At 44.9% G+C, this 143,475-nt stretch overlaps 4 protein-coding genes across 5 annotated transcripts; 3 read left to right on the top strand and 1 right to left on the bottom strand.

Moving 5' to 3' along the window:
• The first annotated feature begins 16,162 nt into the window (after positions 1–16,162).
• CCL24 (C-C motif chemokine ligand 24) lies at positions 16,163–27,931 on the top strand. Of its 2 annotated transcripts, none has more exons than XM_036905437.2 (4): positions 16,163–16,295; positions 25,239–25,311; positions 25,552–25,669; positions 26,562–27,931. In XM_036905437.2, the coding sequence occupies exons 2-4, from the start codon at positions 25,239–25,241 to the stop codon at positions 26,728–26,730; spliced, it is 360 nt and encodes a 119-aa protein (XP_036761332.1). In that variant the 5' UTR covers positions 16,163–16,295; the 3' UTR covers positions 26,731–27,931. The 2 variants fall into 2 exon arrangements, with proteins under 2 accessions (XP_036761332.1, XP_036761333.1); XM_036905438.2 differs by lacking the exon at positions 16,163–16,295 and adding an exon at positions 16,379–16,423.
• An 18,978-nt stretch (positions 27,932–46,909) lies between these two features.
• CCL26 (C-C motif chemokine ligand 26) lies at positions 46,910–50,459 on the top strand. The gene is made up of 3 exons (XM_036905436.2): positions 46,910–47,184; positions 47,272–47,386; positions 50,178–50,459. The coding sequence occupies exons 1-3, from the start codon at positions 47,112–47,114 to the stop codon at positions 50,272–50,274; spliced, it is 285 nt and encodes a 94-aa protein (XP_036761331.1). The 5' UTR covers positions 46,910–47,111; the 3' UTR covers positions 50,275–50,459.
• Positions 50,460–64,213: 13,754 nt separating this feature from the next.
• On the top strand, positions 64,214–72,421 carry LOC118922546 (meiosis regulator and mRNA stability factor 1-like). Its single transcript, XM_036905435.2, has 6 exons — positions 64,214–64,518; positions 66,198–66,410; positions 67,627–67,687; positions 67,774–67,899; positions 69,313–69,483; positions 71,163–72,421. The coding sequence occupies exons 1-6, from the start codon at positions 64,411–64,413 to the stop codon at positions 71,402–71,404; spliced, it is 921 nt and encodes a 306-aa protein (XP_036761330.2). The 5' UTR covers positions 64,214–64,410; the 3' UTR covers positions 71,405–72,421.
• A 12,694-nt stretch (positions 72,422–85,115) lies between these two features.
• Positions 85,116–124,425, bottom strand: LOC118922559 (bMERB domain-containing protein 1-like). Its single transcript, XM_036905462.2, has 6 exons — positions 124,398–124,425; positions 122,081–122,204; positions 93,382–93,455; positions 89,802–89,916; positions 89,223–89,305; positions 85,116–86,795 (listed from the first exon to the last, which is right to left on the bottom strand). Exons 1-6 carry the CDS (start codon positions 124,423–124,425, stop codon positions 86,683–86,685), a joined length of 537 nt encoding a protein of 178 aa, XP_036761357.2. The 3' UTR covers positions 85,116–86,682.
• Positions 124,426–143,475: the final 19,050 nt, after the last annotated feature.

Here is a 143,475-nt window from a genome sequence, read left to right as displayed (position 1 = left end):
GTTATTCTTTCTCAATATTGCTTTGGCTATTTGGGTTTTTTTGTGGTTTCATATAAATTCTAGGATTATTTGCTTTAGGTCACTGGAAAATGCCTTTGGTATTTTGATAAGGATTGCATTGAATCTGTAAAATGCTTTGGGCAGGAAAAGATTCTCCACATCACTAATCATCAGAGAAATGCAAATTAAAACCACAATGAGATATCATCTCACACCAGTTAGGATGGCCACCATCCAAAAGAAAAACAACAACAAATGTTGGTGAGGTTGTGGAGAAAGGGGAACCCTCCTACACTGTTGGTGGGAATGTAAATTAGTTCAACCACTGCAGAAAGCAGTATGGAGGTTCCTCAAAAAACTAAAAGTAGAAATACCATTTGACCCAGGAATTCCACTTCTAGGAATTTACCCTAAGAATGCAGCAGCCCAGTTTGAAAAAGACATATGCACCCTTATGTTTATCACAGCACTATTTACAATAGCCACGAAATGGAAGCAACCTAAGTGTCCATCAGTAGATGAATGGATAAAGAAGATGTGGTACATATACACAATGGAATATTATTCAGCCATAAGAAGAAAACAAATCCTACTATTTGCAACAACATGGATGGAGCTAGAGGGTATTATGCTCAGTAAAATAAGCCAGGTGGAGAAAGACAAGTATCAAATGATTTCACCCATCTGTGGAGTATAAGAACAAAGAAAAAACTGAAGGAATGAAACAGCAGCAGACTCACAGAACCCAAGAATGGACTAACAGTTACCAAAGGGAAAGGAACTGGGGAAGTTGGGTGGGAAGGGAGGGATAAGGGAGAAAAAGGGATATTACAATTAGCATACACAATGTAGTTGGGGGGGAGATATGGGGAAGGCATATAACACAGAGAAGACAAGTAGTGATTCTATAGCATCTTACTACACTGATGGACAGTGACTGTAATGGGTTATGTGGTGGGGACTTGATAACAGGGGGAGTCTAGTAACTGTAATATTGCTCATGTAATTGTATGTTAATAATAGCAAAATTTTAAAAATCATTCACCACTACAAAAAAAAGAAAAATGCCTTGGGCAGGATGGACCTTTTGACAATAATAATTCTCCCTATACATGAACATGGGATAGGTTTCCATTCATTTGTAATTATTTAATTTCTTTCACCAATGTCTTATAATTTTCAGAGTACAGGTCTTTCACCTCCTCAGTTAGGTTTATTTCCAGGTATTTTTTTTTTAGAGGGCATCTCTCATATTTATTGATCATGTGGTTGTTAACAACAATAAAATTCTGTATAGGGGACTCAATGCACAATCATTAATCAACCCCATGCCTAATTCTCAACAGTCCCCAATCTTCTAAAGCATAACGAACAAGTTTTTACATGGTGAACAAGTTCTTACATAGTGAATAAGTTCTTACATGGTGAACACTGCAAGGGCAGTCATCACAGAAACTTTTGGTTTTGATCACGCATCATGAACTATAAACAATCAGGTCAATTATGATTATTAGTTTGATTTTTATACTTGATTTATATGTGAATCCCACATTTCTCCATTATTATTATTATTATTAATAAAATGCTGAAGTGGTAGGTAGATGCAAGATAAAGGTAGAAAACATAGTTTAGTGCTGCAAGAGGGCAAATGTAGATGATCAGGTCTGTGCCTATAGACTAAGTATTAATCCAAGCTAGGCAAGGGCAACAAAACATCCACGGATGCAGAAGATTTCTCTCAAAACAGGGGGGGTGAGGTTCTAAGCCTCACCTCTGTTGATTCCCAATTTCTCACCTGATGGCCCCCCTGCGACTGTGCCTGTCTTAGGTTGTTCCTCCCTTGAGGAATCTTACCCGTCTCTGGCTAACCAGTCATCTTCCGGGGCCATACAGGGAAATGTAAAGTTGGCAAGTGAGAGAGAAGCAATATTGTTTGAAAAGGTTAGCTTTTTACTTTTTTGCAGATTTTTGCCCTATGGCTTCTATGCCCAGCATTTGTCTTGAGGTATCTTTACCACTTGGAAGAATTATGATACTCGGTAATTTCGAAATGAGGCACGAATTCTACTTAGGGGTTGTAATTATGAAGGAAGAAGAGAAGCTATAGAAGTAGCAGACGGAAGAAGACATGGGAAGATTGATTATTTCTTTGACATATCTTCTTGTAGTGTAACATAGGCGTGTATAGGTTTTAAATTCCTAATTAAATTGCATGCACACATTAACATAATAGGAATACAGCTACATAACCAAAGCAGACCTACAATTACCAGCCATATCCAGTGAAACCAAGAAAACCAGTTAGGCACCCTAGGCATTTGTGAAAAATTATCAATGATATGATGGATATTGTCTAACTGAATTTGAATATTTTGAGAAAAATCAGACAAATTAAAACAACACATTCCTGGGGACTGTTCACATCCCATATGTTCTTTTAACAGTAGATAGTCTATAGTTGCAAGATTTTGGAGCGCTGCAAATTGCACTTCTCCTAATTCTTGGTTGAGTTCTGACAGTATAGATCCAGTCAAATTTGTTGTTTTACTGTATGCACAGGCCAGCTTAGATATCTCCTTCTTCATTCCAATGGCAAGTCCAGGAACCGGTGGGATGAATGCAGCTACAACTGCAGCAGCACCAGGATCTTTGTTGAACTTTTTGATGATCATCTTCTGGAATGACTCTTCCAGAGAATATTGATGTTGGAAGTTCTTCTTCATATCATATCTTAATTCGTTTTCTGGGTAGCCAAATTAGGCTTCGATCCTCTGTTAGTCCATTCTTGGGTTCTGTGATTCTGCTGCTGTTTTGTTCCTTCAGTTTTTCCGTTGTTCTTATACTCCACAGATGAGTGAAATCATTTGGTATTTCTCTTTCTCCACTTGGCTTATTTCATTGAGCATAATACCCTCTAGCTCCATCTATGTTGTTGCAAATGGTAGGATTTGTTTTCTTCTTATGGCTGAATAATATTCCATTGTGTATATGTACCACATCTTCTTTATCCATTCATCTACTGATGGACACTTAGGTTGCTTCCATTTCGTGGCTATTGTAAATAGTGCTGCAATAAACATAGGGTGCATCTGTCTTTTTCAAACTTGAGTGCTACATTCTTAGGGTAAATTCCTAGGAGTGGAATTCCTGGGTCAAATGGTAAGTCTATTTTGAGCGTTTTGAGGAACCTCCATACTGCTTTCCACAATGGTTGAACTAATTTACATTCCCACCAGCAGTGCAGGAGGGTTCCCCTTTCTCCATAACCTTGCCAACATTTGTTGTTGTTTGTCTTTTGGATGGTAGCCATCCTTACTGGTGTGAGGTGATACCTCATTGTGGTTTTATTTTGCATTTCTCTGATAATTAGCGATGTGGAGGATATTTTCATGTGTCTGTTGGCCATCTGTATTTCTTTTTTGGAAAATTGTCTGTTCAGTTCCTCTGCCCATTTTTTAATTGGATTATTTGTTTTTTATTTGTTGAGGTGGGTGAGCTCTTTATATATTTTGGATGTCAAGCCTTTATCAGATCTGTCATTTTCAAATATATTCTACCATACTGTAGGGTACCTTAAGTATATTAAGCTTTTCAGCTTAATATAGTCCCACTTGTTCATTTTTGCTGTTGTTTTCCTTGCCCGGGGAGATATGTTCAAGAAGAGGTCACTCATGTTTATGTCTAAGAGGTTTTTGCCTATGTTTTTTTCTAAGACTTTTATGGTTTCATGACTTACATTCAGGTCTTTGATCCATTTTGAACTTACTTTTGTGTATGGGGTTAGACAATGGTCCACTTTCATTCTCCTACATGTAGCTGACCAGTTTTGCCAGCACCATCTGTTGAAGAGACTGTCGTTTCACCATTGTATGTCCATGGCTCCTTTATCAAATATTAATTGACCATATATGTTTGAGTTAATGTCTGGAGTCTCTCATCTGTTCCACTGGTCTGTGGCTCTGTTCTTGTGCCAGTACCAAATTGTCTTGATTACTGTGGCTTTGTAGTAGAGCTTGAAGTTGGGGAGTGAGATCCCCCCTACTTTATTCTTCTTTCTCAGGATTGCTTTGGCTATTCGGGGTCTTTGGTGTTTCCATATGAATTTTTGAACTATTTGTTCCAGTTTATTGAAGAATGTTGCTGGTAATTTGATAGGGATTGCATCAAATCTGTATATTGTTTTGGGCAGGATGGCCATTTTGACGATATTAATTCTTCCTAACCAAGAGCATGGGATGAGTTTCCATTTGTTAGTGTCCCCTTTAATTTCTCTTAAGAGTGACTTGTAGTTTTCAGGGTATAGGTCTTTCACTTCTTTGGTTAGGTTTACTCCTAAGTATTTTATTCTTTTTGATGCAATTGTGAATGGAGTTGTTTTCCTGATTTCTCTTTCTATTGGTTCATTGTTAGTGTATAGGAAAGCCACAGATTTCTGTGTGTTAATTTTGTATCCTGCAACTTTGCTGTATTCTAATATCAGTTCTAGTAGTTTTGGAGTGGAGTTTATGTACAATATCATGTCATCTGCAAATAGTGACAGTTTAACTTCTTCTTTACCAATCTGGATTCCTTGTATTTCTTTGTTTTGTCTGACTTCCGTGGCTAGGACCTCCAGTACTATGTTAAATAACAGTGGGGAGAGTGGGCATCCCTGTCTTGTTCCCGATCTCAGAGGAAAAGCTTTCAGCCTCTCGCTGTTCAGTATGATGTTGTCTGTGGGTTTATCATATATGGCCTTTATTATGTTGAGGTACTTGCCCTCTATACCCATTTTGCTGAGAGTTTTTATCATGAATGGATGTTGAATTTTGTCGAATGCTTTTTCAGCATCTATGGAGATGATCATGTGGTTTTTGTCTTTCTTTTTGTTGATGTGGTGAATGATGTTGATGGATTTTCAAATATTTCAAGGTATTTTATGTAATTGTCAATGGATTGTTTTCCTTATTTCTTTTTCTGTTAGTTTGTTTTTAGTATATGGGAATGCAACAGATTTCTACATGTTGATTTCATATCCTGCAACTTTTCTGAATCTAGTTATTAGTTCTAATAGTGTTTTGGTGGAGACTTTAGGGTTTTCTATATATAGTATCATGTCATCTGCAAATAATGATGATTTTACTTCTTCCTTACCAACTTGGATGCCTTTTGTGTCCTTTTCTTGTCTGATTGCTGTGGCTAGGACTTCCAGTACTATGTTGAACAAAAGTGGGGGAAGTGAGCATCCTAATCTTGTTTCTGATCTTAGAGGCAAAGAGTTCAATTTTACCACTATCAATATGATGTTAGCTGTGGGTTTGTCATATATGGCTTTTATTATATTGAGGTATGTTCCCTCTATACCCACTTTGTTGAGTTTTTATCATGAATTGATGTTGAATTTTGTCAAATGCTTTTTCAGCATCTATTGAGATGATCATATGGTTTTTATCCTTCCTTTTGTTAATGTGGTATATCACACTGATTGATTTACAAATATTGTACCATTTTTACACCCCTGGAATAAACCCACTTGGATGTGATGTATGATCCTTTTGATGTATTTTTAAATTCAGTTTGCTAATATTTTGTTAAGAATTTTTGCATCTATGTTCATCAGGGATGTTGGTCTGTAATTTAGGTTTTTGTATTTTCTTTGTCTGGTTTTGATATTAGAATGATGCTGGCCTCATAGAATTAGTTTAGAAGTATTTGCTCCTCTTCTATTTTTTGGAATATTTTAAGAAGGATAGGTATTATCTCTTCTTTAAATGTTTGGTAGAATTCATCTATGAAGACATGTGTGCCTAGACTTTTGTTTGTTGGGAGTTGTTTTTATTACCAATTCAGTTTTGTTACCGGTAATCAGTCTGTTCAGATTTTCTGTTTCTTTCTGGGTCTTAGAAAATTGTATATTTCTAGGAATTTGCTCATTTCTTCTTCTAGGTTGTCCAATTTATTGGCATGTAATTTTTCATATAATTCTCTTATAATTCTTTGAATTTCTGTGGTGTCACCTCTCCATTTTCATTTCTGATTTTATTTGTGTCCTCTCTTTTTTTCTTGATAAGTATGGCTACAGATTTGTGTATTTAATTTTTCTCAGAAAAGCAGATCTTGATTTCATTGATTTTTTCTAGTGTTTCTTATTCTCTATTTGATTTGTTTCTCTTCTGATCTTTATTATGTCCCTCCTTATACTAACTTTGGGCTTTTTTTTGTTCTTATTTTTTTAGTTCCTTTAGTTATGAGTTTAAATTGTTTATTTGGGCTTGTTCTTGTTTCTTGAGTTAGGCCTATATTGCTATGTACTTTCCTCTTACTATGAACTGCTTTTACTGCATCCCACATGTTTTGAACCATTGTGTTTTTGTTTTTATTTGTCTCATATATTGTTTGATTTCCTCTTTGATTTGTTCATTGACCCATTGATTATTTAGAAGCATGTTGTTTAGCCTCTATATACATATATTTTTTGGATTTCTTCATGTAATTGATTTCTAGTTCCATACCATTTTGTCTGAAATGATATTTGATACAAATTCAGTCTTTTTGAATATATTGAGGCTTTTTTTGTGTCCTGATATGTGATCTATTCTAGAGAACATTCCATGTGCCCTTGAGAAAAATGTGTATTCTGCTGCTTTTGGGTGGAATGTTCTGTGTACATCAATTAAGTCCATCTGGTCTAATGTGTCATTCACCACCTCTGTTTACATATTTATTTTCTATCTGGATGATCTATCCATTGATGTAAGTGGGCTGTTAGAATATCCTAATATGATTTTGTTGCTATGTCTCCCTTTAGGTCTGTTAGTGTTTGCTTTATATATTTAGGTGCTTCTATGTTGGGTCCATAGATATTGACAATTGTTATATCCTCTTATTGGACTGATCCATTTGTCATTATGTAATGTCCTTGTATCTTGTTACTTTCTTTGTTTTGAAGTCTATTTGTCTAATGCAAGTACTGCTACTTCTGCTTTTTTCTCCCTTTTATTTGCATGGAATATTTTTTCCAACCCTTCACTTTCAGTCTGTATATCTTTAGGTCTGAAACGAGTCTCTTGTAGACAGCATATAGATGGATCTTGTTTCTTTATCCATCCTGCCACCATATGTCTTTGGTGCATTTAGTCCATTTACATTTAAGGTAATTATTGGTAGGTTTTTGTAGTTCCTTTCTGTTCCTTTCTCCCTCTCTTACACTCTTTCTTGCAATTTGGTGGTTTTCTTTAGTGTTATACTTGGATTCCTTTCTAAACGTGTTTTTGTGTATCTATTATAGGCTTTAGTCTTATGGTTACCATAAGGTTCATAGTTTCTTAAATATATAAAAGTCAATATTAAGTCACTCTATTTTGAACACCTTCTAAATGTACTACTTTTTAATTCTTCCTCCTTCACACTTTACATATGTCATAATCTATACCTTTTGTTGATCCCTTACTAATTTTGTGTGTAGTTGATTTTATTATTTTTGTTTTTTAACTTCATGCTTGCTGTATAAGTAAGTGGTCTACTACCTTTACTGTAGATTTATTTTCACTGGTGAAAAATATTTAGACTTAGGAACATTTCCATCTAAAGAAGTCCTTTTAACATATCCTGTAAGGCCAGTTCAATGGTAGTGAATTCTTTTAACCTTAGTTTATCTGGGAAACTTTTAATCTCTCCTTCAATTCTGAATGATAACCTTGCTGGGTAGAGAATTTTTGGTTGTAGAGGTTCTTCCCTTCAATACTTTGAATACTTCATCCCACTCCCTTCTGGCCTGTAAAGTTTCTGCTGAGAAATCTGCTGATAACCTTATGGAGTTTACCTTATAGGTAACTGTGCCTCTCTCTTGCTGCTTTTAAGATTCTTTCTTGACTTTAGTCTTTGGCATTTTGATTACTATATATCTTGGTGTTGTCTTCCTGGGGCTTTTTGTACTTCCAGGATTTGGGTGTCTATTTCCTTCCCCAGATTGAGGAAATTTTCAGCTATTATTTCTTCAAGGAGACTTTCTATTCCTTTGTCTCTCTCTTCTCCTTCAGGGATCCCCATTATGCAAATATGGTTTCCTTTGGAGTTGTCACACAGCTATCTTAGCATTCTCTCATTTTTAGAAATTCTTTTATCTCTCTGTTCCTCAGCTTGGTTACTCTGCTCTTCTCTATCTTCCATCATACTGATTCTTTCCTCTATTTCCAGCAGTCTGCTATTCATTCCTTCTATTGTATTTTTCATTTCAGTTATTGCAATCTCCAGCTCTGAATGGCTTTTTTCATAGTTTCTATCTCTTTTTTGAAGTTCTCACTGAGATCATCAGTTCTTTTCCCCAGTTCAGTGAACTGTTCCTTTGAACTCTTTATTAAGAAGATTGCTAATCTCTATTTCATTTAGCCCCTTTTCTGGTGTTTTACCTTGTTCTTTTGTTTGGAACATATTCCTCTGCCTCCTCATTTTGTCTGTGTTTATGTGTTTCTTCCTTTGTATTAGATAGATCAGCTATGCCCTCTGGTCTTGAAAATAATGGTTTTATGAAGTGAGGATCCTGTGGTGCCTAGAAGTTCTAGACTCTTCTCACCAGTGCCTCGTTCTCTTTAGTGGTGGAGTTGAAGGTACTGTTGGTGGACTGTGCACAGGATCATTTATCTGTCTTCCTGCAGGCAATGGCTGATCCCCACAGCTCACCTCTGCCTGCCCTTTGTGTGACATGAGGCTCTTCTGCTGGGGTTCATTGTGGGCATGGCTGTCCTCTGACTACCAGTCAGCAATGGCAGCTACTGCTGTGACAGTCAGAGTGGACATACCATGGGGCACTGGGGTTGAGCCAGTGTGGCAGGTGGAGAATTTAGAGCTGACTTCTGCAAGATCTAGCCAGTTGGGCTGAGGGAGGCTGGGGAAAGCTGGGAGAGTGTAGTCCACCCTCTGCCTGCCAGTCAGCACAATCAGACTGCTGCTGGGCTGAGTGTGTGAGGCAGGGTGTGTATGCAAGGAAGCACCTCCTTAAGGTTGAGCTGCCAATGAGGGGGATGGAGAGTTTCAGAGATGGCTTCCTCAGGGACCTGAGCAGTTCAGCTGAGGGAGGGCTGAGAAAGCTAGGAAACTGTTGTCCACTCTCTGCCTGCCAGTCAGCAAATTTGGACCACTGCTGGGCTGAGCAGGTGGGGCAGGGGCTGGTGGGTAGAGGGATGTGCCACTATGGGGTTGAGCCACCAGCAAGGGAATGGAGCATTTTGGAGCAGAGTTCCTGAAGCAGTGACTAGTTGGGCTGAAGGAGGGATGGGAAAGCATCATCCTCCTGCCCTTTCTCCTCTGGAGGGAGCTCCCTCTGACCCCTGGCCCTCTGGCACACTTCCCACTCCTGGTAAATCTTTCAAACTGCTGCCTCTGTGTTGGATCTCAGTGGGACCAACAGAGCACGCCTGTCCTCCACAAAGGGCAGGAGACTCAGCCGCCCAGAGCGTTCCAACTCTTGCTGGAGTCCAGCCCTGTTAATCACCAAAGCGCAGTGCAATGTGGTCTCATGTGGTTTCGTATTCCTGGAGCAAATCTCCAGAGCCAGGTGCACCATATTCCTGAGAGTTTATCTCCTACCAATTCTGTTCATCTCCCTTCTGCTTATAGGCTGGGATGGGGGAAGGGCTTGGGTCTCAACTGATCATCGCTCCTCCCCTTTACGCTTCTCAGTATGGCCCTCTCTTCTTCACTAGGTATAGATGGCCTGTTCTTCAGTCTTCAGGTTGTTTCCAGGGTTAGTTGTATTTGCTGTAATTGCTTCTCAGTTTGTGGGTAGAAGGAGGTTTTCACCTTGCTGTTCTACTCTGCCATATTTTCACTACCCCTTCTCCATCCTACATTTTATAGTTTTAGCTTTTACATTTTGGGTCTCTGATCCATTTTGAGTTAGTTTTTGTATATGTGTGAGGTAGGGGTTCAGTCTATTTCTTTTGCATGTGAATATCCAGTTGTCTCAGCATCACCTGTTGAAAAGGCTATCCTTTCTTATTGAATGGCCTTGGTACTCTTGTCAAAAATGTGACTAGACTTTCAATTCCATTCCATTGATGCATTTGTCTATCTTTATGTGAGTGCCACACTTGTTGGTTACTTTTGTAGTAAATTTTGAAACTGGGAAGTCTTAGTCTTCTGATTTTGTTCTTCTTTTTCAAGATTGTTTTGGCTATTCTGGGTCCTTTGAATTTCCTTATGAATTTTAGAGTCAGCTTGTCAATTTCTGCAAAAATGCCAGCTGGTAGTTTTCTAGGGGTTGCTTTGAATAAGTAGATCAAGTTGGGGAGTAGTCTATTTTAACAATATTGTTTTCTAACCTGTGAACATGGAATGTCTTTTCATTTATTTAGATCTTTAATTTGTTTCAAAGATGTTTTGTAGTTTTCAGTATACAATTCTTTCACCTTCTTGGTTAAATTTATTCCTGGTTATTTATCCTTTTGGTGTTACTATAAATGGAATTGTTTTTAAATTTTGTTTTCAGATTGTTCATTCCTAGTGTGTAGAAATACAACTGGTTTTTGTCTTGTTCTTATATTCTGCAGCCTAGATGAACTCATTTGTTAGCTCTAATAGTGTGTGTGTGTGTATTATTTAGGGTTTTCTCTATATAATACCATGTAATCTACAAACAGAGACATTTATTTTCTTAATGTCTACAGAATCTCTACATAATCTGTAGTGATAACTCCTCTTTTTTTCTTTATCCACCCAGTTGGGATTTTATTAATTTTGCTAATCTTCAAGCAACCAACTTTTGGCTTTGTTCATGTGTTCTATGTTTGTTATCTATTTTATTAGTTTTTCTCTTATCTTTCTTGTTTCCTTCCTTTTGCTTACTTTGGATTGGTCTTGTGTTTTTTTTTTCTAACTTCCAAAGACAAAAACTTGAGTCACTGATTTAGACCTTTCTTTTGCTCCCTCCCTCCCTCTTCCTTTCATAATATTAGCAATAAAAACTATACACTTCCTTCTAAGTACTGGTTTTGCTGCATTCCATAACTTTTGGCATGTTATGTTCTCATTATTTTTCAATTCAAAATCTTTTGTAATTTCCTCTGTATTCCTTCTTTCATCCATGGATTATTTAGAAATGTGTTGTTTAATTTCCAAATATGTTTTCATAGATAATTCATTGTTACTGGTTTTAATTTAATTCCATTGTTGTTGGAGGACATATTCTTTAACATTTCAATATTTTGAAATGTATTAAGTCTTTTGCCAAGGATATGGTGTATCTCAGTGGCCATATTTTGTGAGTTCAGGAAAAAATGTGTATTCTGCATTTATTGGATGTAGTGTTCTATGAGTGCCATGTCAAAGTGATTCAGATCTTCTATGTCCTTACTGATTTTTATCTACCTTTTCTATTAATTACTGAGAGAGCTGTGTTAGAATCTCCAACTGTGATTGTGGATTTGTCTATTTCTCTCTTTATTTACAGTAATTTTTGTTCCATGTATCTTTAACTTTATTATTAACCACACACATATTTATAATTACTATGTCTTACTAATGAATTGTTATGAAATGTCCCTTTCTATATTCATATAATGTCTCTTTTCCCATCCATATATTTTTTAGCTCTCTGGGTCTTTATGTTTAAAATACATATTTTGTAGACAGCATGTAGTGGGGGCTTGCTCTTTCATCCAGTCTGACAATCTCTGTCTTTTAGTTGGAGTGTTCAGTCCTGTGCAGAAAAGAGTTAACATAGTGAACTGAAACCTATCCTTAAAAGGCCTGCTTGCAAGTTTTGCCTTTGGCTGGCATCTAGGAACTTGGCTTTCAGAGTGTTCCCAGTCAACAGTTAACTGATAAGGATGATTCACTGTGTCCAGAACATTTGTACACATGATATGGCTTATGCTGAATACCTGCTTTTCTTTTGGTAGTCTAGGATTTTGTTATTTGTTAGACAGAAGGTGCCTGTCTGGTCAGACCCCAATAAAAATCTTGGACACTGAGTCTCTTACAGCCCTTCCTGTGCAGGAACACACAAGCATGTTGCTGCATTTCCATGTCTGGGGGAAGAATGTGCTCTGTGTACTCTTTCATGGGAGAGAGCAAGCAAAGCACAAGGAAGCCTGCGTATGGATTCCTCTAGACTCCACCTACACCTTTTTTCCTTATAATCCAGCTGTGCCTCCTTAATATATCAATGTAACTATACAACTATATGCTGAGTCTTGAGTCTTTTTAGTGAATCTCTGAATGTGGAGATGGTCTAGTCCATTTACATTTAATGTAATCATTGATAGGAATGTGTTTGGTTCTATTTTATTTAGCTTCTGCTTGTCCTATCTGTAGTTTGTTATATTATATTTTTTGTTTTATGTTCCTCTGTTCCTACTTGCCTGCCTTCTTTTGGGTTAATTGCATGTTTATTTTAGAATGTCTTTTTAATTTATCCACTGGCTCTTTTGCTCTATCTCTTTGCTTACCTTTTTAGTGGATACTTAAAGGAATACAATATACATCATTAGCTTTTCAGTCTACTTAGAGCTAATATTGTACTAAGAACTTTGCAACATGTAGATCCATTTCTTCTCATTCATTTTATAGTTATCATATGTATTATATCTCTGTATGTATGTAAAAAGCCCTATTATAAAATACTTTAATTTTTGCTATAAACAGTCACATATATTTTAAATAAATTAAAAGAAAAAAGATCATCTTTCATATTGGCCCAATACTTACATTTCTGATGTTCTTCATTCCTTCCTACAGATCCAGGCTTATGTCCCAACCAGGCAGCACCCATCAGTTTTCATATTGGGCTGGGCATTCCCCTCTCACTCCCACTACCTCAGCTGAGTTCCTGCCTGTGCTTTCAGGCTGATACACAGAGTGGGGATAACTATGCCCATCTCACAAGTGGGAACACCAAGGCTTGGGGAGAGTTCATGACTCACCTGCTCAGCTAGTAAGGAGCAGAGATGGAGTCAGAATTTGGGTCTATCAGCTCTCTCTTCCCACGTTTCTCAAAGATTGCAGATTCATCAGAACTATTCATATTATATAGCCAGCTTCTCTTAGTGGAGCCGTCATGTGCCAAGGGACTGTGTCTGTATGGAGATCATTCCTTGTAAGGAGTCATTCTTTAGGATCACTGTCCAGAGTGACAGAAACCAGTGAGAGGGTGAGCAAAGGGGGTTTTCTCACATGCCTTGACTCCCTGCTGAGGTTGGAAGCCTTCCGAGGGCAGAAATGGTTCACAGGAACCTCCTCTCAGTGCCATTGTCTCTCTTGGTGCCTCCCATCTCCCCGCTGGTTCTCCTTTAGGACCCCACCTCCCCCAGGCTCCCAAAACTCACTGGGTAACTAACTATCCAGCTCACCATGTATTTTCTTTGTGGCCTGACTCACTGAGCTAATGAGCAGAAGCTGCCTCCCCAGGGGTCTTGGGTGGATGGAGCATCACCTCCATTCCACTACTTATTTCCATTCAATGCCCTGCAGTTTGCAAAGTGCTTTGGGACTCTCTCATCCAAGCCTCTCAATCACTCCAGGAGGATGAGGAACCCACAGCCCATGTCCACATCCTCATAAAGGGCAGAGTCAGGGCACTGGCTCCAGCTCCAGCTGGTTCTCCAGTGCACAGGGCTTCCCTGCCACACAGTTTCTCTTGGGATCCTGGAAGCATAAGATTCCCATTTATTCCAACCAACCCCATGAGTTTTGGGGTCAAGTAAATGCAAGCATGTGTCTGACTCCAGACTCAGAAACTCAATATCTTTGGGCAGCACAGGGAAGGAGCTGGGCCGCTGTGGATCCAGTCTCAGGTTTTTCTGTCTTAGGGAAGAAATCCAGCTGTGTTAGTCCTTCAGGAAGAATGCTCTTTCACTTCTCTTTTCAGTGAAGTCCTTGACAACCAGATTTTGTGAATCAGCAGAATCTGATCTTTCCTTGGCTTCTGAGCAGGAGCTTTTTCTACAAGAAGGATGGGACCCAGCAAGACAGGAAAACTGGGTGGTTAGGGCTTCCTGTCCTTTCTGCTCTGGGACTTTTTGCCTTCTTCGTAAGGCTGACACACCAGAAGGGCCCTTGTACATGTTCAAAAGCCTTCTGCACCCACCTGTTTTCAATGAGCCTCAGGCTGGTAAATATTTCCCATCTTCCCTCTCAACACTACTGTTCCCTCCTTGACTTAAGGACCATGAGCTCCCTAGTCCTTATCCTGGGCTCCACCCAGTGAAACCCAAAGCCGGCTCACACCGACCTGCAAGAGCAGCTTTTCCCAATTCCACTTTCAGTGACATCAGTTTGAAAGCTTGGAAAAACTTGAAATGTTAGAGTACTTACACCATAGGAATTGGTGCATGCTACAAATCAGAGCTTTCCCCACAGAGCCGGTTGTTAAACATTTACCAGCACATCACTGAGCCCATCTTACCTGCCTGTCCACCAAGGTATGACAGTGTTTGCTGATAATCATTGGTGTCCGTATCGGCCCCTTCCATGCAGATTCCTGAGTCTCCGTTCCTGGCAGGTCAGCGTGGCCCTAGGGGGCAGAGCAGGCCAGGTGGTAGCAGTTGGAAGTCAAGCCAGCACGCCCTGAATTGGCAAGGACAAGGGGATATGGACCGAGCATGGATAGTTTCTGCTACAGACTGGTATGCCGTGCCTACATTCCTGCTTTACTTTAATTCTTGTGGGTGGATTCAATGAGTATTGGAAAAAATACAGTTAGCTCACTAACCCTGTGATTTCATGGGTATATTTTTGGCTGAAGACACTTTTTTAAAAACCATTAAATGTATAATAAGTTGGGTAATGGGCCGAAATGGTACAGATTGTGGAGCTGATGGAAGAGTGGATGAAGTTCAGTTGTTGGCGATGGGGTACCAGTGAAGGTTTTTAGGCAGGGGAGTGACCAGGCTGGTTTGCATTTTAGGTGGCGCTTCCTTGTTTCATCTGTATGCACAACAGATCAGAGGGAAGCAGGTTGGAAGGCAGTGGAAGGGGTTTGAGAAGGAGCAGATGGGTCTGGGAGTTGTTAAATAGGTAGAATCAAAATGAGAGGTATTACTGGATATGGGGAGGGAGGACAACGATGCCTTCTCTGGACAGTAGGGGATGATATACTAGTTGCATTTGGGGTGGGACAGGTAGGGACCATGTGGTGTCCTGGTCCCTGTCCCCAACCTCCCAACCTCACCTCTTCCCACCACCTTCTGGAATTCAGCCTATCTCACTGCTCACCAGGCTTTCCCTTGCCCTGGAAGCCCTCAACCCCTACCTCCCCATACTGCCTACCTGTCCTGGGAAGCTTCCCTGACCCTTCATCCCAAACAACATCTTCCTTTGTACCCCTAGAGCCCTTTGTACCTGTCAAGTACCTGGCACTAGTAACAACTTCCCTTTGTTAACAGTTATTATTATTAACAGTTATGGCAGGCCAGGTACTGTGCCAGGAACATTATGTATAGTGGTTCAGTCTCTCCTCGTACCAGGGAAGCAGAGGGTTTCTTCTTCACTTTGCAGATGACAAGACCGAGGCTGATAGAGCCAGGCTCCGAACCCTGGCCTAACTGCCTCTGAAGCCCACGCTCTTAATCCCTGCGCCTTATCATGCTGTAGTGTAATTATATGCCTATGCCTTTGTCTTTCCAGTAGACTTTGAGCTCTGAGGGCATTGAGTCTGGAATGGGTCATTCCCTGGATCCCAGAACCCAGAGCTGGATGGGATGGCCTCATCTGAAGCTTGCATTTCCTACTCAGAAATCTTCCAAGAGGGGCTTGCATGCCTTACACGGTGGGAATCTCATTATCATCCAAGGAGGTCGGATCTGTCTCTGGATGACTTTGCCTGCCGCAAATGTCTTCCTCCTTTGAGCTTTGCCTCTTGACCCCTGCTCTGCTCCCCTTGGGGCCCCAACAACAAGGAGGCAGCAGTGATACTGAGAAACCCAAGGGTATGCCTTGGGCCTCTTCTGTCTGGCAGCTCCAGTTCACCATGCGGCCTGGGCTGCTGGCTGACAGTGCCCTCAGGTCCTGCCATTATCTGTGCTCCTCTGTTCCTGTTAAGTTGCGCTCTTGGAAGCCTTCCCACCAGGAGACCAAAGGACAAGTTGCCCCATAATTGCCACTTGCCCCTCATGCCCCACTCAGGGCCACGCCCCTTCCAAGACCAGGCTCAGGGATGTATGGGGGAGGAGTCCATCCTAACAATGGGCTCATTATGTGTCCTGGTGGGGATGGTCTCCCGCCACTACATTTACTCCTTCAGATTCTGCCTTTTGCCATGAAGCCAGCTTCTCAAGAGCCCTTGTGAACCTTGGTCCCCTGAACTTCCAGCACAAACAAAGGTAAGATGTGCAGAGGCCCTGCTCCCGGCCTGGGGACCTTTGCTCTCCTCCCATTCTCCCTGCCACCTGAGCAAAGTGAGGGGAAACATTTCTGCACGGTGCTGAGGCTGTCACTTTGTCATCTCTAGGTAAGTGGCTCCCAGTCCTCTGGGACTGTGTGCATGTTTGGTAGCAAGCGGAGAGGGCACCACAGGCAGTGGTGACACCCCCAGTCTGCTCTCCTGAATGCCCTGTCTCCCCACCCCAGCGCCCATCTATCCCCCTGGTACCTCCTGCCATCTCCACTCCTTCGGACCCCAGACACTCTGACCATCTTCAGCCACCTTCAGTTAGGAGGCTGGGGCAAGAATCCAGGAGGGAGCTAATGGAGCCTGGGCAATGGTGGCGGCAGAGTGAGGGTCCACAGGAAGGGATGGATTGGAGAGCTACTGAGGAAGGTGACTCAGCATGCTGGAATCAGCACCGTGGAACAGAATGGGCTGCCTGGCACCATGGTGAGGGCCTAGAGTCTTTACCAGGACAATGTAGTGCCATCATGACTTTGGGGTCTTGGGCAAGTCATTTAAACTCTCTGGGCCTCAGTTTCCTCACCTGTGAAATGGGGATCATAAGAGGTTCAGGTAAGAGTTCAGAAGAGCTGAGAGGGTCTAGAACACCCCTCTCTACCAGATCTCCACTTCTATTCCCCCACCCCCAATTCCTCCCACCTCGATCAACCTTACTCAGCTCAGGAGGCACCTCATTCTGGAAATTTTCTTTGACTTCTTCTGACCTCTAAACTGGCCAGTTACTCCTCCTCCCTGTGGGCACCTACCACTTGTATTATAATTGCCTTTGTCTCTCAAGGGCAGCACCTGAGTATAGCTCCGCTCGGTATGCCTGGGATGAGCAGGGCACCTGGTGTAAGCAGTGTGCAGTGAGTGACTGGCTGGCTGGCTGGCTGGCTAGTTGGGTTAAGTTCTATTAGTGGGTTTGTGTGAGGGATTTGTTATTCCTACCAAGAAACACATTTGTCTTTTAACAAAGGAAGCATTATTTAGAGGGATATTGTCAATGATCTGTATCATACTAGTACAGTGAGGAGGGAGATTTTTTTTTTCAGTCCCTCAAAACACACCTTAAACCAGCTGACCCCAGCCCCAGATCCCAAGAAAAAGATGATCCCAATACTGTTGGTTGTGTCTTCCAAGTCAATTTCCATCTTCCTCGAAGTCCATTCAAGGGCCAGCAGAACAGATCATCTTGAGGTCCAATTTTAGGGGTCTAGAAACACCCAACTGGCCCCAGGTATTTTCTCTTCTGATGCCTAATGCCTAAAATGGGCTTTATTCCTTAAGCTTAAGGCTCAAATTCCTGCTAGATAGTGAAGACTTTCAGGTGCAGCATGCTTTGAGGTTTAGTAAAAGCTCTCACATCTGTAAAATCCTTGGATTCTTACGACCATGTGAGGCAGGTAGTATCTCCCCCAACCTGTTTCAGAGATGAGGAAAAGTGAGAGATTTGCTCTAGTTTATATCACTAGGTCTTAGCAGGTCTGGGACTAGAACATTCCACTCTACCATGGCTCTTCCTCTCCTTGACCCCCGAGCCAGTTTTAAACCTCACAGGGAAGACTCACATGTTTTTTTTTTAAATTGTTCTCCAGGTTTCTTCACTATGGAGTTACTAATTTTGTTTGGATTTAACCTGTAGTGTGTGGGGAGCTACTTTGAGACGTTGTAAATATCCCATTTCTCAAACTTTTTCAGCCACTAGTTTTAGCTTCCCTGGATAATTGATTGTCTAACTCCATCATTTCTTCTGTGTGTTAGCTGGCATTCTACTGAAAGGTACTGCTTTCTCTTTTTACCTGCAACAGTGCTTGGCTGCCATACATAACAAAGTACCTCAAAATGGGGTCAGGGGGTGGGGGGCGGTGCTTAAACAACATACATTTATGTCTCACCATTCTGGAGACTGGAAGACTGAGATCAAGGTGTTGGCAGGGGTGAATCCTTCTGAGGGTGAGGGAAGGCTCTGTTCCAGGCTTCCCTCCTTGGCTTGTAAATGGCCATCTTCTCCCTGTATGTCTTCGTGTTTTCTTACCTCTGTGCGTGTCTCTCTGTGTCCAAATTTCCCCTGTTTATAAGGACACCAGTCACGTTGGATTGGGGCCCACCCCAATGACCTCATTTTAACTTGCTGTATCTGCAAAGACTCTATCTCCAAATAAGGTCATATTCTAAGATACTGGGGTTAGGACTCCAACAGACATTTTCTTGGTGGTTGGGGTGGGGCACAATTTAACACAAAACACATTTATTTATTTATTTATAGACTTATAGATTCTTATTTGATTCAGTCCATCACTATCACTGTCACTGGTCAAATTGTCCCAGATTTGGCCAGTGTGAGTTCCTACGAGCTGCCTCTTGTGTCCTTTTGACATCGCCTCATGATTCTTTGAGCACTTTCTTAACTTGCTGGCACAGAAAGATGTTTCAGGTTCTTTGTTCTCTGCCTCAGGCATCAACCACTTCTCCAAGGAGAAATGTTTTTGCTAGGTAAGCTCATTGCTATTGGTGCATGATTTCTAAACGATTTTACACACACACACACACACACACACACACACACACTGTTACCTCTGCTTCCAATCTAACATCCCTGGGTTTATTCTCTCCTTTCCCCTCTCCATAGTTTCAATGCCAGTGAGAAACCCAGCTCCCACTGTCCTCATTTGTAGTCTTAGACTATAAGAAGCCTCTTATTTTAAGCAGTTATCGGCCACTTATAAACAGAGTGAATGCCTCTTATTGTATTCAATACTAGGTTTATGTCAGAAGGGATAGAAGGAGTAAGGGGCACTGGGACCTGAGGGGTCACCAGGGAAGAAAAAGACAGAGAGAGAGAGTGGAGGGGGGTTAGCAGTGCGGGCACACACTAAAACTTCAACTTGCTAAAGACTCTGCCATGGAACCCATCGAAGAAAGATTCCTTTTCTGCCTGCTTTCCAGGATGTGTGTCCAGGGTAGGGATGGATTGGGGAAAAACCCGCTGCTCCCTACCCACCTGTGCCCTTTCAGGTTCAATCTGATAAATCAGACTGCTGGGTAAAAGGCCACTGGAGGGAAGCAGGTAAGGTCTTTGACACTAGGAGTGGCTTTAAAGCCACCAAGGCGCCACCATTTGAACAAACATTTTGAACATTTCCTCAGCTTCTTCTCTTTCCTTCTTCTTTAATTTTTGATTGAGATAAAATCCACATAGCACAAAATTCATCATTTTAATCCTTTTTAAAGTGTACATTTGAGTAGCATATTCATAATTAGTACAACCCTCTCTGCTGTTTAATTCTAGAACATTTCCATCACCCCAAAAAGAAAACTTCTCAACTCCCTCCTCCTCCCAGCCCCCAGCAACCATTTACCTACTTTAAGTCTTTAAGGATTTGCCTCTTCTAAACATTTCTTATAAATGGAATCCTATAATATATGGCCTTTTGTGTCTGATTTCTGTCACTTAACATAATGCATATGTTAATACTTCATTCCTTTTTATGGCTGAATAAAATTCCATTGTGTAGATCTACTGCCTTTGTTTATTCTTCACTTAATGGATATTAGGTTTTTTCCACTTTTTTGGCTACTATGAATAATGTTGTGAACATTCGTTAGCAAGATTTTGTGTGAACATATGTTTTCAGTTCTCTAGGGTATATATATCTATATATACCTTGAAGTGGAATTTTGGGGTCATGCTGTCATTCTATGTTTAACTTTTTGAGGAACTGCCAAACTTTTCCACAGTGGTTACGCCATCTTTCGTTCCCACAAACGATGTATGAGTGTTTCCATTTCCTTGCCAACATTTATATTTTGTTGCTCTTTTATAGCCAGCCAAGTGGGTATTAAGTATCATCTTATTGTGAGTTTGACTGTGTGTGGGGTTTTGACTTGAATTTCCCTAACGACTAATAATGTTGAATGTATCTTCATGTGCTTATTGGCCTTTTTAATCTCTTCTTTGGAGAAATGTCTAGTCAAATTATTTGCTTATTTTAAAATTGTTTTTTTTTAAAAATTATAGAGTTGTAAGCATTTTAATATATTCTGGATGCTAGAACTATCAGATGATTTCCAAATATTTTCTCCCATTACATGGACTGGCTTTTCATTTTCTTGATAGTATCCTTTGATTTACAAAAGTTAAAAAATTTTAATGAAGTCCAACTTGCCCACTTTCTCTGTGCTTGCTTGTGTTTTGATGTCATGTCAAAGAAACTGTTATTTTATCCAAGGTCATGAAGAAAGACCTAGGCTTCCTTCTGAGAGTTTATAGTCTTAACCCTTACATTTAGGTTTTCGATCCATGTTGAGTTGATTTTTGTATGTGGTGTGAGATAGGGGTCCAGCTTCATTAGTTTGCAAATGGATATCCAGTTGCTCCAAGACCATCTGTTGAAAAGGCTGTTCTTTCCCACTGAATTGTTTTGGTGCCCTTGACAAAAATCAATTGACTGTAAACATGAGGGTTTATTTCTGGAGTCTCCACTGTATTCCATTATCTGTGTGTCTGTACTTAGGCCAATACCAAACTGTCTTCAGTACTTTGGTTTGTAGTAAATTATGAAATTGAGAAGTGTTAGTTTCTCTACTTTGTTCATGTTTTTCAAGATTGTTTGGCTATTCTGGGATCCTTGCACTTCCATGTGAATTTTAGGATCAGCTTGCCCATTTTCCCTCTCTTTCTTAGTCTTTTTCTCTCTTGCTATCCCCATATTTCCAACACCCTGAATGGTGGTTCAGATTTTGGCTACAGCTGGAGGTAGAGTAAGGGACTGTGTGACCATGAGCAAGTTACTTCAACTCTCTGTACAATGAAATGAATAAAGCTACTCTACAGGGTCACTAATTTAAAGTTGAGGTTAAATGCAATAATGTATTAAAGCTCACAGAACAGCCTATAGATTATTTGGTCAGTTCATCAGCTTGTAAACGAGTTGTAACAAAAACAGGAATGATAACTGGATCTATGCCAAACAGGGAGCTCAACACTTGACGTAAATCATTGCATTCAATCCTCATAATGATCCATGAAGTAGATAGTAGTGTTGTTATTTCCCATTTTACAGATGAGGACACAAATGCCAAAGCATGGAGGAGTTAAGTAACTTGGCCACTAAAGAGCTGAGCTAAGATTTCAATCCTCACAAGTGATTCTCAAATCCAGAGGCTGATCCTACTGGGCCATGGCTACTGGGTTTAAGGAAAGACTTTAAAAAGGGGCTCTGGACTGTCTTCTGTGAAGTGGATCTTAAGAAACCTGCCTGTGCTTATTACCCACAAGCTGGAATGTACCAGGGGCTCCTCAGATTCTGTCTTTCCCTCTCCTCCAAGCTCTTCAGGGAAATCTAATGTGCAGAGTGGAGCCAAGTTAAACTGTCCCCAGCCCCTGCCCCAGTCCCTCATTGTCCCTTTCCTGGATGGCTGCGGTAAACTCCATTTGGCCTCCCGGCCCCATCCGCTTCCTATCCCCCCTGCAAGTGGGTCCAATCATGTCCTAGACCACAGATCTGACATCTTAAACGCTGCACCTCAACACCAGGGTGGCCGTGCCCCCCACAGGATCAAGGTGGGCTCCGCTGGTGAGAGGCACCACATCAAGCTTGAATGCAGACAGAACTCAGTCCAGATGCCAGCTCCACCATCTCGTGACCCCTAAGGCTCAGCGTCCTTGCCTACAGACTAGGGATAATTAGTGGAGAGGGGGAATCTAAAGAACTTCCCTATTTCATAGACAGGGCGGGCTCTGCTCCATCTGCTACCCCTCCAGCCCAGTTCACGCCACCCTAACATCACAGCCCTCTGCCTCTTGCCCACCTGTGCACTCTTTAGGACCATCAAGGCCAATTCTCCCTCCCTGGGACATGGCTTCAGGTGTCTAAAGTCATTTCTTGTCCAAGTCACTTCTGTTCCTTTCAGTGGTTTCTCAGCAGGATGTACCTGCGAGTCCCCTTGCCCCTCTAGCTGCTGCCCATGGGTCCCACTTCACTCAGCTTTGGTTTCTGTGCCCCGTCACTGCTCAGGGTGCTGCTCACTCAGGACAGGCTGCCAGGACAGGCTCCCCGCTGCTGTTCTGCGGGGGCAGGACAGCCACTCGCCGCTCCCTGCCGGGCTCAGCTCTGCTTCCCTCACTGTCCCCTCTTCCCCTCTCCCACATCTTCTCCAGGACCTGCCTCACTGGTGCCCAGGACCTGGAGGGGAAAGGACCCCAGAGGGCACCATGGCCAGGTTTCCCAGACTTCAGATATTCTTAGCTCATTATATGTGCATACCATTTATTCTGTTACATTTTTTTCTTACTGTCAGTTCATGTTTTTTACTTTAGGAAAATCTTGTATCACTACCATAAATATAAAACCCCTTATCACAGAGGGTAACCGTAACGAGACATAATTAAATTAAAATGAGATGTGCACGTTTTTGTATCTCCTGTGATGTGGCTGCCACACTTGGGGAAATGCAAGGGGCCAACATCCCACTTCTCAGATGGAGAAATCACAGCTGGGGAGGAAAGGGGTCTGAGCCGGAGCCAGGGGCTTTCCAGGCACTTCCGCGGCCTGTCTTTCTTCTCTCCACCTCCCTGCCCCATGTCTGCTCTGTCTATACCTGCTCTCTTGACCTCCCTCTCCCCCTCCTCTCCCCTTTCTTTATTTCCTCTTTTTCTATTCTGCTTTTCTAGAACCTGCTCCTCCCACTTGTACTTTAAATAATTGCTTGGGCTATTGGATTCTGCCCCTTCAAGTGAGAAAGTTGCAGGTTCTCATTTTGGGAGCTGATATAAGTGGCTCTGCAATGGTATGTTCTCACTTCTTGTAGATTTTGGTTTTTCTCTCTGTAAAATGCAGCTTGTAATCCCTGCCTCACCTCCTTCCCCCAATAAAGCACCAAGAATAGCTTTGGAAAGACCCCTAAAAGATGTTACTAATAGGGGCGAAGCACCTCACTGCAATCCGTCCCACCCAATGACCTTCGGCCATACCACTCTGGTTGCAACATACCGACAGCAAGCGTTTCCTTTCTACTCAGCCACACCCCACTCCCAGCACCCACTGAGTCAAAACCCCAGACAGACAATAAGGCTATGACCTCTGACTTGTTGAAGGGCAAAGGTCAGAGAATGTCATAAAATAGTATCATGAAAAGCCCTCGCATGTATAAAGGGCTTCACATTTAATGCTCCCCAACTCTGCCAGGGAAAGATTGTTATCACTGATTGATGAGGTGAAGGTACAGAACTAGTGAGTTGCTGGGAGGTGCTTTGCATTTTTCACTCTGTTAAAATGGGCAATGAGGAGATCAGAGGAGCTGTCTGCTGGCCCCCCTGGGTACACCTGAGCCCAGTGGCATTGGGCGGAGACCACATGGCAGTCCTTGGTTCCGAAAAGAGTGACTCAGAGTTGATCTGTCATATACTCATTCTGCAAACACTGGCCGTAAGACAAGTGATCTGCTCAGGACTTGGGGGCCATAGAAATAAGATATTGATCTCAAGGTGTTCAAGGTCAAATGGGAGACAGAGGCACACCTGGCTGTCATCCAGGTGATATATGCCACTGTGCTCCGCCCCAGTGTGTTTCCGGTGACCTGGGGGGTCAGAGCAGGGAGGCCAGAGAAGGCCAAGTGTTTCTGTGAAACATGGAAGTGAGGGACTTGTGGGAAGGGACCTGGGAATGGAAGCTGCAGCAACAAGAGTCTCTGCACATGGGGTCCTGGCCTGGGATCCTGGGATGGGGTGGGGAGTGAAACGGGTGCCACAACCCACTCTGCCTGACAACGTCCCCTCAGTCCCTAGGAAGGGAGCTGATGATTTACAGAGCCCTGTCTGGTTACCATCGCCTTCCACCCTCCAAAGCTCAGCACAGCCATGAAGTCCAAGTAATTGTCCCACTTTTCCCCCAGCAGACCTGGCCAGTTCTTCCTATGTTTCCCACTCCACCACGCACACCCCTTGTCTCAGGTTGGGGTCCCCAAAGCAGACCCTGAGACGAGAATGTGTGGGCGGCTGGTTTATTAGGCAGGGCTTCCAGGGAAAAGCAGCAGAGGAGGGGGAAATGGGCCCGGAAGGGGAGGAGGTCAGCAAAGTCCTGCCACATGATAGGAAGCTGGCTCGACCCCGCAGGGAACTCCAGAAGCAGTGTAGGTCACACGGGACCTGAAGTCTGTATCCCTCCAGCAGACATTGGTGAAGTACTGCCCTGAGGATATAAGTTTGCAGGGACTAAGTACTTTCCTAGAAACCATAGATTAGGTGCAGAGGCTCCAGCAGCCTGGGAGCTGGGAATGCAAGGCCACCAAGAGCCAATGTATGTGGTAAAGAGGCCCAAGGGGATAGAGACCAACAATGACAGCATCTGTAGGCACCTTAATAGTTTTTAGGTGTGCCGTTTCACCACTGGCAGCCTGGCACATAGTACACGCCTTATAAGGGTTGATGAATGAATGAATCAATGAATCAGTGAAAGGAAGGAGATAGGATGACTTTACCCATTTTCACCTGAAAAAACTGAGGCTCAGAAAGGTGAGTGACTCATCCAGGATCCCACAGGAAATAAATAGCATGTCCAGGATCCCCATCAGCCTCTGGACTATGCATGCAATGCTTTCACATGTCACCTAGACAAGGAAATACCACCCCCTCCCAGCTCTTAGAGCACCCAAATAACCCTGACTCAGCTGGGCAACAACTTCCCCTTTGCAGAGCTCTGCAGCCTCTAGGACTTTCAGGGAAGTCAGCGGGTAGCAAGGGGAGGCTGTATCAGGGGAAGTTTCCTGCTTGCTGCCCCTATAAAGGGCAGAGGGACATTTGGGTGCTTTGAAAGGAACCAGGCCTCTTGTCCCAGCCCCTCTCCTCCCGCACCCCAGCTTTGAGCCCTGAGCTGCTTCCTCTGCTCTCTGGCAGATGCCTGGCCCTATGACCATCGTAGCCCACCTCCTGCTCCTGGCCCTGTGTGCCCACCACTTTGCCCCTGCAGGTAAGATCTGCTGCCTCCATCAGGACCTCCAGCTCTGGTCTCCGGACAGGACGGCCACCCCGAAGGCATGGCTGGGGTAGCACAGCAGAGGGCAGAGGACCGACCAGCCTGGGTCTGGACGGGAATGCTGGGGAGGGGCAGCCCAGTGGCTGCACTGGAGGTGTTCACAGGAGATGGTCTCCAAATCAGAGCCTTGGCTGGCTGGGAAAGAAGGTGGCTCTTCTTTCTCTCATCTTTCAGGCTCCATGGTCATCCCCTCTTCCTGCTGCATGTCCTTCATTTCCAAGAGAATTCCTGAGAGCCGAGTGCTCAGCTACCAGTTATCCAGTGGGAGCATCTGCCCCAAGGCAGGGGTGATGTGAGTAACCACCTCTTCCTGGACGCCCCGCAGGGGATGGGCAGAGAGAGGGGAGCCTCCAGGGTCGCTGAGGAAATAAAGTCCGGAGGCCGGGCCCTGGGACCCTGGAAGCCACCTCACCTCTCTGAGCCTCAGCTTCCCTACCCACAAGACTAGGAGAGGCTGCAGAGTCACCAATCATTTATGGAGCACCATACATATTCTAGGCACTATTGGGGGTGTAGAACATTATCTAACTAACCCTCTCGACCATCCCATAATCATAACCTTTATGATTATCCCCAAGTTTCAGAGGGTAAGTGAGGCTCAGAAAGGTGACCTGCTCAAGGTCACCTGCTATTTCGAATAACTTCATAGCTGCCTCTCACACAAGGCACTAGGTGTGAACTCACTTTGTAAAGAGTGGCCTGGGATGTTAGTATGATTAGTGATGTGCGCCGCTAGCATTGGACCCAGTTCCATAGCCTGGCGGCCCCCAGCTCAGAACTGGCTTGGAAAGAGGCATCCCAGAGCCCCTCCCAGCTTGACTCCTTATCCACCACGTCTTCTCACCTCACGTGTGAACTAGAGATATCTGCCTTTTGTCCTGTGAATTTTCCACACATTTACTACTCTCCCCTCCCCCCTGTGGGTAGAGACTGTGTCTCTCCCTTCAGATACAGTGCTATCTAAAGGCAGGGCTGCGCCTCCCCACCTGACCAGGAGGTTGCTGAATGTGGGCCCCGAGACAAAAGAGACGCAGACACGCAGAGAGGAGCTGTGGTGGCAGCGGCTGGCTGGAGGCCCCTGCAGCAGCTTGTCATCTATGGGCTCCCACACCCACCTCCTCATAAGGCAAAGGGGTCCAAGATCCTGGCTGGGTCTCAGCTCTGCCCTGCCACTCTTCCCACAGCTTCACCACCAAGAAGGGCCTGAAGCTGTGCGGTGACCCCAAACAGCAGTGGGTCCAGAGGTACATGAAGAACCTGAGCACCAAGTGGAAGAAGGCCTCCACTGCGGTCAAGGCAATGAGAGCCCAAATGCCTGCCCAGAGACGCTCTGCCAACACCACCTTCATCTAACTACTGCCCTTAACTCTGAACTTGGGCCTGGTGAGCCTGCAGTATTAGGGGAAAAGCTAATGTTTCTGTTTCTTAGCATCATTCTCGGGACATTCCCAAGGCAGGAAGGCCTGCTCCTGGGGGTGAGCAACAGTTCCAAGCATCCTGGGTCCCTTGCCTTCTCTGAGCTAGAGGAGAAGATTCCAGAAGGAGGCAATGGCAGCCATTTGTTCTCTTCCTGAGCTGGAGCTGGCCCTTCTTTGACTTCCAGGCTCCATCAGAGACCAGGTGCATGAGGCCCAACCTGTAGATACTCTCTGCTTGCACCTTACCCTGCAGCTGGCTTCTATGGGTCCCCTGGCTTTGCAGTAGGGTCTCTGGGCCATCTGTCTGGGGATGGGTGGCCTGTCAACAGATGCAGCTTTCCATCATGTTGGGCATGCTCCAGGTTTGTCCCACTTCCAGCGTTCCAAAGAATAAAAACCCAACAAAAGGGTAGGGCCCTTTGCTGCTGCCAGATCCTGGCCCTCCATGTATGCCTCTCATGGGATAGATACAGTGAACAAAATTTTCAAGAATTCAAGGTTTTATAATGAAATGGATCTGGAGGATCAGGGTGAAGGGCCAACCCAGGTAATTTCATTTCTTTGGGAAGATACTGCTTCAAGGAGAAGTTCTGCTGTGTGGCGTGGCTTGTCCATGCTGCTTTAGGGACAGGGAACTGCCCTGCCTTTAAAGCTGGTCTTTCCCCATATGTTCGTTAGGGGGAAATGGGGTGGGGGCTGAGCAGGAGAGAAGGGCCCCAGCATTTTCTCTCTATACATGAGATACTGTGCGATTTGTATGTCAAGAGCACAGACACACTTGCTGTTCTCAAATAACATTCCAAGTAAAATGTGATTTCTTTTCGAAGGTCATTGTGTCTTGCCTGTTCCCGTCTCCCTGGGGCACAGGGTTGGAGTGTGAACAAGAGAGTGTATGCCCCTTATGATTAGCACACATAATGTAGGGGGGGCACGGGGAAGGCAGTACAGCACGGAAAAGACAAGTAGTGACTCTAGCATCTTAACACTGGCGGACAGTGACTGCAATGGGATGTTGTTGGGGGGGACTTGATAATATGGGTGAATGTAATACCCACAATGTGGCTCATGTGAAACCTTTATAAGATTGTATATCGATGATACCTTAATTAAAAAATTAATTAAAAAAAAAAACCTCTTATAAGTTAAAAAAAACAAAAACAAAAATTATGTGTGCCCCAGGGAGTATATACTGAGTTGCCCATCTGTGGCTGAAGCCAGGGCACCCCAGAGGTGGTCTTGGTCTGCTCTTGGGAGTCCTGCTATGACCTCGGAAAAACACACATGCACAGCTGGATTCGATGAACTTTTTAAACATTTTCAGCAGAACACATTATTATGTAAGGAGCTGTTACAGGCATTAGGAGGCTATGAAATTATGAAAGATGGTTTCTGGTTTCAGAGAACTAGGGAGAAAAATAACACACATACACACAAATCAAGAGCAGTGTGGGTTTAATATCAATAATGCTTTCTAAGCTGCATGACCTTGAAATAGGTCACCTTTCTGAACCTTAGTTTCCCTCATCTGTAAAATGGGGATAATAAGACTTTTTGATTTTTGTCTGGGTTTTCCCCAGAAGCAGACCCTGAAACAAAGATTTGAGTGCAAATATTATTCTTGGGAAGAACCAAAAGAATAACACCAGGGGAACTGGGAAGTAATACAAAGCAAGGAAAGCAGCCAATAAGAGCACGTTTTTAAAGCAGAGCACAACTAGAGCTTGATGTGCTGGGAAGCGGTGTGAGACCCGTCCTCCCAGAATTACACACCCACTCTGTCACAGCTGTGGAAAGGGCTGGTCTTTCTGTAGGTGGAGGCAGAGCAACCTTCCATAATTCAAAACAAGCCTTTAGGCACTGAGAGGCCACAGAGTACAGCGAAAGCTAGCAATAGACATACCCACAGCCACTGCTAAAGTTCTTCTGGCTCCAGGACAAAGCAGAATAAGGAATAGTGCTAAACGATACAGAGGAGGGAACGTTCTGATGGGGACAGGGAGCCTGCAGAAATCCTCAGCACAAAGTTGGTGCCTGAATGGTGACTGAGGTTCCCTCTGGAAAGAAGAGCATATTTCTAAGCACAGAAGAGAGCCGCCAGCTCATTCAGGAATGAGAGATGGAAATACAAGTGGACAATGTCCAGACACCATAGTCCTGCCCCACAGCTTCTGCAGCGGCCAGCCCAGGGCCATCCCCACTTGGTCCATGACTGCCAGCTTCCTATTTTTCCTCATTTTCCAACTCAGGACCCCCCAGAGAAAGTCAAGTATACTGCCAAATCAATCACATAAGTGATGAATGAATAACATGTTTGTTTTCATCTGGATGGTCTTAATATATTGCCACAGAGAAGTTGCAGAGTCTGGGATGGCTGCAGCCAGGATGGTGGGAGCACGGAAGCAGGCGGTGGAGTGGGGAAGCTCCGAGAGGTGGAGAAGCTGGTGCTCCTCCATTCTGCTGCTCGCAGGAGTGGGTGTCTACCTGGCCAGCTTCTTTAGAGGATCGTCTGGGTTAAAATGCTGAACACACATACCTGCTGATGCAGCAATTCTGCTTCCAGGAATACATCCTGCACGTATGCACAGAGGTGCCTGTGTGGACGAGGATGTTTACTGCAGCACTATCTGTAGTTGTAGAAAACTGGAAACAACCCAATTGTCTGCTCACAGGGGACTCAACCACATATATATATTTTTTCAGCCACATATATATATATATATATTTTGGTATCATTAATCTACAATTACATGAGGAACATTTTGTTTACTAGACTCCCCCCTTCCCCAAGTCCCCCCACAAACCCCATTACAGTCACTGTCCATCAGTGTAGTAAGATTCAGCCACATATATTTTTAAGTGACAAAAAGCAAGGTGCATAAGGGCAGGTACTATACGATCCCATTGGTGCAAAACAAGATATAAATATGATCGGACACACAAACTTTGCATAGTGGTTGCCTATCTATGGCAAGTTAGACTGCAAGGGTGGGATAGAGGAACTACATTTTTTCAGTACTTTTCTGTGGTGTTTGAACATTTGCCAACGCGCATTTATCCCTTTTATGATAAAAATTCAATGCACTGCCCACAGCCTTTCTTCAGGTTGTATCACTTCAATGTGCTCTGGACATCTTCAAACACCAGGAATATCTCATCTCTGTACCTAAGAGCTTTACCCCAAAGGCTACTGTGCTATGTCAGGCCAGAAATGACAAAGACTGACCAGCCCCAGGGCAGCCCTCAGCCAATGGCTGACGGGAATAGATGTGTAGTCAGCCCGGGTCCCTGGTTCCTTGGTTGGGATGGCCCTGGGGTGTGTGCTCTGTGCCATCTGCCAATCGTTTCCCTGTTTTCCAAGCAGCAGATAGCTTGATGATGCACCCTTATTGGCTGCCTGCCTCCTTGCTGGCATCTTGGCAGTTCCTAAATAAATTACTTACACTTGAACTCATGTCTCGGGGTCTACTTCTGGGAAAACCCAAACCAAGTCAAATGATGTTAATGATCAAAAAAGGCGACACAATTTGGGCTCAGGAGTCAGACCTGGATTTGATCCCAGCACTCTTAGTTTCTGGTTGTGTGGTGCTAGACAAAACTAATTGACCTCTCTGGCCTCAGTTTCCACATCTGTAAAATAGGCATAATAACAGTATTGATTTCATAGGTTGACTTTGAGGACTAAATAAGGTAATCAGTGCATGGGAGGCACTTAGCTCAATGCTTGGCATGTAGTAAAGGCTCAATAAATGTTAGGAAGGGGCATGCCCAAGCTCTGCTGGGAACCAGAGAGGCTGAGGCTGGGCTTGCTGTGGCCAGGGCATCCAGCTGACACTCTTTTATTTTTTTTTACCATTGAAGAATAATTGACACACAATATCCTATTAGTTTCAGGCATACATCATAGCAATTTGATATCTTTATACATTATGAGATGATCCCCACACTGAGTCTAGTCACTATCTGTCACCATACAAATTTATTATACTATTATTGACTATATTCCCTGTGCTGTACACTACATCTCCATGGCTTATTTACCTTATAACCAGAAGTTTGTACCTCTTAATCCCCTTCACCTCTGGTGGACACTTCTGTGGCATTTCCATCCAGGCTCTGAGTCCCCTGCTTCCTCTTGCCTCATTTCTCTGGTGGCCATTAAATGCCTCAGGGGAAAGGAGGTCCTGGGTGACAGCCACTGGGCACCTGAACTGTCCACCAAGAGTCCCAGCCTACCTTTGCCTGGCCTTGCTCTAGAACATGAGTCTTGGACATTGATGCCCTGTGTGTGGACAGTCTCCTGCCCTGCTTCTGGGCAGGCCACCAGCATGACACATGCATAGAGTCACTTACACTCTCTCTCAAGCTACCTGGGGAGATGGAGTGGGCGCCAGGAGCTGGCTATGGTCAGGGAGGGACAGGGTTTGGTTTTGGCCAGGTTAAGCCAAAGTTGGCCTGTGTTTGGGAGAGCCTGCCACCCCCAGCGAAACCTGTCACATGGCTCAGTAAAGCAGATTTAAAAGCCCTGTGGAGAGCACAGAGCTAGGGCTTCAAACTGTACAATTGTGATCGAAGAGAGGGAGAGGAAAAGAGCAGAGGCAAGACTTTGAGCCCAAGGGGTGGGAGAAGGAATGAAGGAGACACACACCAGTGGCCCCCAGCCCTGGCTGGGCTTCAGAATCAGCTGTGAAGCTTTATATGCATATTCCCGGGCCCACTCCATATGTGATGACTTAGTCTCTGCCGGAATGGTGCCCAGAAATCTATGTTCTTTAAAAAGTTGCCCAAATTGGTGAGGCCACTATGGAAAACAGTATGGAGGTTCCTCAAAAAATTAAAAATAGAAATACCAATTCTACTTCTGGGTATTTATTTTAAGGAAGTGAAATAGCAATCTAAAAAAGACAGGCCCCGCACCCTATATTCAATGCAGCCTTGCTTACAATAGCCAAGGCACAGAAGCAACCTAAGTGTCCACTGATGGGTGAACGGATAAAGAAGGTGTCGTGTACACAGTGGAATATTATTCAGCCATAAAAAGTCCTGCCATTTGGGACAACACGGATGAACTTTGAGAGCATTGTGCTGAGTGAAATAAATCAGACAGAAAAAGACAAATTCTGTGTGATCTCACTTGTACGTGGAATCTGAAAACCAAAAAAGAAATCAGGGATACAGGGAATATATTTTTGGCTGCCAGAGGTAGGGGGTGGGTGTGGGTGAAATGGGTGGAGGGGTTCAAAAGACACAAACTTCCGGTTATAAGATGAATAAGTCGAGCTAGAGGGTATTATGCTCAGTGAAATAAGCCAAGCGGAGAAGGACAAGTACCAAATGATTTCACTCATCTGTGGAGTATAAGAACAAAGGAAAACTGAAGGAACAAAACAGCAGCAGAATCACAGAACCCAAGAATGGACTAATAGTTACCAAAGGGAAAGGGACTGGGGAGGATGGGTGGGAAGGGAGGGATAAGGGTGGGGAAAAAAAGAAAGGGGGCATTACGATTAGCATGTATAATGTGGGGGTGGCACGGGGAGGGCTGTGCAACACAGAGAAGACAAGTAGTGATTCTAGAGCATCTTACTATGTTGATGGACAGTGACTGTGAACGGGGATGTGGGGGGGACTTGGTGAAGGGGGGAGCCTAGTAAACATAATGTCCTTCATGTAATTGTAGATTAATGATACCAAAATAAAATTAAAAAAAAAAAAAGACACCTCTGTTCCAAGCTCACTTGTAAAAAAAAAAAAAAAAAGATGAATAAGTCTTGGGGATGTCATGTATGGCTTGGTGACTAGAGTTAACAATACCTACCTTGTTGTGTATTTGAAAGTTGATAAGAGAGTTTATCTTCAAAGTTCTCACTCAAAGAAAACAAACGTAACTACAGCGGGTGATAGATGTTAACTTGACCTATGATGGTCATTTCACAATACATACATAGATAACATCATTATGTTGTAAAATCCAAAATGAATTCAGTGTTATATGGTCTCACCTGTTCCTTCAGGTGGCAGCAGGAGTGGCAAAATAAAGGTGGGGACATGAAAAAGTTTTATATTTGTTTGAGGCCTTTGAACTTTGCTGAGCTTCTGCCCCTCCCCGTCCCTCCTCTCCTCCACCAGCCAACCTTCTCACTGGGCTCAACAAGGCTCCATCTATCTTAGAGGAGGACAGCATCTGGACACTGAGACAGGGACTATAGGTTTAGACAGAGTAGGGTGAGGACCTCTGGAAAAGAAAAACAAAAGCAAGATAATCCATTGTGAGATCTGCTTTGGCCTGCTGGGGGGCCCAGCTTATTTTTCTGACTTTACCCAAGTGCCGCTTTTCTTCCTCCAGCCCCAAACAAATGATTTGTTGCAACTTGGGCAATGTAACAAGCAAACCCAAAACAACATAGTAAAAACAGGAATGATTCCATCTTAAAACCCAATTATTTCAAAAGTAAGTTTCTTAACAGACAGACAATAACTGCCCCCTTTGGGAGTGATATCCCCCCAGACCAAGCTGCTGCTATCCTGGGAGGAAATCAGAGCAGTAAAATTCTTGTAAATAACCAGGAAGACTAATAAGAAACTTAGTGTTTCTTCAAAGGTATTTGGGACCACTTAGCAGGTGTACATCCCTAGCACTTTGTCTCTCAACTGCCTTTAAAACCCCTAAAGGTCGCATCCCCTGGGGGGCTCTCTTGTCCCCTCCTGGCCTGAGCCAGGAGCTCTGTCCTCTTGCTTTCTCTCTAAGTAAAAGCCTCTGCCTTGCTCTCCTACCTCGAGTGTTTGCGAAGTTCATTCTTCAGCCCAGTGAACAAGAGAACCCGGCATCAACACCATGTGACAATGTGAGTCCCTGCCCGGCTGTCCCCAGCAGATCAGTTGTTTGAGAGAGGCAGCTTCTCTGTCTTTCCCCCCATCCCCACTTGTTCCTTGAAACAGATCTGCTGGAGAGGTGCTGGCCGGAGGCTTGTTTGGTAAGTGTTTTACTGTCAGACTGCTGATATATCCCGTTCTAGCTCTAGGGTTCAACCCTTGCAAAGCTATTTTTCCAAATAATTCCATGCCTTGTTTCTCCAGAGTGAACCTCTATTAAAAAGGCAGTTATCTAACTTGCCAGATTTACAGGTCTGTCCATTTCCAGGAAATCCCTGCAGAGTACATTACAGACTGCCTCCTCCTAAATCCATGCATCTGGGTCTTTCAATCCAGCATCCCCCTGAGACACAAGCAAGCTTCAGGGGAAATTATTTTGCTGTTGGCCACACATGGGCAGGGTAGGCGCACACTCCTCGGATACTCAGCTCAAAGGACAGGGAGAGGAGCCCGGGCACCGCTCCCTCCCCAGCTTCCTCTTGCCCACTTGGCTCCCAGCCCATCCCATCCACCTCCAATCCTGCGGCTTTGCCAAGGGGAAAAACTGTTTCTGGATATGGCTTTTGGAACTTTATATTCCATGATTTCAGGAAAAAAAATATCTTATGACTGGCTTTCCCTGGAAATCTCACCATTCCTTTCCTGGCTTTCTAACTTCTGAGTAATGACAAGCCCCGTGGAATGTGTGCTCTTCTGTCAGGATGCTGTCAGTAAGGCCCTGTCAATCATTACTGCCCAGTAACCCTTTCTGAGAACAACATGGAGAAACCTGCCCAGGACTCAGAATCTGGGAAGCACTGCACGGCTCCCACGCAACTGGTGGTTTATTTTTGTGTTCTGGGTGCTGTGAACCGAGCTCATTGAAAGTTTGCCTACCCTTGGAGTGTCCGTGCGTCCGTGCTGCATCTTATCCATGCAGCCATTCTTCACGCTTCTCTCTGACATCCTTACTTACCTATGAACAGTTTTGGCTCCAGAACAGAGCCTGGGCAGGCTACCCTCTAGGCAGTTTCTCAGGGGAGGAGGACGGGGGACAGGACCCTAAGACACTCCGAGGCAGGATGGGGCACAGGCATGACACAGACCTGGCTTTGAACCCCGGCTCTGCCACCTACTAGCTATGTGACCTTGAATAAGTTACCTCCCCCTCAGAACATCGATTTCCTTGGATGAAAAGGTGGGGATGATAAAACCTGCCTCATAGAATGTGGAATAAATGGGGTAACTGGTAACAAACAAACAAAAAAAGGTGTGTGTGTGGTTGTTTTTTTCTGATTCCAGGAAACATGTTTTTCTTTTCTTGATTACACCCTGCTTCTTTTAGACCTAAACTAGGACAGCTGCCCTGCCCTGGGCCAAGCCTCCTAGCACTGAGCTTCTTCTGAGCTCCTCCAGCTCCCTGATGTTTAGGTCTCACAGGGATGGCAGACAGAGGGGTTCATTTCCATCCACCCAGCTTCAGTTAGGGCAGGGCTGGGATTGCCTACCATGTGTCTGCAGAGCCTTGGACATCGCCAGGGCACCTGCAAGAGCTGGGCACCTGCAAGAACTCAGCAAGCGTTTGCTAAATAAATGGGTTCCAGTCTCTATGTTGAAGGTTTGTGAAGACAAACAAGATGCCTTCTTACTGGCCTTCCAGGTGCCCGCTTGTGCCTCTCCTTTTAACAGCCAGGGTTGGGCAGGGGTGACTTTATAAATTCTTCCTCTAATCTTATCATTCCCCTACTTAAAACCCCTTAATGTCTCCCCCCTCAAGATCTGAGCAGGGCCAAGGAGGGCAGAGAATGATGAATTGCAGGGGAAGGGAGGAGGCATAAACGGGGAACACCTAGCAGGTTGTCTTTCAAGGTTAAAGGCAAAGGTCACTTTCTTTAAAGGAGGATTTTCCTGACTGACCCCTAGCCTCGTTCAGTCCCTCAGTACACCTCCTCATAACTCCCTGCACTTTTCCATCCATGCCCACGCCCCAGGTATAATCAATCATTTATTGGATAATCACTTTCTGCGAGCTGTCTATTCTGTCCACTGAACAGTACATTCCCGGACGCAGAGACCACATCTGCTGAGTTTGTTTCTGGATTCAGCATCTAGCACAGTGCAGAGAGTAAAAAAATTATTGTAGAATGAATGAAAACAACTCACCATCCAAGAAGGAAGGCAGACAGGTGGAAAAGGATGATTCAGAACTGCACAAAGTTCTCTGGGAGCTGGACGAGGGCCACCCCATTCATCCAGCTTGGAAGGGAGGTTGGAGGAAAGCTTCCTGGAGCAGGTAACACACAGGCCCTGAGGGTGAGGTCTTGGCAGGCACAGAATGGGGCATCCTGCTCCCAGTGAAAGGATATTTGGTTGCAGCCCAGGAGTCCACATGCAGTAGACTCTGGCCGTGCCCAGTCACATCCCTGGGCACTCACCCTTCCATCCTCCATCTGCATGCACCTGGAGTCCTTTACCAGGGGGCTCCCTCGTGGCCAGGTACAGGGCAGGTAGAACACAGACGGCCCAGCTTCCTGACCCTCAGCTCTGGTTCACATCCAGAGGTCTCCGGGGGGACTGCACCCCAATTGCCCACTGTGGTAATCTGCTAAGTAGGGCACCTTTCCTTATTGGCTGCCTTCCCGTCTCGTCTCACTCCCCCACCTCCCTACTGGAATCTCCTGTGATCTTCTCCCCGATAAATTGTCGCCACTCAAATCCTTGTCTCAGGATCTGCTTCTGGGAGAGCCCCTGGTGTCTCTCCCTCTTATAAGAACATCAGTCCTATTAGATCAAGGCCCCACCCTTAACCTTAATTACCTCTTTAAAGGTCCTATCTCCAAATATAGTCATATTTCAGGCTAGGGCAACAACATATGAAATTGAGGAGGATACAGTTCAGTCCATAACAAGGGGAACGGGGGAGAAGCAGCTGAGGGGCCGGATTCTGGAAGGGTGTCCACATCAGTGGGAAATGCAAACGACAGCCCAGACCTCGAGAACCATGTGGGGTAGAGTGTTCGAGAGATCCATACGTATGTGGTGGGAGCCCAGCCAGCAGGTAGAGAGTAGGGGGCAGGGGCTTCTACCACAGGGAAGAGGGTCGAGGTCCCAGAGCAGGATCCAGGGCCACCAGTCGTGGGCTGGCATTAAGGACACACTCAAGGCTCTGGCCACAGGCCACCACGCACAAGCACCGAGGAGGAGAAGCTTCCGCAGATGCCCACTTGCAGACGTGCTCCATAGTTGAAGGACCCAAGTGTCTCATCAGTTAAATAATTACTAAGCACTAACGGGGAAGTTGATAAATTGGACTACATTAAAAGATACCAACAAGAGAATGGAAAAGCAGTCTGCAGGATAGGAGAAGATTTTTATAAGAGATCTGTACTGGGTTGAACCCTGCCCACCCCCTATTTTATTTCCCCGCCAGAAACTTAGAATATGACCTTATCTGGAAATAGGTTTTTTTTTTGCAGACAGTTAGTTAAGCTAAGAAGAGGTCTCTTTATTTGGGCTCCCAGGGGCACCCCCGATGCCAGGGAGTGTGGCAACAAGGGCAAACTCTGGAGAGGCAGCAGGGAAGGAAGCTGGACCCCGAGCCTTGTAGGGGCTCTGCCAGGTGGAGGGGAGGCAGGCTTTGGAAGGAGGAAGCAGATAAGCTGAGAGCTGACGTGATACGCAGCCAGCACTTTCTGGGAAATGAGAAACATTCTGAATACATAGGCCCGGGGGAGGAAGGAAGGGAAATGGGACTATCGTGGCTCTGATAAGACCTTTCCTTACTGCAGAATAATTTGTTTTATTTACTGTATCATGTCCTTCTCCTTCACCAATTTTTTGAGGTGTGTGTGTATATATATATATATATATATATATATATATATATATACACACACACACAGAGGTACATAAACCCTGAGGGTACAGCTCTGTGAACTTTCACAAGGGTGAAAGGGTGCTCCCCCACCCGGATCATGGAGCAGAGCAAACCCACCCCCTAGAGCTCCCCCTTAGGCCTCCCTTCAAGTCACTACCCCCCAAAAGGCACCCACTATTTTGACTTCCATCATTGTAGGTCACTTCAGCTTGTTTGGAACTTGTATACATGGAATCCTACAATACTTCCCCTTCATATCTGGCTTTGCTCAGCATTAGGTTACGAGATGCATTGCCATGGGGATGTGTAACTATAGTTCATTCTCATTGTTATATGGTATTGCTTTATGTTAATAAATCACAGTTTATTTTCCATTCCACTGTTGATAGATATTTGCGTAGTTTCCAGTTTGAGGTTATTTCAAATAACATCTTTTGGTGAGCATGCATGCACATTTCTGGTGACTATTGCTGGATGGTGGAGTGCGTATAGGGCTTTAGTAAATGCTGGCCGTAGCATTCCATTCCTGACGGCAGCGAGTACATTTCCAGTGCACCTGGCCCTAACAGCTGGTATTTTCTGTCCTTTTCATTTTAGCCATTCTGTTGGGTGTTGAAATAGTATCACCTTGTGGTTCAAGTTTGTATTTCTCTGATGACTGACATAATCAATCCCCTTGTCATTCAACATTTGGGTTTCCTCTTCCTAAAGCACGTGGGTTTCAGCCATTTTTCTATTGCATTGTCTGTCTTTTTTTGTTGATTAATACTGTTCCTTCCATACGCTGAATGTTAGCTCCTTTGCAGACATATGTTGTGTTAGTTTCTCAGGACTTCTGTAACAAATCACCACAAACCAAGTAGCTTAGAACAATAGAACTCTATCCTCCCATGTTCCTGAGGCCAGAAGTCTGAATCAAGGTGCCTACAGGGTCACACTCCCTCTGAAGGCCCAGGGGACAATCCTTTCCTACCTCTTCCTAGCTTTTGGTGGCTCCTGGCCATCCTGAGCATCCCTAGGCTTGCAATTGCATCACTCCAATCTCTGTCTGCGTCCCCACATGGCCTTGTTCTAAGGACACCAGGCATGAGATTTAGAGCTGAAAAGCAACAAGCTGCTTCTGTCAGCTCACAACAGCACTGTACTCTCAGGACTGCACTTCTGACACTAGATGTTGGGAGGGTTTTCTTCACTCCAGGTAATTCTCAGATACCAGCTGAGTATCCTACAATTTGACTAAATTCTGACACTGTCTTCCTGGGGATAGTGTCTGTTGCATTTGGGGGAGATAGAAGCTAACTGAACCCAAAGGCTGAAGAAGGAGACAAGAGAAGGAGGCTGACAAGTCCAACTGGAATTCACAAAGGTTTCTTCAGGGGATCGAACCTACAGGAGGTCCTGGACAGCTGCTTTGTGTTTAGGGAGGCTAATTTTATAGATGCAAGGAGCAAGGGGTCTATATACAGAGGGGCCATCCATGTTTCATCATAGCAGGAGCTGATGTTTAAACATTATCTGAAGATCCCAAAAGGATCCATGTTGTTAGTTCCAATTGAGAACTTATCTATAGAATGTTCCCTGTTTGCAGTACAGATAGGATGTGGGGAGGGGGTGAAGTGGTCAGTGGTCACCATGGTGGGTTTGACAAGATGGCGTTACCCTTGCTCACAGACAGCATCAGAGCCCATAGGCAGAGAGCTCAGGTGCTGAAGCACAGGAGCTTGGCTCCTGGCAGGTTGACACTGGATTCCTCAAGACAGAAGAACAACAAAGGAGTTTTAGATAGAGGGTTCATACTGGGCTTTATTCTCGCAGTGGCTGGTCATGCACTGATATCACATCCGCACAAAAGTACCTGGTGGTCTTCCTTTTACAACAACCTAAGCAACAGTGGCTCACCACCAGTGATTATATAAGCATGCACCTGTGCACTGGGTGCAGGCATGAGCCAGCATCCAGGTAAGCATCCTGGCCATGGTGACTCCATTTTCCCTTCACTCCACCCCTCCAGGATTCTCATCTCACAGTCTATGCAATCAGTCTTCCACAATGGTCCCTGTGCAAGAAGGCTGGAACATTACATCCAGATTCTACAACAGCAATAGCAGCTACAACAACATACTAGGATAAAGAGCTACAGAAATTATGGTGATGATAGCTGTCCTTCAGCCTGAGGAAATTGACTACCACCAAGTGGTCAAAGGGTCATATGATAGGGCTGTGATTTGTTGAGTTTCCTGTTGTATGGCTTGTAATGCTAGAGTTACATTATGTTGTGCATCCGGTATGTACATGCAGCATTCTGTTGTAGGATGCACACACATCCCCTTGAGCTGCAGTGAGCATATCTTCTCCGTTAAGAAGGGTAATAGCTTTATGGGTAGCATTAAAGGTGCATGCTGTATGCAGTGATAGAGCAGGGACCTCTGCTTCTATTCCATCATCACCTTCTTCATGGTAAATATGGCCAGTGGGTAACACCACCATGCAGCTAGCTTTCCTTTGTGCCTATACTTGAAACTGTCCCAATATGAGGGAATCTGGGAGGGTAGACAGGAACATTCCAGGTATGTACAGTTGTCCCCAGGTACAATGATGCATCCCTTTGTGCAGAGGATTCAGCCATCCGTACTGCCCGCACACCCAAAGTGTATCCCCAGGGAACAGGGAATGCTCCTGCCCTACGATTGGGTTTGTCTACCGTATTTGTTATCCCCCATCACTACATGGATTGGGCACAAAGGAGCTCAGAGACCCACCCAGTGTGTACCAATGTCTCAGCCCAGGTGCCATTATGGTGCTCTATACACTTTAGGGTGCTTTTGCTTAAGGCTACAAACACGGCAGTAAGCCACCCTAACAGAATACCCTATGATCGGCTGGGAGACATTGACCTGCTCCTGTACTAGTCGTTTTATGGCAGTTATTTTATTGTGTCATTTCACACAGTAGTATTGAGTTGGTCATTCCAGCTGTGTTTAAACCAGTCCCGCTCAGATGAGTTCACAACTCGCACTTCCCATGGGAGGTCTGTAGCAGAATGGTAGGGAGCTCTGTGCACACCCAGCAGGCATATATGTTGGCAGTTTTTGCTAAGGTGTGTGCCCAATTCACAAAGACATTAGAGGAGATTAACCTTAAGGATAGTAAGACATATGTTTTAATGACACCAACATAAGCAACTCCTTTCTATCGGGTAGGATGCATGCAAGGGAGTGGTCCTGTGATAGGACTGTGTCAGGAAGGGGGTCCTGTCTGGGTCTAGTATACCAAACTTTTACCCCTCTCCCTGTGGGGGTTACAGAGGGGTGTAGGTATAGTGTTATTATTGGAGGTGTATGCACTGGCCATATAAACGAGACAAAACTCCCTGGTAAGATGTCCTTGCCTTCTGGCCATATGAGGTACACTACCATGATCCATGGGGGCCAACTGACCATTATTCCAGGAATGCACAGGAGGCTGGCCTTCAGGCATTTTCCCCAAGGTGCTAGAGGGCCAGCCATTGCTGGTCTGTTTGTCAAAATGTCGAGGCCATGTCCACGGACAGACTCTCTGGGGTGGTTGTTATTGGTGCTGGCAGCAAGATATTATTTTGGTGGCCAAACCCAGGCTTCAATAGTTCTTCCTTTGTTTGTACTTGCAGCTGTATAGGGCAGGCAGCAATGTGTGCTAGCATGTCTATGGGGCTCAGTGACCCCTTCCATTCAAATCCCTGGACCCTGTTTCCATTTATGGCCCATCCTCTCTTCTGTAGATGGTATAACAGTCTAGATGCTACACCTTCTAGGTATGTAAGAGAATCAGAAGTAAGCATGATGTCTTCAGTATAACAGTGTATTGGTGGTTTCTCCCAGGCTGCTAAATTCTGGACTACAAGCCCATGGCAGATGGTGGGACCATGGGGGTACCCCTGTGAAAAGATGGCAAAGGTCCATTGCTGCCCTTTCCATGTGAAAGCAAACTGTTCCTAACTTTCTTTATCTATATCAATAGAGAAGAAGGCATTAAAAGAATCCACAGCATAGTGGTATGTCCCTAGTTCATGACTGAGAATGTCCACGAGGGCAGCAATAGAGGTGACAGCAGCATGCAGATGGGGTATGACTTTATTCCATATGCCAGGAGCCATCTGGCTTTTTTACTGGCCATACTGGGAAATTAAAAGGGCTATGGGTGAGCCTTATAATACCTCCCTTCTCTAGTTCCTGGAGAGTTTCTCAGATTCTTTATGTCCTCCTGGCAACTTGTATTGTTTGGTATTCATCACCCACCAAGGCATGGGCAAAGCTATGGGCAGGTACTTGGCATGTCCCCTCAAAACTGTCCTCACTGCACATATCCTCAGTTTGAACTCACCTGCAGTGGTCTGTAGCCATAGGCCCTGCAGAATATTCCCAGAATTTATCTGGGGATAGGAGAGATATATACTATATACTATTTTGGGGGTAAACACCATATCCCCAGTGGGATACAGGCTTGTCTCACTCTGATGGCCTCCATGTCTGTCAATCACAGCAGAGGCCCTGGGCAACCACTCAGGGTTGCCATAAATCAGTGAACATTCAGCCCCTATGTCTACCAGAGCAGGACATGTTGTATATTCATTGGGGACCAATAAATTGATACTTCATCATGTGGCCTCCAGCCCCCACCTGGCCCCACAAGGCGGGTACCTTGGCCCTCCCCTCAGCCGAACTATATTGCCCAATCAGCTCCCTCCTAGGGTCCAGGTGCGGCCAGCTCACTATCCCGCATGAAGTTCTGCAGGTGTGCTGCCCAGACTTACAGCTTTGTCGCCAGCTCCCGTTCTTTGGCCTTTGCCTCAGCCAGCAGCTGGAAGCACTGCTTCAACTTCAACTGTTGCTAGAGCTCCAAAAAGATTTTATTTGACTTCCCACCCAGCTTCTGTTTGTCTGCTCCTGCCTCTATGAAATCAACCCACATCTGTGTCCTTGTGACCTTCACAGGGCCCTTTAATCCCTTCCTCTTAGTAGTGGCATGCATTCCCTTACACATTTAATTGCTCAGCCTCCCCCAAATCTGCCACAGTACAGGTGACCATATTCATGGGCTGCCCCATGTAGGGGGCGAGAATGGCCAGTAAGGGCCCAAAGAAGGATGAGGTAGCTGTTTGCAGCACCATATCCCTCATTCCCACCACAAACAGCTTCTTGTCCAGACCATGATTTCTTGGGTTGTAAATGGCATTCTTCACGCCCAACTCCTGTAATGCCTGTTGAAGCTCTGTGTACATCTGCCATTTAGTGTAAGAAGATGGTAAGTCACCTCAATTGCACCATGTGGTATGAAGGGCTGCCATCAACCACTTGAGAAGCAAATGGTTACCTGGGGTCTGGTATGTATTTTTCAATTGCTGCCATAAGGCAGGATGAGTTGACAGGGAAACCAGCTTTCCCATCTCTGTCCCAGACAGGAGGATACTACCTACCCCTACATCCCAAAGGCACAGGAGCCAGACTGATATGGACTCCAAGGGTTTTTGCCAAACCTGGGAACCCAGATACACCAGTTCCACCTGTGTATAGGGACAGAACACAGAGTGCTTCACTGTACCTGTCACACAGGGTCCCACAGTCGCTGCATCTTTACCTTCTGGACTACAACCAGTGGGAGTTAAATAAAGAAGGGGTCTCAGGTATCACCTCAAAACCTTCCTCTTCCTCCTCCTCCAATGTATCCTCCACAGCTTCTGGGGCCAATGGCAGCTCTCCTGCTGCTGCACAGAGCACCACCCCCTCAGCCTCCAGTACCTCCCTATGTTCTCCACAGCACGTCACATCTCATGTTCTCGCACTGTCTCTTGTGCTTCTTGCGGAAGCATGTCCTTTTGGCGGGACTCATCTATGGCTTTTTCTAATACTGTGAGCAATAGCCAGCCCATAGTTCTCACTGCCAAGCAGGCACTCCATTTCTCCAAGGATTCCCCAATTTTGTGGAGGGCCTCCTCCACTGCCTTAGGCGTCACCTCCTCCTCCCCCAAGTCCTGGAGAGGGGCCCGCACCGCCAGGAGGGTTGCCACCATGCACCACATACCCGTTGGGGGATATCCCCTCACCCATAGAGACAACCTAGTCCATGTTTTCAGTCTTCAGCAAATCCTGCTGACTATGCCAACTGCAGCACAGGAGCTCGGCTCCTAGCAGGTTGACCCTGGATTTAGCAAGACTGAAGAACAACAGACCATTTGATTGATGGTTCAGACCAGGCTTTATTCTCCCAGTGGCAGGTCGAACACTGATATCATATCCACACAAAAGTACCTGGTGGTCGTCTTTTTATAACAGCATAGACAATAGTGGCTCACTGCCAGCAGTTATATAAGCATGTATCTGTGCAGTGGGCCAAGTGATTATATATGCATGAAGCAGCATATGCCTTTGCAAGTGGGTACAAGCATGAGACAGCATCCAGGCAAGTACCCTGGCCATGGTGATTCCATTTTCCATACAGCTCTACAAGACTGCCCCCACTTTAGACACCAATGCAAGTCCAGGTTGTCACCTGTGCTTTCAAATAACTGGCTGTCGACTGGAGGATAGGGATTGAGAATTTGCTAGAGTGGTTCACAGGAGTAAGGAAAACTAGATTTATTTACTAAATTACTAGGTTTACTAGATAGAGGGTCCAATTCAGGACAGCTGGATAGAAAAGATGCACAGGGTAAGTGTAGAGAAAATGGAAGTTCCTATAGCCAGAATTTTCACCTGACCCTGCTCAGCTTGCTCACTGCACACATGTGTGCAATACATTATTATTGACTCTATATAAAGAGCTTTGCCCAGAGCTCTGGGCTGCATGGCTGCAGGAGAGCAGGGGCTGGAGTGGTGGCAGCACTGAGGACAGAGACTGAGACAGCTGGTGGGGTGGAGAGGCCCAGAGGCAGAGACCGGCTTGCTGCATGCAGACTAGCCTGCCACCATGAGAATAAAGTTGGGTATAAACCCTTTCACCACAAGAACATTCCATTGTCATTATTCTGCCTCACTAAATCAAGAGGAACTTGCCTGGGGCTGAAACCCACTGGTAAGACAGCACCTCCTGTATTGGCCAACCCAGTAGCTCTCTGAACCCTGTTCTTTTGGGATTTTTATGGAGGCTTCATTGTGTAGACACAATTAATTAAGTCACTGGCCATTGGGGATTAATCACCCCAGGGAGATTAGGGAGTGGGGTTGAAAGTTCCAATCTTCTATTGACATGGTTTGTTTCCCTGGCAACCAGTTCCCATCCTGTGATTTATCCCACAAGCCCTTCTAAAGTCACTGCATGAGTGTAAACTCAGGTGTGGTTCCAAGGAGCCCATTTCAGTGAACAAGACACTCCGCTCACCTGTATTGCTCTGGAGCTCTTTCAAGAACGGAGGACAAAAGACCAAATGTTAAAACAAAAGATGTTCCCTTATCATTTAGAAAATTACATGGGTTTTAAGAGCTGTGTGCCAGGTCAGGTAGACCAAATATGTATCTCTTATTTAAAATCACAATATCACAAGAGCCTACCCTAATCCAATATGACCTTCTTTTAACTAGTTACAGCTGTAAAAGCCCTATTCCTAGATAAGGTCACATTCTGAAGTTGCGGGTTGCTGAGAATTTTGGAGGAGCACTATTCAACCTAGTCTGGGTGCATTGCAAAAGTCTCCCCTGTTGCAGATTGCCTTTTCACTCGGTCGTTGGTGTCTTCTAATGAATAAAAGTCCCACATTTTTATATAGTTCAATTTACCAACTGTTTATCAACCCCTTATGTTCACTGTGTTCCATTTATGAAACATTTGGGTTCCCAACACACTGTCGCTGTTTATTCAAGTAGAAACTGGTGTGTGAAGATGCCCAGTAGAATCGTGTGGGGTGAATTGGAGGCACAGTGGAGCTGAGCTTAAAGAAGAGAACATTCAGGGGCAAACAAGGTAACGGCTGTAGCAGGAGCTGCTGGGGCCTGCCCTATCCCCTCCACTCACTTCTGTGAGCTAAAGGGGCCTGCTGGGGCCTGCCCTATCCCCTCCACTCACTTCTGTTTGTTGAGGGCGCCCTGCCTGAGGGCTTTCCTCTGATCCCAGCCTGCTCGTAGGACAAGCCAGCAATGTAGGGTGCAGCCCTCAAGCAGTGATATGCAGAGAGCTGGGGGATAATATCCCCCATTTCTCACCCCACATCTGGGCCAATTTAGGCTTGTTCTGCAAAGACTCCCAGAACCCCCCAGTGGAACTGAGTGCCAGCTGCCCACGGCAATAACTTGCTCCATCACCTGCCCCATCTCTTCCCAACCTCCCCTCCCCTCCCCTCCTTGGTGTCTTCTGGAATCACCTTCCTCCTGCGTTACATGCACTGGGACCCTTTTGTCGCAGAGCCTTTTCTAGGGGAACCCAAATGAAAACAACAGATCTGCCAAAACCTCAATTGCCTCATCTTCTGAAAGGACAGAAATTGGGCATTTTTCTATTAGTGGGTCATACAGAAATCAGAATATAGATTTGGGCCAAATTTTAAGAAGAACTTAAAAGAACTTTGTTAACAGTCAGAGCTGTCTTAGGTTGACATGATTCAATGGTGAGTTCCTTACACTTGGAGTGCTCAGAGCAGGCTGGATGACCCCGAGGGGTGTTTTAAAGGGCTGGACTAGACGAGATTTAAAGGCTCACTTAGCCCTGAACAATTCTATGGTTCTAGATGGCTAATAGCCTTTTGCTTTTTTAACCTTAAACTTGAATGTTTAAAGCATGGTGGCACATCAGTGAGTGGGAATGTCTGAGCCCTACATCATGAAACACGGTCTGAAAGTCCCAATCTACCCTTCTCTAAGACTCTCTTGCCCCATTCTAGATTTGCTTCCCCCATTTTAGCCATATCTGGTTAAAATACAGATTTCTGGGTCCTACTCCCAAAGAGTCTGACCCAGGAGGTGAGAAGCAGGAACAGGGAATATATGTATATTTTTCAGGCTCCAGGCATTTGCGATGTTCTATCAGGTCTGAGACCCTCTAAACCAGCCCGGACAGCCGTAAGTGCCGCCAAGCGGCTCTGCCACCACGTGTCCGGTGATGCGTGGCACTGAGAAGATAGGAAGGCACGTGCCTGGGGCATCATTCTTGAACATTCGTTCCCGTAGTCAGTCTCCTCTCTGCTTGTGTCCTTAGACTGTCCTGACCCCACCAAGAAATAAGCAGTGTTTCAAAAGCAAATAAAGCATTGGCCAGGGCTGGAAATCAATCTAGAACAAACAAGGACGTTATGGAGAATTTTAGGTCAGTTCACTGGAATATTACTTCATTTCCTCTACCCTTGGCATTTCAAACAAGGAAGCGTTGACTCAGATAAAAGCTTCAGGCGGGAAACTCCCAACGGTGCTCTGGCTCCGCCCCTTCCCCCAGAGGACATTTCCTTGCTTTTCAGTCTCCTTCATGGGGATCTGGTTGCTCTTCCACCATAGGGTTAAAAAAGATGCTTTTGTTCTCAACCTCAAAATTCCCTGGAATTTTCTTCAGGGACCGTTCAGCCCCATAAAAGGGGGCCGGTGGAGACTGGGAGAATTCGGGAGAGGGCTGTGAAGGGTCTGACTGACAGCACCATGAAAGTCTTCCCTTTCGGCTTCCCTGTTCTCCTGGTTTTCATCCTGAGTGTCCATCCTGGAACTGCCATGCGTACGTAGCTGTCGCACGCCCTCCTGTGCTGACTGGGAAGAGAAGCCAAGGGGCATCTCCAAGCTCCTTCCTCTCCCTGTTTTTTAGGTGGAAGTGATGTAGCCAAGTTCTGCTGCTTGCAGTACAGCCGCAAGATCCTTCCCTGGAACTGGGTGCAAACCTATGAATACACCAAGAACAGCTGCTCCCAGCAGGCTGTGATGTGAGTATTTCTCTTTTGGGCTTTCAGGGTCCCTACCAGCCACGTTATTGGATGGGTGCTGGGCACACCCCCACAGTCCCAGGATGAGCCTCAGGATGGGAACCTGGTAACTTAGGTGGTCGCCCTGCCTCTGCCACCATCAAGTGTGACCTGAGCTTCAGTTTCCTAACTTTCTTACCATGTGGCAGCCCCACGCAGGCCTTGTGCTAAGTGCTGTGTATGAAAGAGTGAGACAGCCCTTGTGGATCTTAGAGCTTGCAGAAGAAAGGGGTATCACAATTGTGATGATGTGTGAAGGGGACCCCAAGAGGGAGATCATCATTGTAGGGAAGGCAAAATCTCTGCCTTCTTAGGGGCTCCAGCAGGACCTGAGAATTTAATTGACATAAGACCGATTAACGGGAGAAAAGCATACAGATTTTTCCAGGTGCATGGGGGCCCCATAGGAAAATGAAGACCCAAAGAAGGGGCAAAACCCAAATGCTTTTTTGCTAGGTTGAACAAAGAGCTGCAATTGTGGAAATGTGACTAAAATCTGCTGCAGCAGGGCAGGGGGTGGGTGGGCAGCTACTGGATGATAAGAGTTATCGTAACAAGGTCTGTTTGCACAGAATTCTCTTGGCCTTGACTCCCTATCTCGTGATAAGAATATTTATTTCCTCCTGTTCAGGGAGGACATTTTCCACACGGGAGTTTTATCTCCTGCCTTCAGGAAGGACAGGGAAGGTCAAAAATATTTTTTGTACCTGCTGGGTTTTTTTCAAGTGTCATATCTCAAAATAATCCTTATGCCAAAGTGGCATATTTTGGGGCAGCATATTCTGCCACCCTTTATCACAGTCATAGGAGGATCTAACGTAGTGTTGGGATGGTCTCCTGGAGGAAGTGACATTTACACCAAGACCCCCCAAGGATATGTGGGAGTGGCCCAGGTGAAGGGGGCAGGGAGGAGCATGGGTGTGCCAGGCAGAGAAGAGCAGGTGCACGGGAGGATGACAAAGCAGACAGGTGGACAGGAATCAGGTCCTGCCGGGTTTGTTGGTGGTAGCAGGAGAGATGCGCACACCTGTCAGGGTCCCGGCAGGACTAAATGAGATAATACACACAAAGCATTTAGCACTGCACCTGCCCACTGTAAACAATCACCAAACGGAAGCTGACTTTACATGCAAATACCTGGGCTGGGGGCAGTCACCAGTGCCTAGGACACGTGGCTCATGAACATCAGAGAATGGTGCAGAAGGGGAGAAAAGGGGCTCCAGAGACAAACTTGAATGTCATTATTTTGAGACAGTTAAGAGAGGAAAAGAGGCACTTAAGTGCCTAGTTCTGGGGGTGCGGGTGCTCCAGACCTCAGAGTGCCCTGGGTCTTCTCCTCTGTGTCCTGATTGGCTTCCTGGAGTTTAAATACATCACTGTACTTAACCAACAGTTGGCAAAAAACCCTGAGCTGGGCTCAGAGTAGTGGCTCTGTCACTTACAAGCTGTGTGACCTGGGGTAAATCAAGTATCCTCATTTGAAAAGGAAGGTGGGAAGCCTGTATCACTTATTCACGGTGCACGACAAACCACCCCAAAACTTAGTGGCATAATACAACAACGATCATTTGCTTCTCTCTCATGGTTTCTGTGGCACAGGAATTCCAGAAGGGCTTGGCTGGGTGACTCTGGCATGGGGTCTCATGGCGCATGGTTGTAGCTAGATGGTGCTGGCGCTGGAACAGTGGGGGCTGGCAGCCTGTCTGGCTGCTGAGTCTCTCTATGAGTTTCCCTGTTGGGCTAGTGTGGGCTCCATCACAGTATGACAACCTGGGGTGGTGGGGCTCCTTGCAAGGTGGTTCAAAGCTCCAGATAAGTGCTCCAGGGAACCGGGCAGAAGCTCTAAAATCTTCTATGACTTAGCCTACAAAGTCACATAGCATCCCTTCTGCCACATTCTATGGGCCGACCGGTCCCTCAGGCTGGCCTAAGTTCAAGGGAAGACATACGCCTCCATCTGTCAATGGGAGTTATGTCAAGGAAATTTGCAGCCATGGTTTTAAAGATGCACAGAGCCCTTCCTCTCCTTTATTTTCCCATCTCTTTAGCTCCTCTCCCCTGCATGTGCCAGGGCCTGCCTGAGAGCCCTGTAAAACTGCTGTGTCCTTCAAGGGGCTCCAGGATAAAGCACCCCCAACCTAGGCTTTCATCATTTCTGAATGCTCTTGGCAAGCACAAGGCTGGAGGAGATTCAGGGACCTCAACCATGATCCCCCCCAATGCTCTTCACGAGCTCACAGTGCTGCAAGGAATGCAGGAATCACATACAAGCAGCCGTGGCAAACAACCCACGATAATGCGGTTAAGAATTAAGTGACATGATGCGTATGAGGTTCCTTTTTGTGGGTGATGCAAATGTTCTCAGATTGCTAGTGGTGATGGTTACATCCTCTGTGGATATTACCCAAAGCCAGTGAATTATAATTACATGCTTTAAATGGTTGAACTGTATGGTGTGGATATTATACCTCAATAGAGCTGTCATGTTAAAATCAGGTTAAGAAGCATGGTACAGCTTACATACTTCATTCTAGAGCTGTTGAAAATTCTCTCCTGGGGGAGGTGGGCCTGGAAGTGTGCTTTCTAGTAGAAAATAAGGCAGCAGAGAGCAGGGAGGAAAAAAGGCCAGGAGAGAGAGCAGAGACAGTGCAGCAGGAGGGCAGCAAGGTGACAAGACACCTCTGCCAGCTGCCCCTCCCTTTCCAGGAGGCAAAAGTTCTCATCATTGATTGTCAGCTTCTCTTTTCCACAGATTCACTACTAAAAGAGGCCACAAAGTCTGTGCACAGCTGAAGGAAAAATGGGTACAGAAGTACATTTCTTTACTGAAAGCCCAGAACCAACTGTGACCACCAAAATTTCATCCCAACACCACCTGGAACCTGCCTTGGCCCTGCTGCCCCTAGTGAATCTAGAGAATTTTTTCAATACAAGGCCCCATGGGTCTGGAGGAGAGGAGAGGGAATTTTCCATCAGAGTTTTTTTTTTAATGAAAATTTTTAAAAAATAAAGATTTGATTTGCTCATAAACATTCTTATGCAATAAAACCTGAGTTTTTTTCAAAGAAGGGAAACTGAGTCAGTATTTGTGGCTGGTTTCCTGGCAGGTTCCCAACCCCTGCACCAACCCTGGTATTGAATTTCTGCCATATGTTTTTGTGGTTTTTATGCAAAAAAGCAAGGACGATTTTAATACATTTTGACAAAATTGTCCCCTAAATGTTCTAACATTATTTAGAGAGGCAAATTTATATTATTTGGAAATATAATATAATATAACCACCTCATAGCTTCTTTAGTGCAGGGTTGCTGAAATGCCTCCCTATTTGGCAGTGTTTTCTCATAAGATATGCGTTGGTAAAATGCAAAATCTCAAAAATAATAAACATGAATACTTCTGCATATGGTCAACCTTAAAAAGTAAGCAAAAGCTATCACATTTTAAAAATCCAGAGTTCTAACATCTCTTTAAAAATCAGGCGTTTTGGTAATCCGGGCCAAACCCCTGCAGCAGTGGGAATGGGGGCAGGGGGAAGGGTGTGCACCATTAAATGAGGCCTGAGCCCCACTGTCTGAGTCCCTTGCCCCACGACCTACTTGAACCTCTGCTCCTTCTGAGTTCTGTTCCAGCCACACTACCCTCTTGGCTGATCCTCAGACACGCCCAGCTTCCTCCCTGCAGAGGACACTGGCCCTGTCCTATATTCAAACTGCTCTTCCTTGGGGTCAGCTCGGGATGGAGCCCTCCTTCCCAGGTGTCTGTCAGTTATCCCCCCACAGAGCACCCAACCCAAAGGCGCAGCATGCATTCCCCTCACTGTGGGTTGAATTGTGACCCCCTAGAAGAAGATCTGTACATTGAAGCCCTAACCCCCAGTACCTGTGATGTGACCTTATTTGGAAGCAGGGTCTTTGCAGATATGATGAAAGTAAGATGAGGGCATTAGGGTGGGCCCTAATCCAATAAGAGCATTTGGACATAGCCACAGAGGGAGATGGCCTTGTGAAGGTAGAGGCAGGCATGGAGTGATGCTTCTAGAAGCCAAGGAATTCCAGGAGTGACCAGTAACCACTGGAAGCTAGCAGAGGCAAGGACTGATTCTTCCCTTGAAGAATGGCAGTTTTTTAGCCAAGTGCCCACCCTAATCTAATCATCCTTGGCAAGTAGGTGGAGTAAACCAGTACAGGCATGACTACCTAGGGCCACCACTTCGGAAAGTGGTAGCTCCTGGGAAAGGGAAAGTCCCCCAAAGCAGAGAGGAAGAGAGAGGAATGCATGAGATGGTGATGGTGTGCCCTCAACCACCCATGGCTAAATCCCTGGACAATGTTCAACAGGCATTTATGAGCACCTATTCTGTGAGTGCCCCAGAGTGTAAACTCAGTGCCAGTGTTCAGCTATTCTCCTATGTTAACCCACAGAAAAACTATGAGTTAATAATACAAATCCCTTACAGGAATTGACAGCCTGATTATGTCCAAAACGGGTTCCATTGTCCCTGGAAGACAGAACTCGAAACAGCACCAACAGACCCAAATCAAACTTCATCATTATGACAGAGTGAGACAGGGACCATGGGCTTAGACAGAGTAGGGTGAGGGCCTCCCGAAAAAGCAAGGCAAGGTATTTACAGTCAAAGCAATGTAACAGTGTAAAGTCCCTACTGAAACTCTGTGTTCAGTATTATGCAAAGTTAAGGTCACACTAATTCTCCAAGGTAAAGATACCAGACTAGGAATATAGACACCTTCAGTGAGATCAGTTAAAGGTCAAAAGGCCAGGAGCAACTTGGCCTGGAATGTTTGAGTGTTCTGCAAGGGTATCTCAGCATAACCTGTGACTTCACTGTAAACAGCCCTTGCAAACAGACCACAACCCAGCCACCCAGCCCACCTTGAGGGCAGGGCAGTGGTACAAGTCCACACCCTAAGCTCTCAATTCCCCCAAATCCTCAACTGCCTATAAATCCCCTAGACAACGCACCACCCCGGGCTCTCTTGTCCCCTCCTGGCGTAAGCCAGGAGCTCTGTCTGTCTTCTCACTGTATCTCTTAATAAAAGTCTCCCTGGCTCTCCTACTTTGACTGTTTGTTAAATTCATTCTTCGACTCCGCAAACAAGAACCCCAGCATCAAGAGTCCTTGTTATGCTGCTTCATTCTCAAAGGTTCCACGGCAAATTTCCACAGGAACATGCAATGGTGACAATAATAATAACTAATATTTATGAAGGGACCAGTCTATATTCCTGGTAAGCATGTTTACATTCATTTTCTCATTAAAAGGGAGGCATTACTATTACTTATTATTATGTCTCTTTGTAGATGAATCTGATACACAGGGAGATTCAATTACTTGGCTGAGCTCACACAGCTGGTACATGGTGGGGCCAAATTTCTCTAAGTCTAGGACTTTAGACAGCTATTTTTATGCTGTCTTCCTACAACTGGACCATTCATTCATGGCAGGTGAAGCAACAGGATAACATGAATGCCATGTAGACATAAAGAAAGTGAGAGCTGGTGTGTTGTGACAAAGCCATTTTTCACTTGAACATCATTTCCCAGATCTACACAGTCCTTAGTGTCACTGCTACATCTAATGCTTCAAGGTTGAAAGACTGTGGGCAAGTGGAGACAAAAACCAAATGCATCTTCAGAAACAATCATTAAATAACAAGGGTGCAAATATTTACCCAGGAAGTATCAGAAAATATCAGGCAAATTTTCATCCTCCAATATTATGTTTAATTAGAAACTGAATTATGAAAACACTAGATTTGTATACAAACAAAAGTTTCAAATAGATTCTGTTTGTCTGGTTTGCTAATTGGAAATCAGCCAGTCTTTCTGCCGAGCAAATATAAACAGACTCTAATCGCTGGCTGGAAATGAAAGGCAAACCTGCTCTGAGTCTAATGCTGGGGCTGCTATGAGCTGAGTGACATGAGTGGTGTTTGGTAACAGTGTGAGGATTAGCACCCCCCAGCTGGACAATCTGACAAAGGCAATTTAAACCGCAAAGGAGCAGGACATAATTATAATTTTTAAGTGAAAAAGGCTTAAAATGTGTTCCTGACCACTAGGCCAGTGCAATATATCCCTCCCTTACCGTGTGGGCAGCAGTGCAGGCAGAACTCCTGCTCTATGGGGCATTAGGCCATGTGGATCGAAATGTTCCAAAACTATATATATTCTTCCATCCAGAAATTCAGGTTATGGAATTAAGGAAGCCTTTAAGGACTTGGTTATGAGAATGTCTATCATCAAGTTATTTAAAATAATGACATAAGTCACACCATGAGATTTTGGTTTAACCAAATGTAGAACATCTATGCAATAGAGTACTAATAACATAAACGTCATAGGGATGTAAGAAAAGGGGGAGGGCACCTAGAATCAACGTGAATGAACATTTTCTCCAAAGAAGATATACAGATGACCAACAAGCACATGAAAAGATGCTCAACACATAATCGTTAGGGAAATGCAAATCAAAACCACAATGAGATACCACTACACACCTTCCGCTAGGATGGCTATTAGAAAAACAACAATAAGTGTTAATGAAGATGTGGAAATATTAAAATCCTTGTGCAGTATTTGTGGGAATGTAAAATGCTGCAGCCACTGTGGAAAAAAGTATGGTGATTTATCAAAAACTTATGATTCGGCAATCTCACTTCTACATATGCAGGAAAAAAATAGAAAGCTGGGATATGAACAGATATGTGTACACCAATGTTCATGTCAACAGCCAAGTATTCAGTCACAATAGCCAAAAGGTAAAAACAATGCAAATGGCCATTGATGGATAAATAGATAAGAAAAATATGATATATACATACAATGGGATATTATTCAGTTTTAAAATGGAAAGATTCTGACACATGCTACAACATGGATGAACCTTAAGGATATTATGCTAAGTGAAATAAGCTAGCCACAAAGAGACAAATACTGTATTCCATTTACATGCAGTACCTAGGGTACTAGGTACTTCAAAATCAAAGAAACAGAAAATAGAATGGTGGCTACCAGGGACAAGGGGGAACAGGAAAAAAAGGAGTTATTGTCTAATGAGTATAGAGTTTCAGTTTGGGGTAATGAAAAGGTTCTGGAGATGGATGTGGTGCTTGCTGCACAACAACGTGAATGTACTTAATGCCACTGCACTGTATACTTAAAAATAGTTAAAATAGTAAATTTTGTATTATGTATATTTTCCCACAACTTTTTAAAATATAAGACTTTTACTTTTAGTTTTTCTATAATGAACACATACCTGTACAACTTTTAACATTTAAAAACTACAGATAAAACTATGAAAGTAGCCAGATATAGGATAAAACCTCAAAAGATAGTTTGTAAATGTGTTATGAATCAGACTTGAGGAATACTAAGTTCATTCCAAGTGATTAAGGAATATGATCTACCTAAGAATAAAGATACATAATTATTTATTCATCTCATTTTTATGGAATGCCTACTGTGTTCTAGCTCAATTCAGATCTTGAGGATACAACATGAAAATAATGGAAACAGTGCCTGCTCTGGGGGATTAGTGGGAGAAATATTCCAGGAAATGAAGAAGTGATCATTTCAGATGGAGAAAATGCCACAAGAAATATGAGAGTAATTAGATAGAGAATATCTTAAGGGAGAAACAGCCCTCTTTAGATAGTGTTCTGAGAAGGCATCTCTGAAGAGGTGATATTTGAGCTGTGGCTCAAATGATAAAAAGCAGCCAAAGCTGCCAAGGTGAGAAGATTCTGGGCCTTGAGCAAGTGTGAAACCAGGCTCATTCAAACAGTGACTCTCAACTCTGACTTCACCTCAGAATCATGTTTTAAAGATCAACTCCAGGTCCCACCTAGAACAAGAGAATCAGAATCCCTGGAGGGTAGGCCTGGAGACCAAGACCTTTGTTTGTTTTTCAAAAGCCCTGTCTATATACTATCAATGAACTTATGGGCACCAAAATTTTAAGTACAACACCACTGACAATAGCTCATTAAAAAAATGAAATACTTAGGAGCAAATCTAACAAAATATGTATAGAACTTGTACTGAAAATTGAATAACACTGATAAATCAAAGCAAATGTAAAATAATGGTGAGATATACCATGGTCATGGATTGGAAGGCTTAGCATAATAAATATGCCAGTTCTCCCAAATTGATAAACAATGCAATTCCTGTCAAAATCCAAGTAACATTTTTTACAGGTATAGATAAGATCATTTTAAATTCCATATGGACCTAAAATAGTTACAATGATTTTTTAAAAGAATAAAGAGGGAGGAATCAGTCTACCCAATATGTAGACTTTGTACCTACAGGGATCAAGACTGTGTGGTATTGGTGAAGGGACAGAAAGTTCTAGTGAATTGTACTGTTTTAGAAATAATGCATATTCTTGTACATCCTGGACTCCTTACATAAGCCAAGTATGGACTGAAGAAACAGCATTTCCAATGCTGAAGGAAAGATGGGCTAAGAGCTTAGATGTGGTATGTGGATCCTCTAAGCAATGGTTCTCAATAGATAGTCAAAGCCAGTTTTGATTATACTCTGTTTTCTCCTCACTCACATCCTTGGCTGCACTTTAGAGCCACATTAAAGATCTAGAAGAGTGTTGTTCAGATTGAAAGCTGGGACCCTAGGATAGAGTTTCTCAAAGTGTAGGGGGTAGATCATTGGCAACAGAATGACTTAGGGTGCTTATTTGAAAAGCAGATTCTGGGCTTCACACCAGGTCTTCTGAGACAGAATATCTGGGATGGGAGTCCAGGTATCTGCATCATTCATTCATTAAATCCTTGAGTGATCCTCTTGTAGACTGACATTTGAGGACACTGCTTAGAAACTGGGAAGTTGAAGAAGTTGTAAGTTTCCACACAGCAGTAATTATGGAAACAGGTTATGTGAAACAATTTAAACAACCTATTACATGTCATGTCCCTGACTCACTTCTCTTTATGCTCTTAATGGCTTCTAATAAGGGAGAGTGCATTTACATGCATCCTGCACCATCTGCCTGGAGTGTCCTGCCCTCCTTGTAGGCTCTGCAGTACTTCTAGTCAATCTTTAAAGCTCATCCTAGAAACTAGCACCTCTTCAAGGAAGCCTCCTCAGCTGCTCATATAGTTATTCCCTCCTCTATGCTACTTCACCTTTTACTTTGTGAACTAAAATATCAATAATAATAGTTTTGAGTTATGGAGTACTTATGGTATCCCAGGTTTTGTGCCAAGTACTCTACCTGAATTAACTCGTTTCAGCCTTGCAAGTAACCCTGTGGCACAGGAACTATTGATTTCTCCATTTTACAGATGGGGAAATTGAGATGCACAGAAGTAAAGTAACTTGCACAAGGAGAAAAAAAAAAGAGCTAGAACCGAACTTAGGCAGGTCTATAATATTGTATTTTATGGTCAATTTTTAAAATTTGTTACTACTGGCATCTCTCCACCAAGACCATGAACACTTTGAAAACATGGATTGTCTCATTCATTTGTGGCTGCCTGGTGCATACCACAGTGACTGGCATATTGTAAGTGATGGGTATTTTTGCTGAATAATTTAATTTCAGTGGAACACAAATAGAGAACCCTTGTATCTCCTTATCCCACCTTTTAATTGAAGGCCCATTCCTAAAATGCCTAAGGGTGAAGAGTACAGGAGAAAAAGAAAGAAGTCACCCCCTTCTTTCCTCTCTCCCCAAAGCCACTCTAGTTAATCTCTCTCCTCAACTACCCAAGCTGCCTGGCAGTTCATCATTTTAAGTGTACAGTCCAGTAGTGTTAAATATGTTCACATTGTTGTGCAGCCTATTTCCAGAACTTTATCTTGCGAAACTGAAAGTCTGTGTGCATTAAAGAACACTAAAGGGCTTTTTAGTTACTAATTGTATACATTTCCATGCCACTGAAATCCATGCAAAATCCTAACTTGTTCAGTCTCCCTTCCTGCTCCTTTGTTTTCCCAGGTGCTGGAATGTGGAGAACAAAAAATCCTTACTTTGACAGAGGTGGAATGATTCAAAGCTCTAGCTGCTCAGTTTGTTAAACTCCTTCGGTCCCAAAAAGATAACTGCCTTATGATGACAGATCTGCTTAAAGAGTACGCTAAAATTTTTGGTTACACATTTCATCTCCAAAACTATGACATCAGCTCAATTTCAGCTTTAACACAGAAACTCCGCCATGTTGTAAGAGTAAACAGGTTTTTCCTCCACGGGCTGAAACTTGCAGTGGCACCGTCTTTATGGGGATGTGCACTTGGCCTTAGCGTTTCTGTGCTTGTTCCCCGCACTGCTCACTGCTTCACAGCTTGCTGCATGCATCTTCAGTGCCTGACCAGGTAATGGTGGCAGTTTAGGTTTTTGGTCTTGCTCTTGTGTGTTTATTGGTGGCCTTTCCAGAGTAGTGTCTTTCCAACTGATGAGGTCACTGTTGTATCCCAGGGTGTTTCTTCTCAGGTGTTTCAACCTCAGTGCTCCTGACCTGAAGTTGAATCCTTTTAAATGGATCTTTGTCACTGAAGATTTGGGGCAGCTGCAATCACAGATCTCCCTCCCAGACTGTGACCCACTTATGGGGTAGATTTAGGAGCATTGCCTTTGTTGCTGGTGACCCTGGGTGGGAGAGGGTAACTTCTTCTTCTTCTCTACCCTGGACTGAACTGGCCCTCCCAGTGCTCAGCAGAGCACATGCGCTGATTGCAGGCTGCCTCCACCACTGGGCCAGGAACGCTCACTACAAGAAGAGATGGAAAGAACGTACGACGTGGGGACAGCCCCTGCTACAGGTCAGGAAGGAATGTGTGTGCGCGCTATTTGGTTAGAGGAGGAAGATCCTTCACGGGAGACAGGAGCTGCTGCTGGAGAGGAGGAACAACACTGGAGTGTGGAACATGAGAGCCAAGGAGGAGAAGCGATCAGCAGCATCAGAGCTTCTGAGGGGCAAGCGAGACGGGGGTGAGTGTGACCTTCGACCTGGCTAAGTGGAGGTACTTGGTGTCACTGGCCAGAGTGGGGCTGACTTCAGAGTGATATGGGGACCAAACCACATGGAGAGGGTTGAGGCTTGAGGATATGGTGGCAAGAAAATGGCACCAGGTTACCCAGATGATGTTTCGGTTTACCTGTGAAGGAGGAGCATGAGGGGGCAGCAGCTGGAGACCACAGGACTGAGTGAGTGTGGAGGGTTTTGGTGGGTTTTTTTCCCCCAGTTGGAGAGACTTGAGCATGTTTGAGAGTCACTGAAAAGGATCTACTACTTGAGAGAGAAGAGAAATATACAAAGGGGGAAAGGATGGCGGACGAGGGTCCCAAGCAGGCAGGAGATGTGGGAATTGGCATTCGGTGGAAGACGGATGGCTCTGATACTAATTTTCCAATAAAAAGAAAGGGGGATAGGGTAGATGCACATCTAGGGAAGTTCAATGTTTGCTCCCAGGAGGAGGAGGGAGTTGCCCTCCAAGAGATAGTTTTCTGTCAAGATGGGGGCTGCTTAGGATGGATAGGATTCAAGATGGAAGTGCATGGACGTGGTCTGCAGTTGTCATTGTGAGTGGGAGAGTGACCTGGTCAGGAGATGAGGTCGGGGTGCTGGGAGGGGGAGCATGCCCTGCACGGTGCCCAGAGAGGCTAGAGCTGGTCCGTTGGGACGTGGCTGCTTGGTGCAGGCTATGGAGAGTGGATGGTGGCTTCAGGGTGGGACTTTGCCAGCCGGGTGCAAAGAAGAGGCACAAGGACAGAGATGTTTTTAGAGGGTTGACAAGAACGTTAATGAATGAATGGCCCATAAGTGCCAAGATGGATAAAAGAGGAAAGCAAAGAATGGAGAGGGCTGTGAGGTGAGTGGAAATAAGGGTCATGCTGTAACACCAAAGAACAGTAGGAGGAGTGGAGCATGCCCGTCTCTTCCTGGTCACCCTCCCCAGCATCTGCTCCTGGCTTCCTTTGGCATGAACTGAGGTTTGAGTTATTTTGGAAGTGGGCAGTGACCAGATCCCAAGTGAGGCCTGGGAATGGGTGTCTGGCATGGAATTGAATAGAAGCGGGTACCACTGGAGGTGGGGAAGTGAGGGGCTGGAAGGCCACAGTGTGGGACAGGCCCCTGGATGCTCAGGCATCTGGGACCACGGTGGGGTGGGCTTCAGTGGATAGAAGACTCTAAGCCATGACCGAAGACTTTGGTGACCACGGGCCAGTGAGTGGGGGTTGGCGTGTGAGCAGTAGACGTGGGGAAGATGGGAGAGGCTCCAGGGTGCTTCCCTCACTGCTACTGGCATTGCCCCAAGAGCTCCTGGGAAATGCCACTATCTGGGCTTCACTCCTGCCTGGGAGACATAATCAGTCTTGAGTGTGGTCTGAGCACTGGCATTTTTTTTCTTTTGGTATCATTAATCTACAATTACATGAGGAACCTTATGTTTACTAGACTCTCCCCATCACCAAGTCCCCCCCACAAACCTCAATACAGTCACTGTCCATCAGTGTAGTAAGATGCTGCAGAATCACTACTTGTCTTCTCTATGTTGCACAGCACCTCCCGTGCCCCCACCATTGTATATGCTAATCACAATGCTCCCTTTCTTCTTCCCTCCCCTTATCCCTCCCTTCACACCCATCTTCCCCAGTCCCTTTCCTTTGGTAACTGTTAGTCCATTCTTGGGTTCTGTGATTCTGCTGCTGTTTTGTTCCTTCAGTTTTTCTTTGTTCTTATACTCCACACATGAGTGAAATCATTTGGTATTTGTCTTTCTCTGCCTGGCTTATTTCACTGAGCACAATACCCTCTAGTTCCACCAATGTTGTTGCAAATGGTAGGATTTGTTTTCTTCTTATGGCTGAATAATACTCCATTGTGTATATGTACCACATCTTCTTTATCCATTCATCTACTGATGGACACTTAGGTTGCTTCCATTTCTTGGCTATTGTAAACAGTGCTGCGATAAACATAGGGGTGCATCTGTCTTTTTCAAACTGGGTTGCTGCATTCTTAGGGTAAATTCCTAGAAGTGGAATTCCAGGGTCAAATGATATTTCTATTTTGAGATTTTTGTGGAAACTCCATACTGCTTTCCACAATGGTTGAACTAATTTACATTCCCACCAGCAGTGTAGGAGGGTTCCCCTTTCTCCACAACCTTGCCAACATTTGTTGTTTGTCTTTTGGATGGTGGCGATCCTTACTGGTATGAGGTGATACCTCATTGTGGTTTTAATTTGCATTTATCTGATGACTAGCGATGTGTAGCATCTTTTCATATGCCTGTTGGCCATCTGAATTTCTTCTTTGGAGAACTGTCTGTTCAGCTCCTCTGCCCAATTTTTAATTGGATTATTTGCTTTAATTGGAATATTTAATTGGAATATTTAATTGGATTCTATTTGTTGAGGTGCATGAGCTCTTTATATATTTTGGATGTCAATCCTTTATCGGATCTGTCATTTATGAATATATTCTCTCATACTGTAGGATGCCTTCTTGTTCTATTGATGGTATCCTCTGCTGTACAGAAGCTTTACAGCTTGATATAGTACCACTTGTTCATTTTTGCTTTTGTTTCCCTTGCCTGGGGAGATGTGTTCATGAAGAAGTTGCTCATGTTTATGTCTAAGAGATTTTTGCCTATGTTTTTTTCTAAGAGTGTTATGGTTTCATGACTTACATTTAGGTCTTTGATCCATTTTGAATTTACTTTTGTGTATGGGGTTAGACAATGGTCCAGTTTCATTCTCTTACATATAGCTGTCCAGTTTTGCCAACACCGGTTGTTGAAGAGGCTGTCATTTCCCCATTGTATGTCCATGGCTCCTTTATCATATATTAATTGACCATATGTGTTTGGGTTAATATCTGGAGTCTCTGTTCTGTTCCATTGGTCTGTGGCTCTGTTCTTGTGCCAGTACCAAATTGTCTTGATTACTATGGCTTTGTAGTAGAGCTTGAAGTTGGGAAGCGAGATTCCCCCCACTTTATTTTTCCTTCTCAGGATTGCTTTGGCTATTCGGGGTCTTTGGTGGTTCCAAATGAAGTTTAGAACTATTTGTTCCAGTTCGTTGAAGAATGCTGTTGGTAATTTGATAGGGATTGCATCAAATCTGTATATTGCTTTGGGCAGGATGGCCATTTGACAATATTAATTCTTCCTAGCCAAGAGCATGGGATGAGTTTCCATTTGTTAGTGTCCTCTTTAATTTATCTTAAAAGTGTCTTGTAGTTTTCAGGGTATAGGTCTTTCACTTCCTTGGTTAGGTTTATTTCTAATATTTTATTCTTTTTGATGCAATTGTGAATGGAATTGTTTTCCTGATTTCTCTTTTCTCTAGCTCATCATTAGTGTATAGGAAAGCAACAGATATCTTTGTATTAATTTTTGTATCTTGCAACTTTGGTGAATTCTGATATTAGTTCTAGTAGTTTTGGAGTGGAGTCTTTAGGGTTTTTTATGTACAATGTCATGTCATCTGCAAATAGTGACAGTTTGACTTCTTCCTTAACAATCTGGCAATCTTACCTTCAAATCTTTGTTTTGTCTGATTGCTATGGCTTGGACGTCCAGTACTATGTTGAATAAAAGTGGGGAGAGAGGACATCCCTGTCTTGTTCCCGATCTTGAAGGAAAAGCTTTCAGGCTCCTCTCAGAGGTTGTCTGAGTAATCCTGGACTGGATCAAATTCTTCTGCCTTTTCATGGCAATAGAGGTAGTTGTAGGCAGTGCATGTGTCAGCTGGGAGAACAACATCCGGTCACAGTGAGCAGCTTCTGGTTTTATTTCTTGAGTCGTCAGGCTGGGCAGCCGTCGGAGCTGCCCAGAGCCCCACAGGGAGAGGCAGGCATGCTGGGGGTGCTCTCCTGTGAGAATGGAAACCTTCCACACCCTGCCCTGGCTTCCTCTGTCTGGGCTGGGCGGCCGCACGCTGGCAGGGCCTCTGAGTCTGGCCTGGGCAGCTGCAGAGGAGGCTCTGGGTGGTTGCTGTGGGCATGGACTCTCCCATGGCCACTCCCCTGCTATGGCATGGCCATGCCAGTGGGGGAATGGATGGCAGGCTGTTTATCACCGTGAGGGGCTTCAGAGCTGCGCTGTCACCCAGGGGTTTAGGGTGCCTGGAGTTCCCCAGGATTCCCAGCTGCTGGGCTGAGTGTGTCAGGATGCTTCTGTCCAGCTGTGAGGCCTCTGTCCCTTTAAGACTTTCAAAAAGCACTCGCTTTTTTGTCCCAGGGATGCCGGCTGCGGAGACCCACTCACAGATTTTACTGTTCTGTTTCCCTAATATCCAGCACACCACGCAATGTGTGTCTGTGCTCCTGGTGCAGATGACTAGGGCTGGGTATTTTGCAGTCCTGGGCTCCCATTCTTTCCCCGCTCTGACTCCTTTCCTCTTGTCAGGGAGCTGGGGCGGGGGGCACACTCGGGTCCCGCCAGGCCACGGCTTGTATCTTACCCCCTATGTGAGGCACTGAGTTCTTGCAGATGTAGATGTAGCCTGGCTGTTGTACTGTATCCACTGGTGTCTCTTTTAGGAATAGTTGTATTTGTTGTATTTTCAAAAATATATATGGTTTTGGGAGGAGATTTCCGCTGCCTAACTCATGCTGCCATCTTGGCTCCTCCCCCCACTGGCAATTTTTATAAGCTCCCTAGATGATTCTGTTGCATAGTAAGGGTTGAGAATCAAGAGATGTATCAAAGGAGCAAGTTTTTACTTGTTATCCTTAAAGGCTGGAGTAGGGTGATGGTCTGGGCATCTATGAAGTGACTCACACTCCCCTAGACTTGCATCTCTTAACCGATTAATCCCCATTTCTGCAGAGGAAATCTAGTCTGAATCTCCACAAGTTCATCGCTGTCCTAAGGGCAGCAGGTCTACCCATCAAACTCCTGCCTTGGCTCTGGGTGAGCATCAAAACCAGGGAGAGACTGGTGTTGGGGTGGCTGCATGAGTACCCCTGCCTCTGAGGATCCAAATCCCCAAAGGGTACAAGCTGTGGTTACCCAGCCCTTGCTGTGGGCACTGAGTCCTGTGGGCTGTCTGGGAAGCCAGGTAGAGGGGAAAACAGCTGTAATGTAAACATTGGTCTGCCTCCCAATAGCTCAGCAGCAGGCACGCTGAACTTTGCCTCTTTTAATGGGAGTAAAGGCTCAATCCACAGACTTGTCCCCATGCCCGAGGCCTGTGGCTCTAGTCACCAGAATGGTGTTTTCTTCACCTGCTGCCTGGTCCCCAGATGATAACCTGTGTCTTTCTCAAAAGGTTCTTCTCCCAGTGCACTTAATCACTCAAACCTTTATCTCACAGAGAACCTGAAAGAATCAGAGTAGACACATAGTCAGAAATAAAAATACCAGATTTTTGGCTATTACGGTGGACAAGACTGCAGTTTGCCTGCTGTCACTTCCCCTGTCTGTCTCCTGGGACACAGGTGGGAGAGTCAGATCTGTGGGATGTCACCTGGAGGCTAACCACCCCCCAACCTCCTGAGCACAGAAGCCCCTAATTCATATGCTTGGGCCAGTGGATATCAGCTGACCAGTCTCACCTCCTTCCCGTAGCAGGGAGTGGGAAGAATGCCTTGAGTGGAGGGGGTGGGGATGGGGGGTGATACTGATGGAAATTTCTGGTTACCGACCAGCAGGTAGGCAGAGATCAGTTTCTGCTCCAGTGTCACATGAAGTGTTGGTCTGGTGTCCCAGAGAAACTAAAAACAAACCCACTCACTTTACTTCAGTTTAAAAGACAGAGATTTTTCCTCTATTGGTCTCATTAGCCAAAATGAACTAGCCGGCTGGGCATAACCCACATTGTCTCTGTTGAATTCAGAAAGGTTTGAATTCTTGTTTTCCCAGGTTGCTAATATAGAGTCTGGCAAACAGATTCAGCTGATCAACCGCAAGTCTCTGCGCTCCCTCACTGCCCAGTTGCTGGTCTTGTTGATGTCTTGGGAAGGAACTGCCTGTCTTTCTGTTGATGAGCTCGAGACATTATGAAACCATGCACAGTACTCTGCTCAACCCCTGTGAATATGGATTCATGACCTTGACTGAACTTCTGAAGAGTCTGCCTTACTTAGTTGAGGTACGAGTGCTAATAGTACTTTAGAACCATCACGACAACAGTGCTGAATTGGGTATTTCTGGATTACCAAATGCTCTAGATCAGAGGGTGCAGAGCTGAAAGGGTGCATTGGTTATTTTATAGTTAGACTGACACAAAGGGAAGTACGGGCACTCTGACCAAAGGACCAACAAGCCCTGGCCTACAAATTCTTGAACTAGGGTGCTTTTGTCCTACATCAGGCTGGATTTTCCTCTTTCTGAATTAGATGGATTATGTAGTGGCTTCATGTGACATACGTGTCAGATATGGGTCAGAAAGATTGACTTGCTGGTCACCAGATAGCCTTTCAAGAATTGCACTTAAAGATTAGAAGAATCATGAGAGAATACTCTGGAAATAGATAAGGTTGTAGAAAAAATTACCATAATTGACTCAAGAAGTTAAAAATTGGACTAGTTGACACAAAAGAACCTATAAAGAACAATGAAAATTTACCACTGAAAAAGGCACCAGATGGGTTAACAGTTGGGTTTTAACTAACCCTTAAAGAACAAATAACTCCAAATTCTTAAAACCATTTTAAGGTCACTTAAAAAAATGCAAAGCTCAGCACTTTGTTTATGAAGCCAAAATACCTTTAATACCAAAAGCCTAATATAGTCCCCCAAAAGAAAGTGATTCTAAATAAGATGTTAACCAATGAAATCCAGCATTGTACAAAAAGAGTGATACACCGTGATCATCATGTAATCGTGTGATTGATAATTAGACAATTAAGAGATAACTGACAAAAACTCTCTCCTTGCCCAGACCTTAGTCTGGCTCCTCTGAGCTGCCTTATAGACTAGACCTGGACTTTGGATGTCAATAAAGGATGTCTTAGTAAATTTCCATCCAAAAGCCTCTCCCCACAACATCCCTATAAATCCCCACTTTTCTGCGTTACATTGCAAACTGAGCCCAGTTCTATACTGAGGTTCTTTTTTTCCCCCTGTTGTAATACTTTCTGAATAAAAATAGTTTTATTCTGCTTTAACTACTGTCCAGCTCTGGTTTTCATTCACAATATCAAATCCAACATTTTATAAACTCTTGTTAATTATCTATTACATGAACATTGGTTGTAGATATTGTAAATGGATGTTTCAAGACAAAAGGCTTTCCACAGCCAGCTAAGGTGGAGAAACATTCCTTCTCTTGGATAGTCAGTACCCGTTAAAGACTGAAAAAGTTTATGGTAAAGAAATTGTTTAATTTACTTGAGGACAAAAGAGCTTTGAGGTTTTTTTGCCCTTGCTGCTGCTGTCGTGGTGGTTTTGTTTGTTTTAAAGAACACTAATGCCATCATCCTGCATCACAGTGTCCTTGGAAACCCCTTTTGGAGATAAGGGTCAGTGGCCTCTGTGCCTGCTGTTGAGCAGCCCTCTCCACCCAGGGCTTTGCCAGGCTTCTCCTCTTCTGACACACCTTCTTCAGACCCCTGCCACCCTAGATTTGCAAATAGAGCTCGTTTGCTCAAGGCGGCAGCTTTCTCTTGCAGGAGATCCTTGAATGGATCCCTCCTCCTCCCTGGTTTATTGTCCATTTCAAGTTGACTTGGCCCCATTTCACTCTCAGCTGGGGGCCCTCGTTTGGGGGGCTGGGGCAGACAGGGGTCACTCTCAAAGTTTCTAGTGCTCCTTTTTGTCTTGGACCAGGTTTTTACTAATGATAAGACAGAAGAATGTATGAAGCTCACAAGTTTGTATCTGTTTGCCAAGAATGTGCGGTCTTTACTTCACACTTACCACTACCAGCAGCTCTTCCTTAATGAGTTTTCCGTGGCCTACACCAAGTATGTCGGAGAAACACTGCAGCCCAAGGCTTACAGCAACAGCAGTGTGGAGGAGATCTTGGGAGCAATCCCACAAGTGGGTGTTCTCGGAGCTTCCTGGAGAGCCAAAGGCTCACGCTCCTGAATAGAACGACAGAATGTTACAGAATAACGAAATGGCAGCATTTTCAACAGATCTTTTCAAAACATACTGTTGTCATAAAATGAATTATTTTAACGTTTCTCCTTCATTCTGCAAACCCTTGTTAAATTCTTATATGCCAGGTGAGTAAGTTGCAGACCCTGCCCTCAGAGAGAGTCCCAGAGAGTCGGCACCTGAGCCGGTGGTGAGTTGGTGAGCAGGGCAGCTGCTGGGCACCAGGAGGGCGAGGGCAGGGCCCGCTCTCCAGCAGGTGGTATTCCAGAGCCCAGTGATCAGGGATGTGTACAAGTTAATGTGAGAAGGAGGGGAGAGGCAGCCTGGGCAGAGGGACTGCGGAAGCAGATGCAGAGCAGCGAGAAGTAGCATGGAGTGCAGTGGCATTCATGACCGTGCTGGAGCCTAACAGTGAAGGAAGAGCTCACTTACGAGGGCTCTGCTCCTCAGGGTTAGGAGGACCCAGAGGACGGGGGAGGGGCTCAGGTTCGCCTGTGAAGCGCACTGCACTGCTGCTGTCCAGCGGAGCTGAGAGGAATGGGAGCAGGCGCCTGCGAGGGCCCGGCCATGGCCAAGGCCCCGGTGACTGGTGTGAAGGGCTGGAGCCCGAGTGGCAGAGGAAGTAGCTAAGGACCACGCAAGCTGGTGACAGGTGCAGGTGGGGGAGTGCGGGGAGCCAGGGGCCGCCTCTCCCCTTTACTTGGCTGAGGACATGGAGAGCAGCGTTACTAGGTGGGGGGGCTTTGTTTTAGGATTAGGATAATGAGCTTAGTGTGAAGGGTCTGGGAGATTGCCATTAATTCTCTTAGGATGTGTTTAGTTTCTGGGAAAAACAGTCGGCTCTCATGTGAGAACTGTTTTCATTTATAGACCAGAAGTGGTGTTTGGCAGACGGTCTTTCTAAGAACTGTAAGGAATGTTTTTAAAGCTGAGTCTCTGTTTTTAGACTATACAGCTTTTTATAAGAGGCACATTTCTGCCAGTTTCTATTGCTTTACAAGCTACAGAAAGTACAGAAAAATTTATCTTGACATTAATTCAGTTTCTGAATTCTAATATACTCAAGGTCGACACAATAGGTTACATTCTTCCTGAATTTTAGGGCCTATTTCCCCTGCTTGTCCCCTGCCTAACCAGTAGTATGTCTTGTGTACAGGTGGTCTGGATAAAAGGACATGGCCATAAGAGAATTGTAGTGTTAAAAAATGACATGAAAAGTAAGTAAGCGGCATTCCCCTCCCCCTTCAGCAGCCCCACTTCTCTCACTGACCTGTCCCTCTAACAGGTGCTCTTTGCCATCCAGGTCGCCTGAGCTTACTCGGTCTTTCCCCTGCCAATCATGAACACCGGCCCTCCGCTTCTGAGCATATCCTGGCGGTGCCTGAATCTCGCATAGCTTCGGATCTTGAACTTGGAGCAGATAGCGATGGTGAGAGAAGAAAAACAAAGCTTGTGAAATTCTGGGAGAAAATGGCTTGGAGTGGGATGGGAGTGGGTGGGGGCAAGGATGACAGTGGGTCATTTTCATTAAAGTTGAGTATTCATTTATTTTTCAAATCAGTCTGGTGTTGGTTAATAAGAAGAAACTGGCCTGCATTTGATACAGTCTATGGTTGAATGGCTATGTCTCTTAAAGGATGTTGACACACCTGTAATGGTAATATGTCAACCCCATTCAGATGTTAATGGGAAACTATTCTGACACTTGTTAAAACAGATTTTAAGACTACTGCAATAGAGTCAACTCTACTGCACCGGGAGAAAGAGAAATGGAGCTCAACTCTGAATACAACAAGGGCAAGTGGGGATTTATAGTTAGGGAGCAGAGTGAGGGCCAGTAGCTGGGAAATGACCAAGACGTCATGGGTGGGGGGATTCTTGCTGAGCTGATTCTGGTGAAAGACAGGCCAAGGACTTAGACTCCAGAGGTGGATGATGAGGAACCTGATTGGATAGCTGGGGTGGGAGATTCCCACTAAACCGCCTTCCCTGAGACTGGACTCAGCAAGGACAGGACAGATGTGGAAGGCCACGGTCAAGGCCCAGTGAAGTGGTCTCAGAGGAGCCTCAGTGGAACTGGATCAAGGAGAGAGTCCGTGTCACAGGGTATCCCTGGGAAAGACTTGCTAGTGATACATTTACATCACTCATAACAGCATTGAGCCTCTTAGGTTTTATGTGGAGACTTCTCTAGATGGAAGTCAACTCTCTTGAATTCTATAGCAGTTTTAACTGTTGTAAGACTTGAGTCCATGGCTGTAGATGAGAATTTTGTCTTCATATGACTGCAAGGCATTAATTGGAAGTGGTATTGTATTCTGCTTATAGGGTAACTCAGTTAGGCAGTGTTTTACATTTTATAAAGCACCTTAATGTGACCCATCTCCCTCAGCTGTCAGTGCGGCATCAGCAGTTATTTCCATTCTGCAGATGAGGAACTGAAACTCCAGGAGGTAAATAGCTTCCTCCAGGTCACTCAGGCAGGAAGGAACCAGACTGGGACCTGTGTTATCCAGTTCTCATCTGTTGCTCCTTTAACTGCTTTGTACCCTCCTAAGGGTTTTACATCCCCTGTTTGGGAGCTGAGCGTGGAACCCTTTTTTCCCTCAGCTAGGGACCCTCGGGGAACTGTTCCTCAGAACACAGTTCAGGAGACCCTGGCTTGTCACATCTCACTTACCAAAGAGTGTCCCAGACCTGTCTTCCTTACTTTTTTATCTTAACCTTGCGTTGAGCTCTTCCTGACCTTTTTCATCTTTAAGGCTTACAAAGAAAGCCTCAAGCACAGACTTGTGGTAGACTGCTGTCCTGAGCAGAGTCACGGCCTGCCTTCTCTGTCCAGGGCCCTGTCAACCAGAGCAAGAGCTTCTCCGCCTGACCAACGACTCCCCTGTGGACCTCCTGTGTGCGCCTGTCCCTTCGTGCCTGCCGTCCCCTCAGCTGAGACCAGATCCCATCATCCTCCAGTCTGCCGATCTCATTCAGTTTGAGGAACACCCACGAGAGCCTCCGGGTAGGGCGCACTGTGGTGTCTTTGCAGGGTTTGCTCTGAGGCTTTAAAAAATAAAGCCATAATGCCAACATATTAAATGGTTGATGGAGGTGGGGAGAAAACTATACCTTGTCAGGCACAAATATACCTGGGCTGATTATTCAGAACCCTTTCCCTGACAGGGTTCCTGAAAATTGGCTTCATGGTCTGAGGTGGCTCGGGAGCACTGTGAATGATGGTGTGGTCTGAGGTGGCTCGGGAGCACTGTGAATGATGGTGTGGTCTGAGGTGGCTCGGGAGCACTGTGAATGATGGTGGGTCTTGAAGGGTGAGGCGCTGGGCTGTGGAGGAGCCCACAGGGGAGCGGGGAGCTTCCCAGGCTTGTGTTCTCCACCTTTGTAAAGGTGCTGCATCTCTCCTGGTCTAGCCCAGAGGTGGATGACGCCAGAGGGCGCTGGGGCTTTCCCAGGCTGTGAGTAGGGGATGGCGGGCATCTGTGTCTGGAGCTCCGGACTTTGAGATGAGATCTGAGGGGAGAGGAGGCTGACCGCATTGAGCACTGACTTTATGCCATCTCTCAGTTGTGGCCAACACCCAGCTCCTGACTGGCAGACAGTCACATTTAATTCTCACCACAGCTCTGCAGGTAGGTGACTGAGGCACAGCACGTGCCAGCTAGAGGCGACTGTGACCCCAGGCTGCTGGCTAGGAGGTGGCAGAGTGAGGATTTGAACCCAGGCCTCCTGTGTTTCTGCCATGTCACCTGGCCTCCTGTGAGGACAGCCCCCCACCCCTGCTCTGCCAGGGGCCTTCCTTCACCCTCTTCATCACTGTAGTTGCTTCTTCCCCACTCTGCTTTCCAGGAGGTTGCCAGGGACAGCCTGCTGACTACTGGTCTCAGTTTCACAGATCTTAGTCATCTTAGGCAGCCTCCAGAGACGTTGCCCAGTGAAAGAACTGAGACTTTTTACCTGCAGAGTAGGAGGTGGGGAAACAGGCTGCTTCTGATACTGGATGATCTGGTCTGAGGAAGGCAGGGTCTCTGCATCCCGTCCCTCCCGCCTTCGGTGCCTCTACATGGGCAGCGCAAGTGCAGTGTGGAACAGCACATCGCTCTCAAGCAACATGGCTCTGTATGTGCAGCAGGCTAGTTCCCTGCGGCTCACAGAGAAAGAGCAGTCTCCGCATACTCTAGGAAAATGGCTCTGTCTCACTTCCTGGGTGTTTGAGGGTAATTCTGACCCTGTGGGATTCGCCCCTTCTCTCCACCTGCCTAGGTCTAGTGAGTGTATCCGCTGTCAGTGGAGTGGCCAGGGCCTCCATGCTACTGACGCCCCTGCTAGCCTGCAAGTCTGTAGGTCATGTGTGGCTTATGGGTCCTTGACTTCCTGACAGACAGAATGAAGGGCCAGACAATCCAAAGTGGGAAAAAAAAGGTTTTTAATAATTGCCCATTGATTTGTAGGCAAAAATGAAGATCTCTGAAACTCTGTAATTCAAAGAGCTGAGATGCAGTTTTATAAACATTTGACTAAATGACACACAATATTGGCCACACAGCTAACATGTAAATTGTGGCATAGGTGTGACATTTAATGCGTTAACTTAAAAATATTTTTTGAGATAATGTGAGAGAGGAACAAAACCAGCATATCTTGTAGGTCCTATGACGGAATCTGTCTGTTCTTCTATGTTTACAGAAATGATGATTTTAAACCAAGAAGGACAAATTGAACTTCCAGTGCCAGTGAAGAAGGAAGACCCAGCCTTGGGCTCCGGCTCATCGTGCTCCTCAGCAGCTGTCCCGGCGCCTCCCTGCCCCTTGGAAACACGAGAGTCACTGCTCAGCAAGGACCCCAGTGAAAGCCGAGCCAAAAAGCGACCCAAAAATAGAGTAAAATTGGCAGCCAACTTTTCCTTTGTACCTGTAACCAAGTTTTGACTCTCGTTTTGAACAGAGAATTAGGATGGGAAAACACTGTCTGATTCTGCACACAAAAGCGGGTTCGAATAACAGCCTTTTCTGTTTAACGAAAACCCCCCAGAAGCCACTTACTTCATCTTTATGTGTATCCATAATGTTTTATTTGTTTTACATTGAACACAGCTTTGAGCTGAAGCTTTTCTTTCTTTCTCCCTGCCAATTATTGGAAGAGAAAAAAACAAAAACAGAAGAGTTTCTGGCATAGGTTCAAGTATCCTTAATGCATTTTACCAGATTTTTCTTAATATGAAATATAATTGTGTTCCATAAGAAGAAAGTAAGAACTCAGCTAGGAGGAAGTGGTTTTACTTCTATTAAACCACATCAGTGGTAAAATCTTACGTGTAGCATATTATCGTCTCTAAGCCTTTGCTAACTGATGTTTTCAGACAGTATTAATCAAATGCATGATGTATCTTTGAAGCACAGGCTGTTCGGTGGCCCCGTGTGATCACTCTGGGGAAGGATGGATGAGGAGGTGAGAAGGTATCTTCAGGTTGGATATGAAGGTTCCTGACTTCCATGTGACTTGTAAGCGTGCCTTGTTTTTTATTTAACTATGTCTGTAGTTGACAAATGCAGCTTCATCACAAAGTTGTTTTAGATGTTTCCACTTTGGGGTTCTATTTAGGAGCTTTCTAGAATGTTGAGGATGTTTTAAGCTTCCCTTTTATGTTCAGTTCCAGTTTGAACATGGTTTAGGTTAAGGAAAAGGAGATGGTCTTGGTGTCATGAATTTAAAGTCAGCATTTGAATTCCGACACACGTTGTTTGTTGTGTGTTGAGAGGCAGTATGGGGAAGAGAGCCTGATTTTCTAAAATATGCATCAAATGCATAAATTACAAATCAGAGCTGAGGGGTGAGGTGCTTGAACAGGAGTGGTGTTGATACTCTTTCCACTCAGAAGAGACAGAAATTCTGTCTGTTATGGATGAGGGCCAAGGTTGATCAACTTAACCTTGTAAACCTGGTTTTGGGAAGCTTTACATGTGAGTATATGTCGGTGTTAGCTCAGTGTCTTTTAATAGTGTCTGCTTTTACTCTGTCACTTCTTGCTGTTGGAAGCCCACTTGGGTTTTCTGTGGTGTCTGATGTTGGCATTTGGGAAAAGTCAACCTTGGAGGGAGCAACTGCCCTGTGGAATGACCTTCATCTCGAGGTGGCTGAGGCATCTGGTGATGGGTGGCCTCTTGTCCCTTCTAGAGAAACCTGACATTTACAATGGGTTGTATTTGTTGGGCAAAAAGGGCAGATTCATTCATAGAGCAGAAAGAACCTGTTGGCATAAGGTCTTCCACTAGTTGGATGGTTTCTTTTGGGGAAATGTTTATATTTTGTAATTTCTAGAAAGCCAGAAAATGGACTCTAATTTCATTGGCAGCCTTTTGCTAAAATGCCACAAAATAAGGGCTAATGAGAGATTTTTACAAATTAGATTTTTGTTCCCCAAATCTTTTAAATGAAGCCAGTGATACCCAGTTCTCATCACATGGCCCCAGTCAAGATGGAACAACACTGGGAAAGCCTTCTGAGCATTATGGCATCCTGCAAATCCTTCTGAAGGCATTTCCTCTACAGACACAGTATGACAGGAAGGAAAATGCAAATGTGCAATGTTTTTTTTTTTTTTTTTTTTTTTTTTTTTAGCCATTTTTTTTTTTTTTTTAATAATTATTTTTTATTGAGGGGTAGTTGACACACAGTATTACATTACATGAGTTTCAAGTGTACAACACAGTGGTAGAACATTTATATACATAATTCTAGGTTCCAGCTATCACCCTACCAGGCTGTTACAATATCTTGACTATATTCCTTATGCTATACCTTACATCCCGGTTACTAATTTATTTTACCATTGGAAGTCTGTCCTTTTTTTTTTTTTTTTTTTTTTTTTTTTTTTTTTTTGTGAGGGCATCTCTCATATTTATTGATCAAATGGTTGTTAACGACAATAAAATTCTGTATAGGGGAGTCAATGCTCAATGCACAATCATTATTCCACCCCAAGCCTAATTTTTGTCAGTCTCCAATCTTCTGAGGCATAACAAACAAGTTTTTACATGTAGAACAAATTCTTACATAATGAATAAGTTACATAGTGAACAGTACAAGGGCAGTCATCACAGAAACTTTCGGTTTTGCTCATGCATTATGAACTATAAACAGTCAGTTCAAATATGAATACTCATTTGGTTTTTATACTTGATTTATATGTGGATACCACATTTCTCTCTTTATTATTATTATTTTTAATAAAATGCTGAAGTGGTAGGTAGATACAAGATAAAGGTAGAAAACATAGTTTAGTGTTGTAAGAGAGCACATGTAGATGATCAGGTGTGTGCCTGTAGACTATGTGTTAATCCAAGCTAGACCAGGGCAATAAACATCCATGTATGCAGAAGATTTCTCTCAGAACGGGGGGGTGAGGTTCTAAGCCTCACCTCTGTTGATCCCCAATTTCTCACCTGATGGCTCCCCTGCGACTGTGCCTGTCTTAGGTTGTTCCTCCCTTGAGGAATCTTACCCGTCTCTGGCTAACCAGTCATCTTCCGGGGCCATACAGGGAAATGTGAAGTTGGTAAGTGAGAGAGAAGCCTTATTGTTTGAAAAAGTTAGCTTTTTACTTCTTTGCATATTTATGCCCTGTGGCTTCTATGCCCAGCATTTGTCTTGAGGTATCTTTACCACTTGGAAGAATTATGATACTCGGTAAATTTGATATGAGGCACGAATTCTATTTAAGGGTTGTAATTAGGAAGGAAGAAGAAAAGCTATAGAAGTAGCAGGCGGAAGAAAACATGGGAAGATTGATTATTTCTTTGATATATCTTCTTGTAGAGTAACTTCAGCATGTATAGGTTTTAAGCTACTACTTAAATTGCACACACACATTAACATAATAGGAGTATAGTTACATAACCAAAGCATATCTGTAATTACCAGCCATCTGCAGTGAAACCAAGAAAACCAGTTAGGCACCTTAGGCATTTGTGAAAACTTATCTATGATATGGTGGATATTGTCCAAATGAACTTGAACAGTCTGAGAGAAATCAGACAAATTAAAACAACCCATTCCTGGGGACTGTTCACATGCCATTTGTTCTTTTAACAATAAATAGTTTGTAGTTGTAAGACTTTGGAGCGCTACAATTTGCACTTCTCCAAATTCTTGGTTGAGTTCCAACAGTATAGATCCAGTCAAATTTGTTGTTTTACTGTATGCACAGGCCAGCTTCCTCATTCCCATGGCAGGTCCAGGAACTGGTGGGATGAGTGCATCTACAGCTGTAGCAGTGCGTGGATCTTTGTTGGGGTTTTTTGATGATCATCTTCTGGCATGAGTCTTCCAGAGGGTGCAGATGTTGGAAGTTCTTTTTCATATCGTATCTTAGTTCATTTTCGGGGTAGCCCAATTAGGCTTTGATCCTCTGTATAAACACAAACAGACCCTTTGCCTACACTTTTATATGCCCTTTATACCCTTGTGTAGAACTCGATGGAGGTTACCACACAGGAACTGCCCTTTTTTTTTTTTTTTTTTTTTTTGCTATCACTAATCTACACTTACATGACGAATATTATGTTTACTAGGCTCTCCCCTATACCAGGTCTCCCCTATAAACCCCTTTACAGTCACTGTCCATCAGCATAGCAAAATGTTGTAGAATCACTACTTGCCTTCTCTGTGTTGTACAGCCCTCCCTTTTCTCCTACCCCCCCATGCATGTTAATCTTAATACCCCCCTACTTCTCCCCCCCTTATCCCTCCCTACCCACCCATCCTCCCCAGTCCCTTTCCCTTTGGTACCTGTTAGTCCATTCTTGAGTTCTGTGATTCTGCTGCTGTTTTGTTCCTTCAGTTTTTCCTTTGTTCTTATATTCCACAGATAAGTGAAATCATTTGGTATTTCTCTTTCTCCGCTTGGCTTGTTTCACTGAGCATAATACCTTCCAGCTCCATCCATGTTGCTGCAAATGATTGGATTTGCCCTTTTCTTATAGCTGAGTAGTATTCCATTGTGTATATGTACCACATCTTCTTTATCCATTCATCTATTGATGGACATTTAGGTTGCTTCCAATTCTTGGCTATTGTAAATAGTGCTGCAATAAACATAGGGGTGCATCTGTCTTTCTCAAACTTGATTGCTGCATTCTTAGGGTAAATTCCTAGGAGTGGAATTCCTGGGTCAAATGGTAAGTCTGTTTTGAGCATTTTGATGTACCTCCATACTGCTTTCCACAATGGTTGAACTAACTTACATTCCCACCAGCAGTGTAGGAGGGTTCCCCTTTCTCCACAGCCTCGCCAGCATTTGTTGTTGTTTGTCTTTTGGATGGCAGCCATCCTTACTGGTGTGAGGTGATACCTCATTGTAGTTTTAATTTGCATTTCTCTGATAATTAGCGATGTGGAGCATCTTTTCATGTGTCTGTTGGCCATCTGTATTTCTTTTTTGGAGAACTGTCTGTTCAGATCCTCTGCCCATTTTTTAATTGGGTTATTTGTTTTTTGTTTGTTGAGGCGTGTGAGCTCCTTATATATTCTGGACGTCAAGCCTTTATCGGATGTGTCATTTTCAAATATATTCTCCAAATGTGCAATGTTTTTAAAAGAAGCTTTTAAACAGTGTAATGAAGTTTTGTGTTGAGACCATCAGTTGCCTTATCCTGAGATTTCATAAGGCTGAATTTGCACACTTGGACTTTAGTTTTGCTCGAATGTAAAGAATTGTGGGCTTTAAAAATGCAACAGGTACCATTATAAGTCACTAGGAGCAGTATCAGAGCAGCTTCTTGGGTAACAAAGAGACTGAAGTGTGCTGTCGTGTGAGTGTGGTGGAATTCTCTGAGTTGCCCGTCAGCCTGGGACACGTGTGTGACTCTTAACAGTTGCTGTTTGAAGAGAGGAGAATACAGCAGAAGGTGCGTTGTGTTTGTATGTGTCCCACAATGGCCAGTCCAATGGCTATCTATATTTTTATCCAGAGGCTTAATTAAATGTGACAAAATGATGTATGAGAATTAACATAATGAAATTTCTTTACTGCCAGGTGGAAAGATGTGCTGGATCAGATTTATCTGTTTAAAAAAGATACAAAGTTATCACCAAGACCCCCTTCCCATTGTACTGTTTGTTTGATTGGGCTTGGGGGAAGAGACATTTTTTTCTTAATTGTCTACTTTGTTTGAATACTTTTTTTGTGGTTTAAGTGCTGTTTTGTATGTTGGGACCAAGCAGTTGTCAATAAACTTTACAAGCAAGCATCTAATTGGAGTTTTCCGAGTGAGTGTTTTGTTTGTGTGAGGGGAGGGATTAGAAACCAGTCTGGTTCTGTCGTCTTTTCATTTCGGGTTCCCCTCACCTCTCACCCCTTCTGAAAATCTAAATGGGGGATGGAGGGCTGGTCTTGACATTTTGGAAGCCCTTTTAATTTGACATTCAGCCCTGGTAGGTGACAGCCACTGTTGGCCCTTCGCGGTCCAGGACCTCGGAGGTTTGCCGCCGAGTTCCAGCATATAATCAATCACATGTAGGGAAAATACAAGGAACACAAAAGCCATCTGGTCATAAAACGGAGGTAATTCCTAGGTCTGTCTGTGTGAATGACACCCATTTCGCAGGCTGCCTTGGTTCTGCTCACTGCCCTGCATGCTTTTTGAACAGGCCCTTTTGGAAGACTTCCTTTGCAGATTCCATCGTGAGGCCCTCTGACATCACCACTGCCTCCACCCTGACCCCCTTGCAGGAATCTAAAAGGACCTAGGAGAGACTTGAATGGTTGGGTAAACTGCTTCTTGATGATGTGCAGTTTAAAAAAAGTTCAACATGATAAAAAGCTCCTAACCTCCGGCAATCCTTTCCAAACATCTTCCATTGTAGCCAATTTACACAGAAAACCTTGACCTGCTACCAGTACCCTTAGAACACAGCAGGGAGGTTTGGGAGGTCTAGACAGGGGTTTGAAATGGGGCATGGCATTTATGTCTGCGTTTCCCATCCAGTCTGGAGAGGGTACCTTAGACAGTGGCTGTTGGAGAAAAGCAGACCTGTCTGTCCTGGGGGTGGGTATGGCCCTGGCACCAGCTGTGCAGTTGGCCCTGAATGTTCCCTCTACTGTGAGGAGCATTGCGCTTTGGGATTTGTGTGTGTGATTTCTAGCTGCTTTGTGACGGCAGAGACTGAGTCATGGCACAGAAGCATCCTGGCTGCCTCGCACACCGCTGACCTGAAGTAGCCCCCGTTTGCCCTGCAGACTGGGACAAGGTGCATATAGGCTCTGGGGTGGGGAGAGGAGCAGCCACCCTGACTCCCTGTCTCACAGGCCAGTGGTCTGCATCGCGCCTGTCACTGCCCTACTGACCTTGTGTCCTCCTGCACTGCTTTACTCTGGGCCTGTAGGACAGCTGGCCAATCCCGGCTGCTAATGTGATTACAGCATCAGCCTCATCTAACGCCACTCTTTGGGTAGAGATACAGAGATGACTGAGTCAATTTGCTTGTTTGAATTAACACTTTGAGGGCCCAGTGTCAAATCTCTTTCCCAGGAGAGCTCTGGTCTCCCCGCTGGGAGGTAGGTAGGCAGACTTGGGGAACAACCAGGGTTGGAGTATGAGGAAACCTGGCTGCCTTTGGGACAAAGTCAACAAATTGTGGAACTGGCAGGAAAAAGAAAATCCCTCGCCTTTCAGGTCTGTGGAACAGGAGCTCAGAAGATCTGAAGTCAGACACTGAGGGTCAGAACTTGCCTCAAGACAGAAGCATTCACATTTTCTGGGAAGAAAGGATTTGGATATGGGGAACACTGGCACAGAGGAGGAGAAGGGGAAGAAAAACTGCAGGGGGAAGCTCAGCAACTGGCAGCCTCAGTGGACAACCAGCTGGAGTGCTACAAGCGCTGTGGCAGGGTTGCCCAGGGCTGGCAGGACCAATCTTGGTGCCATTTCTCCCAACCACTGTAGGCAGCTCATTGTAGGGAAGCCCCCCTGCCCCACACTTTCCCTACTGTTCTATAAGGACAGCTGTCTGCTATTTCACCCTGGATTATGTCTGACCTTGAGAAACCTTGAAAACACAGCGTGTTGTACCCATGAGTAAGGAGCTAGATAAGGGCCTTGAAGGTCGGACACCTGGCCATCAAGACCACATGCATGCGCATCTTCAATACTTATGTAACCATGAACTAGCACTATAGCAGTATAAAAAGGAACAGCCTTATGCAGAATAAAGTGGCTTCTTTTGAGCACCCTCATGACCACTCCCGCCTCCTCCTTTGCTCTTCGTGTCGCCCAAGACCTCAACAAATTGTTGGACCCTGACACTCATGTGAAGGCCTCTTCTTCCACCTCTGCCCCAAAGCCTTCCCAAATGCAGGGCCTGGCCTGGGGGAACCCCCCCGACTCCCACCTCTTATCTTTTCTCCCTCACAGACTTTCTGAAGTCATGATGAGTACAGACAGATCCACCCATGAGTTGCAGGGTCCCTGTCCTCAGTGTTAGCAGCTGCTGAATCTGCTGTGTTGGTGCCAGACATGGAATCGGGAAAGAAGTTTCAAAATAGAATAGAAATAGATCTAAAATCAAACCACTCTTTCACTTCTGTATGTGGGGAGGCCAATGAATGTTCTGCACATGGACTCTGGACCCTGAGCCCTGCTGACCCTCTCCCACCCCAGCCCTTCTGCCGACTGAGGGCCCCAGGTTTTGTTGGCTGTCAGCTGGAAGCCACCTGGAAACTCCGGAGGCCGCGCACAGTTCCTTGCTACTCGGGCTTCCTCAAAGTGGCAGCTTAGTTCATCAAGCCAGCAAGGAGAATCTCCCCAGTGGCTAAGAGGGATCCTTACATAGTAAAACCTAATCAAGGGGGTCACCTCCCAGCACCTTTGCCAACTTCCATTAGGAACAAGTCACAGTTTACACCTCCTAGATGACCCACGGTTTTGGTGAATGAATGAATGAGTGATGTAGACGGCCTAGGACATCTGATCCAGCTGCCGGTGAGGGAGGAAAGGGGTCCCAGGCTATACTGAGGGTCAACAACCAGGTTTCAAAGCTGCAAGAGCGTTTAAAAGCCAACAAGTCTGACTGCCTCTATCTCCAAACTGAGGTTTACAGAGGGGAACGTGAGGCTGGCGAGTGTAGGCCATCACCCATGATGCTCCACGGCATGGCTGGGCTGGAAGTCCTGGTCTATGTGGCAGCCAAGTCCAGTCTTTATGGAGCACCCACGGGGTGCCAGGCACTGAGCCATATGTGAGCATCCTGATGTGTGAGACATGGGCCCAGCCAGACCTTCCTGCTCCCCAGTGGCAGCACGACTCTGGGGCTCAGACAGGAAGAACCCTCTGGGGTGGTGGTTCTCAACTCAGAGCATCACAGTCACCAGGGAAAACATGTTTAAAATGCAGGCAGTCTGCAAAAACCACAGGCAGGGTTCTCAAAACTATCAGGGTCATGAAAGACAGAAAAGACTGAAGGAGATTAAAGACACAAGGCCACAAAAGCAACACGTGTTCCTGGACCAGACCCCTTCTGGGGGAGGAGAATCGCCACGGTGGAAAACATTGGGCCAACTCATGAAATGTAAATGTATTGTGTCGCTGGACTTTGAGAACTGTTCTGTAATATAAAAGGGAACCCGTTCTTTAATACAGGCTGAAGGATTGAAGGGTAAAGCGACATAATGTCTTCAACTAAAATCATTCTGGGAAAAACAAAACGTGCATAGGAGAAAGAATGATAAGGTGCCACGAGTGAATCGGTGTAAAAGGACATACAGGGATTCTTTGTACTAAGTTAGGGGCAATTTTTCTGTAAGTTCAAAATCAAAAATCATCGTCCTATTGCTGAGCAGGCTTCTGGGCCTCTGCATGTTGAGGCCTGCTCGTGGGGCAGTTAAGATCCCAGCTGGCCAGCCCCCGGGCCACGCTTGCACCAGCACCTCTCAGAGCCTGGGACCACTGAAATGCTTCCATTGGGATCACTTGCGCTAAGCCCTACATCACCACAGGGGGACTTAACCACAGTCTCAGCTCTCCCAGAGATGGAATCTTAAACCAGTTCATCAGGAATGGCCTGATCATCCCTGGTTAGGCCACCTGTCTGATAGACCCCTGCCGTCCCCTGAAGGAAAGTGACCCTGCCATAACCCATCTGCTTTTCTGCCTCATAGAACGTCCTCATTCCTGCTCCCTCTGCCTATAAAAGACTTGCATTCTGTACAGCAACTCAGAGATCCTTGCTGACTGTTACATGGGATGCTGCCTGATTAGAACTGATTTTTGCTCACAGAAACTTTTACAATTTTTAATGTGTCTCAGTTTATCTTTTCACATGACCCAAACCAGATGTCATGGGGTTTTTGTTGAAATCTTTGGCTTGTCGCTCTGGGAGGCCCGGGGAGGATGTAAGCCTGGAGCTACTGCTGTGGGCCATGTGAGGAGACTCTGCCTGATGATAAAGCCAGCGCGAGGGAGAGGGGGCAGAAAGATGGAAAAACACGAGCCCAGGCTGATGTCACCTGAATCCCTGGACCCAGCCCAGGAGGCAGGAGATACCTTTCTAATGTTTTTGCTGTTCGGCTTCTGTTTTGGTTACTTACAACCAGAGGATCCTGGTGCAGAGCTCCCACTGCAGAGAGCCGCAGCCCCCTGGCCCCATGCCACCCCCAGCCCTGCTTCTCCAGCTCCTCTCCCTGCAGTCTCACTGCGGAGATGTGTCCTCCCTCCAGAAAGCCCCTGAACCTGGCTCCATTAGCCGTCCCCTGCACCCCCCACAGCCCCACAGCCTCTGCTTACCACTTTCCAAGTGGAACTGAGGAAGCCCATGACTTCATCAAAACCCAAACCCCATGTAGCTGCTTTTCCTGTGGGAGGAGCAATGAGCCACGTATAATCTTATACATAGAGAAATAGATCTTCATGCGGGGAGGTGAGCCTGGAGCTGGCTAGCAGCCCAGCTGAGGCCTCTGCAAATGGAAAGGGGCCTGGAGTTGAGGTTAGTTAGCATCAAAGGCTGGAGGGAGTCAAATTGTTCCAAGAAAGCGGAAGGCAAAATGCCAGTGAAGAGGCCTGGGGCCGGGGGTGAGCCACGTGGCTGCTGATGGCAGAGCTGGTAGAAGTGGTGAATGGAATAGTCGGTCTTCACTGGTGTGTGGCTGTGAGATACACCTCCTCCGGCCTCCCGAAGCCTTCTGGAAGGTTGGCTCTGTGTCCCGACACCTTGTGCAGCTGTTCTGTGGTGAGTGGGGAAGAGTTCCACCTTAAACTGGGCAGGAACAGAGGGAGAGGAAGGTTCTGGGAAGGCAGGAGACAGGTGTGGAGGGCTGGCGGGGGTGCGGTCAGGGTCCCCTGTGGCTGTGGGACCAGAAGCCCCGTGAGGGGGCAGACGTCTTGGGGAAGCACGTGCAGTGGGCTTCAGCTGACATCTGTGTTACAGCAGCTTTTGTCGCACTGAAGAGTGTTGATGTGTCTGCCCAGTGTCAGCTCTCTGAGGGCAGGACCGGGGTGGGTTGTACCCTTTCCTCCCCTGCCCCAGGGCCCCCAGGAACCGCAGTGTGGCTTGAGCGGCCTTTTGATTTCACAGCTTCTTGCCTTCAGAAATGGTCAGTCACAATGATGTCCACTCACAGCTTCTTACCTTCAGATATGGTCAGTCACAGTGACGTCCACAATAAGGACGTCACTACGTGCATTATTCACTACATGCATTGTTGTAAACCCTTCCTGCATGTCACCTTGTTTAATGCTCCTGCTGCTCTCCCCCTTGTACAGGTCTGGACACTGAGGCGCAGAGAGGCAAAGGGGTCACCCATGCTCACACAGGGAGGGCTTCCACTGGGGTTTTGACCCAGGCAGGCTGACTCCAAGCCGAAGCCCTTTGCCACTTTCTAGATTGCTTTCCCTTTGACTAATCCTGCTGGTCCGTGGGTTTTGTTCAGATGGACAGCGGTGGGGAGGCCTGCCCTGCCCTCCTGTTTGATGTCCCTCTCCCTCACTAGATGGGAAGTTGCACAAAGGCAGGACCCTCCCTGCCTGGTTCATCTCTGTGTTCCCTGCTACCTGCCTTGTGCCACATTCACTAGGAAAATGTAACAAACACATTAACGAACGGAAAACTGTCCTGACGTTTGTTCCTCCAGCCTGCTTTCCTGAGCATTTGGCACCAGCCTGTGAGGCCCACCCTGCTGTCCTGTTAGTGGCAGGCATCTGAGTCTTGGCTGGTGGCATTGGGCACCTTGGAGTTGCTGCTTCCCAAGCAGAATTTGAGCTCAGCTGGTGAGCTCCCACAATTCAGAGCTGTCCACAATGGAAATGGAGTGGAAAAAGCTTTATAAGAGGCTCCGCTGCTGCCAGTGTGGCCATGAATCACCTCTAATTGAGCAGCTCAATAGGGATTGGGACAATGAAGGTGCTGGGACTAAAAATGAAAACTAAACACCCTGGGCCTGCTCTTGGACTCAAGTCCCAGCTCCCCCACTTCATGCTGTGTGACTTGGTGATCAGTTCCCCTCTCTGAGCCTTGGTTCCCCACTTGCCAAAGGGGGGTGATGACCCCTCCCTCCCTCTGATGGAACAGCTGAAGAGGGGGCACATAACCTGCCTGATGCATCTGGCTTCCACCCTGGAGCCTTGCTGAAACAGCTCATGCCAGCCGCATCCTATGGCAAAGTCCTGTGGGCCCTTTCCACAACGTTCTTCAGGTCATAGGACCTCCAGGTCATGAGGGATGCTAGGGAACACGCTTCTCTTGACACTGCCTGGTGTTCCTTCTGCTCCCAGCTGCTCCTATTCAGTTTGTGCCTTAAATGTTGGTGTGAGCAAGGGTGCGAAGCCGGAGGAGCAGTGAGCAGGGAGGTGGAGATGGGGTGCCTAAGGCTTTGAAAACCAGGCACAAGTCCCAAGCCTTTGCTGCAAGGGTGGTGGGAAGGTACAGGAGAGTTTGAAACTGGGAAGCCATACACCTGGTTAGACTTGCACTTTCGGAAGATCAGTTGGCTTCAGAGTGGTGCTCTGATGGACCAGAGAAAGGGTATCTGAGAATCTGACAGAATCTGAGAAGTTCTTGACGCAGTGTGACAGTCAAGGAGAGGCGCCGACAGCCAGCATGGCAGAAGAGCCAAAGAATCCAGAGAAGGCTTCTGTGGCCCCAGCACAAAGAGGGATGCAGGCAAGCAGGTGGGATGAGGGGAGGATGGAGGGAGGGGCCAGGTCTGAGAGGGCCTTTGGGACCACAGGAAAGACCTGGGGTTTCATCCTAAAGGCCACAGGAACTGTTTGAAAGAGACGAATGACAGTTATGTTTGCATTATTCAGAAAATCACTTGGCCAGTGTGTGGAGAGTGACTAGGGCTCAGGAGGCCAGTTAAGAAGCTTCTGTAGTTGACCAAGCGAAAGGTGGTAGTGGCTACACTGGGCATGTGGCAGTGTGGGCAGATTCTAGAGAAATTTGGGAGGTAGAAGCTAAAGACTTGGCAATTGTGTGGATGTGAGGAGGAACAGAAGTCCAGGACAAGTTCTAGGATAACCTTGGACAAGTGGATGGTGTCCTTCCCCACAGGGGAAGCTGAGGCAGTTTAGGATGGGGCTTGGCCAATTTTTTCTTTAAGGGCCAGAAGGTAAATATTTTAGGATTTGCAGGCCATATGGTCTCTGCCATAGTAATCAACTCTGCTGTTGTGCAGAAGAAGTCCTAGAAAACGCATACACAAATGCGCTTGGTTGCATTCCGATAAAATTTCATTTACAGAAACAGGTAACAGGTTGGTTTGATGACCTGTGAGTGACTGCTCACCAATTGGTCAGAGGTCAGGCCTTTGAGACCCATGTCTGGAGAGTGGTGGGCTCTTTATAGCCTGAGATTTTACTGCAAGAGTGGGAAGCATCTGTGCAGTGCCCCCCCTGCCAAAATTCACATCTACTTGCTATCTCAGAATGTGACCTTATTGGGAAACAGGGTTTCCCAGAAGTGAGGATCAAGATGAGATCACCCTGGATTTAGGGTTCACCCTAAATCCAATGCCCGGTGCCCTTAGATGAAGAGGAGAGGACCATGTGAAGATGGAGGTAGAGTTTGGAGAGATGACGTCAAGGAGTGCCAAGGATGCCAGGAGCCCCCTGGAGCTGGCAGAGGCAAGGAGGGGTTCTTCCCTGGAGCATTCAGAGGGAACCCTACTGACACTTTGATTTCAGCCCTCTGGCCTCCAGAACTGTGAGGAGATAAATTTCTGTTGTTTAAAGCTACCCCGGTTGAAGTACTGTGTTACGGCAGCTCCAGGAAGCTCATAGTCTGGTGTCATGCTTTGTCTAGGCAGCGAAGGAGAACACAGCAGCCCCTGAGGCCAGAGTGGTGGCGCTGGCAGTGGCCTAAGGGAGCCTCTTCAGTTTCGGGGTGGCAGGAAGCAGACCATTGGTCAAAGCTTGAACGGAAGCAGAAACAAGTCTGAGATGAGTGGGAGGGGCTGTCGAACCCGAGACTCTGGGGTCCTCGGAGATATTTGTGTCAACTCCAAAGCTGCTGTGACTTGAGAGGCACTCAGATTAACTTCTGACTTACAATTTTTGAAAAATGCAACCCAATAATGGCCCAAGAACTTTACTTCTAGGAGTTTGTCATAAGGAAAAATCAGAAATTTAATCAAAGCTCTATCCCCCAGGATGTTTACCATGACGTTATTTATAATCCTGAAAAACTAGAAACAGCCTAAATGTCCAATAATGAGGAAGGTTAGATAAATTGAGGTATGTCTACAAGATGGATTCCTAGGCGACCATTGTATATATTTACAAAGAGTGTTTAATGTTACAAAGAACTTTTAATGATGTGCGAGGATGATAGTGATACAATACTATGTGGAAAAAAAAACTGGTTATAAAATGGTACAATCTGATGCCAATCATGAGGAGGAAATGTGTTTAAAAAAAAAAAAAGACTAAAAGGAAATATGCCAAAATGTCAGGGTGGTCTCTAGTTGGAGGAATTATGGAGTTAAAAACAAAAAACCTTCCTTACACTCTTAATACTTTTGAAATGATTTACTATGTACATGGATTACTTCCATCATCCAGAAAAAAGTGAAAACTTTAAAAATGTTGTGTACGTGGTTTCCATTTTTATTTTCTCTGATGGGTGACTGCACATCAGTGAATCTCGAGTTATGCTGACTACTTAGGCCAGTCACAACACACACACGTACAGAGAGGTCACATGGGCTGTGCCGAGCTGGCTGTAGCAAATATACATCAAGTTACACACTTGGGATTGTTAGGCTGGTTCAAATACGCCACCAAATGATGGGGACACGGTTGGGTCAGGCTGCCTCTCCCGCCAGCCACTGCTGTTAATGAGGCCTGTGTGTTAGGCTGGTGAGCGGCGGCCTGCTGGCTCTCCCTCCAGTGCCCCCTGTGGGTGGCACGCACCTAGGTCAGCATCTGCTCTGCACCCTCTTGTCATCTGCCTTTTCTCAGTGTTGGAGTCTCTGGCTCTGTGCACCTCCTCCGAGCATGGAATGTGCTCCAGTCGCAGCATCAGCCCCAACTCTGCTCCATGCATGTGGTGCAAGGGAAGGAAGAGCCAAGAGCGAGTGGAATCACCCCTGACGTGAACCGTGCCCAGACACAGGAAGGGAGAAAGCAGATGTGAGCATGACACCACATACAAGTTCAATCTTTACAGATGGGCCCTCTGTGTCTCCAAGACATGTAGGCTGTGTGGGGCCCTCCAGGGCACAGACCCTGCAGGAGGACAAATGGGGGACATGGCTGTGCCCACGTGGGCAGGCCTAACAGCAGAGCTAGGAGAGTGGATGGGGGTGTGTCCAACATGGTGCTAGAGTATTGAAAAGTCACAAGTATACAAGTATACACACCTGGGTATCATGCCCCTCTCCCAGTTCATTCACACCGTGGGTTAGATACGGATAGATAGAAGTGGAGATATACTTTTTTGAGGGAGGAGCCTTCCTGGTAGTTGGATAAACAGTGAGACAGACTCCTGGGTTCGGCATGCCCTGGGGAGGGCCATGTGACAGTGAGGAACTTCTTATTGCTACACTCTGTACAGGGCGGCTGGGCCCGCCTGCCGCACCCATAGCCCCTGGCAGCAGTCATGGGCTTGCCTTCAACCCCTTCTGCCTTGGAGAGTTCTTGGGCCCCAATGAAAAGGGGGCTATGAAGACAAGAGGGTGGGAGGGGGTTCCCCGTGGCCCCAGGGTCACCACACATGGGGGCTACATGATATTGCACTGGGTGGCCCCGCAGCAATCCTTGATGAGTGCCAGCCCAGTCTTGGCCACCGTGGGCTTGCTAGGTGGGGGCTCTGCTTTCTTCTCTGCTCGGGAACCTGCAGCAAAGTAGGAGCATAGAGGGAGTGAGGGGAGAAAAGGAGAGAGGGAGAGGTGAGGTGAGGAGAGCCCCCATCTGCAGCCCCAGTCCCATCCCAGGGCTTGCTTCAATTCCACAGATCATGTGGTGAGCTGGCATGCATTTTTACGGTTCTAGTGACTGTGGGTCAATGACTTTCCATCCTCAGCTTCCAAACACAGCTTTTAGCCTTTATCCTATTCATTTCTGTTTCCTATTGTATATGCCAAGCCTAGCACAGGACATGGCATTCAAGAAATATTTGGTGGATGGATAAATGGGAAATTTTGTTCAAGTCACTTCAGTCTGAGGGCTCATGTCTTTCTGTTCTGGAAAATGCTCATACATTACCTTTTCAGATACCACCACCTATAATTCTGTTTTCCTTCTGGAATGCCTATTAGAAGTAAGTTGGACTTTCTCATTTTATGTGCTGTGTTTCATAACTTCTTTCTTTTATTTTCCATCTCTTCATCTCTTTGTGCTACATTCTGGGTAATTTCCTCAGCTCTGTCTTCTAATTTATGAATCCTTCTTTCAGCTGTGTCTCTGTGTTTAATCCACTACATTTTTACTTCAGTGACAATCATTCTTTTAGAAGTCTAATTGTTTGCAAATCTACCTTTCCTTTTTTCATGGCATCCTGCTATTTCATTTTGGATTTTATTCCTACTCTTATCTTTAAATATTAAATATACTTATTGTCTCTTTTAGATAGTCTGTTATTTCTAGTTCTTGAGAGGAAATTCTCTTTGTTGTCTCTACTGACTGTGCTCATGGTGGCTCGGTTCTTCATGGGTTTTAAATTTTTACTGAGAGCTCATCTTCATGGAGGTTGATTTATCTGTGGACTGCATATTGTGGAACGCTGAAGTTTTGCATTTGTTTTGCTGGGGTCCCAGAGATTTCATTGGTTTTAGATTAGTTTTAATTTTTCAATTTGGGATTCTAGATGAGTGGCTTAAATTTGGACCCCATACTTTGCCCTTGAATATGGTGCAGGCTTGATGTTTGCATTTCTTGTCAGAATTTTTTTGCTACCTGTAACCCAGAAGGAAAGTTTCCTTGCTGTTTCTCCATGCTGTTAGGTGGAGTTTTTCTAATCTGCCTTTCATGGAAGAGAAAGTCCAGTGAGGTTTAGGCAGAGACTATGTGCCTTGTGATTTAAGGGCCAGCAGAAGGGATTGTGGCCTTTCTCTTTTTTTATTCTCTCACATTCTACAATGATGTTTTCATGGAATATTCATGGACAGTCAGGGAAAATTGAATTTGCAGCTGTAGTAGGTAGTGGCATCTTTGGGGTTTTGTCTTTCTAGCAAGATTTCCTGTCCCTTCTCTAATAACAGCTCATGTTCCTGTTGCTACAGGAGTGGGCTTGTGACACAGATCTGGCCAATTACAGTGTCCCTGTCTCTTGATGACAGTATGGGCCTAGGAGGTGGGAACATGATCCAAGAAAAGATCAATCAGAATCTTTCCCTGAGATTTACATATTTAGATATCAGGAGAGAGAACCTGGTGTTGTCCTGCTGCTGCAAAGCTTTATGGTTCTCTGGCCCCATGAAGAAGGCCTGTGCAATAGGAGAAAATGAAGCCAACATACAAAGAGGGGCAGAGATGAGAAATGAAGGGAAAGCAAGGGTGTTCTAACAGTGTCCAGTTCCTGAAGCTCTGGTTCTTGTTGCTCTTCATCCAAAAAATCCCCCTTTTTGCTACAGCCAGTTTGAATTGGGCATCCATTTCTTATAACTGAAAGTAGCCTCACTGGGTCAACAAAGAGAAGACAGTTCCTTGACAGCAGACCCTGTTATCACTTTAATATGTGAATAGACCTTCCAAATAGAGTCTCTCTTAATAGAGGGACCCTCCTAAATAGAGGGTCAAATACGCAGCATTTTCTAATGGAACCCTTATTTCACCTGGAACCCTTTTTGCTCTGAGTATCTTGTAAGGCTAATATTCTGAAAAGCATACCTCTGGACAATTAGAGTTCCCCAGACACTCCAGCTCCAACAGAGGCCAGAGCTCCCTGAGCCTTAGTCCCCACCTTCTTGCCTCAGGGGCCAACCACCTACTTCTACAAAATGCACCAGTGGTTGCCAGGACCAGCTACACAGTTTGCAGAATCCAGTAGAAAATGAAAATATGAGGCTCCTTTTTCCAAAATTAGTAAGAATTTCAAGATAGCAAAAGCAGAGCATCAAAGAAAACACAGTGCCCTTCTAAGTAGGGGGCCTGGGGCAGCTTCACAGGTCATACACCCATGAGGTTGGCCTTGCCAGCTGCCATCGGTGCCCACGTTTGACCTCTAGAAAGCATTTCTTGTGCCCTCTCTGGCTCCCATACCTCTTTTACATTTCTTTTTCTCTTGAATTGGAGGAAGAGAAGAAATAATGTATGCACTCACTGGATGGAGATTTGGTTACTTTATCTAGAGGTTTTAACTTGATTCTCAGGAAATCAGCCATTTCCTTGTCTTCTTCTTGCTCCCTGTGAAGACAGATGTATAAAGACAAGAGGAACATACAGTAAGCAAGGAAAGCATTAAGGAACCTATAAAATCAGGCAAGTGGCTAAGTGCCTGGGACCATGCATCAGGCTTTGGGGATGGTGCATGTATGCTGTTGTATGCTATGTGTGAGTGGTACATGTGGGTTGTATGTTAGGTATGGGTGGTGTGCATATATCGTTGCATATTATGTGCATCCATTGTGCTGTATGATCCTACTCTGAAGCAGAGACACATATCAATGATGCAGTAAATGTCTTCCTGGGGCTAGGGAGAGACCCTGGGGCAGAAAGCAGGCCATTACATGACTCAGCCTCTGTTGGTTCACTGAGCTGGGAAACACCTGATCCTGTACCTTTAAGTCACCCTAGACACCTGTGCTCCCACAAGGTGCATGGTACATGTCAGAAAACAAGTCACCTGAGTTCTGCTTAGGGTCACCAGAGGCAAAATTACGGGGACACGCAGCCTACTCACCTTAACCGTTCCACCTCTGTATCATCCACCAGGAAGTCTCTCTTCTGCACCAGTTTGTGGATCTTCTGGATTAGCTCATCCTCTCTCTGCTTCTGTGGCTTGGTTTTTTCTTTTTCTGGAAAGAAGAAAACATCAACAAAGAAACAGTTGAATGGAACTGTTGAAAGCCCTTGAGTCTGAGGGGTCAGGGTTGGAATCCTAGCTCTACCATTTTACTCGCTTGGTGAACTTGGAGAAGCAACTTGACCTCTTTGAGCCTCAGTTCCTTCTTCCATAAAATACACATCGTGAGGCTTAAAGGTCATGATATTAGTAAATGGCTTAGCGTAGAGCTTGGCCTGTGGTGAGTGCTCAGCAAATGGTAATGATGCAGCCTGGGGGTCAGAATGCCAAAGAGAAAACAAGAGAGCCAGGGCTGGACATAAGGATTGAGAAAATGAGGAGGGCCAAAACAAACCCACTTTGGGCAGACCCCTCTGTTCAGACCACTGATAAAGATAGCAAATGTGGGGCATATTGTCTACAGGCACCACCCACCCACCTCCAGGCTGTACGCACCTGTGTGTATGTACCACCACTTGCTTGATGAGGTGACTCCTTTGCTTGCCAATATCACCCACCTACTTGTCAATGAGAGCTGCCAGTTTTCCAGCTTTACCCCTGCTTGCTCCCATCACACATCTGATTCCTAAAATCTCCACGTGCTTGCCAGTGTAACCCTCCAACTTGTTTCTCATGTCCTCCAGGACACCTCCATAGCCCAGGCCGTCTCTGCTATGGCCTCCTGATGGTCTTCCTGGCCGATGGCCCCCTGTCACACTGTGAGTCCTCGTTGTAGAATCAGACAATCGTGCTTTGATGCCCCAGCCTCTCCTCTCCCTAGCTGTGTGGTTCTGGACACATTCCTCAGCCTCTCTGAGCACGTGATCTCCCAGCACATAACATGAGGCTGTTGCAAGTTTTCAGCCAAGTAAAGACTAGGCTCATTGCCCGGCACATAGTAATGGCTCATGAATAGTCAGCTGCTCTTATTATAATGCCCTCCAAATTAAATATTCACAGAAACATGTACAAAAGAAAGAAATACTTAGTAATGAAGGAAAAGCAAATCTCATAGCATAAGTGTGTAAACAGTAAGTGTTTCATAGATGGCCATTGTTATGGTTGTATTTGTATTCCCACGAGCTTTGCATTTTCCTTTATTCGAGGTTTCTCAATGTTAGCACTATTGGCATTTGAGACTGGATGGTTCTTTGTGGTGGCAGCCATCCTGTGCACTGTGGGAGGTTTAGCAGCATCCCTGGCTTCTACCCACTAGATACTAGTAGCCCCCCACCCAAGCTATGACAACCAAAAATGCCTTGACATTGCCCAATATCCCCTGGGGCACAAAGTCAACCCTGGTTGAGAACCACTAGGTTAATCCTTTCCCACAACACTAGAAAGGAGACACTATTTTTATATCCAAGGAGCAGGTGCGACAACCTCTGCAGCCAGGTCTCGGCATCCCGGCTCTGAGGTGGGGGGGGTGGCAGTGGAGGTGGCATGTGACATCTGGGCTTGTCCTTGAGAAGCCCTTGGGGCAGAGAAGGTCCCACACCTCCTCTCTGATCACACTGACCATCGGAGAGCCTGTAGTTATTTTCTGACCCTGGCTGGAGAAACAAGATTCTCTTGATTTTCTTCAGTGTTGTCTTTCCTTAATATTTTTATTGATGTGTTGCTGGAAGCATCATTTTTTTTACCCTAAACTCAGCTAAATCCATCCAGAAACCTGGCCCAGAGGTTACACAAAAAGACTCCCAACAAGGTGGGAGAGGCAAGTAGCAACACAGAAGAAAGAAAATTGAAATACCTGATTTTCTGCACCAAGGTGATTGAGGTGAAGTGGTTTCCAGGGAATCAGTGTGACTGGTGTTAAGGACCCAGGCTTTGCTGCTAACTGGCCCTATGACCTGTGGGAACCCAGTTTCTCAACAGGACAGTCAACGGCATTTTGGGCAGGACACCTTCCCTAGGACTGTCCCCACACTGCAGTTTTAGCATCCCTTGCTTCTGCCCATTAAGTATCAGTACTGATCTTGTCTTTATTTACACTTCGGGTATTTTGTTCATTGCAGATTTTTTTTGCATCCATTTTGATATTTTAAATATTGCACTGAAATATTGTTTATCCTGATGACTGGATTTTCTATGTTTCCGCCGAGTGCCTTGTTTTTCTCCTCACCGTCATCCCAGTCCTGGTCAGTCATGCAGCCCAGTGACTGTGCCAACCTAAGACCTACTCCCACCCATTTCCACCAGTGCTCTAGAGGCTGCTGAACATCCCAGTGCATAGGACAGCCCCCACAACAGAATGATCCAGCCCCAAATGTTTCTGGTGTCCCTGTTCTAAAGCATACTGTGTTGTATTTGCAGCTCAGTAAGAGCTACCACTTACCAGAACCCACTGTGTGCCAGGCCATCTCCTTCTACCACCTGTGAGCACCTTAGAATAGGGAATCAGTTCCCTTCATCACTGTATGCCCAGCACCTAGCTCAGGCCTTGTAGTAGCGCAGCTGCTTGGAACATACTTATTGAAAGGGTAGAATGGCAAAAAATGTTCAAGTAAAGGCCAGCGGGGGTGCTTGTCTCGCCTGTGTTGTTCTTTGCTAAGGCCAAGGCAATATTCTTGTGATGGAGTTGTGTGTGTTCATTAATAAACCTTCCCTTAGCACCTACCAGGCCCTCATTCCTGCCCTCAGGGAGCATGGAGTCTACAGAGGAATCCAAATGAGTCAAAATTATTTGGTAAGTAATTGATAAGAGTGAGCCCCCCCAGAGGGTACCTAACCCAGCCTGGATGGGCAGGGAAGGCTTGCTTAGGAGAAAGGACCAATAAACGACCACCTGAAGGGTGGGTAGAAATTGGTTTGGTTAATGATAACAATAAGAATACCAATAATCAATGAAGCACTTCCTATAGGAGGGGAGCTGTGCTAAGCACTTACATGTTTTCCCCTCATCAACCCTGCAACCACCTTGTGAGGCAGATACCACTACTGTCCCAGCTGACAGATGAAGAAATTGAGTTTTAATGAAGTAACTAGCCCCAGGTCATGTCATTAGTAAGCAACGGATCTAGATTTGACTCCAAAGTCATAGTCAAAACTCTGTAAGCACCATACTCTGTTTGTTCCCAAACAGGTAATAATAGTGATAATTGGTAATATTTACTGGACTCTCACTTTGGACCAGATATCAAGCTAAGTACATAGCTTGCGTTGTTCCCTTTATCACAATGAGATTTACACCTAGTAGTACTATTTCTATGACTACTCCACGCTTAGAGGAGGGGAATCGAGGCCCAGGGAAATAAAGTGACTTGCCTGAGATCAAGGAGGTGGCCAGAATAAGGACTTGAACCTGGGTCTGCCTGACTGGAGTTGTATTTGAACTACGTGATCAGAGAGCGCCATATTGCAAGAATGAGGCCACTTTAGAAGAGATGGACTCTGCCGTCCAGACCTAAGGGGTACATCCGGGCCAGCTGGAGGCTCTGAGCAGCTGCCTAACTGAGGTGGAGACCCAAATGGTTACCTGGGATGGCCACCAAGTTCTGCAGCTCCTGCTTCAGGTCCATGATGTCATTGCAAAGCTGGATGTCATCCATCCTGGGGAAACAGGACACCGCACAACAGCAGGTTACACTGATGGAACATTCTACCCTGAGTGCCACCCCACTTAAAACCAAGAGTTTGTAGGACTGGCTGTCTTTGGTGAAGGTCACACATGCTCCTTATAGAAGTTTTCCCTTGAAGGAAGAAAAACCAAAACTCCCCATTATCCCACTACGTAGAAATGATCAATCAGTATTAATCAGTCCTTGATAGAGTCCCTCCAGGCTTCACATCCTAGCTTCTGTTTGCTCATATGAGCGAGCTCATGTTTCAGGGTCCGTGTTTTATCAGCTATGTTAAAAAATGTTAGACATTACAGAAATTCACATCAGCTATGTTAAAAAATGTTAGACATTACAGAAATAGACATTACAGAGAATATCCCCCTCCATCCTTTAGAGAAAACCATTGTCAATGGTTTGGCATATAATCAGCCAGAATTTTTAAAATGTTTCTGCTTATAGTAGCATATATGACATCATTGTTACACAAAAACATTTTTGCAATTTTTTTTTAACTTAATGATATACTTGGACATCTTTCCACATTGGTACCTGTGAATCTCATTTTGAATGGCTGCATAGTATTCCATTATTATGATATACACTGTATATGTTGATCACAGATTAACTATTCCTCTATTGTTAAACATCTGGATTGTTTCCTAATGCATTTCTGGGATAAATTCCTAGAAATAAATCCCTAGAAATGCAATCACAGGGTCAAGTGACATGAACACTTGCATTTTAATAGGAACTTCCAAATTGCCCTCTGGAAGGGCTGTGCATGATATTCCCACTAACCATGGGAAAGGCTGTTCATCACTATAATCTCAGTAATTGGGCTGCATGTACAATTTTGCATTATGTACTATAGTTTAATGTGTATGTGCTTCAATATTAACTCATCTTACTGTAACCAATATTTGCAATTGCTGCCTGGAATTTCACCAAGTCAATTTATCAAGGCTGTTTTAATTATGCCCTTGATTACCTAAGTGGGTTTTTCAGACTGTTTTAGCCTCTGCAGGATGAATATGGATTGATAATAAGGCTTTTTCTTCATGTGGGATTATTTGGGATGAGGGGCTATAAATTCTCAGAAGTGGAACCACTGAGTACACAGGGCTTGACATGTCTATAGCCATTGAAACATAGTTTCAAATAGCTTCCCCATGGGGGCAGTGTGTGTGTGTGTGTGTGTGTGTGTGTGTGTGTGTGTGTGTGTGTGCAAGGGCATGTGCGTGCCTTCATTTTGCACATGTTTATTGAGCATTTACGTCCATCACTTTCTGCTCTCATGAGCTGAAATTTAGGTTAGGGGTGGGGACACAGGTGAACACGAGTACAATAGAATGTCAAGAAGCTCTGAATGCAGGCTGGGGATGGAGCAGTCAGTCACTTCCCAGGAAGTAACACAGGGAAGCATTCATATTTTCAAAGGACCCTACTGAGTCCACACAGCAAGTGGGAGTGGGACCAGGACTGAAACTGACTTAGATCTGAGTCCACTGACCTTTCTGCCTCCTTCCGCAGCGTCCTCATCAAGAACCTGGTCTGCTGCCTCCGTTCAGATGTGCCACCCACAGACCAGCTTGGTGCCGCCTGCCATTTGCTGGCCAAGAGCTACCCATGTTACCCACTCCAATGCCAGCATCCCAGCTCCAGGACAAGCAGCGGAACTCAAAGCATTTGTCAAGCCCTGCCCTGGAATGTCCTAGCAGGTGGCAGCTGCCTCCAGTGAGATTGGGGGCCTTGCCAGAAGGGCACAAACTGTTCCCACGGGTTCCTATCTGCAATCATTCAACTGGAGAGGCTCTGGAATCCTTTTCCACATCTATCACAGAAATGAGGCCACACCAGTGGCTCTTAACAAGGGCAGTTTTGTTCCTCGGGTACCTCTGGCAACCCACTGGGTGTTGGGGTTAGTGCTTCTGGCATTGACCAGGTGGAGGCCAGGAATGCTGCTGAACATCTTGAAATGCACAGGGCAGCCCCCCTCCTTAGAGAATTATCTGGTCCACAATATCAATCATGCTGAAGCGGAGAAATCTTGAGTTATAGCCACCGAACTGATCCAAGTACCTGATTGATTAATGTCAATAATTTTTGAAAGGTGAAAGAAGGAAAGATGGCGAAAGGAATAAAAGAGAGGCAGGGAGTGGTTAGAAACAAGAATATTGGCATGGAACTGCTCTAATTCAAAGGGGCCACATGCTGGGGGTTTAACTTCTCTGAGTCCCATTTTCCTCATCTTTAAAATGGGAATGATGATGGTACTACTTCCTAGGATTATCGCATTCCAGTGATGAGCACATGCCTGGGACATACACAGTAAGATGCTCAGCAAATGGTATCTCCTATGATCACTAGCTGTAAGGAAGAAGCAGGGAGAAAAAGAAAGAGAAAATGCCACTGGGCAAGCAGTTGATCTGACAAGTGGACCTAATGTGTTCAACCTTAAATAAATAAAAACACACACACCTTTATCAATTACATGCCTCTTGATTAAAGTGTTAAAATAATATGCTTATTGGATTGTAGAACACATCCCAGATCACTGCAGACATTTTGGAAAATACAAACAAGTATGGAGAAGGAACTGAAAATTAAGCACACATGACCTTGCCTGGAGGGCTGTGGTACAGTTCACGCCAGTCCTCTTCATGTAATTCAGATGTGGTGGGCTTGCCCTGGGGGGCCTTGGCCGTCACCCTCTGTCTATCTCAAAACTGTGCTCAGCATGATTTTGAGTCCTGGGACTGTCCGGTTTTAGCCCTGAAAGTCTTATGTCCTAGAAAAACCCTCAGTCCCAGGCAAATAAAAGCCATTGGTCCAGCTAGATTCAAGGCACTATGAATCAGATGTCCTGTTACTTGCCACTGAAGACATCTTTGTAGATACATGTGCATGGGTATGTGCATTTTTAATAAAGCAGGAGCAAACATATATACACCCTGCTCATGGCGAGCATTATGTTGTGATGAATCTCCAGTGCCACAAATAGTATTGCTCGGAAAACATTTAAATAGTTCACAAAGCGCACTTTTGAAGCTCAGCTGGAACTTCGAATTAGCCACATTCATCCAGTTCTCTGCATGTGTAGTGCTGAACCCTGGAAAGCAAACAACCGCTGCCAGCTGGTTCTGGAGAGAGGTGGCATCTCCAAGAACTGGATTAAATGCAGGAAGGGGAGGAAAGACAGCCCGCGTCATTCTGCATCTCAGCCTTTCACACTGGGACGATGGATAAAACTGGTCATTTTACCGGCTTGGGTGGGGAGAGGTGATTAGGCTGTGTCAGAACAATGGCGCTGCTGCTTTACAAAATTTCTTTGAAAATGACATGGTCCCGGAGCCTAATGGAAACCCAGCAGAGACCACAGTGTGGAGGCAGAAGCAGATTGACAGGGGAAAGGGTTGACTCATTAAAATAATATTTACTTGGTTCCTTCTGTAAGTCATGGAGGAGGAGCGCTGATCTGGGATGTGGAGCCTGGATCTGAATCCTCTGTGACTAAGAAAAACTGTTTTTCTATGCGCTCTATGCTGCTGTCACCAAATGTGTGGGTTTTTCAAGCAATTCTCCAATTCTTGGTGGACACCAACTGGGTGTCCTACTGAGACAGGGGCCATGGGTTTAGACAGAGTAGGGTGAGGGCCTCCGGAAAAGGCAAGGCAAGATAATTACAGTCAGAGCAGTGTAACAATATGCAAGGAAACTCCCTGCCAAAACTCCGGGTTAAGCATTAAGCTGTAGAGTCATTCTTCAGTGATATCAGTTAATATTCCCCAGATAAAGGAAAGTATCTCAGCATAGTCCATGTTTTTATTATGCTAATCATTTATAATCATGTGTAAGATTCACTTTAGCACGCTAAAAGGCCCAGGCCTTTGTGCTGTTTTTCCTCCTTTAGACCTGATCAGGTGATTTGCAACCTGGGCAATTAATAATGGCGAACAAGCCCAGCCATAAACAACATAGCAAAAGTGAGAAAGAGTCCATCTTAGATTGCCCTTAAATTCTTGGCAAACAGACAGTAACTCAGCCCACCTTGAGGGCAGGGCAGGCAGTCTTGATTGATGATTGATATGCTCCCAGACCAAAAAGCTATTATTCCGGGAAAGAAATCTGCAATAAATTTCTTATGTTAATTTTGCAAAATTATTGGGAAGACTGATAAGAAAAAAGACTTAATGTCTCCTCAAGGATGAACATTTAAGACCACTTAACATGTCCACACCCCCAGCCCTTTATCACATTATAAAACCCCTAGACAGTACACAACCACGGACTCTCTTGTCCCCTCCCGACTTAAGCCAGGAGCTCTTTCCTCTTACTTTATCTCTAAATAAAAACCTCTCACTTGCTATCCCACTTTGAGTGTTCACGAAGTTCAGTCTTCCACTCTGTGAACAAGAACCCCAGCATCACTACCGTTTAACTCAGTTTGATACTTACTACCTGGAGTTAGCACAGACATCATGGGTTAAGGCCTCGGTCCCATGCTTCAGACACCAATTGCAAGTTCAGACCACCTGTACTTCTAGCCAATTGTCTATAAATCAGAGATTCCCATGATCTCCTCTTCGGTTCAATAGTTTGCTAGAACTACTCATAAAACTCAGGAAAACATTTGCTGGCTTATCATAAAGGACACAGATGAGCAGCCGGATGAAAAGTTACATGGGGCAAGGTATGGGGAAGGGGTCTGGAGCTTCTGTGCCCTGTCCAGACCTGTCACCTTGCAGCACCTCCATGTGTCCACCAACTTGGACGTTTACCAAACATACTTTAGGGCTTTTTATGAGGCTTCATCAAGTAAGCACGATGGATTATTAAGTCAACCTCCAGCTTCTCTCCCCTCCCCGTAGAATTGGGGTGGGGGTAGCTAACACTGAAAGTTGCAAGCTTCTAACTCTTATCATGCTGGAAAGCCATGTTATTAGAAGCTCTTGTGTCCAGAACCAGGGTCCAGGACCAAAGAGTAGGACAAAGAAGTTCCCAGCACACCTATCAGGAAATTACAAGGATTTAGCAGCTCTGTGCCATAAACTGGGGACAAAGACCAAATATATTTATTACACCACAGTGACTTTGGGCAAATCATTCCTCAACCCAGACCTGTTTCCTCAAGTATAAAATGAGGGGTTTCCATGATCCCTGGAGCCCTTTCTGCTAGCACATAGAGGAAACCACATGCTAGTCCAGCCAGATGTGGGTGCAGATCTCAGCTCCTTTCTTTACTGGCTGTACGATGTCGGCAAGTCCCCCCTCTGAGACTGTTTTAGGTCTCAGTGTCTTCACTTCTGAGAAGAAGGAGTAATTCCTTTGTCTTGAGGTGGGGTAGGGATCCCAGTGCTTGGCACATGCACAGCAGATGCTTGGGAAAGGCTACTTCCATCCCCCTTCCACCTTGGGTAGGAGGTGAACAGCTAGCTGACAGCTGGCAGAAACTCCTGAAAAATCTTAGCCAACATTCCTGCATCAAAGAATGAGCCTCACTTTTCACGTGCTACTTCAAGTTCCTCAAGTCTAATGGTGCCGAGAGTGTGTGCATTTGTTTAGCGTTCTTGGATTAATGAGCTCAAGTGCTATCCCTGGGACAGAATAAATATTGAGCCATTTCCAGTGAGCCCCTGAGCTCAGCCATCTCTCAGCATCATGCTGGGGACCAAGGGACCAGAGAGGTTCCTGCCACCAGTTCAGGTGACACATCTATGTGGGACAAGGGATGCCTTTGTGACACATCACTGAGGATCCCACTGCCTGTTCTCTCCCTGTGGCACCATTAATGGCCTGCATGTTACCTGGCTTCTCCCTTGGTTAAAACCACACTCTCATTCCTGGATGTGATGCTCTGCGCCCTAAAAAATGTCACCTCCCTCAAGCACAGATTACTCTTCTCTCCCCCAGGGGTTTTCTAGAATGTCTCTGTTTCAATTTAAAGATCAGTAATACTGAAAAGCTCATCAAGCTGAACGCTCGGGGTCTGTGTCCTTTCTGTGTGTATGTGACATGTCAATTAAAAGTCTACCTGAAAAATTACTAACAATATTGTTTCGTTTTGTTTCAGACCTAAAGGGGTACCTTTGGTCTTCTTTAAAAAAAAAAGAGAAAATAAATATATATATTTTTTCCCTAAAGACAGTCTCCTGGTAAAAAATGTCAAGCAATACAGAAGTATAATTGTAGCTGACATTATTAATGTGTTTGTAAGTATTGGTGTCTGGCTCTAGGCTAAGAATTTTCCACAAATCATCTCAATTAACTCTTGCAGCAACTCTGTGAGCTGAGTATTATTATTATCATCCCTCAGAAGGTGTCAGGAACTTGCTCAAGGTCATAGAGTAAGTGATAGGCAGTCTGATCTCGCAACTGGGAATATGAAAATCCCACCCCACGTGGAGGATCGAGTTCAGATAAGACTGAGCTCAGAATAGTTTGGGGGAAAGCTTCCCAGCTTGAGATGTCACAAGACAGACACAACTCGGACGGTCCAGGAGAGGGGTGCCAGGCACTCAGGCAAAGGGAGCAGCTCAGTCAGATGTTGATGCTAGAAAGGGATGTGGTGTCCCTGGGTATGTGACAGGGAAGCATGGGCCTGAATGGGACATATTGGTGACATACAAATTGTGGGTTGTGAAGGACTTGACATGGGAGCCATCTTAGGCTCTAGAGTGAGAGCATGGCTCAGCACTGAAGGACAGTGTGGCAGACGTGGTGATGAGTATGTGCACAGCAAGAGGGAAGAGCACCCTCACTGTGCCCTTTCTGTGTAATGTGTTCAAGAGACTTCCTGGAAGATGTGTTTACTCATGAATATTCAACACAGTTGACAGACGACAGCCCATGGGCCCAATCTGGCCCACTGTCTGCTTTGGTACAACTCATGGGTAAGAATGGTCTTTACATTTTTAAATGGTTGGGGAAAAAATCAAAAGAGGAAGAATATTTCTGGACACATGAAAATTGAATGAAATCCAAAGTTTAGTGTCTGTCGATAGCTTTATTAGAACACAGCCATGCCCACTCATTTTTGTATTGTCTGTGACTGCTTTTGCGCACTAACGGCAGAGTTAACGGTAACAGAGATGGTGTTAAGGCCCGCAAAGTCTAAAATGTTTACCAGTTGGCCCTTTGTAGAAAAATGTTGTTGGGTTCTGATCTTCAGAAAGAACCATGGGAAATTATCAGAGACGAACCACCGGTAACTGGGCTGCTCCCAGCGCCTGTAAGGTGGGCCAACAGATTCCTGCAGGCGCCTGCTAAGGCGACCTGGCAGTGTCTGTGAGAGCGTTTGTCCTTTCTTACATCCTTTGCTTTGCTGAAGGAGGTATTCAGTTTTCTGATTTCATTTCTTATTTTCTACTTTTATCCCCCAAACTCTTGCCACGTTACTGCCTAGACTGAGACACATAAATTGTCCCCGTGAGTGGCGCAGCAAGCTATGAAGGGAAGACAGGTTCTGGCCCTGGGTTTCCCCTAATTCTCACCCTGACGCCCTTGGTCCAGTGGCCCACAAAGAATTAAAGACTTGGACAAAGATTAAGCTTCAAACCCTAGGGATGGGGGGAAGATGGAGGAGGAGGGGGAAGGAAAAAGAAGAGAGGGGATAAAAAGAAACACCACGAATGCCCAATAACAGGACATTGGTTACATATATAATTTTCACACTCCACAAGGAAAACTCAGCAGCCATTTAGAATTTTTTTTTCTCAAGACGACCCCTTGAGAAAACACAGCCAACATGGAACGGTAAGGTGATGGGGTTGCCACATTTAGCAAACAAAAACACAGGGCACCCAGTTATATTTGAATTTCACATAAATAGCAAGTAATTTTTAGTCTAAGGATCCCCCATGCAATATTTGGATCCACTGTTTATCTGAACTTCAGATCTAGCCATGTGCCCTGTGTTTTCTCTGGCAGTCCTATAAGAAGAGGGAGGGCGGTACTAATCAGCCTAAGGACTGATTGGGGGCTGAGTTTGGGCTGGGGCAGGAGGGAAGTCCTCTGCAGCCTGCAGTACTTAGAATAATGGTCATGTCTCCCAGCCTGAGCCCTCTCCACTCCCACTGGAGAGCCCTCTGCAGACCAGTTTCTCCAGGTCACCCATAAAAATAAAAGTTTATTTACTAGCAAACTGAATTTATTTGGGGGTAGGCCGAGGAATTACAATTTGGGGCAGGCAAACTACGTCTAACCATAGACTTTTATTAGGTTTTTAGGAGGAGGTGTGAAGAGTGTAGTTTTGTACAAAGCTTCATTGGAAAAGAACAGGAGTTCAAGGTTGCAGAGGTTTCTCATTGGCTGCAAGCAGGGGTTGGAGCCTTATTGCTGGGGCAGGGACGGACCTTCCTCCTTTTTCTTAAAAGCATTAGATAAAATTCCTAGGTGAAAAGTGTCCTCCCTTGTCAAGATAAGAACCATCTCCCTTCTTCCTGCTGAATTAAAGGGCCGCAGCGACGGAACGTGCGTGAGAGCGCCCCCTGCAGGGTTTCCCAAGTCCGTTTTAAATGAAGTTAACTCCTTCAACTCATTTTCACGCCAGTGATACGGGGCTTTGAGAAGCCAGAATCGAAAAGCCCTAAGGAGAAATACTTGGCCAATGGACTGATGGGAATAGAAAATTGGAGACAATTTGGAAACATATGTGAAGGGCCCTGCAAACATTTAAACCCTTTAATTTAGTGCTTCCATTTCTAGGATGTCATCCTCAGGAGATAGTGAAGGGTAACACAAAGACTTAGCTGTGATTATGTGCAATACAGTCTTGTTTGCAACAGCAAATAAAACTGAAAGCAGCTGAAATGTCCAATAGTAACAGGACCGGCATAAATAAATTATGGGACATATACAGAACGGCATTCTACACAGGCATTAAAAACGATGCTCATAAGAGATGTTATTTGTAAAAGAGAGTAGACCATACTTAAAAAACGGTTATTAAGGAATGTCAGGATCCAATTTTGTGAAGTACAGATGCATAGAAAAAAGGAAGACTCCATACAGAATGTCAAAATGATTTTTTTGAAGGAATTTCTATTTCCTTTATTTGCTTCTTTAATTAATTAATTAATCAATTAATTTTTACCATATGCATGTATTTGTCTGATACAGATGTGGTCATAGGAGACCCTTGGTATGATAGCTGAATGCTATTTAAAGTTTTTTGCTTTTTGTTTTAAATGACTGGGGGCCACCTCATTCTTTGGAGGTGAACACGGCCAACTTTGGGTCACAAGAGCTACAGCAGAAGCCCCTGTAGCCCCTTACTCATCAGTCGCATCTCTAGCCATAGAGCTCCCATTCCACACTAGCAGGCCATCTCCACGCCTGTGTGAATCCTGACCTGCATCCTTCAAGCCTTCGCCCCCTTCAAGTCTTTCCCTGCTCAGAAGACCTTTGTCTCAGACTAATTCCCATGCAGCTTTCAAGACAGCCCAGCTTCTCCTTCTGGAACCTTCCTGATGCTCCCAGGCTGAATCAGGTCCTCTTCCTTCCTGCCTGCCACAGCCCCCTTGTCATAACACAGTTCATCCCCCCGACAGCCATCTAGGCACTTGTGTTTCCCCCTAAATAGACTCGGTGCCTGTTAGGGGGCTTTGCCTCTTCCCTCTGTGGTTCTAAGCGCCTCACCCACGCCTGACACATCACAGTAAATGCGTGATGAGGAAGGGAAGGCAAGCTGGCAGGCAGGCACAGAGGAATACACACCAGCCTGGATTTTTATTGAAACAAGGCCTCAAGTCTGCAAGTGCCAGTGGAAAATTTTCAAATCCCATGATAGAGACCCCGTGAGGGCAACAGCATCTATCAAAGGCAGTGAGTCACCCCAGGGAAATCCAATTAAACATGTGCATTTCAAGTGATCCTGCTTTGCATTCTGTTTTCAATACGTTTCTATTCTGAGTCCTCAGCATTTGGACCCTCCAGTGCCTTCCATTCTCTGATACCTGCTGAGCTCTGGCACTCCTCTCCCAACCCTTCCCTCCTGCCCCCCACGTCCATCCCTCTCTCAGGCTAATACAGTACTAACTGAAGTTAACACTCACTTGAGGACTTGACCTTCATCAGGGACTGGACCCAGCACCATCTCGTTTAATCCTCACAAGTTATAGTCTAGGTTTTATCGTTCTCAACTTGAGTGAAGGCTCAGAGAGGTTAAGTAAATCACCCAAGATCGCACAGCTGGCAAGGGATGAAGGCTAGATTTGAAAGAAGACAGTCTGACTCCAGAGCCCGAAAAACTGCCACTGTAACAAACTGGCTAGAAATGCCACCCACAGACACCCAGCTGTCCCCTTCTGCCCCAGTACCTCCATGCTCTGTCCCATCCTTGCAGTCAGGAGCCTTCCAAAATGCTTTCAACCAGTGACAGTTCCAAGATGTGGGCTTTCTTGGGGGCCCCTTCCCATAAGCCCACAAAATCACCTTGATGTTTTAAACATGTGTTTGAGATGAGCAATAGAACATTTCCCCCAATTTTGTGTGAGTAAAAGTAAAAACCCTGGTAGGAAACCATGCTATTTTTATTGATCTGTGCCACTCAACCTCAGTAAAAACCATGGGCCTGTCACTGCCAATGCAGCTTTCAGATAAATCCCCTGATCCCTCCTTCTGACTAGATGGCTGGCCCTGGACCCCTCCTGTACAAGAATTCCACAGCTGTCATTCCTTTCAGCTGAAGATCTAAAGACTGAAGGGGAAAAAAACCCTTAGAAACCATCTCCAAGCCCCAAACCCAGGAAAGGCCCTGCCCCCCACTCCCTACCAGTTTCTGTCAACTCTCCTGCCCTGCAGCCTTGCTCCTACCCAAACACCTCAGAGCGCTGCATTCTCTACAACCACCACACACAATTCTCTTTCAACTCACTGCACCATCAGAAGTGGATCTGCTTTTGATGATAAAGACACTAACATTTAAACCAACCTCATGTTTATTCAGCACCGGTGTTTAGTGGCCTCCTTTATAGGAAAGCAGGATCCTAGGGTTTGGTTGACCCACAAAGAAACAGCAAGTATCCTCTGCTGGAGGCTCCAAAGCCGGCAGGGTAGGGTTATAATTAGTAGTGCTGCTGGCAAATGCTCAACAACTGGCTGGGAATCAGGAAGGTGGGTTGTACTACTGGTTTGTATCATTTGCCAATTTCCATGGTGTAAATACTCCCACCATGGCAGATTTCGAGCTACCAACAGTTTAATAGCAGGTTGGCAAGATTCCTGAAAATTCAGCGTCACTGGTTGGAATCAGCAGGTAGGCAAATTTGGGGAGTTCCTCTTGGACAGTCCTTAAACATGCATCCAACGTTTCTTTAGAAGAGAAGCTGAGTGCTGTGTGGGGAAAAGATTATCAGTGGTGGTGATGATGCTAACGATGATTTCAGCTACCATTTATTCAGAATTTAGCATTACTTGGCACTATGCTCTCTATACAGATTATCTGAGTTAATCCTTTTAAAGGTTATAGCGAACCATCAAGGTGAATACTATGTGACCATCTCTTACAGATGAAAACCTTGCAGCTCAGTGAGGCTCAAACAGTCACACAGCTAGTTAAATGGTGGAACCAGGGTGCTAAACCTAAAGTAGTCTTATTTGGGTGCCCACCACTATAAGGCAAGGAGAAGCCTCCCCCTTATTTTTCCAAAAAATTTAGCTGTGACCCCAATTCAGCATGAAACGTCCCCCCAAAAATTCCTACAGATAGCAGGACTCACCATACTTAGAAAGCTGTTTAGAGACCATCTATTGTTTTTATTGCTCCTGTAATGGATAAAAGTTGCAATTTTTGGTTGCTCAGTATCCAAACTCTAGCTTTGGGAGAACTGTTCAATGCGTCAGACCTCATTAGAGAAGTTAAAAAACAGAGCACCCCCTGCTCCCCAGGTTCAGCCAACCAGAAGATCCTGCCCATGACCACTGAGCAGGTGACACAGAGATGGAAGGATTGTTGTGGGTCGGGTTTTCCCTCCTTGGTTCGCGTCCCCTCCAAAACAAAGACCCGAAAGGCAGAGACACAATAACAAAGCAGAGCTAAAGTTTTATTTGAGTACACTCCAAGGGAGGAGCAGGCCAGATTCAAGGCAGACAAAGGCCTCCATCCATTAGGTGGCCTATATACTGCATTCTGGCTAGGAGGCACCACTTTGATTGACAGGGTGGGCCTATGTGATTGACGGGTCCACCTGTGCAGCCATCCCTCAGTGCGCAGGTCCTTTCCCACGATGAGGTGTGGTTTGGGAGGGTCTTAGTTTTGTTCGATTGCCCCTAAGCTGGGATCAGCTTGGGATCAGCTTGGCCTGGTCCCGATAAGCAGAGAAGTTACCTCCCTGCCAAGCCTCTGTTGTCTTCACGTGGGACCCCCTACCTGGGCTCTTTGGACAGGGTTTTCCCCTGGATCCTATCTTCCCCTTCCCTGGCTGTTCATGTCTACATTTCTACCTAACAGTTTTCTCCATCTTACATCATTTAAAGTTTCTGTAGCTAAATTGTACCAATCTGTGGATTGGTACCTGGCTAGCTTGCCCTTTCATTCATTTCTGGACAGAAAGCGATCAGTAAGATGGCGCTAGAAAGGACTTATTCTAAGACTTGGGCTTGCGTTCTGTGTTTCGGGGAATGGTTTAAAGGAAGCCGGGTTGTCAGTGAGTGGGGGTGATTAATTCTCTGATAAGTTTTCTTAATTCTTACCTGTCGGTGAGAAGAGCAGAGCAAAGGTAAAGCTGGATTTAAAGATAAAACCAGAGCAAAGGATTGGTGAGGAAGCAGCAGTCACTCAGATGAGCCAGCGTATGGAGGCGTTTGGTTATTTTTGTGGTTTGGACAATGTTCACATCTTTATTTGCTTTCAGATAATACTTGTGAAGTTTGTCTTATTTTTGTCTTGCTTTCCTGGTCTCAGGGTGGCCCTCTCGATTTGATGTTCACCATTTGCAATAAAGTTTATGTTCAACAGGAGAACACGTCAGCCTAGCTGTCAGTGCCCAGCCAGCTCCTGGCTGCCTGGGGCTGCTTCTCTCTTCCTCACGGTGGAAGAATTAATTTATATACTTCCGATCTCTACATAAGTAATTATGAAATCCTTGATTCTGGGGACCACTCTTACCCATTTTCCTCTTCCCTGTGGTGACCAGCCTTGCACACAGAATGCTCTCTGTGAATGCTTGCTGAACTATATTATGGGCACAGGGGACTCACTGGGGCCTGGTGCACTGATGATCACACTCGAGCATAGTTTCAGAATTTGTAAACATGACTCATACAAATACAGAGTGAACACTTGTTAAAAATTTATCTAACTCATTAATCAGGGAACAAATAAGATGGTAAAGCTCATTCTCGGAGCATTTAAAGACCTGGATTCATAGGTAAGTTTCAGCAACAATCTTACATTAAAGCTGGTTAACAGCCTCTCGGACAACAAAACCATAAACTTTAGGGTTATTTTCCTACTAGATAAAATCTACAAGCTGATGTGAGATTTCAGTGTTGGTGCTCCAATCAAATAGTAAATAACAAAGTCAAATATGTGTACACCCTCCCAGATAATTAAATAATTCTCAGACAGGCCTTTAAACAATGCCCCACTATGCATGGTAGGGACGTGCTTTCCCCAACTCCCTCCCTTATTTCCAATTTTTAGTTAATTTTTATTTCAAAAGCATAACAAAAGACTCTGTGGCTCCCTAGGAACACCTTCAGGGGACATTGTTTTACTCCTTTGTATGTGGTGATTTCTCATGAAGCAGCAGCATCATGGTTCGATTTATCGAGCAGTAACTGTAGGTTGGTTACTCTGATAACTTTCCTACAGACCTTGTCTCATCTGCTCTTCACAAAAAAAACCCCCATGCCATAACTGGTTCTGAGGAAAACAAGTGTGGTGTAATAAAATAAGCAGTCCCCCCATTAACCGCAGTTCCGCTTTCTGCGACTTCAGTTACCCACAGTCACCCTCGGTCCAGAAGCAGATGGTCCTCTTTCTGGCTTCGGATCAGGTCAGTAGCGGCCTAACACTTGGTCACGATGCCTGCGTCATTCACCTCACTCCGTCTCATCACGTAGGCATTTTATCATCTCACATCATCACAAGAAGGGTGAGTGTAAGGCTGGAGGCTCCAGGAGAAGGGGTGAGCCTGCTGGACAAGCTCAGGTCCCACCAAACAAGGCAAAGAAACCAACAGATTCTAGTCTGACAACATTCCAGAGACTGATCAGATAAACATTCCTAACTAGAGCCCTCCCCCAAGCTAGAAGAGTAGTGGTAACTTTCTAATACTTGGCTAAAGACCAGTGAGAGACCCCCCACATACCCTAAGTGAGCCAATCCTCAAGCCACTGTACACCTTTGCTCTCCCTCCCCCTACCTTCTTTAAAAACTTGCTGCCTGCCCTGCTGGACATGACTTCCCCAGCCTCCATTTCTGTAGACTGGGAAACCTCACCTGGGAATTGCATTCAAATAAACTACCTTGCCCTTTGTTGCCTCTCTTCGCCTGCTTATTTCGGCTAGAATTTATCTTACAGTGAGGATAGTACAGTGAGTTATTTTGAGAGAGACAGAGGGACCACATTCACATAAATTTATACAGTATATTGTTATAATTGTTCTATTTCATTATTATTGTTGTTAATCTCTTACTGTGCCTAATTTATAATTTAAGCATTATCATAGCTAAGTATGTATAGGAAAAGCATAGTGTGGAGAGAGAGATATATATGTTTTATACTATGTTTATATGCTATCTGCAGTCTTGGCATCCCCTGGGGTCTTGGACCATATGCCATGCGGATAAGTCGGGGATACTGTATATCCATTTGGTTCCCCTCCTTGTTTCTGAGCACAAAGTTCCTAAAACCCCTGGTGGAATTTCCTGAGGGATAGAAGTGTCTTTTATTATTCATAATGATCCCCTCAGGCACAAACACCTGGGTTCATGCCAATGAGGTGATGTGGTGGAGCCCCTAGATAGCTTCAGGTGGGGGCTGCTCCCCCAAAGTCATGATTAGAAGGTGGGAACTTTCAGCCCTACTTCCCACCTCTGGAGAGAGGAGTATGGATGTGACTGAGTCAAAAACTCTTAAATACTGAGGTCTGAGGAGTTTCTGTGTTGATGAACACTTTGATGGCCTGGGGAGGTACGTGCCGGGGAGGTTTCGGAAGCTCTGCGTCACCCCAGCCTCTAGGCCACGCCCTATGCATCTCTTCCAGTTGGCTCTTCCTGGGCTGTATGCTTTATAATAAACCAGTGAATGCAGGTAAAATGCTTCCCTGAGTTCTGTGAGTCGGGACAGACAATCTTCCAACCTTTGCGGTAAGGGTTGTGGGAACCCCAAATCTGTGTTTGGCTGGGCAGAATTACGGGTGGCCCAGGAGGTAGGACCAACATCACCAAGGGTCTGAGCCTCTTCACTTGTGGGCCGAGAATCCAGAGTCAGAATGGAATTGAATTGTGGATACCCAGTTGGTGACGGAGCGTCAGAGAACTGGTGTGAAAGAATGATGCATATTTGGTGTCAGAAAACACCAAACGAGAGTCACTGAGAAGTTAAGCAACTTGCCCAAGATCACACAGCTGGTGAAAGTAACTGAGTGGGGATACCCACCTGCACCCAGTAAAACTCTTGACCTTCCTACCTGTGCTGCCGCTCCTGTGCTGACTTCTTCAACCACAGAGGCAATATTCATGCGTCCTGTGCTCCATGTAGCTAAGTCAGTGTTTCCCAAACATCAGTCGTTTGAGTATCACCATGGCAGCATCTGCCAGGTCTCCGGCTCCCTCCACGAGTTGTTATTCAGTATTTTCTTTTACATTGATTCACTTTTTATATGAAAGAAATTTCAGTCTAAAGGTTGAAACCAAAGGAAACCAGTATTTTTCCTTAAAAGACACGAACATACGTTTTTGATGAACATTTCCAAATACTACCTCAAAGTGTACCCTACTTGGTGAAACACTAGACCAGCTGAGTCCCACAATGTCACACAGCCAAGATCTCACAAGTCTTGTCTCCAAATCCAGTGTTCTTTCAGCCATGACGCAGATCATTTGACCAACCACGCCAGGCTTCTCAGACCAAATTCAGTGATAGCAGACAGCAGATAGCCAGAGGCCCGTCTCCTCCAGGCAGTTAATGTTGCCCTGGACAAAGCTCCCTGAATATCATCACCAGAGCACATCACGGCCTGCAGCAGACCTACTCTACATTGTTCTAGCTTACAGCTGGCTCTCCTGGGCCTGAGAGGCAACGGGAGCACTTGCAGGTGTGAGAAAGTGGATCATCTCCAAGGAGAAGGAGGGTGCGGAGTTCTGTTAATGGTTTGGTACAGCTCCCCAGATGCCCTCACTGGGGAAAACTTCACGTGAAGCCAACATGTCAGTTTATTCGAGAGTGTTCTAAAGGGTTGCTTTCAGAGTGACATTTAGATCTCATTATATAAATGGACAGTTTTTGTCTTGCACCAAACTCCGGACCCCAAACTCATTTATAAGTTGCAGAATGTCTTACCCAAGCATTATTGTGGTTCCTATATAGGGTGCTTTTATAGGGCTGGGCTTTGTACTATGTTCTTTTCATGCATCATTTCATTTACTCCTCAATTCAACTCTGTGAAGTGTGAACTGCTATTGTGCCAGTGTTACGGATGAGGGACCTGAGGCTTAAAGTTTGAGCAGTTAGTGGTAAAGCTGGGAGTGAATTTCTGTGCTGTCTGGCTCCAGAATCTACCTTTATCATTATTGCACTCCGAGCCCCAACTCCTTCTGCAGTTCAGGGAAGAAGCTCAGACATTCCCTGTCTTCCAACTCTAGGCTGGCTACTTCCTTTCTTTAAAAAACAAAAACAAAAAGGGTGACCGTGGGTTGGTTTTTTTTTTTTTTAATGCACAATCTTTAATCCACCCCAAGCCTAATTCTCATCAGTCTCAGATCTTCTGAAGCACAACGAACAAGTTCTTACATGGTGAACAAATTCTTACATAGTGAATAAGTTCTTACATGGTGAACAGTATAAGGGCAGTCAGCACAGAAACTTTCGGTTTTGATCACACATTATGAACTGTAAACAATCAGGTCAAATATGAATATTCATTTGATTTTTATACTTGATTTATATGTGAATCCCACATTTCTCCCTTATTATTATTATTATTATTTTTAATAAAATGCTGAAGTGGTAGGTAGATGCAAGATAAAGGTAGAAAACATAGGTTAGTGCTGTAAGAAAGCAAATGTAGATGATCAGGTGTGTGCCTATAGGCTAAGTATTAATCCAAGCTAGACAAGGGCAACAAAACATCCATGGATGCAGAAGATTTCTCTCAAAACGGGGGGGCGAGGTTCTAAGCCTCACCTCTGTTGATCCCCAATTTCTCACCTGATGGCCCCCCTGCGACTGTGCCTGTCTTAGGTTATTCCTCCCTTGAGGAATCTTACCCGTCTCTGGCTAACCAGTCATCTTCCAGGGCCATACAGGGAAATGTAAAGTTGGTAAGTGAGAGAGAAGCCATATTGTTTGAAAAGGTTAGCTTTTTACTTCTTTGCAGATTTATGCCCTGTGGATTTTATGCCCAGCATTTGTCTTGAGGTATCTTTACCACTTGGAAGAATTATGATACTCGGTAAATTCGATATGAGGCATGAATTCTATTTAAGGGTTGTAATTAGGAAGGAAGAAGAAAAGCTATAGAAGTAGCAGGCGAAAGAAAACGTGGGAAGATTGGTTATTTCTTTGACATATCTTCTTCTAGAGTAACTTAAGCATCAATAGGTTTTAAACTACTGTTTAAATTGCACACACACATTAACATAATAGGAATACAGTTACATAACCAAAGCAGACCTACAATTACCAGCCATCTCCAATGAAACCAAGAAAACCAGTTAGGCACCCTAAGCATTTGTGAAAACTTATCTATGATATGATGGATATTGTCTAACTGAATTTGAATAGTTTGAGAAAAATCAGACAAATTAAAACAACACATTCCTGGGAACTGTTCACATCCCATATGTTCTTTTAACAGTAGATAGTCTGTAGTCGCAAGATTTTGGAGTGCTACAATTTGCACTTCTCCTAATTCTTGGTTGAGTTCCAACAGTATAGATCCAGTCAAATTTGTTGTTTTACTGTATGCACAGACCAGCTTAGATATCTCCTTCTTCATTCCAATGGCAATTCCAGGAACCAGTGGGATGAATGCAGCTACAACTGCAACAGCGCCAGGATCTTTGTTGATGTTTTTTGATGATCATCTTCTGGAATGACTCTTCCAGAGTATGTTGATGTTGGAACTTATTCTTCATATAGTATCTTATTTTGTTTTCTGGGTAGCCAAATTGGGCTTTGATCCTCTGTATAAACACAAACAGACCCTTTGCCCACACTTTGATATGCCCTTTATACCACTGTGAAGAACTTATTGGAGGTCACCACACAGGAACTGCTTTTTTTTTTTTAAGAGAAAGGAATATTATCAGAACAATGTACTTCCATAGCTGATCATCTGACACCCTTTAAATGATCAAAACTAAGGATATTTAAAGCATGCATTAATCGTTGATTTACAGTTAGTTTTATTCTATCAGGGAGTAATCCCCCTTTCTTTTTTTTTTTATCATTAATCTACAATTACATGAAGAATATTATGTTTACTAGGCTCTCCCCTATACCAGGTCTCCCCTATCGTGGGTTGGTTTTTAGAGGCCAGAAATAGGTGGGCAATGGAGTTAATTGAGAGTGATCATTGATGAATGATTATTAATTCCACTGTTGGTTATAAGCTTTTAGAAAGCTTCCATTGTAATTTTCTTGATAAATATAGCACCGGATTCAATTAGAGGCTTAATCAATGTATTTCAATAGCAGATGTGATGATGAAAACAATAGGTGGCATTGGGACTTTCAGACACCCTGGGAGATTACAAACAAGCATTTTATTCTGATTTTGATCATGATTCTAAGCTACTGGAGAGAAAGGTAGCTACTGCTGTGCTAAAGAGTCATACTAGCATAGGGCAGATTTTCATCCAAAAAATAACTGTGGAAAGAAAGCCAGATGAGTCTTCTGCAGGCAGCTGATGGACCCCAGAATCCTAGTTCATCTAGAGAAGAGGTGAAGGGACATCTGAATGGCGGGAGGTGGGATGGGGATGGCAGGGAATCACAACTACTTTTCAAACTCCTGATGTCTGGACCAGTTTAAATCAGACTCTGGGAGTAAGACCCAGATGCCAGCATTTTCGCTGAAGCTTTCCAGGTGATTCCATTGTGATTCACTCCCTCCAGCCTCTGGATGCTTCTGTGAAGGCCCTTGCTTGTGTATCGGTCAGGTCTTCAGGGAAGTCCATCAGTTCTTCAGGGAAGCAGAACCACCATGAGTTATGGGATGAGTGGTGCACTATAGAAATTAGGCCTTCCACAATCAGGGGAAGAGCTGAGGAGGCAGAGGTCTGTAAGGGGGAAAAGACAGAGGACTCACCAGCCAGCCCATCTAAGTCAGGCACATCCAGTTGGCAAGGTGGGGTTGCAGGCAGAAAGGTCTACGGGTGGCTACTGCCATGTCTGCCAAGTGTCTAGAAGACACAGGGTTGCCGTTGGTCAACAGAGCTGGCAGTCAGGCAGACCAGCTGGATGGGAAACAGCAGAGGGTGAGAATGGGCTGAAACCTCTGTGGACCTCTCTGATTCTCCTCCTTTTCTAACCATGGCGGCCCTCAATGAGTAAACACTTCTGCCTCCCTGATCTCCCACCTTTAACCTGGAACCAGATAAGGAAAGGGGTTCTGGGAAGCAGAGTTCTCAGCATCGCTGAGTTTTCTAATAAAACATTCCAGCAAGAACTAGAAGGAATAGAAATGGACTCAAGAAGATAATTTAGTAAACATGTAAGAAAATGGGGGGAGATGTTATTACCTCAAGAGCTGGTACCCAGATTTATCTTGGGGAGGAAACAGGATTTGCACAGAATCATACCATGACAGACGCCTGGGGTCTTGTTCCCAAGAGCCCAACATGTTCTGGTGTCGTGGCTTCTTACACTCTGTGAAAGACGGGAGGAGGAACGTTTCTCGCTTGGGTGGAGAGAGCAAGGAAGTTGCGGAGAGTGGGTCCTGTGTGTGGAAAGGGCCAAGACAAAGGAGCTGCCTTGGTTCAGGGCAGTGACAAGGGCCTTGTCAGCCAGGAATGTCAAATGCAGGTTTTTTAATTGCCATAGAGAGCTCAGGGCTACCCCTTTCCGTGATCCTTAGTTCTCCTCAAAACACCTGTGGGAGTAGCAGAGGGCTTTGTTTTTGTTGTTATGGAAACTGGTGAAGCATCTGAATTTCATACCCTCATGCATGGGGGAGAGGATCCAGGAAACCAAGCCTAGGAGAGAAGAAGAGCCGAGAATGGAAACCCTGGAAATTCACAGACATCAGAGCAATGGATTTTGGATTTCCCTGAGCTGTGGTGACACAAGGGGGAGGCATTTCTCCAAGGGTCTGGAGAGTGGATGCCCAGGGTGCAAGAGGATGCAGCATCGTATGGACAGGCCCAGTTCAGCTGTGCTGCCTGGGGATGGGAATGGACATGTCACTGTCAGGTTCACTCTCTGCTTTCAGGGACCACAGTCTCTCATTTGCTACTCCTGAGGCAGCTATACTATCTTCCTTTCCTCCAAAGATGGGTTTTCTCTGCTCACCCACAGTCTTTGGTTTGCAAATCTCCCATCACCTAATTGGCTCTGTCTCTTTGTATCCCAGGAGAAAGGCTCTGACTGACTGAGACTAAGCCCATCTGGACCAATCAGCTCTGGCCTGGATGAGGTGAGTGAGGAGAGGCCAGAGACCCCCACTCCCACCTGGAGCTCGTTCTCCAAGGAGGGGCAGTGGGCTGGAAGGCAGTGAGGGGCTCTGCAGTCAGGATGCTGGAGCTAGCATCCCAACACTACTAATTGGTGATCTTGGGAAAATCTCTTAACTTCTGTGAAACTCTATTTGCTCATCTGTAAAATGTGGCTCATGAAAGCATCTGCCTCATCAGGTTGCTATAAAGATGACATCAGATGATCCATCTGCAAAGTTGTTAGCCTTGTGTGTGGTACATGTAAGTACTCAAGAGATGTTAGATAAATTAATAATAAGGTAACCTTACAAATTGCCCACGTCATTTCAGCACCCACTATCCCATCAGTCACCCATTGGAAATTTTCAACTATCATGCAGATACCATCCATCCAACTTTTGTCTCCTCTCCTGGACTCCGTAAGGGCAGAGCCCTCATCTGTACTGTTCATCGCTACATTCCCTCGGCCTGGACATCATGTTTACACAACAGATGCTTGTAGCATGAAGGAAGGAATAAAGAAATGCTTGAATCACCCCAGGTGTGGAAATCCATTACCTCCCAAGGTTCCAGCTTTTTACAGCTCCAAGTACTTAGGGAGGCCCCTCTCATGCTGAGACAGTATCCTGATTCAATGAAGCATCTGCTGGTTCCACATAGAAGAAACAAACTCTGTCTTCCACATGACAGTTTTTCAGATGTTTCAGGACAGATCTCAGATGCTCCTGAGCCTCTCTAGTCTGTATATCCTTGTCATGGAAGAGATCTTCACTGCACTCTCCAAACTCCTACCTTCTCTTGTGTGCCCTATTCAAAATCAATAATAACCTACTCCTAAAAACCAAGGGCGTTGGGCCCAGCATCTGCTCTTATGAATGCATCTGTTCATTTCCAAGCTCAATTTCTTCCTGAAGGAAAGTAACATTTAATGAACACTTACATGTGGCAGGCACTGGGCTGGGCACATCATATACATGATCTCTTTTACTCCCTGTAACCATGCCATGAGATGTACCCCCATTTGACAGATGAAGCAACTAAGGCTCACAGAGGTTAAGGTGTTTGCCCAAGATTGCACAGCGTGTAGGTGGCAGAGCTAGAATCCAAATGGAGGAGTGATCTACTGGGTGGAGTAAGTGTAGGTCTCTCTTTTTGTCAGAATGCAGTCCTGGCAAAGACCAGGACATCCCGTAAGGAAAAAACAGGCTGCCCTATCTTTGGCAGAACCCAACCAGGAGTATCGTAGCTTGACTTAATCTAATTTGAAACCCCTGAGGAGTTCAGGGGACTGAGGACAGAAGGACCAAGAATGGGCCAGAATTCCAGGTGAAAAGTTCTACATACCTGAACAGTGAATCAATAGCAGCCAATGAAATAAAGGGAACAATGTCAACCAGGATATTGTCTAATGAGTGACTGGGGCCCATTATGCTAGTGTAGACACAAAACACCAAGGCGAATCTGCTAAGCCATTTGTACTTTTCCTCCTCCCATTTCTCTCTGAGTATCCTGTCCTGGAAATAACAAAAGAGGGCTGGGGTTTGCTTGAAAAGGAATGTGGAAATGAGGCCAAGTCAAGCCTTATCTGATTCTGGAGTAGGCACAGAACAAAGAGCCGAGCCCTCCTTTGAGACCATTAAGCATTTCTCAACCTCTGCTGCTGCTCAAATCAGCAATGTTCGAATACCAAGCGAGGAGAGTTGGAAACCCCTTAGTTGTCAGCGTTTAGTACTCAGTGCATTACTGAGCTCTCCCTCTCCCTCTCTTTCTCTCTCATGAGATGCTTTTTCTTGGGGATATTTCAAAGCATTATGAGAACTCAGCATAAGATGAAGCCATGTGGATGCTCCACACGGGGTGTGCTGCCTTGCCCTCCACTCCGCCGGGCCATGGCCATTTCTGTCAGGGTCCCTGCCACACTGGAGCCCAGCTCTGCACTTAGCCCTGAAACAAACGGCTGCAATCATTTAACGTGGTTAGCTGAATAATGTCCCTCAAAGATGCCCACAACCTGATTCCTGGAACCTGTGAACATGTTATCTTATGTGGCAAAAGGGACTTTGCAGCTGTGGTTAAATTAAGGATTTTCAGATGAGGAGGTGGTCCTGGATTATCCAGGTGGGCCCTAAAAGCAATCACGAAGATCCTTACAAGAGGGAGGCCGAGAAAGATTTGACACAAGATTCCACTCGGCTATCTCTGAAGATGAGGAAGGGACCGAGAGCCAGGGAATGTAAGAAATGTAGCCCTAGAAGCTGGAAAAGGCTAGGAAAAGGATTCTCCCCTGTGGCCCAGTGAAGCCCATTTCAGACTTCCAGCCTCCAGAACTATGAGAATAAGTGTGCACTGTTTTAAGACACTAAAATTGAGGTAGTTTGTTATAGCAGCCACAGGGAACTCATACATTTAGTGAAGTATCTACACTGCAAGCTGCTGCATAACACTGTCATGCTGTAGGAACACTGTGGACTGGACCCACAGTCGGCCCCAACCACCAGAGGGCCAGGCAGCTCTCTCCACCCAGATGTGCCAGCTTCAGGGGAGCCTTTGCAATGGGTCAGGCGCTGGGAAAAGCAGGAAGCTCATTGGGAACAGAAACAGCTCAGCCTCTGCCTTCCTCAAGGCCAGCATCTAGCAGAAGAGAGACATTGAACATGTACTCACACCAACGAACGTGGACAAGGCTTCCGAGGAAAGGCTCCTGGTTACCGGGATAAGACCAGACACAGATGCGCAAGTGCTGGGAAGGCTTCCTTCAGAAGCCTGCCTGATTTGAGTCCTGGAGGCAGAGGGAGAGTTAAGCAGGAAAAGGGTGGAGGCAGGAAGAGGGGGTCCAGGCAGAGGGAGCAGCGGGAACAGAAAGGCCCCTGGGGTGGGAAGGGAACTGCCCAGGGAAGGGAACTGAAGGAGGTCACTGGGGTGGAGAACAGGGGTGGGGGCTGTGGGTGGAGAATGGTTGGAGGAGAGAAGGGGCAACAGCCAGGACCTTGTAGGCCTTGTCATAATGACAAAGTCTGGAAAGCATTTAAAGCTGGGAGCTACGATCTGACTTGCATTTTGAGAAGATCCTGAGGCCCCGAGGGCAGCAGGGTGAAAGGCTGGGAGGCTGTCGAGAGCCAAGACAGACAGGAGAATCAGGGCTTGGGTGGCGGCCACGGAGGGGAGGAAAGTGGGCAGTGAAAACTATTTTAGGAGGTAAAACTGACACAATGTGGTGATGGATTGAATGTGCGAGGTGGCAAGTTGGGAGGGGCAAGGATGGCATCTAACTTGGGAATTTAAGGTTTCCATGGGCAGATAGAGGTGCTGGTTTGAAGTAGGCTTGGCAAGGATGGAGTGGAGGGCAGGAAGATCATGAATTTGGACTTGAACATAATGAGTTTGATGTACCTTTCAGACATGTAAATGAAGAGATCAGATATCCTACACTTTCTCCACTTTCTCAGCAATTTTCCTTTAGATATGTGCGTGTCCAGAAGACATGGTATGGTTCCACTTATTTGAGGTACTAAGAGAGTCAAAAATCATAGAGAAAGAAAATAGAATGGTGGTTGCCAACGGCTGGGGGAGAGGGAAATGGGGAGTTATTGTTTAATGGGGACAGAGTTTCAGTTTTGCAAGATGGAGGTTCTCAGATGGTGATGAGGGTGCACAACAATGTGAATGTACTTAATACCACTAAACAGTACACTTAAAAATGGTCAAGATGGTAAATTTTATGTGATGCATAATCTGCCAGAATAAAAATTTAGGAAAAAAATGAGTGTGTAGGAGGGAATACTTCCAAACTCATTCTATGAGGCCAGTGTCACTGTGATATCAAAACCAGGCAAAGACACCACAGAAAAAAAAAAAGAAAATTACAGACCAATATCCCTGATGAACACAGATGCAAAAATACCCCACAAAATCTTAGCAAACCGAATACAAAACTACATGAAAAAGATCATCCATCATGATCAAGTGTGATTTATTCCAGGGCTGCAAGGATGGTACAATATTCAAAAATCCATCAACATCATACTCCACATCAACAAAAAGAAGGACAAAAATTATTACATGATCATCTCCATAGATGCCAAGAAAGCATTCAACAAAACTCAACATCCATTCATTATAAAAACTCTCAAGAAAATGGGTATAGAGAGCAAGTACCTCAACATAATAAAATCCATATATAACAAACCCACAGCCAACATCATACCATCATACTTAACAGTGAAAAGCTAAATGCTTTTCCTCTAAGATTGGGAACAAGACAAGGATGCCCACTCTCCCCACTTTTATTCAACATAGTGTTGGAGGTCCTAGCCATGGCAATCAGACAACATAAAGCAATAAAATTGGTAAGGAAGAAGTTAAACTGTCACTGTTTGCAGATGACATGATATCGTAATTTTAAAACCCTAAAGAATCCACCATAAAACTATTAGAATAACTGAATTCAGCAAGGTTGCAGGATACAAAATTAATACACCGAAATCTGTTGCATTCCTATTTACTAATGATGAACTAGCAGAAAGAGAAATCAGGAAAACAATTCCATTTACAAGTGCATCAAAAAGAATAAAATACCTAGGAATAAACCTAACAAAGGAGGTGAAAAACCTGTACCCTGAAAACTACAAGACACTCATGAGAGAAATTAAAGAAGATACCAATAAGTGGAAATACATCCCATGCTAGGGATGTCTTAATCATTAATAGGAAGAATTAATATTGTCAAAATGGTCATTCTGCCTAAAGCAATATACAGATTCAATGCAATCCCTATCAAAATACCAACAGCATTCTTCAATGAACTAGAACAAATACTTCTAAAATTCATATGGAACCACAAAAGACCCCAAATAACCAAAGCAATTCTGAGAAGGAAGAATAAAGCCGGAGGGATTACGCTCCCCAACTTCAAGCTATACTACAAAGCCACAGTAATCAAAACAATTTGGTACTGGCACAAGAACAGACCCATAGATAATGGAACAGTATAAAGAGCCCAGATATAAAACCACACATATATGGCCAATTAATATATGATAAAAGGGCCATGGATATACAATGGGGAAATGACAGCCTCTTCAGCAACTGGTGTTGGCAAAACTGGACAGCTACATATAAGATAATGAAACTGGATTATTGTCTAACTCCATACACAGAAGTAAACTTGAAATAGATCAAAGACCTGAATGTAAGATATGAAACCATAAAACTCTTAGAAGAAAAGATTAGGCAAAAATCTCTTGGACATAAACATGAGCAACTTCTTCATGAACATATCTCTCCGGACAAGGGAAACAAAAGCAAAAATGAACAAGTGGGACTATATCAAACTAAAAGGCTTCTGTAAAGCATAGGACACCATCAGTAGAACAAAAAGACATCTTACAGTATGGGAGAATATATTTGTAAACAACATATCCAACAAGGGGTTAACATCCAAAATATATAAAGAACTCACACACATCAACACCCAGAAAGCAAGTAACCCTGTATCCTTGAGAAAATTTGATTTATTCAAGTGTCTACTCTTGACATTTGTCCCTAAGTGGTCAGACTCATGGGCATGAGGGGGAAATTCAGTGAGGTCACAAGTCAAGAGCTTAGTGTAGGGCTTAGCCCAGAGGTAGCAATTACATGTTAGCTATTTTTGTCATTGAGCATTTGCTGTGTGCCAGAAGCCACACACACACACACACACACACACACACACACACACACACACACACACGCTTGATGCAAAGCACAGTAAATGCAAAGTGACAGGTATTGTCCCCACACTAGCAGAAGCAACCTCTGGCCCCTCTTGAACACCTTTAAGCTGAAGGAGCTCATGTTCTGTGTCTTCCTTCCTTTTAAAACATGGGGAGGATATTGTAAATGCCAGTCACATGTTTGTAGTGCTAGAAACATTCTATACATAAGAACAGAGGCTTAATTATAGTTTTAGAACCGAAGTACTTCACTCTTTGAGAACGTAAAAAGTAAAACTTGAAAGTATAAAAATAGAAATAGACTGGAAAGTAAGACCCAGGCACTCATTGAACCATCTTTTACGGGGCAGGGGGTGGGGAGGTAGTTAGTACGTCCCGACTAACAGTTACATATTAAGAAATACAGGAGTACTCTTAAAACTATACACTAGAAGTAATGAAAACCAATACCACTAACAGAAGTCACCTTTCTGAGTTGGGATCAAAGATAAACCAGAGGAAGACAGACTTTTAATTTTCATGACTGTGATATGTATGTATTATTTATAGACTATAAACACCCCAAACTCTGTTGTAGCCACTGAACTCACAATTATCCATGCTTTTTCACCAAAAGCTTGAGAGCTGGCTTTCCCCTCTCCCCCCAACTCCTTCCTTAGGGAGGAGCTGCATGGAGATTTCAGCATTTCCTGGATCCAATACATGGATTGTTGATGTCTTTATCTGTTCTTTTATTCAGGTTGACCACATCCATTCCTTTAATTCAGTAACTGCCTGCAAGTGGGTGAGCCCTGAGTGTCTACATCTAGTTCAGTGGTTCCCCCTATACTTCACACAAAAACACAGAACTACCAGTTGCTCATGTCTACTTGGCAAACCTACGGGTGCCTCAAACTCATCATTTCCAGTCTTGGTTCTCTGTTATTGGAATCACCTGACCTAATAGAATGGTCTTTGTTGATAACTTCTCCCACACGACCAATCCTTCATGGAGTTGTTTTGAAAAATAAACCCCCAAAAACATGGGGTGGGGAGGGATTGTTTCTGAGCACTCATTCACTGGTATAGTTTATTCCCAGATGAAAGGGAGGAGGTTTCTGATCTGCAGAAAATGGATGTTCTAGAACCTTCTTCTCAGAACTGTGCAAAGCGGTCATGTGTGTGAAGAGAGCTGAATAAATGGCAGCTGTGAATATCACAGTCCCTTGCATGGGGAAGGTCCAAGAAAGTAGCAGTGAGAACATGGGTTTTGAAAGCAGAAGAGCTGGGTCGGACCAGGTTGTTCTGTTTCTCCGAGCCTCAGTCTTCCTTGTCTGCAGAATGGGATAATCCCATGACAGGCTTCACGGAGTTGAGAGAAATCGGTGAAAGTGGGTGAGGGGTGCCCGGCACGTGCGTGGAAAAGGCTCTGCTATGGCTCTTTTGGGTAGTACTGTGGGTTGGGAGGCCAGGTAGCGAGTCTCCCAGAAAGGCTGTCTCCTAACCCTCTGCTTTTGCTTTGTTTTGCTTTTAAACTCTCGCTGTTTAATTGCCGGAGCCCAGTATCTCTGGGAAGACGACCTGTCATTCCTCGGGAATGCTCTGTGTTCTGTCGACAAAACATTTTCAAATCGTGTGACTCCGAGGCCGCTAACGACCAGAGGAGAGGTACTGGCATTTCCGCCCATGCTACACATGAGGGCCCTGCAGCTCAGAGAGACCCTGCCCAGCTCACCCGGCACTGTGGATCTCAGGCCTCTCTGAACCCGGAGCGTGCGCCTTTCCCGACACCACCATGGGCGGGTGCCACCTCCGGGTCCAGCCTCTCCTCTTGCCCCTTTCCTCTTCTCTAAGGGGTAACATAGAAAGAGACAGCCCACCTGAACTCAATCCCGGCACCAGGGTCTCAATTAGAGCGAGAGATTCCAAAGCCCACCTTCTCTAGGCGGTACGAGAATTAGATGAATTTTTAGAATAAGTGCACACAATGCCTTTATCCCAGTGCCTGGCCCACAGCAATAAATCATAAATGTTAGGCTCTGCGGGGTCCTCTCCCTCCACACCCCGTCCTTTGCTCGGCCGCTTCCCCCAGGTACTCACATAAACCTGAGCTCAGACTCCCGTCGGACCAAGACTTTCCGGAGATGCTGAATTTTTACCATCTCCAGTTCAATCTCCTCCGGCATCATGCTGGTCTCCGCCATGGAGATGATGTCTAGCTGATCTGTGCGGAAGACATGAAATGCAGGCGTCAAGACCTGGAGGCTGCACCGGTTTCCAAGAACTCCCTAGGGACAGCCCTTGTCCTTGTTCCAGGGACCTTCACACACCGGAAGGCACACAGATCCCAGCCTGCACATCACATGTCTGTTTTGAAAACTGCGAAATGCATTTCCCGTGGCAACCCTGTGACAGTGGGAAGAAGAGGCTCAGGCAGGCTCACCAAAACCTGCTCAAGGGTTTAGATGTGGCCTGCTCCTGGCTCCAGAGCCTCTGCTCCCCTTGACTGTGGCCTCGTTGCCCTGTTACAGCCTCCAAGACCCAGAGGAAAGCAGGCTTTCCTCTATGCAGAAGAAAATTGTACAATAATTCTTATAGTAATGAATTATAATCTTATAGGAATACATATTAATAGTAATATGAAGCCAAACAGGTTTGTTGTGTAGAAAATTCAGATAATGTAGGTAGGCAGGAAAGATCAAAGTCAGAAGTCACCTGTAACCCCACTGCCTAGGGAGAACTGCTATCCACCCTCTGATGGACATTCTTCCAGTCTTCTCTTCATAGTTATATATATATTGTCATATGCATAAAGCCATATAAATAACTATATATATTGTCATATATAGGGAAGGCACCACATAAGTATGCATATATGTATGTATATGCATGTGTATTAGCTCACTTGGGCTGCCATAACAAAATACTAGAGGCTGGGCAACTTTGTGCACATTTATTTTCTCATAGCTCTGGAGACTGGAAGTCCCAGATCAAGGTCTGGCAGGGTCACTTCCTGATGGCAGCTCTCTTCCTGGCTTGTAGACAGGCACCTTCTCGCTGTGTGACCACATGGCCTCTTTCTGTGACCAGAGAGCCCTCTCATGTCTCTTCTTATAAGGATGCTAATCCTATCAGTTCAGGGCCCCACCTTTATGACCTCATCTGACCTGTTACTTCCTCAAAGGCTCTATCTCCAAATCAGCCACACTAAGGGCTAGGGCTTTGAAATATGAATTCAGGGGGGTCATAAATAGTCAATCCACAACACTATGTATATATATGTATATTTGTGTGTATACATATTGCTACATATAATGCCATTAACATTTTGGTGTACATTCCTCTGATGTATTTATGTGGTAATTTATATGATTATATATTATATATGTGGTGTACATACATAGGGTAATATGTATGGTTTTACATATGTGCTTTATTTGTATAATATTATATATACACAGGTATTTTTTAATTGGATATATTTGACATATAATTTTGTGTAAATTTATGCACACCCATGTTTATCACAGCATTATTCAAAATAACCAAGATATAGAAACATCTTAAATGCCCATTAATGGATGAATGGGTAAAAAAATATGGAGTATATGTACAATGTAGTATTATTCAGCCATGAGAAAGGAAGCTATCCTGTCATTTGCTCAACATGGATGGACCCAGAGCATATTAAGTGAAGTGAAAGACCTCAGACAGAGAAAGACAAGTACTGTATGATATCACTTTATGTGGAATCTAAAAAGGTCAAATTCATGAAAAAGAGAGCAAAATGGTGGTTACCAGGGGTTGGGCCTTGGGGGCATAATGTATGTTATTTAAAGGTACAAACTTGCAACAAGTGGTGAATACACACACATATTTTTTTAAGGACTGGAAAGACCCAATGTTGGTAGTTAAAAATGTTGATACATGCATACATATTAATATACATAAGTATGCACATATCCCATTATCTGTACCATTTTATATAGGTCCGGTGTTTGTAATATAGAGTCAGGGTCTCACATTTTATTACCTGCTCTTTTCACTTACCAACCTTTCATGAGCATTTTTGCACATTCTGGCATGTTCCTCCCACCAGGAGTGTGAAAGGCTGTGTAGTCTTCTATTTGTGGCTGTATCGTGAATCACTTCACCGACCCCCAGACATTAAGGTCGTTTTCCATTTTCCCCATGATAAACAGCCCTGTGATTAACATTCTCAGAGCTCAACCTCTGCATGCATGTAAGAGGTGACTTTAGGCCACATTTCCAGAGTGAATGGCTGGGTTTTAAAGGATGCAGTACTCTAGGGGCTTTCACAGGTAAAGAAGGAGACATAGGGGAGAGGAACTTTGCTTTCTCTGAGGCCAACATCTCCGGCAATGTGAGTATCTCCAATTTAACGTTTTCTCCCCACCTTTCTTCTCTTCCTCCCCATGACCCATCTAGACAATTGTTCACCACCCTCCTCCTGTCACCTACATCTGCTGACTCCTTCCACACCCAACCCACTGGTCCTGCTACATGGCATTTGTCTTTTCCCTTACCTCCAAGTCCTGTTTGGAAAACTGCCTTATCTCCACCTGTCCCCTTCCTGCGACCTGGAGCCCTGGCCTGGCACACCTGCCCAGGGTCTGAGGTGTTGAGATTTGCACACTTTCCTTAAGTCAACTCCTGCCTGCTTGAATCTCAGAATAACACCTCCTCCCAGAAGCCCACATGACTGCTTTCTCACCTGTGGAATAGTCCTACCGTGAGTCCTTTCCTAGACATCAGATTTTGGTAAACTGCCTATCCCCTAACACATCCTTTCCATAAGCCAAAATTTCCCACCTCCCCTCCACCACTCATTTTGCTGAGGAATCAGGAGGAAGGCAATTAGCTGTGATTGATTCTCCCATTGAAATAAATGGCCTCCCTAATTCTCTCTGAGATCATCCACAATTTTGTAAGAGATAAACAAGAGCAGAGGCAATGGAAAAGGCCAAGAAATTACTCAGCGAGAAGAAATTGTGGCATGACAGCTTTAGGCCTGTCAGAGATTTTCTCCCCTCTGGGTTCAGCTTCTTGGAGCAATGTCTGCTTTTTATTTTCAGAGAGCTCCCAGATTTCACAACCTAAACAGTGCAGAGTCTGGAATTGAGCCAGGGAGGAGGGTGGTGAAAAATTGTCTAGATGGGTCATGGGGAGGAAGAGAGGAGAGGTGGGGGAAAGGGAGAAAATGTTATATTGGAGATACTCACACTGCCTCCTCCTGCTTTCTAACAATGGTGGTCCTGAAGAAGATCCTGCTGTCAGGCTGTACCTGGTGCCCAAGGAGGGTGAAGGGGAGACAGGAGGGAGGGGTGAGCATCAGAATGAGAAGGGACATCAGACGAGCTGTCTCAGGACTGGCACTTGAGAAGGGCGAGAGATGTCTACAGAGGCTTTTAAGGAAATTGTCTCTGTGACATGCTCAAGGCCTCTGGAATCAGATTTGGGGTCCTATGGCCCCTGACACCAGGCTGAAGTGGCTCATGAGATTGGAATATTGAGTCCTGACTTGAAGAAGGAGGGAAGAAGGAAGGGACAGGATAAAAATATTAACATTGACTGAGTATTACTGGGTGCCGGCTCCAACCAGGCTAGAGGGCCAGCTTCAATGCATGCAGACTCTGGGGACAGCGCCGTTTAGGATTGTGGTGGCCAGGAGTGGGGTGTCGGGGGCATTCCGGAGTCAGATGGAGTCCCAGCTCTGCCCCTCACTAGCTGTGTGGACTTGGAGGTTCAGTTTGCCGCTTGTGACTCATTTTCTCCTCTGTAAAGTGTGTATAGTAAGGGGACACACCATCCCGGGAAGTTATGAGGATTGAATTATCCAAGGCATGTCATACTCTGTACGTGGATATGATTTCCATTGTTATTTCTGCAGGGCCCGCTGTGCCATGCCATCTCTTCTAATCCTCATCAAAAACCGTCAAGATTGGGATGTCTTCTTTTTTAACAAATAAGGAGCAAAGCTGAGCCTGTGTCTGCCTCCAAAACACATGTACTTCACCCCATCACTGCTGCCCCCTGCCATGCAGGCCTTCTAAACCCCACACACCTGGCCATTCACATCTCAGAGTCAAGGGTGGTGTCTTACTTTCCTGGGGCTGCCGTAAGAAGTCACCACAAACTGAGGATTTTATTCTTTCACAGTTTTGGAGGTTGCAAGTCCCAAATCAAGGTATCCATAGGGCCGAGCTCTATCCAAAGCCTCCAGGGAGGATCCCCCTTGCCTCTGCCAGACCCTCAGGGGTTTGTCACAGCATCGCTCCAAAGCCCCTTTGTTTCTTCCCTGTAGCTCTGTGTGTCCTTCTCTGTCTCACTGGACTCAGAGCCCACCCGAATCCAGTAGCATCTCATTTCCATCTTCATCTTAATTACCTCTGCAAAGAAGACCTATTTCCACATAAGGTCACATTCTGAAGTTCTGGGTGGATATGAATTTCGGAGGGCACTATTTAATCCACTACAGGCCATGTGCCCACAGGATCCCTGACAGCGGTGTCACTCTTTCCAAGAGCTTTAGTCACCTGGATGGAAGCAGTAGGGGTCTCAGCAAGTGGCCAGGGCGTGGGCCATAATGCAAACCAGCTTGGGTAGAGACTTATAGATCTGTGATCTGAGGTCAATCATCAACCACATAACTGTGAATAAGCCACTTTCCTCTTAGCATCACTTTCTTCCTTTGCAAAATAGGGTTCAAAGCCCTTATTGGAAAATCGATCATATTCATTTAAGAACCATTTCTCCACTTAAGAAGTACCATCATCATCTTAACAATAGAGAAAACTGAGTACATTCTATTGCATTAGGTTCATAGCTATTCTCAAACAGTTAGCAGGCATGGTGAGTATCTGGGAAGATTGTTAAAAAGGAAGATTCTCTTCCCCAGGGATTAGGATAAACCTGGGCTGAGGGGGGTCATGTCCAGGGACCTTCATGCATGAGGTCTTCAGACCAGACTGAGAAGCGCTGGTACAGAACACAAGTAAATGAATCCCATGCATGGTTGGTTCCTTTCGGTCTGAGCTTGCATGATACAACTAGCATGATTGGAAACCTTCCCAACAATATTTCCCAGCTAGAAGGTAGGCATCCTTAGTTGCCAGGGAATGTGTTCACAGGGAGGACAAATCCTGAGAGGAGACAGCCAAGCATTTCAGGGTGGCTAGAGAAGATGGTCCCCCAGCTTCCAGAACTGTGAGAAATAAGTGTTTGCTGGGTATACTCCCCCATCTGTGGTATTTTGTTACAGCAGCTCAAGTGGACTAAGACACTATCTATATTACCATTTAATCAATATTTCTTGACCTTGACATTTTTTTCTTTTTTTAGCTCAACTCCTTAAAAAAAAGTTCATATGCCATCTACTGGCTGCTGTGTAGAGAGCACGCAACACAGAAGTCCCCAGAGCCAAGTGCCATTGCTGTCACTGAACTTCCAGGAGCTGAGTCACTTCTGGGGGTCAAGGCAGCTAAATCCATGTTTTTATCCCATGCCACGCCCAGGAAGATGCATGCCTCGTGAGCCCTGTGGCACCAGCAGGCAGGAGCTGAGCCCCCGGGCATGGCTGGGATGCACTGGCAGGTTTAACCACATATCTGGAAAATTTAAAGCCAACAGCAGGGTGGTGGCAGCAGGGCTGGCAAGCTCTGAGAAGCTTGCAATTTAAATATAGTCAAGGAGGGTCAAACAGCTGGGAACCAAAGAGAAGTCTTTCCTTGACTATCATTTCCAACCATGGGTCACAGTAGGAATGTAAGCCCAGGGTCCCCTGGACAATCCCCACTTTTATTTCTGCTTCATAACTTTCATGCACCTCCTATATTCCCTGGAGCTCATTCATGTTAAGCTCATTTACTCTGAGTCCAGCACTAACTCATTATCCTCCTAAATACCTTGACTGGTAGATGCTATCATTATCACTATCACCCTGTGTTTAAGACTGATATGAGGCTCAGAGGGATCACAAGAGATTGAACAAATTACTCAATCAGTGAGTGGCAGGGCTGTGACTCAGACCCAGGCCTGTCTGATTTCAAAGCCCATGTGTAGGCCAGAGGGCTACACCATGTTCCCCAAAACTTCAGTCACTGCACAGGAGTCACCACAGCTGTGTACATACAGTCTGTCATGGACCAAATACTTGGTGTTCTCTCCAAATTCATACATTGAAATCATACCCCCCAGTGTGATATATTAGAAGGTGGGCCTTTGAGAGGTCATGAGAGTGGGGCCCCAAGAAGGGATTAGTGCCCTTACAGTATGAGACACAAGAGCCTGCCTCCTCTCTCTGCTCTCTGCCACGTGAGGACACTTGAGAAGACGGCCATGTGCAAATGAGGAAGTGAATTCTTATCAAACTCTGGGTCTGCCAGAGCCTTGATCTTGGACTTCCCAGCCTTCAGAACTATGAAAAATAAATATTTGGTGTTTAAGTTTGCCCCCCAGTCCATGGTATTTTGTTCCAGCAGCCCAAGCACACTAAGACACCATTTAATCAATATTTCTTGACCTTGACCTTTTTTGACTCAGCTGAACTCCTTAAAGGGAAGTTCATACCCATCCATAAATAATAAGTCACTATCACTTAGCATAATTAGAAAAGAGCCATAAAAATAAACTCAATGGAAACAAAGCAACGCTACTAAATTCTGGCTAACTATTGTGGCCTGCTCAAGGCTCCAACTGAAGTCTAATTTTTGTTGCCTAACAAGGCAGGTTAGCAAGATACCGGAAAATTGGCAAGTACTAGTGAGGCCTTAAAGACAAGCCACCAAGGTGAAGACTTCTTTTTTGCTAATCATAAAGGTTGATAATTAGAAAAAGAGAGTAGTTTTCTTGCAGTGTAATTCAATGCTGTTGGATGCTAGAAGCATCTGAGTACCACTGGGGATCCGGTTCCCAACCCTGGGAAGGTTGGAAGGGTCTTAGAGGTCATGTAGGTCAGCTTCAGGTACATGTCAGATGGGATGTGAAATGATGCAGTTCTGAGGGTTGGTCGACAAACAACAATGGGCCCAAACTCTGGAGTTCTTATTTAAAATGAATGGAGAACTGAGGCCTGAAGGAAAATTCTCAACCGTAGGTCAAGTTTTTCACCCGAAGTGCAATCAGTCATTTTGAGTCCTTATTTCAACCCAGCTCATATCCCAGAGGCAATAAATGAAGGTGGACCTATTCATTTCAGTCCCACACACATTTATTAGGCACCCAGCCTCCTTTGAACACCCTTAGAAGGGCACATGAGAGAAGGTCACAGAGGGTGCCTTTGGAGGACGTGGGGTATGGGAGTCGGCATTGGTTGGGGAGAATCACTTTCCCCCTAGTATGTCCTTTTCTAAGGTTTGTCTTTTTAAACAAACTTTTTATTTTGAAATAATTTCATATTTATCAAAAAGTTGCAAAGATGCTACAGAGAGTTCCCGTATACTCTTCACCTCATTCCCACCATCGTTGACATTGCCAAGATGCTGATATTGACATATCACCCTGGGCAGGTGGTATCTATTCCACACATATTTAAAAAGAAGAAAATAAGAGAAAAGAAAAGAGTTGGTAGGTGCAGTGCCATAGGGGTCAAGTCAGCCCTCGAAGCCAGTAAGTGAAGGGGACAGTTCTGGGCATGGGGCTCTGGGGTCTCAGGGCCAGCTCTTATGCTGTCCTGGGTCTCATTGGTCCATAAGTCTGGGCCTCAGTTTATCTGCAATATGGGGACAATCATACCTATCTCCTAGGTAATTTATGGAAGTTCCAGGCATATAGAAAGTTCTCTCTGTAATATTTGCTCTTATCCATTTAATCCACATATTTTGAAAACCCACTTTGTATCAGATACTGCTCTCAGCAATGGGGTTGGAGCAAAACAGACAAAATACTTGCCCTTGCTGAGCTGACTGACTAGAAAGGGGCTTACATGTTGGGGAGACAAGTCATCATCTCAGCAATAAGTTACCCCATCTTTCTCGATGGAAGATTTAGACAGATTCTTGTTCAACTCCTGGCTCTACCACTAAAATGGGCTGATCTGGACATGTTAATTAGTCTTCCCAAGTCTCAGTTTCCTCTTCTGTAAAATGGGATAATACCTGCTACATCCTGGAGTTGCTGCTATGGAGATGAAATAAAATGCATCAAGTGCTTGGTGCACTGCTGGGCATGATAAAGAGGGGTCAGCATCATTCTTACATGTCCTTTCTCTGGAAGAAACCAAGACTAAAGGGAAGGAAACAAAATCAGCTGCATCAGATCTGGAGAACAATAGATTTCTGGGCATTTGGCCATTCCTCTGTCCTTCCAGGTGAGACTGCGGTCCTCCACCTCTTAGAGGCCCATGTCTGCCCTGAAAGCTGGGTGCAGAGGGGACCTCACCACCGTCTGTCCAGAGGCCAGTCCCTTAGCTCAGCTCTCGGAGCACACACAGCCACATCTTCCTGCTATCGATCCAAGAGAGAGTCTTAGGTACCAGAAATGTATCTGAGCTTCATTCCTGGGAAAGTGGATCTCCGGATGCGTTCCAGAGGCTCCTGGCGACACCCTAGACTTTTACTGCCATCAATCATTCATGTAGGAAAGAAGCTCATTTCAACTGCAAACATCCTGTTATGGGATGTACCAAGCATCTTGCCTTCTTGCTATAATGTGAATACAATGGGAAACAGCCAGTTGCTTTTAATGAGTCACCATTTTCAAAAAAATGAAATAACTCCTTTTAATTCAGATGCTCCTGGCTGCTCCATTCCCCTGGCCTGCCTTGTGAAGGATGCTGCTGGGTTCTGGGAGTAACCATACCCCCCCAGCTGCACAGTGCCTTCCCATTCTCAAAGTTTCTGTATTCACCATCACCCTGCAAGGAAGGCTTGGCCGCTAGGGAAACTGACTTGCCTCCAAATCTTGGCCATGGTTATAATTCTCTAAGGTGACTTTGGGCATGTTTTTTAACTTCTCCAAGTTTTTATGTTCTCGGCCATTCTGACTTGTCCAAGATCACAAAAATAAATAACTAGGAGAATGCCCGATCAGCAGTGTGGGTAAGAAACAGGCACTGGAGTCAAGCCAACTTGGGTTTAAATCCCCGCTCTGCTTCTTTCTAATTACTGACCTTGGGCAAAGAATTTAACCTTGCTAGGCCTCAGTGTCCTTATCTGCAAACTGGAGGTAAGAACGAGAATGTGAGACCACCTGAAGAAGCATTCTGAAAGCTCAGCAACCGAAGCTAAAGCAGGAATTGAGCTGACCTCTGCTCAGCAGCCTCTAAGCACTTTGCTCAGACCTCAGTTTCTCACCCTTGGCACTACTGACATTTGGGGCTGGAACAGTCTTTGCTGTGGGGCTGTCCCGTGCCTTGCAGGATGTTTGGCAGCACCTCAGGCCTCTACCCACTTAATGCCAGTAGCATCTTCCTACCAACCCAAAATGTCTTTGAGCATTTGCTAGTAGCCCCTGGGGGGACAAAATTGTCCCTCATTAAGAATTACTCATTTAGACCCACTTTTTCAGTAGTGCTCCTGGGAACACCTTAATTCTTGTTTGCCTTAGAAGAAACATATTCACAATCTCCATGAGTTAGGGTGTGGACATTCTTGGGAGGCCATTATTCAGCCTATCACAGTCTACATAATAGAGAAGGCCAAAGAAATCTACTATAGAGGGTTCCAGGATGGGTCATTATCAGCCTCGAGGGGAGGAACTATGACCTGTTGGGAGGAACTAGATCATTGAAGAAGAAAGGACAGACAAGCAGTGAGGCTGGCCTCCTGCTTCCTGTGCATTGTCCACACCACCCAGCTCAGGGCCAGCAGCCATGACACGGCACCCCTGAGCTGACAGTATGACACATGTCAGAGTGTTGGCTCTGCTCCTTACTAGCTTGTGTCCCTGGACAAATTGTTTAAATTCTCCAAGTTTCCCCATTCTCACCTGTAAAGGGGTCAAATAATCCTTGCTTGCAATATTTGTTCATTCCATAATAACTATTTGCCTAGTTGTAAGTGGGTTATGCGACCTTCCCCACCCCCAGTATCTATCATCTGTTAAGGGGGAAGAATAATAGAAGCTACTCATTGGTTGTGGTGAAGGTTGAATGAGAGACTGTGTGTAAAACCAGTACAACACAAGCACAGAGTGAGGTCTTGGTGTGTGTCAGTCATCATGATCACCATCACCAACAGCATCATCACCATCAAGAAGTACCGAACCTCAGACATCAACCATAGCCAGAGCTAGGGATGGGAAAGGCCAGAGGAGATCAGCCCTAGGGGAGCCCCTGCCCCAACTTCAACTCCCTCCCTAGGATTAGGCCTGGGGGAAGGGAGAAAAGGGGAAGGAGAAACAGATATTACGGTAATGGAAATAAATTCTTTTTTAATAAGCAGTCTAGAATATTATCCTTCAAGGACTTCAAGGAATCATGTCGGAATGCTTTATGCTTCTGATAATACCGGCATTCCTCAAGCTTTTTTACAGCTTATCTTACACTCTTATACAACTACAAAATCCTTTTGGGAATAAGGAGAGGTACCAATAAACAGACTCTTCTTTGATAACTGCTTCCAATTCAGTTTATAAGCCATTCAAGAAAAGTAGTTTAACACATTTATATTCATATCATTTAATTACCCTCTTTATTTGTACACCTTGACTCAGAAGGACTTTCGGTGGCTCCAAAAAATCAAACTCCCTCTCCAAAGCAAAGGTTTATCACCGTTGAGGATGTTCACTTCAACAGACTGGGACTGCAGTTCCCAAGGGGGATCTCTAGAAAGGTTTTCATTTCAAGAATGTGTGTGCCACCTCCAGAGTGGGGCTTTGAAGGAAATGACACATGCATTCTGGCTGATATATTTAACAATCTTTAATGTCATATTTCATTTCCTGACATCCTCATCTCAACACTTCTAAGTGACCCTCAGTGAGTCACCAAACTGTTTCATCATATTTCTCCCAACCACAAGTGGAAGGACTCCAATTGGTTTCTGAGGTCTTTCAAGACCTTATGAGAGAATTAGTGTTCTTCCTAATTCAGAGAGAATTGTCAGGGATGTTGAATTAAAACTGGAAATTGATAACCCTGTAATTACAATAAGAAAATTGTCCAATTAAAATGGCAGAAGCAACTACAGGTTTTTCAACACATCTTCAGGTTCTTTCTATTTTTCAAGGTTCATTAAAAAAAAAAAACAACCCTGCGATCTCAGAATGACTTCATGAATATAGACAATTATGAATCTATCCTGAGCTGTGGTTCATGCATCTCTACTAAGATTCCCTAACACTTCCAATTTACAAACCAATTTGGAAATAAGCAGAGGTTCCAGGGCATGCAAAGATGGATAGAGAACCAGATGGTACTGCTTAAAATCATGCTTGGAGGGGTAAAATGATCAGAATCTAGAGGAAAATTAATTGGAACTGTCTGAAGTAATATTTCCATTTTTAAAAATTGCTTAGTTTGGAAATTATGCGGCTCATTGCATCCCTCACGAGCTGGAAACTTAACAGGGAAGATAAACTGCTTGGAGAACATTATTTTCATTCAGAAAGTTCAAGACTGGGAATAAGATGGGATAAATCCTTGTCTGAATGGGGGTGGTTCAGGTGTGACTTGGCATGTTCAAGAGTCAGAGAAAACCAGCCAGGAAGCAGGGCAAGCTTGGGTGGGCCAGTGTCCCCAACACAGACTGCAGCTGGAAAGCCAGAGGGAGCCAGGTCATGGCAGGTGAAGGGAGGCAACCGTGGAAATGGAGATGCTGGATGGGAAGTCCAGCGGGGTAAATCAGAGGAGGCCTGAGTCAGAGAGATCCACCCCAAAGGCTAAAGCATTAGGACTGGAAATACGTAGGGACTTTTTTCTTTTATTAACTGAAACCCATACTTTGTTCATATGCCTTGGTTGGTACCTACTGTCCTTTTTCTGTTCCAGAATCCCATCCATGATCCCACTTGACTTTGCCCATCATGTCTTCTTAGGCTCCTCTTGGCTGTGATAGTTTCTCAGACTTTCCTTGTTTTTGATGATCTTCAGGTATTTCATAGCATGTCCCTCAATTGGGATTTGTCTCATGTTTTCCTGATTAGACTGGGGTGATGGGTTTGGAGGAGGAAGACCACAGAGGGAAAGGGCCCTTCTCATCACCTTCTATCAAGGGCACATGCTCTAAAGGTGACTTGTCACTGTTGGTGTTGACCTTAATCACCTGGCTGAGGTGTGCTGGTTAGGCCTTCTCTCTGTGCTTGAATGTGTAGCGTGTTTCCATCTCAGTGAGTCTGTACTTGCAGTTCCATCTGCCTGCAACTTTCTTTCCTTCCACCTTCCCAAGCCTGTGCCTCTTGTCACTGAATGTCAGCTCAAATGCCATTTCTCAGAGAGACCTTCCCCTACCCCACTTTCTGAAGGAGCCCCCCATCATAACCTCAGTTTATTCTCTGCATAGGCTTGTCAACTTAACAGACAAGTTTATCTTTCTACTTGCCACCCACCTTCTCCATGAGGATGGACATTTCATTTCTGCATACCTTGCTTCTAGAACATCACCTGAAGTATGGTAGCTTTGTTGAATAAACAGCCCTAAAATGACATATGTGGCCACATCACTTGTCCAAGGTCACTCAGAGGAAGAACCACCTAGGAAAGCAGACCCCTGACCATCAAAAGGGAGGTTGGAAACCTAAGTGTCCATCAATAGATGACTGGATAAAGCAGATGTGGTTCATATACACAATGGAATATTATTCAGCCATAAAAATGAAATCCTGCCATTTGCAACAACATGGATGGATCTAGAGGGTATTATACTCAGTGAAATAAGCCAGGTAGAGAAAGGCAAATACCAAGTGATTTCATTTATTTGTGGAGTATAACAAAGTAAAACAGAAGGAACAAAAGAGCAGCAGACTCACAGCCACCAAGAAGGAACTAGTGGTTAGCAAAAAGAAGGGGCTTGGGAGGGTTGGGGGGGAGGGAGAAGGGGATTAAGGGGCACAGTAATTAGCAATCACAATATAGGTTGGTCACAGGGATGGTAGTACAGCACGGAGAAGACTGTTAATGATTCTGTAACATCTGACTATGTTGATGGACAGTGACCGCACTGGAGCGGGTGAGGACTTGATGATATGGGTGAACGTTGAACCACTGTGTTGTGCATTTGAAACCAATATAAGACTGTATATCAATGATACTTCAATAATAATAATAAAAACAAAGGGATGCTGGAGAGAATGAAAACCAAAGTCTGTAAGAAGCATCTGAACAGGCTGAATGATGGCCTGGCTTTTGTTTTTGATTTTTGGTGTCAGCTTTTCTGAAGCCGTTGACCCTTGGGCTTGAATACTCAGGTTTTGCACCTCTTGCAGCACTGGTGGGCAGCTGGCCCTTGCCACACTTCCAGTCCTACCTGGGATAGGCAAGAAGTTATGGGTTTTTGCTCTACAGGCATGCAGTCCTCTTTATCCTTCATGTGGGACCATTTTTTCTAATTATAAAAATAAGACAATAATAATAATAATAATACCATGCAGCCACTGTGGAAAGTAGTATGGAGGTTCCTTAAAAAAGTGAAAATAGAAATACCATACAACCCAGTAACTCCACTTCTAGGAATTTACCTAAAGAAAACAAAATCTCTGATTTGAAAAGATATGTGCACCCCTATGTTTACTGCCACATTATTTACAATAGCCAAGGTATGGAAGCAACCAAAGTGTCCATCAATAGATGAATGGAAAAAGATGTGGTACATATACACAATGGAATATTATTCAGCTACAAAAAAGAAATCCTGCCATTTGCAACAACATAGATGGGCCTAGAGGGTATTATGCTAAATGAAATAAGCCAAGTGGAGAAAGACAAATGCCCTATGATTTCACTTATTTACAGAACCTAAAAATAAAACAAAACAACAGTAGACTCACAGACACTGGTGGTTAGCATGGAGGAGGGCTTGGGGTGGATGGGTGAAATAGGTGAAGGGGATAAAGGGGGCACAAAAATCTCAAACATAATATAAATTACTCACAGGGATGAAAGTACAGCATAGATAATATAGTCAATAGTTCTTTAACATCTTCCTGTGCTGACAGATCATAACTGCACCAGTTGGGGTGAGGATTTAATAGGTTGTGCAACTGTTGAATCACTATGTTGTATACTTGAAACCAATATAATACTGTATGTGAACTATATACTTCAATATAAATAATAAATAATGATTTATTTAAAAAATAATAATATCATAGTCTGTCTTCAAGGAAGTGCGTTTAACTCCCCACCCATAAGGGTGGGCTGTACTTAGTGGCTTCCTTCCAAAGAGGACAGGGAGAAGGAAAGAATGCTGCAGGCAGATGGAACTGCAAGTACAGACTCGCTGAGATGGAAACGTGCTGCATATTCAAGGACAGAGAGAAGGCCAGTGTGGGTGGAGCAACAGGAGAAAGGGGAGGCATGTTACAGGGTAGAGACAGGCAGGGGCCAGATGATGCAAAGCATGGGCCATGGTGGAAGATTTGGATTTTATTCCCAATGGTTGGCCTACAGGAGGATTTTAAGCAGGGGAGTGATGAGATCCAATGGTGTTTTTAAAAGTCACTGTCTCCCATTAAAGAGTGCCCTGTTGAGGGAGCCACGTAGAAGGAGGAAGATCAGCCTCCTGCTATTGCCTCTGAAGGTTGGCGTAGGATTAAATGCATCATAACGTGTGCAAAGTGCTTAGTCCAAGGTCTGGTCACAGCAAGTGATCAATAAAGGCAATAGAATAAAATAAAATACGTGCTAACAATGAATGCACTACTGCAGCTAAGCAGAGATGCTTGCTACTTCTTCCCTCTTAGCCACAGCTCTCTGCAGCTCCCACTGTCCATGGATCTCTGCAGAGGGTGGGGCAGCCCTGAGGTCGCTGGCTATCCTGCTGCCACATTCAGGGCTGACTAGCTGGGGTATGGCAGACGTCTCAGGGAGGCAGAGTGTCTGCAGGCACACGCACCCAGGCACACAAGGCGGGGTCTGAAACACCAGCCCAGGACTCAGTCAGCCCTGGACTGTGTCCTGAGGGTTCCCTGAAAAGGTAACAGAATATGTCATCCCCAAATTTGCCACTTTGACATGAAAATTATTTTGAGCTGAAGGTATTTGAGAAAAAACATGTAAGAAAAGCTCTCTGCCCTCCCCCTATTTGCCTAAAGCAGGACAGAAATTTGTAAAGGTGACTGCTCTCCCCTCTCTGTCAGGAAAGACACAACTTTAGATCCTCATCAGCTTGGAGATGGCACCAGAGCAATCTACATAACGCAACACTAACTCACCCTTATCTTCCATTAGTGTTCCACATACATTTACCTTCCTATAAGAAACCAAGTTCTTTTCCTTGGTCTTACCCCTTTTCTAAAAATGTATTGTTCTTTTGTTAAGATGCTATGTAAGCCCAAGTTCTAACCACTATCATAAGTTACTCATCACTGGGTACTCCCATGTGTAGGCATGATGCGCACGTTAATAAACTTCTGTTTTTTTTTCTCATGTTAATCTGCCCTTTTTCAGTCTAATTTATAGGGCCTCAGCCAGGGAGTCTGAGAAGGGCAGAGGAAAAAGACATTCCCCCCACACACACCTGCTTGGCATCTCTTAAGGTGGGTGTAGATAACCAAGCGCCACAGTCTTGGTCTGGCAGAGGATGCAGGAAAAGCTGCTGAGTCTGAAATGGGTCGTTGAGAGTTAAAAAAAAAAAAAAGAGCAAGGTTTGTAATAAATTATATTTGGTGAAAGGTAGGACCAGCTAGGCTCTGCGGTGGGGCAGGGGTGGGGAGCAGAGCAAACTGTCAACAGTACCCCCGAGCCTGGAAATCTCCAACATGAAATCATTGAGAGCCCACATCAGAACACAGCTATTTTGAGCCCAGCTAGAAAACTGGGCTCTGTCTGCCTTTACTGAGAGTGGTGAATGGCTGAGCCAGGCGGTTAGCTATTCAAGTGACTGCTTCCCCTACAGAGAATTTCAACCAACTGAGTGGTCTGAGTCTAGGCCCCCACCCCCACGATTTCAAGGAAAATGAAAAATAAGCCTTTCTGTAGCTCCGGGTTTGCCAAGTCCAGAAAGCCTGCTCCCAGAGAAGCTAGAACCTGCACAGAGAATTTTGCCCACGGGAAGACAAGCGATTCCTTTGAGAAGAATGGGTGTGAAGGGCAATTTCCTGCTTCTGGTAGCTCCCTCAGTCATTGTGTTCAGGACATTTAGATTCTAAATGTCACAGTATGATGTCTTGGATGTGGAGAGGACATGTGTTGACTCTGCCTCCCAGCAGCCATTCACCTTTCTTTGGTCACAGGATCCCTATTCCTGTTGGAGAACCAACATGGGCAGCACTGCCAGGTCTTGGGGCTGTGAGTTGTTCCTTTGCCTCAGCCCACTGCGGCTGGTTCAGAACGGCGTGGGGCCCAATAACGAAACGGAAGTAATCAATCCGACACAAAAGTTTTGTGTGAACTCTTGGAGGAAGAGAGATCCTGTCCGACTGCTAGCTGGACATGAACCTGCCATTACAGGGATACTGATGGCAAAGCCTTCGTGGAGGGGGAGGAGCCAAGAGATGGAGAGAAATAGATGAGGTACTTTGAACCCCCAAAGTACCCCGTAAAGTCAAGCAGTGCATTCCCTAGTTGCTCAAACAGCTTGAGTTTTCTGTTGCATGCAACCAATAGTCACACAAACACTCAACATCTTCTAAGAGGAATGTGTAAGGAGGAGCAGGGAGTGAAAATGCCCCTGGGCCATTAGGGCTGTGGGGAGTCCTCTGGCTCCCACCCGCCTACAGTCAGAATGCCAACACAGCCATCTCCTAAAGCAGGCACCCCGGTCTGCAGCCCGACGGCCAGATCCAGCCCACTACGGTTTTCGTACAGAGACTGAGCCAAGCATGGTTTTTACATTTTTATATTGTTGGAAAAAAAATCAAAAGAAAGATAACAGATGATGACATATGAGAATTACACAAAATTTGAATTTCAGTGTCCACAAATAAAGCTTTATTGAAACATAGCCATGCCCATTTATTTACATATGTTTAATATATGCTGCTTTCACACAACAAAGTTGAATGTTCGGAATAGAAGCCATATGGCCTTAAAGACAAAAATATTTACTATTAGCTCTTTTCAGAAAATGTTTGCAGACCCTTATCCTAAAGGGTCCTTTAGACATCTAGGAAAAGAGATTCTGTAACTTGCCTTTCATAAAGTAGGACATTGAGGGCCTTAAGTTCCAAACTTAAGATGCTGATAAACTTGGTAGAACAATTGGTTTTTCTTTCCAGGTAAAATGAGCAGAACTACTAATTATTTATGTAAGCTTGTTTAAGAGAAATGTTTAAGCTTTAAAGGCTATAAACTGAAAGTACCTTCTAGAATTTAAATCACAATCCTAATGATATATTCAATTTTAGTCATGGTTGTTTAGCCCTATTATTCCATGATCATCAAAATTCTCTTTCTAGCATCTTCTATTCTTTTGCATAATCTGAGAAATAGTCTAAGCCTTAATTGAAATGAACTATCCAGTAAGAATAATAATAGCTATTATTTGTTAACCTTTTACTCTTTGCCAGGCAGAGTTCTGAGCATTTTACTTATATTAACACATTTAATGGTCCCAATAACTCTATCAAGTAGGTAATATTATCATACCCCTTTGGTAAACAAGAAAACTAAAGTATAGAGACAGGTTAAGTAATTCACCTCAGGTCACACAGCCAGCAAATACTGGGGCCAGGATTCAACCCCAGTAATCTGGCTCCCTAAGTGGACCACACTGTCAGGTAGACCATCTCAGCTCTATTTAAAAGGGTTGAGGGTAACAAAATTTCACTATTTGAATTTTAACTAGTAGCATAATAAAACATATGCTTTTTTTTTACTTCTTAAAATGCCATGTTTTCTGGAAAATGTCTTTTCTCTGAACCATCTATGTGGTCAAGTTCATACCACATAGATCCCACCCCTCTCCAGTCTCCCACATCTGACTGGACCACATGTGAGCCATCTGAACCACGTGGGCCAATGGGCTCCTTCCCTGAGACTTTGGCACTGAGATTCAGATTCCAGTCTCAAACTGCTGTCTTAAAACAGAAACCTAGCAACTGTTAGTCACAAGTGCTGAAAACCCAGAGAAAGCCACTCTTCCATGTGAGAGCAGAATGATGGAGAAATTAGAAAAACACAGATAAGAAATGGAGGTGGAGGAAGGGAACCTCTGGTTCACAAAATGCTCTAGTCCCTTCCTGAATTCAAAGGGAGCTCTACCCCCGGGTCCCATGAGACACCACCCCCCCGCACCCCCCCGCGATGGTTTCTAATGTCTTAGGGAACCGGAACTGAGATCTGTGTGTGGGTGTGCTTACAGCTGTAAGAAGGATCCTACCCTAGAGGAGCTCCGAAGAGCCATCATAAGCTGGGTAATGGGGTGGGAGGGGGTGGGTGAGATAAAAGTGGAAAGTTTTGTACTACAATTGAGGAGAATCGTTAAGAGGATCTAGAACTGTGCACTTATGGCTCTTTAAATTAATTAAAACTAAATGTTTCAATTAAAAATTCAGTTTCTTGGTCATAGCCACCTTTCAAGTGCTTAATAACCACAACGTGGCTAAGTGACAGTCGTATCACAGCACAGAAACAGAACATTTCCATCATTGCAGAAGCTTGTATTGGACAGAATTTTGTCACAATGATTCTCACTTCAAGGTAGCGTAAGACACTTGTGACTTTTGCAACAGCACTGAAGTTTTTATTCATTAATAATGAACACCATTTAGCTAACAGGGCTAAGAAATTTAATTAGGATGACTTTTACATATTGTTGTTTTGTGTGTAAAGAGATGAAAGATTAGTTTTATATATATAAAGCAGTACATACTTAAATTGCTGATTTACGGACTATGTGGATTAAGCACCTTAAGAATTGGCCAGACTTTTATATTTAAAATATAACTTAAATTGAAACCTGGCTTTCACAACCCACCACGAGTGTGGCCTTCACTGTACCCATGATCTGGCCAAGTAAGATCTCTGTGTTAAAGTCCTTTGATCCATAATCAAATCTTTAAAAAAAACTGTATTTTTAAAAATTGAAGTGAAATCCATATGACATGAAATTAACCATTTGAAAGTGAACAGTTCGGTGGCATTTGGTACATTTGGTGGCATTACTACCTCAAGGTTCCAAACATTCTCATCGCCTCCAAAGGAAATCGTACTCTTTAAGCAGTCATTTAACACCCCTTTTCCCAGCTTTTGGCAACCACCAAGCTACTTTCCGAGTGTTTCTATTCAGAATTTACCTATTCTGAATATTTCATGTGAATGGAATTGTACATGTGAACTGTTGTGTCTGGCTTATTGCACCGTTATCAAATTTTAACTAAAAGTTTTAAGATTCACAGTATCATCTTTGTTAAACCATAGGCAGTACTGTTGCCTGACTGTCTTTTGGTAAAATCTTTCACTTCTTTTTTTAAAATTTTGGGTAATATACCTTTTATCACAGCCAGTTCATTAATCTTCCTTTAGCATAAACGATAGCATTAGTTTCTTTTAATTTGAGGTATGGCAGTTTTATTAACTAGTACACTTCTGATAAACTTTCCCACCTAATTAGAATTGTTCTTTTTTGAATACTAGAAGAGGGTGTGCTCTTGATGAGGATGTATCTTCTGAACATGGAGATACCATTCGGAAATATGAAACTGATTTCATTCCTTGGGAGGTTGACTAACTTCTCTTCGACTAGCAGATATGAAGTGTGCAGGACTTGGAAATCAAGCCCCAATGGTTATGTTTGCCAGCCATGAACAAGTGATTTTGGAGCTGGTAGAATTACAAGCCTATGCTCATTAGTAGCGAGTAAATCTGGATGTGATGTATATTATGAATAATAGAAGTAGAATGAGAAAGTGTTGGAGATGTGTGTGACAGAAGAGACTGGGTACAAATACACTGACAAGTTTAAATGTAAAGAACATGTTGCTGTATCTGTGATTTTTCTGGTTCATTGCTCCAAAAACATCAGTTCGCAGATGTTGCCACCATTGCCATTTGAATTGTAATGTGATCCGTGGTCTGAATGCAAGGATAAGCTTTCTTTCTTCCATCCTGGGGAAACTATTGTCAGCTTCTTATTTTGAGGCCCTTTAATGTCATCATTACGTGTATATTAATAACTTAATTGCTGTTTGTACTTGACCCTGTCTCTGCCTCTGTAAGCTGTACAAACTCAAGACAAATGCATTATAAATGTAGGGTGTTTTGAAAAATAAAACCATGAACAGATTTTTATTATGCTGCGTTATGCAGCCATGGAGGTAGTCTTATGACTGATGTCACTGTCCTGAGAGGTGCCTTACAGCCTTATGCATGTATTGTGTATTTGTAAATCTGAGAGTTGGTTGTAGAACCAGGTGTTGAGGTGTGTGTACTGTTGGGTCTTATAAAGCCCATTTGCAGTTTGGGATGTCTTATAAGTGATGAGAGAGCCCCCCGTACTGATTGTCTCCATCTTCCTTGCCTTACAATGCTTGACTGTCCTAACTGTGTCATTACTTACTCGGTTTACTTTTACTGAGGGATTTTCAGCAGGGGCTGTCTGAGGAAGGGCAAGGTGGCATTTGTGTAACTTGGAGAAGCCCGTTCGAATATGTTAGAATGTTTGGTAAGTTACCGCTTACTTCATAGGGTTTGGGGGGAGCTTAAATAAGATAGCAATCAGTACATGAGAGCTCAATAAAAATTTTAATGGATTTAGGGTAATTTGCCACAACCTCCAACCCTGTCTCCAGCACTGTGGATTTGTGAGTGTTTCTATCCCTGTCTGGCCCATAATAGATATGCAGTATATGTTAGTTGATAGAATTGAACTGATGGCTCATTACATATTAGGGAGTGGGGAGTCACTTGTTGAATATCTCTTAGGTACGAGGAGTTCTTTAATTGAAACTAAACAAATGCTTATTCTCATTCAGTGCTCTAAGCAGTCCTCTCAGGCAGATGACATGTCATTTCCATGATTCAGTGAAATAATTGCCTCTCACAACTTGTACATGACACTCTAGGTTTTAAAGCCAGGAGTCAGCCCAGTGCTGGCCTCTCAGCACCAGCGTCTGCTGCCTCCTCCATCCTGAGGTTGGCACGTCAGCCTGATCACCTAGCACTGCCTGACTTTCTCTGGAAGTTGAGTGATTTTTCCTTACTATACCTGTAAACTTTCCTTTTAAATAGGAAGTGAAAAGAAAATCTTTTGTGAAGTACAATTCCTGTTCCTTCCAAACCTAGTTCAAATGCTTTTTCCATTTCTGTTAACATCCTGCTAATCGCATAGGTTGGGGTGTCTTAGACCGTTCACTCTTCCTTCCTGCACCTGTCCGGTGTCGCCCGTTACCTCTGTGCTTAGCCTCTCCTCTCCAGCTGCACTGCACCGCGGTGGGAGCCA

The sequence above is a fragment of the Manis pentadactyla genome, chromosome 10, assembly GCF_030020395.1.
Source record: "Manis pentadactyla isolate mManPen7 chromosome 10, mManPen7.hap1, whole genome shotgun sequence".
Lineage (NCBI taxonomy): Eukaryota > Metazoa > Chordata > Mammalia > Pholidota > Manidae > Manis > Manis pentadactyla.
This window is presented reverse-complemented; position numbering and strand designations above follow the sequence as displayed.

Bases quoted from the DNA above. Each gene is read 5' to 3' on its own strand.
- CCL24 (XM_036905437.2), top strand. From the start codon at position 25,239: ATGCCTGGCCCTATGACCATCGTAGCCCACCTCCTGCTCCTGGCCCTG. The intron at 25,312-25,551 runs GTAAGATCTGCT...CTCATCTTTCAG, and splicing joins CCACCACTTTGCCCCTGCAG to GCTCCATGGTCATCCCCTCT. The intron at 25,670-26,561 runs GTGAGTAACCAC...CTCTTCCCACAG, and splicing joins TGCCCCAAGGCAGGGGTGAT to CTTCACCACCAAGAAGGGCC.
- LOC118922546 (XM_036905435.2), top strand. From the start codon at position 64,411: ATGAGCTCGAGACATTATGAAACCATGCACAGTACTCTGCTCAACCCC. The intron at 67,688-67,773 runs GTAAGTAAGCGG...TTTGCCATCCAG, and splicing joins GTTAAAAAATGACATGAAAA to GTCGCCTGAGCTTACTCGGT. The intron at 67,900-69,312 runs GTGAGAGAAGAA...TTCTCTGTCCAG, and splicing joins ACTTGGAGCAGATAGCGATG to GGCCCTGTCAACCAGAGCAA.
- LOC118922559 (XM_036905462.2), bottom strand. From the start codon at position 124,425: ATGGGTCATGGGGAGGAAGAGAAGAAAG. The intron at 93,456-122,080 runs GTGAGTACCTGG...CTGTTTCCCCAG, and splicing joins GAGTCTGAGCTCAGGTTTAT to GATGGATGACATCCAGCTTT. The intron at 89,917-93,381 runs GTAACCATTTGG...TCTTCTTTCCAG, and splicing joins GAACTTGGTGGCCATCCCAG to AAAAAGAAAAAACCAAGCCA.
- CCL26 (XM_036905436.2), top strand. From the start codon at position 47,112: ATGAAAGTCTTCCCTTTCGGCTTCCCTGTTCTCCTGGTTTTCATCCTG. The intron at 47,185-47,271 runs GTACGTAGCTGT...CCTGTTTTTTAG, and splicing joins CCATCCTGGAACTGCCATGC to GTGGAAGTGATGTAGCCAAG. The intron at 47,387-50,177 runs GTGAGTATTTCT...TCTTTTCCACAG, and splicing joins TGCTCCCAGCAGGCTGTGAT to ATTCACTACTAAAAGAGGCC.